General features: G+C 36.6%; 2 protein-coding genes across 7 annotated transcripts; both read left to right on the top strand.

Moving 5' to 3' along the window:
- Positions 1-16207: 16207 nt before the first annotated feature.
- On the top strand, positions 16208-38028 carry LOC149784894 (uncharacterized). Of its 6 annotated transcripts, XM_089978477.1 has the most exons (5): positions 16278-16345; positions 26900-26968; positions 28188-28282; positions 34296-34477; positions 36773-38028. In XM_089978477.1, exons 4-5 carry the CDS (start codon positions 34335-34337, stop codon positions 36939-36941), a joined length of 312 nt encoding a protein of 103 aa, XP_089834603.1. In that variant the 5' UTR covers positions 16278-16345; positions 26900-26968; positions 28188-28282; positions 34296-34334; the 3' UTR covers positions 36942-38028. The 6 variants fall into 6 exon arrangements, with proteins under 6 accessions (XP_089834601.1, XP_089834605.1, XP_089834602.1 ...); XM_089978475.1 differs by lacking the exon at positions 28188-28282 and having other exon boundaries at positions 16208-16345; XM_089978479.1 differs by lacking the exon at positions 26900-26968 and having other exon boundaries at positions 16224-16345.
- A 55487-nt stretch (positions 38029-93515) lies between these two features.
- On the top strand, positions 93516-131218 carry LOC149784893 (cysteine-rich venom protein ophanin-like). The gene is made up of 10 exons (XM_089931263.1): positions 93516-93656; positions 97401-97508; positions 100085-100229; positions 101364-101479; positions 101818-101960; positions 120839-120924; positions 121181-121269; positions 125143-125250; positions 125810-125929; positions 130947-131218. The coding sequence occupies exons 1-10, from the start codon at positions 93602-93604 to the stop codon at positions 131060-131062; spliced, it is 1086 nt and encodes a 361-aa protein (XP_089787389.1). The 5' UTR covers positions 93516-93601; the 3' UTR covers positions 131063-131218.
- Positions 131219-144179: the final 12961 nt, after the last annotated feature.

Genomic DNA, 144179 nt, shown 5'->3' with positions numbered 1-144179 from the left:
GGATTCGACTACTGGTGAAGACAGTATCTTTATTGTTACGGAGTATAATGTTTATAAAAATGGTTAGTATCGTCGGATTCAATATTTTTTTTACAGAACTCCAGTGACTGGGGTTAAATGCTACCAATAATATCGATGTAGAAAATACCGGTACCCCAAAAACTTACAAGTATTATGCAACAGTATGGCAACAAATCGTAAAGGACACAAAAGAAGACAAAAGTGGGTAAAATATATCGAGAGAAGACTAGGATAACGGTTCTACTGTCACATCGGTAAATGCGACTGTGTCTTTGGCGTTGCCTGACGATGGAGATACATCCAGAGAATAATCGGATATTCGCAACATGACCTAGACAGAACTCAGCAACAGGTATTCTCTAAAGGTGCAGTTAATAGGCTTTAAGCTGGTGTATAATACAACAGTAGTAAATAGGAACACTTTAGCTGCAATGGGAATTAGCATTACAAGACCCCCTAGGCCACTATCGCGACAACATTTTTAAAATCACCCTGGGCCACTCTAGAGACAAGACAAAAGGTTGGGTTTTTTTATAAGGCCAATAGGAATGGAACAGGTGACGTGACGACACGGTACTGGATATTGGTAACAAGGGGCTAACCTTAGTCGGGCGGAACACTGGCAACAATGTTACATGTGGCTGACCTGAATACGCGCTACCCTAGGGAGAGACATAAACAGTAGAGAAATAGACATATATAACACATAGACATAGATTGATGAACTTCACTCTATCACCCAAACAACTATTTTACAGACTAAAAAAGAACTTAGCCAAGAAAACAAATCTTTTCGAGGCATATGAGTGTTCCTTATAAACACGAAATGTACTATCCACACAGAGGTAAGAGGAATAACAAACCAAAATATACTATCCAAACAGAGGGAAGAGGAGAAAAAAAAAACAAAAAAAAAAACAAATATACTATCCACACAAACGTGCGCGAAGGCATACAAACCCCAAATATACTATCCACACAAAACGTACGCGAACGCATACAAACACATACTAAGTGTTCACACAAACGTACGCGAACGGATACAAACACACACACAAACCACAGAGGGAAGACGAAAAAACCAACCCAAAGTATACTATCCACCCAGAGTTAAGAGGAAAGAAACAAACCAAAATACACTATCCACACAAACGTACGCGAACGCATATAAACAGACACACACACACCACAGAGGGAAGAAGAAGAAGAAGAAGAAAACAAAAATATACTATCCACACAGAGGGAAGAGGAACAAAACAAACCAAAATACACTATCCACACAAACGTACACGAACGCATACAAACCCCAAATATACTATCCACACACTGGAAGAAGAAAATAAAAAACAAATATAATATCCACACAAACTTACGCGAATGCGTACTAACACACACTCTAATATCCACACAAACGCACGAGAACGCACACACACACACACACACACAGAGGGAAGAAGGAAAAACAAACGCAAAATATACTATCCACACAAACGTACACGAACGCATACAAACCCCAAATATACTATCCACACGCGGCACGAAAGAAAAAAAAAAAAACAAAATATACTATTCACACAAAGGGAGGAGGAAGAAAAAATACACACACACACATTGTACTATCCACACAGAAGAGAAGGGTAAAAGAACGCAATATCTACTATCACAAATACCCCATTATTTACTATAAAAAATCACCAATATCCACTATCCACACAAACGTGCGCACACGCATACAAACACACACACACTCTATTATCCTCACAGAGGGAAGAAAATAAAAACACAAATATAATATCTACACAAACGTACACGAACGCATCCAAACTCCGAATATACTATCCCCACAAACGTACGCGAACGCACACACTCTACTATCCACACAAACGTATGCGAGGCATACAAACACACACTCTACTATCCACAAAAAAACGTACGCGAACGCATACAAACCCCAAATAAACTATCCAAACACGGGAAGAGGAAAAAAGCCCCAAATATAATATCCTCACAAACGTACGCTAAGGTATACAAACCCCAAATATACTACCCACACACGGGAAGGAGAAGAAGAAAAAAAACAACACATTATCTACTATCCACACACGGGAAGACAAAAAATATACTATCCACACAAACGTAGCGAACGCATACAAACCCCAAATGTATGATCCACACAAATGTACGCGAGCTTATACATACCCCAAAATCTCCTTATCCACTCAAATGTACCCGAGCGCATACAAACACACGCTCTACTATCCACACAAACGTACGCGAACGCATACAAACCCCAAATATACTATCCACACAAACGTACGCTAACGCATACAAACACACAAAAACACACACAAACAAGACACAGATGGAAGAAGAGAAAACAATGGCCTAAATATCTGGTAGGACCTACCCCCGAAGAATTAGCCGGATTTTTCTACTTAGGCGAAGGAGATAAAGTCAAGTGCTACAGTTCTGTGTGTGTTCACGAGTGAGGGCAGAAAGATTCGGCTTACCTTGAACATGCTCGATAGTCTCCGCATTGTCACTACCTACGTTTTGTGGGACGACCTCAGTAATCTCTGGATGGATAATTTACAAGAGAACATTTATGATTTGCCTGTTAGAACGCATTTACCGAGGGTTGGTCAAAATACAAGTGAAACGCAAACACAGAATCATTTCTCCATTTTTGCACTATGTTCTTTTCCAAAGTAAACGAAGACTGATTATGGGAGGACACTATAAGACTGTAAGAACATTAGCCACTGTCCCTAGGATGCATTTGTTACCAAAAACACGTTGTACAGTGACTTGTTTATACTCAATTTGATCGTTTTGATGTGTATTTTATCGCCGTACTTAGCCATTTGGCTTCTTTATATTTTTGTCTTTCGTGTTGTTCCATTTTAAACATGTGTAGAAGTAAACGTGTCCGGAAAAAAAAGCATAAAAACTCTTGTCTTGTTTGTCTTCGTGTCACAAGTGACATTGCTGACACTATGGCTACCTCTGCTGTCTCTGCTCCCTCTTCCTCCACTTTCAAAGTCATCGATGAACACTTAGATCGTGCTAGTTGGGAGGCCTTGTATCTTCGCCATCCGTTTAACATGTTAACTGCCGGACCTAGCGGTTCAGGCAAAAGCGAATTTGTCAAACGTTTGATCGAACATAAAAATCATTTGATCGATCGTCTACCTCAGCCGATCGTGTGGTGTTACACAGAGTGGCAAATGGCTCACAGTCTCTAGCGAGAAAAGTCAAACCGATTCCATCTTGTTTGTGGAAGACATTCCTGGCGCAGACGATAGGATCGGGTCTGACCCATGTCAAACCTATCTGGTCATCTTCGACGACATGTTAGGAAAAGACAAAGAAGAAATTAAACTGTGGTTTGCGCGCAAAGGACATCGTAGTAATGGCAACGTCATTTACATCACCCAAACTTTGTTTCAACAAAGTAAAGCCCATCACACCATCAGTCTCAATGCTCATTACGTGGTCTTGTTTAAAAGTCTTAGAGATAAATTGCAAGTGCAAGTCTTAACGAAACAGATAGGAACGCCTTGGCTGACTCATGCGTACGACAATGCCACTCAAACCCCACACGCATTTTTACTCCTGGATTTAAAACCTAATACCCCCGATTATTTCCGATTTCGTATCCATTTGTTTCACCACTGGTGCCACGACGGAGGGTCTGTCGTGTACACGTCCCCTTCGTTCTCTTAACAACAGCAACAACAAAATCTATAAAAACCTCTGACACTTTGGATCTGTCTCACACAGCGTCAACATGACGTTCCTTCAGTCTCATCTTCCCGTCAAATTGATTCGTGCCTTGTACGGCATCAGTCGCGAAAAAAGTCCACAAATACGTGTCGTGTCTTAGAAGCCAGTCTCAAAAAAGTCTTATAATGCATTAAAGTGACAGCAAGTCAATTAATGCAAGGCAGCAATCACATTCCTATCAAACCAAACGTTTTTTTTGAGAGAAACAAAGTAGCCTTGAGGCAACTGGTCTATCCCCACATCGACATTCAAACCAAAAAGCAAATCATTTTGAAACCTGGAGGTAGCGGTTCTATAGGAGGTAACATCATTCGTTCCCTCTTAAAATGGGAGCCCAATGCCCCCAAAGTCCTACGCAAGAAAAAAAGCCACTCCCAAGAAAGCCAAACAGACCCGGAAGAAGAAAAAGAGCAATGGTGTCAAGACCAGGTCACAGAAACAGAAAAATAAAAGCCTACAGAAAAAGAAAAGCCCCCAGAAAAGACCCCATAAAACAGCTTCTTCCCGCAAAAGGCCACGACCTACAGCGACGGTGACCGCGTCTCCATTAGCCTCAGGTTCTTCCACTACTCGGTTGCTATTAATGCCAGTCAAGCCCAATTTGACACCCGTTCTTCCTCATTTGATGAAACAATGTAAACCCGCGTCTCCAAGAACTTCTTTTCCAGGGTGACACCATCCTCCTCTTTATCTGCAGTGGCAGCTGCTCACAAAGTACCTGCCCCCAAATTAAAGTCCAAGAGAGAACTGGCATGTTACAGGGCTTATTGGATTTCTCTTAGCAAGAACTATCCCGATATAGTCCGTTGCGAACCCCTCCACGACGTGTGATGCCTGTCATCAAGTTGATACGACGTAAAGACAATCAGTGGCAACGCATTCCAGTATAAAAAAATACCTGCGGTAAAGGATGGGGATCAGTGTTTTTGATCCTGAACGCCCAAAGATGTCCCCTAAAAGAAGCTAAAAGGGAAAGAAAAGGAAAGGACTTCCTCATCCTTTAGCCAAACATTGGGACATGTTGTCTGTCCTGTCCGAAGCTCATTCACCCGTGCGAAAACAACTCATTCCAACAGCATCCAAATACGTCGTAGATACCGTGTATTAATGTTGCCTGAATGTCTTGAAAGGCACGATACCTTTGTCTCAACATCAGAAAGAATGCTTAACCAAGCTTAGACACGTTCTTCGCCAAATTGTTCTAAAGAAAATATCCATCCGTCAAAAGAAGATGTGGATACAACGCGGAGGAATTTCGCCCATGTTGTAAAGACCCTTGCTAAAATGAGTATTAGAAACAATGCTGGGAGGACTCATGGGAGAAAAATTTAAAAAAAGACCAAGAAGATAAAAGGGATGTCTGGAGTCAAAAGATCTCAGACGTGACCATTGAAATCCGATGGAAGGACGAAAACTGAGTTTTGTGCCTTACAAACGATGGATGGAATACCATCATTGGCAAGAAAAACGGACCCCGAATTTACCTCCCAATCCTCATTTGATCGAGATGTCCCAGTTACAACACGAATTGTAATCCCTGATGCATCGCAACGATTCGTCCAAAACGGAAAAATCGCAAAGGTACGGTCAACTGTTGGAACGATTGAAACTCTATAACCAAAGAGCTTTAGACGAAATAGCTCTGCAAACTCATACAGATTTTAAGACATTTGCGAAATGTCCATCACCATCACCACCGCCACCATCACCATCAGCGGTCAAGACAGACGCACTGCCCCGAATGTTCGATGAAGAAGAGGCACGAGAAGTCTTTCAAACACCTCCAGTAGCTTCCATCCCTAGTAAGATCTCAGCGTCCTTGTTGACCCCTTCTCCCACCCCTCAACGACAAGACATAAAAACTTGGATTAAAAAGGTGATGTCCACTCCTCCTTCGAAAGAAGTCAAAAAGAAAGAAGAGAAACCAGAAGTAAAAAACGAATAGATTACCAAAGCCATCCCATTACTACCGTCACCACTGCCACCACTATCCTCGACTTCTACTCACGTGGCTTATCGGACACTTAAAGCCGTTTCCAAACCACCATTTCGCCCCATCCAAAGTAGATTCAGCGAAGAGTGAGTGACTTATTAAAAAAATGAAGACGGTGTTCGCCAGCATTTATTACGATCCAGCCTATCCTGCAGGTCACGGAGGAGTTCAGAAATTGTATCGTGCTGCCAAAATCCGACCAAAAGGTGTCCGTTTACCTCAAGTGTAACGATGGTTACAAGAACAATCCTCGTACACCTTACAGAACCCCATTCGACGAAAATTTCCAGAATTGCACCCGATTGAAGGGCATCGATCATCAATGGCAAGCCGATTTAGCCAATGTCTCTCATTTGGCCACCTACAATCGTAGCTACAAATATTTGTTTTGTGTCATCAACGTCTTTTCCAAATTTGCCTGGGTCGTACCATTGACTTACAAGTTAGTGCGGGCCCTCATACTGGTGTTGAAACAAAGTGGTCGTCACCCTCTTCGATGGCAAACCGATAAAGGCACCGAATTTCTGAACCAAGCTTTCCAAAAAGGATTAAAGAAACGAGACATTCGTTGTTTCACCAACGAGAATCATGAAATCAAAGCCAGAATAGTGGAACGTTTTCAACGCACATTTAAGGAACGCATGTGAAAATATTTTTACGCATCAACACACTCTCAAGTATATTGACGTGTTACCGCACCTAGTCCAAGCATGCAACCAATGTTACCACTAGAGCATCGGATGTGCCAACCCCCAAAGAAGTGACTCCCGAAAACGAAGCGAATGTTTTTGAGCGCCTGATTGGTACATCCCCGACGGTGGCTGAGCCCGAAGATCAACAGCAATATGGATTTTAATAGGATTGTTGGATCCTCTGTAGAACTGAACGAGGGACTGTTATGTATATTTGATTTAATAGTATCTGATTTAATACATATTTATTTCAATTTAATTGTTTGGCAGTTTTTCTATAAAAAATATTTGTCATTGCATGATATTGTAATGTAAATTTATTCACTAGAGATGTAACTATTTTTTAGAAAATAGTTTGACCTTGATTTTTAGTTTATAAACACCAGGTGTTGATCTAAATCCTGACCTAGTTTCAGAATTTTAGCAACCTTCGTAAATAAGTTTGTCTTTTATTTTAAAATGATTGGTTGTTTCCAAGGTCATGATGGGACTTCGTCTTTAAGATATAAACAATTTTTTTAATTTTTTATTTCTTAGAGTAAAACTGATTGTTTTCGTCTGGGTCAGACTGGGTAAACGTGATCTGTAACAAGTCTTAGCTTCTATAAACTTCCAGAAGATGATCACGTGACCCTTGTTTAAGTTCTAGAAAGCCCATATAACCCATGTTTTGGAGAATTAATCTCAGTAGATGTTGAGCTGTTAAACTGTTAGTTGTATGTCGTGCTGTTTGGAGTTATTTCAAATTACTTGGTTTGTAGTTATTTCAAATTACTTGGACTCAACAGGATTAATTCTGTTATTTTTTCTGGAAAATGCGTGTGGTCATGTAATACTTTGAAACAGGAACAGTTTTTTTATGAACATTTATTCAGCTATCAGAAATCGTAGTGATAATTCTTATTTCTATAAAGAACTGTAGACTTCAACACTACATATTGTAGCATACGTCATCGTCTTCCATTTTGCATTCTTCGTCGAGATTCAAACGGGAAATCAATAGAATATTTTTTTATTAGGACAAGTAAAATTGTATTCTCGGATTATTTTTTGATCATTTTTGGATTTGATTCTATAAAACCGTAAATTCATTAAAAAATTCTCATTTTTACAGACTTTTTCCTCGGAAATAAAGTTTTGTATTTTTGCAAGCTTGTTGTTTTCACTCTTTCTTGTGTTACTGTTTACTCGAGCCTAAACAAGTGACATAAGAGGACTCAGTTTGATATTTGTGTACTCAGATGTGGTGACATAAGAGGACTCAGTTTGATATTTGTGTACTCAGATGTGGTGACATAAGAGGACTCAGTTTGATATTTGTGTACTCAGATGTGGTGGAGAATATCGTGATGGGACACACCTCCGTACCGTTACTGCGTATCATTCCTTTCAAAGTGGATTCTACCACGGACACTGACGAGGAAGTTGGAAACATTTATCATATTCACCACGAATTTGTACATCCTTGCTATTTATCCGTCAGTAATTCGTATTTTGACACTGTTAAAATTGCTATAAAAGGAGATCTGGGACAAAATATTCCATTCTCCAAAGGAAAAGTCACGGGAAACTCCATTTTCGAAAATGATTCTCTAGCGAGTTGTAAGTCATGTATCCAGTGTACCGAGGGGTTGCTCGACAGCGAGGACATGGTTTAGGAGATATGCTGAAATCGGCCTTGAGTTCGGTGGCCCCGGTTTTGAAACCGATGGTGACACGACGATTACTCGCTTTGAAAGATACCGCTTTGACGCACGGCAAAGAATTTCTCCAAACTGTCATCATCGACAATCAAAACCCCAAAGAAGCTTTCTTGAGAAGAGGCGAAAATGTCTTGCTTCAAATGGACAAAAAACATTTTGGACCGACGAGAAGCTACTATAAATGCCACGGACTTCACACCCATAAAGCTAGAAAGACCAAGAAAAGAAGAATCGTCCGAGACTTAGACGCTTTTGATTAATTAAAAAGAGAGAGAGAAAAGAAAGAAAGAAAATGATGCACTGAGAGTCTTGCGCCTGTCCAAGTCGGAACAGGATCTGTTTGCCATGCAACCCAACTTGATGATGACGCAAGAATATAAATGGGTCAAATTTCATCCCGTCTCCTCTGTCAAGGACTCACTATCAGCTTCATTCAAGAAGTCATTCAAGAAGCCAGACTCTACGTACAACGTGTGAACATGTTACCTAAAGTGAGAAACGACATCAGTCACACTTTAAGCAGAACGAACACCAAGTATCCGATACGACATGTGGAAGTGACAACTTTGACCATTCCCGGTGGACATCAATCTATGATCGAGGATCATCTGTTCCTAGGAAAGTTACCCAAACGTTTGATCATTGGTATCGTCAAGAATACGGCCTTCAATGGAGACCGAGGAAAATCCTTTTGAGTTTCAGCACTACAACGCGACCAAGATCGAAGTCAGTCGAGATGGCAAAACCTTGTGTGCCAGGTATTTCGAAAATAACTGTACTTGAGATCGTACTTGTCCCTATACGAAGCCACTGGGCAGTTAAGAACCAACACCAGTGTCGACGTTACGTACGAGGATTATGAAGAAGGTTACACTATGTGGGCTTTTGATTTCACTCAGCCAAATTCGTGTAGAAACTTTAGTTTGCAAAGCCAATTCACGCAAACAACACCGTGAACGTCATCTTGTATGCAGAATTCGACAATATGATAGAAATCAACAGTTTTGAGAGAAGTCATTCTAGATTATTAGAAATTATGGAAGACACATATTTCTCATTGAATGGTGGAGAATCTACGGAAATGGAATGGGAGGATATCGTGGAAACCGAACCCCAATACAAAGACAAAGAGGACGTGGTGATGAGGTCCAGATGGCCAGAACAAGACAAATACTTCGTTTCCTGTTTTGCCAAACATCTGGCAGAAAAAATTACGGAATTGATCAAGATAGATTGCTATGGATATAAAAACGACCATCTCAGTCAAATTCAACACGATAATGTCTGATGATGAGTCAAGAAGAATAATTAGACGAGTATCTTTAGGACGTTTGGAGTCAAATCTCGGAAGAAACCGTGTTTCATCAGTGGTATAAAGACTTATGTGATCATTCCTCTCCTCAATTGATGGCTCTAGATATCCATCACATCGAAGCTGTCTTGGCTCAGAGTGCGAAGACGAAGCGAAGAAACGGTTACTTATGAGATATTTTCAAGTAAATAGTCAGGATTGAATTACCACCTTTGAAAGTCGACATCATCGACTTTATGAGAAGAAATGCCCAGACGATACGATTCAATAATGTGAAATTACAAGGCACAGATTTCATGGCACGTGGACAATATTGGTGGTATTTTCTTCATCAACGCAGTCTTGGATATTCTTTAGAACATTTAGTGACTTATTTTGATCGTCACTGTTGTAGAAACGGTGATTAAGTAGATCGATGGTTTTGTGAGCATTGTGGCTATCTCTTGTTTTTAGCTAGGAAACTTAGTGTACATCAATGAACCAATGACTTCCATCAAGTAGTTTATTTTTTTTAAATTATTTGTTTGTTTGTTTGAAGAAAAATAAAACGTTTCCCGGTTACTTGTTGGTTGATAGTTGTTCCAATAAAAAAAAAATGTTGTGTTTTGAATAATGTGTATGTCGTTTGTTTTCAATTTTTATCATTATATACGCTCTTTGACTGCTCTCTATCCCTCACCCAAAAATAAACTCTATAGTATTCCGACCCAACAAAAAATCGTTGGGATGTTTTCTATAGCGCTTGAACCATATAAAGCGAGGCAGTCTGCAGTTAGACCATTGTTGACTCGTTAAGTTTTGAAGATGCATTCTAATTTAGCTATACTCAACGAAGCCTACGCGCATTTGCATCGTGTCAGGCAAAGCCTGAAACACAAACCTGAAGAGATAGAGAATGTCAGGATGCTGAAAGTGCCCGAAAACCTGATAGAAGAGGTCTCCAAAGAGGAAATCAAGAAGGAGAAAGAAGAATGGACGAAGAAGTACAGACTTCAGAAGCGGAGAGAGCACCAGCAACAGCAGCAAAAACCAGAGAGAGGTTTTTGTTTACTGCCGTGTGGACACGAAAAAGTTCTTCTCTTTCCGAAGAAGCAGACCCTAGCCTGCCGCCAGACGGGGACGCAATCTTGGACGATAAAAGAGTATCATAACTCCTCGTCCACAAAAATAGCCTGTTTAGGGCTACCCCAATACGCTAGAAAAAGACTATTCAAATTGCCAGTTGGTGCGAATGTGGAGTAGTGTGACTATTAACACTCACTCCTTTACTGATATGTGTATGTGTGTGTGTGTGTGTGTGTGTGTGTGTGTGTGTGTGTGTGTGTGTGTGTGTGTGTGTGTTTGTATGTTTTCACGTTCGTTTGTGTGGATAGTAGAGTGTGTTTTATTTTCGCTTCCCTTCAGTGTGGATAGAAGAGTGTGTGTTTGTATGCGCTCGCGTACATTTGTGTGGATAATAGATATTGTGATTTTTTTCCTCTTTCCTCTGTGTGGATAGTATATTTGGGGTTTCTATGCGTTCGCATACGTTTGTGTTGATAGTAGAGTGTGTCTTAGTATGCGTTTGCGTGCGTTTGTGCGGATAGTAGATATTGTGTTTGTACGTGTTCGCGTACGTTTGTGTGGATATTATATTTGGGGTTTGTATATTCCACTTCCCTCTGTGTGGATAGTATATTTTGGGTTTGTATGAAAATAGAAGAAACCCAAAGGTCCTTTATAAGAACCACTCATATGCCTCGAAAAGATTTGTTTTCTTGCCTATTTTTTCAGTCGGTTGTATAGTTGTTTGTGTGATAGATTGATGTTATTAATCCATGTCTATGTGTTATATATGTCTATGTCACTACTGATTATGTCTCTGCCTAGGGTAGCGCGTATTCAGGTCAGGCACTTGCATAATTGTTGCCAATGTTCCGCCCAATTGAGGTCAGCCCTTTGCTACATTGTTACCAATCTTCAGTACCATGTCGTCACCTCACCTGTTTCATTCATATTGTCCCTATTCAAAACCCAACCTTTTGTCTTGTCGCTATAGTGGCCCAGGGTGATTTTAAAAATGTTGTCGCGATAGTGGCCCAGGGGGGTCTTGTAATGCTAATCCGCATTGTTGCTAAAGTGGCACCATTCACTACTTACAAGTTCGTGACTCTTGCATGCCTTAAATTTGGTTCTCGTCATCATCTTTATTGGTTTTCATCCATAATATAAATATCCCAAAAATGCAACATTATACCATCCAGGACAGTTCATCTGAAAAAAACGAAGCATTTTAAATTGTATATTGAAGAAACCAACCATTCTGAGATTTAAGGTACATTCAATAAATGTGTTAACTACTTCCTTGGGTATCGGGGTGGCTGTGTGGTCGAAGACCCTCGCCTTTACCGATCACTGACATCTCACTTCTGTCCGTATTGGTTTGAATCTCAGGCTTGACCGACGTCAGTATTTGAGAAAGCTTACCGTTAACTTCCTCTCGGTCCGTAAGTGCATGCTGCTCTTATTTGTTCCCATAAATTTCGAATTGATAATGGTCTAGCTTCAAGAAACTGACAGTTATAACACAGTTATAAGATGTGCTTTATATATACAGTAAGGGTAATTTTTAAAAAAAAATTCTAACCACATGAATCTAGTGCAAATAAAACAATGCCCTAGATGCACTTACTTGGTGTTAGAGTGTGAAGGGAATTTTGATATGTCATATTCTAGGAGATGATCGTCCACGAGATTATTGCAGGATTGAATAATTAATAATATGAAATGAATGAATGAAATAGCAGAGATTTGAATAACAATATTGAATAGAACAACACGCGCCCCCGTGTGTAAAATATGACTATTAATCAACTAGATAAATCATTTGAAACTGAACATGATATCTGAATGAGACACTTTCTCTTAGGAATAGAATTACAAAATTTATGCGAAATGCAATTAGCCGTTCTGTTTTACTGACAAAGCAAAAGTTATTATATAATCGAGTGAATGATCGAACTCAAATTGCCGGTATGTCAGCATCACCTACTTGCTTCTGGTCCTTACCTTTCCAAATCACTGTTGGTGAGAGAGTAATTTCTCTCTCTATCCGAGTCATCAAGTTTACATTGGTGAAGTCTGTAACTATTCCCACTGTGTGGCACAGGTAAGGAGCTATTTTTTCCTTCGAATAAAAATATAATACCCAACCCAAATATTTGTGAGGTTTTTTCCTTCTAGGAGCAAACAATTTTCCCACAACTTTTACCTCAGATATCGTCTTATCGTAATTCAACAGAACTAACCTAACGTGATCAATTCTCAACATGATAGTGACACACACAACCTTTTTATCACACATTAATGTCTTTTCTACCGGATACTCGCATTCCTAACTTTAACCATGGCATAAATAAACCGCTGTGGGCTGGAAATGACTAACTGAACGATGTCGGTTGCAACACGCCGATTTTCCTCGGTTAAGAGAATTCATAACTTAATTTTACAAATGAATTAATGGACTTCATGTCTCGTCTTATTTACATTGCTTGCTAACTAGCCATTCCTTGACAGAGACCTAGTAAAATCAATGCGGTATATATTAAACATATCATTTAAGATAAATTAATTATCGCAATTACTATTAGAGTAATGCATGACATACCTACAATGCACGATTTCTATCACATCTTGAATGATGTAATTCGAACAAATTCATATCCGTTTGAACAAATTCATATAATACACGAACCATGTAAAATTCGAGACATATGCATGCAAACTCACGAAAGCATTGAAGTATGAATTTACTACGAATAAATTCAGGTAATAGTTACAAACTTACATCATTGAAAATACTGTATGCGATTGAGACAATACCTTGTGCGTTCCCGAGACTCGTTCCTCTTTCTATGAAGCCGAATCTTTCTTTGATTCCAGGTCTGTCGAATTCTCTCAGATCTCTGTCCCTTGGACAATTTAACGATAAATATTAGTTAATTTATTCGCAGTACCCCAGACTTACCTTCCGACTGATAAACGTGGACTTTAAACATTGAATTTCGTCAGAAACGCTCCCTCCCCGCTTTGTCATTCAGGGTTAACTTTCTCTAACCGGCAAAATTTTAACACTCCCATTAAAATCATTATAATTATTTCTAGTCCGCCTTTATTAATAACTATTGCTGGACAGTTTCATTTTATAGCGCCTATTTCTGATGTCCTAATATTGTATCTGATGTTATGTAATTGTATTTAATTTATATTTGAATTAATTTAATTGTTTGTAAGTTTTAAAATCTTTATATTTTTAATTTCATTACATGTCCAAGCAATGTAATTTTGTTTACTAGGAATTTGGTATTTTCCAGAAATTAGTCTGACCAGACTGTTAGCTGTTAACACCGAACTTTGTATCTTATGCTGACCTATTCCTGGCCTTGATTGAGGCTGTACTGGACTACGTGCCATTAGATTTGTAGATACCTTCTAAACCATTCTAGAAATGTGATCACATGACCCTTATCCAGGAATCTGTTTTGAGTCTCAAGTTACTGGATAACTGATGCTTATAGAGAAATATGTGAGTTGGGCTTCTAAATACTGGCACGTAAAGGTGTTCCTTTTGTTGCGACAGTTTGGAGTTATATTTTAATTTTTATTCAAATTTTTTGGATTCTAAAAGATTAATTCTTTTTCTTGGAAATATTTGAGTCCTCATACAAAATTCTTGCACAAAGATATTTAAATTTTATTCGGATATTCAAACACCGGAATATTGTTATCTGTGGAATAACAAAGAACTGTAGACGCTACAGCACCATAACGGCAATATACGTCATCGCCTTCGATTTTTTGATTTTTCGTCGGGACTCGTATTTGAATTCATTAGAACATTTCATTATTAAGACTTCTAAAATTTAATTCGTGGATTATTTTTGGATAATTTTAGGATTTGATTCTTAAAACCGTAAGTTCTTATTTTTTAAAATTATTTTGGTAGTGTTTTTCAAGGGAAATAAATTGTTTGTTAAATTTTTCAAAGCTTGTTGTTTTCACTCTTTCTTTTGTTACTGTTTATTAGAGCCTAAACAAGTAACATAAGTCTGGCTTGTCGCATCTTTGTCATTTCCTCTAACTGACCCTGCGTTAACATATCTATTTATCTATCCTAACTAGTCCTAATTAAACCAAATCCTGCTCTCAAACAAGAGAGGTTAACCATCGCAAGCTACTATTTTATGGCGAACCTAGTCAGACCTGTCTTAATGGTTACCTGTCACGCTGGCCACGACAGAATGTGCTGCCAAACTATCCACAACATGTTGTACCATTGCAACGAGTAATGTCATCTGGACTCAGAGGCTCGGCAGAATTGATTTAATTTTTTAGTGGTCAGCTTTTAATTTACTGATGTAGGACAGAACATGTTTAGTGGTGTTTTAGAGAGTCTTTGCCCCTATGTGCGGGCGCCCATGCCTGAACCGTAGGGATATATCCTTAAAACATTGGCCACCTCCAACCCCAGCCACACTTCCCGATAGGTTCAATTATGGGGTGCTGAGTAACCATAAGAAAATCGTTAGTTTATAAGGAATACACACAAATGTAGGTCATGTAAGAGTGATAAGAACTACAGCAGTAGAATGTTTTGACTTTTTGTTGCATTTGTTGGTGGGGGGGTCTTTCTTTTTACGCACATCAACACATCTATGTTATTTGGTTCCCAACAAGCGGACGTGCATGAATGAAGTTACCTCTATTAGTAACTGGCAAAAATAATAACGGAAGCACATAAACAATGGACTAAGGACTGACAATCCATGTACTGCAAGATTCACGAATTGCGAATGAGACGTCTGAGATGGAAAGAGATTACATAAATAATGCATAACGCTTGTATGGAATCATACATTATTGTTAAAACTGAAATTCTAATATAGTCTAAGTTCAAAACAGAGTAAAATAATATGTAGCCAAGTTCTTCTCACCTCTTATAGTTGACCTACAGGCTTCAAACGACAACACCATTGAAACAAGGGCCACCAAACTGAAACATGGGACATAATCTTTTTTTTAAATTTCAGGCACTGGCACTATGCTATTTCCAGTTTCTGAGGATATTAGGGACAACAAAAATTCATCGCTATGAGATCAACATTACATGATTTATGTTGTTGTTTTGGGGTTTTAACGCCATTTTTATCAGCGCAAGATGGACCATACATGGCAGCCAGTATACCTAATGGAGGAATAACCCGGGAAAATCTCGGTAAGAGCCACCGATGCACAGGAAGCTACTGGCAAACTTTCTCACATACCCACATTGGCAGAGCCCGAGACTCGAACCCACACGGACAGATGTGAGATGGCAGTGATCGTCAAAAGCGAGCGTCCTAGACTACTCAGCCAACTGGACCCCTACATCAATTAAAGAGAGGTTCGTGATCAAACTCAATATGTGCTTGAAGTTCAGCCAAATAATTTTGGTTTGCATTACAGTATGGCATTAATTTATCAGCCAGGGACCTTGTCAATGATGCAAATCATTATTAGCATTTCGCAATGGCTGTCGTACTGTTATTTCAAGGCGCTCTAACTACTATTGTCTGAAGGGTTGATTTATCGAAAATTGACTACATAACAAATATACCTCCCCAGGTACCATTGTGTTTATTTACCTTGTGCATTGCGTAGTAAATACGTTGATTGGATAGTCTCCAGAACCAGGTAGTATCGATCTTTTATGTATTTATATACTGAAGGCTGACTTAAAATACCGTAGTTATCATTCGACGGTTGAAAGAGTAAAGTGTATCACCCAGAAAATAAAATGCGAGGAAAAGAGCTGACACGGGTAAGTTTGTACTGATCGTTCTTCTGTTGATACTGACAAGTAACCATTAGCAATTATATAAACACACACAGAAATAACCACGCACGCACACACGCTTGCACGCATACACACACATGCATTAGTTATCAAATGTATGCAACTTCTGCACTAACATTTGCCCCAATAAATATTCCGTAACTCTTTTACATGTTTTTTTTTTATTATTATTATTAGTAGTAGTAGTAGTAGTAGTAGTAGTAGTATGTATAGTTTGTGTTTTCCTTATTCAATTTTTCCAAAAGCACAATAATTTATTTCACGTTATGACTGCATACTAACCTTCACCGTCTACATATATATAGCTGAAAATAGTTCATTAAGTGTAAAATCAGTAACTGAATGGACACGGTACATGAACGCGACGTTAGATGCATACACCGACTGAACCTCTCGGCGATGACTTAAATTATTTGGAAATTTTAATGTAAATTATCCGACGACTAGCCCTTATGTTGAGTAAATGAGATTGATCTGAATGACGATGTTTAGCTTTCTAATGTGTAAATGACACCCAGGTGAACCTCGCCCTGAAATGAGCAAAGCAGGAAACAAGTACCTGGTTTACTGGAATCATCTTAGCCAGCGTATAGTCCCTACATTTCAACTCTGTTATTTTGGTTTTGGATCTTCATCATTCTAAACTGAATCCTTTTGTTTTTCTTAATTTTGTATTCCTTATTTAGAACAGTTTTGATCTTTGCTTCTATTTAAACCAAGGAACACGGAAAATTTCATTTTGCGTTTAAAACTCGACCGACTCTTACTGCATGACTTTGAACCGTATTGCAGTCTATAATTAATCAATACTTTGACTCTACATTTCGAGTCAATAACCGATTGTTACAGATAGAATTATCACTGGTTAATATGTCTTCATTAGCAAACTTCAAAGTTCCTGTGTATGTGTTTTTTTTCCTTTTTTTCTTTCTTTTTATTTTTAATTTTACTTAGCATATCACTTCGATTTAGGCAGCATGGGATTGCCGAATAGATACGAAAACTACTTACTTACGAAATCGAAGAGATTGAAAATGTGCAAGAACTATTCACCTCCGAAATTGAAGAAATTGACAAATGAAGCGCTCCATTGAGCAAAGGCAATTTTGCGTTTTACACAAACACATGCTAATGCATTTTTACTAAAACGTTTACTTATTTCAAAATTAAAATTAATGCATATATATTTTTAACTTTAGCAAGTTGTCGCAACGAAAAAATTAAAGTGGTCCAGTGTACTGTCCTATTTCTTAGACCCTTAATATGCATATGGTCAGTTGAACTGGTTGGTGTAGAGTTTGTATATATTGATTAGTTGGTCAGTTGAACTGGTTGGTGTAGAGTTTGTATATATTGATTAGTTGGTCAGTTGAACTGGTTGGTGTAGAGTTTGTATATATGCATTAGTTGGTCAGTTGAACTGGTTGGTGTAGAGTTTGTATATATTGATTAGTTGGTCAGTTGAACTGGTTGGTGTAGAGTTTGTATATACTGATTAGTTGGTCAGTTGAACTGGTTGGTGTAGAGTTTGTATATACTGATTAGTTGGTCAGTTGAACTGGTTGGTGTAGAGTTTGTATATATGTATTAGTTGGTCAGTTGAACTGGTTGGTGTAGAGTTTGTATATATTGATTAGTTGGTCAGTTGAACTGGTTGGTGTAGAGTTTGTATATACTGATTAGTTGGTCAGTTGAACTGGTTGGTGTAGAGTTTGTATATACTGATTAGTTGGTCAGTTGAACTGGTTGGTGTAGAGTTTGTATATATGTATTAGTTGGTCAGTTGAACTGGTTGGTGTAGAGTTTGTATATATTGATTAGTTAATCGCCAGCTACCATATGCAGAGTGCTTCAGTAATATGTTATGCTGACGGATATTAATTGATTTTCCAAAACTTGAACACCCTTTCTTTTCTAAAATGGACTATTTACATTTCCGTATAAATGTCCACAAGTTTGTCAGCCTTTTTTCTTCAAAAATGTGGGGGGGGGGGTTTAAGATCATTGCATTTGGGATCGATTCAAACCAATTGTGATGAACATATTTCAGCATTGATTCTGGTGCAGTGCAAATTTTAGAGCTAAAGCTGGTTAAAAACGATATACCCCTTAGTGAGGTCTCCTTCAGAATTTTTCCACTAATGTAACTCTGAACTTTGCATGACTTTAAGTCAATGGCATTTGTCTAATTATCAACCTACACTAGTATTCACCCGTATATATATATATATATATATATATATATATATATATATATATATATATATATATATATATATAGCTAGATAGATAGATAGATAGAGACAGACAGAGACAGAGACAGAAAGAGAACATGCATATTTTTCCTTATCGTTTGATATACGATACACGTATAGCTAATAGCTAACTTTAGAAAGCACAGAAAACCAACTTGACAAATGGACAACCTGTTATACACGTGCATGCTGATTATGCCATTAGAATGGGCAAGCCCTTTAAATACTGAAAGTTCTGCTTTTCTATCCATCAATACTAATTCAACACAATCTTTCTGGAATCTATTTTTAACAATATTTTATCGAGATAGCTACTCAGTTTAACTCGATATTATCAGTGACGTGCCACTTTTATCGCCTTCTTTGCACGGCAAACAAAAGACATCTTCTGGACTGTTTACATTACCATATTTGCAGCTTCCAGTCAAAACAAAAATAGATTTCTACTTGACATATAATTTCCGGGCTGTTTTGTTAACGAAAGTGTACAAATGCGAGACCCAGTAGGTAAAGTGTAAATGTATCATGTGCCATATTTAATGTAGTTTTACTGTTGGTTGTATCCAAAAAACGGAAAGACTTGTTCAGATGTTAACACCTTTCTGTATAAATATGAAGCATTCTATTCGATCGTTTATCAAGGGAGTAGATGGCTCTCTCAAGACGTTTCTTTAAATTTTAGCATGATTCTTTAAACAGTGGATAGATACAAAAAAAAAGAACCAATGACAAGTTAGGTAAGTTTACTGATGACGTTCATTGTCACTTTAATTAAATTGTAAGATTTCCTTTTTTTCTTCTTTTCTAAGTATAAATGTATAGAAATGATTTTTTTTTCTTTATTTGGTGCTCGTAAAGTAAGAATAAACAGCTGTCGTTTCTGCTCAATACCGTTAGATGGAATTGAAGTCGTCTTTCATTTATTATAATCTAGAAAATAATGTAAACGATTGCTTTCCGAAAGACAAAAATAAAGCACACGCATAACCAGGAATGCATTTGTATTAGACATATATGCAATCTTTTATCTTTGACGTCAGCAATATTTCCATATTTGTTTTCTACTTCTGTTTACCAATTCCGTGCGGCTTTTATTTGATCCCATATATTTCTTGTTGCTAATATTAGTATTCTACGTTAAGAAACTGACCGTTATAAACAGTGCTTGATGCATGCGATTGCTATCATTTCAAGCAAATTATAATCACGTGAATGGAGAAAAAATCAGACTGCATCGACATGGAGCCCTTTCGGATACAGGGCGGGTAAACTCCCAGAATATGTCTACAAAACACAGCCCCTTCCCCACATCAACACCATATCCACCCACGTGCAGGCTAAATTATAGGTTGCAGAAATCATCAACTTATATCAAAGAGACAAAACACAAAACTTGTAGGTCATGTCATAAAGTATACTGGATTTTTTTCGAATCAATTATAAATACACGACTGATTTTTGCTCGGAGATGCGATTTAATAGCAGGCGAATGTTGCTGTGGTTATCTTTCTTGGTGGCGATTGTGGTAGTGGTGTTGTTTTTGTTTCACGGTACATCGATAGAAGTAGTTTATTTGTTTCTGTACAATTGGACGTATATGACTCGAGATATTTGTATATGACTCGAGATATTTGTATATGACTCGAGATATTTGTATATGCACCTGGTCATAGTAATAGCAAAGGTATCCAAACTGTATAAACAGTTCATTTCGACTTCTATCTTGACTGACTCCTACCGAATGGTTCGCCTCGTATTGTAATATACAATCTTTAGTCAATATTTTGATTTAACCGTTTAAGGAAATAACGGAATGTCATTCATAGCAATATCACTGGCTAATAGACCTTCATTAGTAGCCTTGGCTGACGGATATTAATCGATTTTCCAAAACTAAATTTCCTGTCGTTTCCTTCCTAAATTGGGTAATTTTCAGCACCAAACTTAGACGCGACAAGTTTTCACCCGATGTGATATAGATCTTTGCATATGGCCTAGATTAAAACAAGTTTGTGCACATATTACAACACATATTACAGGTAGGTTTAGAACTCAAAACTGTCCAACACGAGGGAACAACTATGTGAGGTCTCTTGCAAGAATTATCCATTTTGGTAACTGTAACATTTGCATGCGTTTTAAACATAGGCATTTCTCCAACCTTCACCTTACCGTAGTATTCACCCAATTATATTCATCCTTCTATACTGGTCACACACACACACACACACACACACACACACACACACACACATACATACATACTTTTCGTTACACAGTTGATACATAACTCACTAATCACAAAATTAAGAACCGCTCCGGTGGCCTAGTGGTTAGAGCGTCCACTTCGGACGCGGGGAGGTCGTGGGTTCAAACCCCGGCCGAGTCATACAAAAGACTTTTAAAAAATGGTACAAACACTTGCCTCGCTATGCGCTCGGCATTAAGAGGTTAGTGTTAGGACTGGTCGGCCTGGTGTCAGGTTAATGTGACTTGGTGCGACATCGTAACGAAATGACTTAAAAATTGTTAAAACTACGTTAAAAATACAATTCACACACACAGACTCACAAAATTAAGAAAGAACATGGTTTGTATGATTCGTGTTGAAAACTAATTACAAAGAAGTTATTACTTGCAATCTAACTTTTGCTGGTTGGTGTTCGTGTTTATGTTGTTCTTGATGACACATCATTGATTACATAAATAACATTAGAAGGTGAACAGCTGACACAGATAAAAATCTGTACATCCGGATATGGCAAGGTGGGGGTGGGGGAGCAGAAGGAGAAAATAAAATAGGTCTTAAAATGAAATACGGGTTGTAGCAATACACATAAAGGCAAATATACTTCCTAAATGGAAAAAAGAAAATAGTTCGAAAGTGGTATCGCCACTGGCGATATCATTTATCTTCCGCTGGGATATTTCAATATCACACTATGAAATGTATAATTAATTTTTATATCAATAACCCCCGATGCATTTTAAGGTAACTTACTGCCTGCTTTAACACGAATGTCAGCCTGTTGAGTTCATCAACTATTAAAAACAAAGCAAAAGTAGAAACACCGTCTTCTAGATCCGTGTGTACAAATATCAAGAACAAACGTACTGAGGACAAATTTTGATTTTAGCCAAAACCCAATACGATCTATGCTTAATATTTTATCCGAACATATAACGAATGCAACTTTTATCGCCTTCTTTGCACGGCACAAAATGGAGACATTTTCTGCGCTTTTTACCTTTGCTGCTTTGTATGAGGAGTCGTAGCGGACAAAAGCTGGTCAAATGAGAAAGCTGCAGTTGAAATTTCGATGTAGTATGTCGAGAAATTCAATGTCACGTGTTGATCAAATCGCATGTCCTTAAAGTTCCATTTTCTAGATCGAGATTTTAGATTTTATATATTGAATTATACAGTGGTGGTTTAAAGTTCTATTTCCTATGTCGACGTTTTAAAGTGTATATTTTGAATTACACAGCGATGGTTGAAATTTCAATATGATATGTCGAGAATCTCTAATTCACAACCTGAATGTAACTGTTTGTGATGAAAGTTCCGTTCATAGGGCGAGTATTTAAATTTCATCTGTTGAATTCATAGCAACGAGAAACAGCCTCCTTATTTAAAAATAACGCGGTCCGTTCACCAGACCGACCTCTAGCGAAAAAATTAATAGTAATTCTCGACATGTGAATGGTAACGTTCAAATTGTAAATGAATGAAATGTAATTGTGCCTCATAATTCAATACACGAATGGTGTATCTTAATACTCGATATTATTTTGAATTGTTAAAGTGGACAGTGCGTAATGTTACTTTTAACACCAACACATCATTTCACCATATAAAAATTGCAATTCTGACAAGCACAATCAAATGTCCAACCACCGTTTTGTTATTCAACAAATACAATCTAAAATCTCACCATAAGAAATGGAACGTTCAGCACAATCAATGTGATTCAACATGTTAAACTGAAACTCTCGACATATGACAATAAAATTTCAACAACAGCCGTATAATTCAGAAGATACAGTCTAAAACCTCGACACTGAACATCGAAATTTCAACCAGCGTTGTGTAATTCAACAAATGAAATCTAAATACTCAACATATCAAATAGGACTTTCATCATACACTCTTTGAACCTTTACGTAAATTAGGAATTCTCGACGTATGACATTGAAATTTCAACCACCGCCGTGCGATTCAAACGACACAATCTAAAACCTCGACGACGAAAATATAAGTTTCAACCAGTACTGTTTAATTCAATAGATACAATCTAAAATCTCGACCTAGAAAATTGAACTTTAAGGACAAAAATTTTTGATACAGCACGTGAAATTAGAATTCTGAACATATGACATTAAAATTTCGACGGCAATGTTCTGATTTTGCCAGCTTTTGTCCGCTACGGCGCCTCATAGCTTTTCGTAGTAACAGATATCCGTCATAACATAATAGCTCTGTACATGACGTATCATTCCTGGTCTGTTTTGTTATCGTCAGTGTACAACTCATAGATTCAATAGTGCTAATGTATTTCACTTAATATGTGCCGTCTTTAATGTAGCTTTGCTGTTGAATGGATCCAACAAAAGGAAACACTTGTTTCAAAAGCTATATCGTTTCTATGTAAATATAATGCTTTCTATTCACTCATTCTTGAAGCGAGATGGCCGTCTGAAAACGTTTCTTTTATTTTTCGCATGATTCAGTAAAAAGTAGAGAGGTACAAAAATAGAACCAATATTTATTTACTTATAAGGTTTCATTATTATCTAAATTAAATCGTTGGACCTCACTTTGTATTCTGCTTTGAGTCAAAATGTCTAGAATCATTTCTTCTTTATTTGTTGCTAATAACGTCGGAATTGTTAGCTGACTTTTCTGCTTACTGCCCATTATATAGAATTAAAGTCTTCTATCTTTCGTTTATTATGACCTCAGTGGCATATTAAGGGTAAATGGCGCCTATGGCAAAGATGATGGCCCAAATGGGTTTTGTTACCCTAAAAGCTCTGGCGCCTGCCCCCCCCCCCCCCCCCCGTTAGTACGCTACTGTATGACCTGTGGACTGGACATAAAAAAGGGAAAAGAAATATTTCAATCCGTTTTAAACGTCTTTGTGCCTGTAGACTACATAAAACAGCAAAAGGATTTCTGATTGTGTCCAGATATACTATCAACAATAGATTTACGTGACTACTGTCTCCTGATCTACCGCTCCGGTGGCCTAGTGGTTATAGCATCAACCTCGGATGCGGGAGGTAGTGGGTTCGATCCCCGGCCGAGTCATACCAAAGACTCACAAAAATGGTACTAACAGTTGCCTCGCTTGGCGCTCAGCATTAAGAGGTTAGTGTTAGGACTGGTCGGCCTGGTGTCAGGATAATGTGACCGGGCCGGACATCATGCTACATGTCTGCGGCACGATGCCTCAGTGATAGATATCACTATAAACTGCTACATTGCAGAAATCGGAGCGATATGACTGAAAAATTGTTAAAGCTACGTTAAAAATCCCAATCACATCACATCGCATCACATCACTGTCTCCTGAATTTCTTATTATTTTGGGTTTACTGTATACAGCTGCTATAATTCCTAGTCTTTAGAAGAAATTATACAATTTCTGCCAAATTGGTAATTTCATGGCAATCAACAGTAATGTATAACCCCAGCAAATCTAAAGCCCATTATATCATTATAAGCAATGTTTGATTCTTGTCAAATTCGCCATCTTTAAAGGTCACACGTTTCAGAACTATATTTATTAACGTTAGGATATCTTTGGATGCCTTGCATACACAGCGACTAGTGCCCTTAAAACGTAAATTAAATAACCGAATGACTCCAAATGGTGTTTTATCCCATTTTATTGACTCTAAATAAATTTCAAACAGTATCAAAGATGCGTTGTTTATCAAGTGACGTCATTTTCGTTTAGGTATTTGCTATTTCCTTATTGGAAATGTCTTCATAGCAGGTGTACTGACAGTTCTGTTTCGCAAGGAAAGGTTGACAAAATAAATATCAGACGCACTGTTATTTCTTTTCACCAAGTGAAATAAATTATATTTAAATAGGATATACTTTGTGTGTGCAGAGAACACTTTTTATGTTGGTACCATTGAAATCTGTGTCTAAATAGAGTCGTCAGGAATTACGGTGTCCGAAGAAAGTTTGCCGCTGTTTATTCATTGAGTATATGAAAACGATAAATACTTGAATTTTGTATAGAAAAGAAACATTGGGTTGGACTAATAAAAGGATGTCGCGGTGTTGTAATTATTAGCATGCCAGGTTTGCGACTGAATCGATGCGGGTTTGAATCCTACCATCGGATCAACCTGGATCGGCTACCATGGTTTCACCGAGAAGAGATATGGACCAAAATTGCGCAGTATTCAGGCTTTATGTCGATGTCTATAGAGAGTTGGGCTTTTACACTGGAAAGTGTGTGTTTTCGACCAGTTGGAGTTATATTTCAATTTTCATTCAAATTATTTGGATTCTAAAAGATAATTCTTTTTCCTGGAAATATTTGAGTGCTCATACAAAATTCTTGGACGAAGACATTTCTCTAACTTTTATTCGGAATTCAAACACCGGAATATTATTTTATGTGGTTCATAAAGAAATGTAAACACATCAATGCTATACTGACTAGAGTATACGTCATCACCTTCCATCATGGATTCTTCGTCGAGACTCAAACTTGAATTCATTAGAACATTTCAATACTAGGACTTCTAAAATGTAATTCGCGGATTATTCTTGGATTAGATTCTTATTTATTTACTCTTTACAGTGTTTTCCTCATGGAAATAAATTATGTGTTAAATTTTTCAAAGCTTATTGTTTTCACTCTTTCTTTTGCTACTGTTTATTCGAGCCTAAACACAGTAACAACCCTGGAGACGACTGATCATTGTATGAAACATTCGATTTGCGAAACGTTTAGAATATTTATCCTAAATAAAAGTTTGAATGATCAGAATGGTATATAAATTACTGCGTCTCCCACGTTCATATGCGAATATCACGATCATTCCTTGCTTCTCTGAAAGTTTCCTTTGTGACTCAGTGAACTCGTCCACATCGTTAACTTGATCATCTCTGCATTCAAATGGACTAAAACAGCTTGTTCAGTCCATCCGCAAACAAATCTAATAAATCAAAACCTAAAGCGGCTACTACATGAGCGTACATAGTTTCTTACAAAATATTTCATAATATGTACACGGTCCTCTTTTTAGACACGCGTGTATTGTGAAGCAAAGTGTGTACCGGATATACTCGTTTATAAATAGAGCCAAACTGCACACATCAAAGATCCTGGTCTGCCGTAGCATAATGCGCCAGCAGATTAGGATCTTGTTTGTTCTACTGATTACTCCTAACAACTGCACAGACCCAGATCTGCCGGCGCTTAATGCGCCGGCAGATCTGGGTCTGTACAGTTTGTAATTGGATCGCCTTATAAGGGAGTCACACGCTAATCGATTTTTAGGCTTCATGACTTCATGAATTCTGAAAAACATAAGTTAAATTATTATAACAACAAATAATTATTTTTAAAAACAATAGTGAATTTCAAGCAATAAATAACAAAACCATTCTTCAACAACTGGTTACAAATATCGTCCAAGTACACAGGTAGGATGCACGAGCAGAAAAGTATTTCAATTTTGGTGTTGTAAATTAATAACAGCTACTTGTCTGCGTCGCGTAATAAGATTTTAACCATTGTTAGTGCTGATACAACGGCCATGTGAGACAAACTGGCTATTATTTACAAATAAACATCATGTGAGACAAACTGGCAATTATTTACAAATAAACATCATGTGAGACAAACTGGCAATTATTTACAAATAAACATCAAAGATCGTATATGACATGCGGTAAACCCTTCTTGCTCATTGCTTCGTGCGACAATTTTTTAAATATCTTTTGAAGTTTATCGACTAGTACGTATTAATAGAGACTTTAAACTATACAGACCTCGTTCTGCCATAATTTCATGATGCAGACTGTAGACGCTTCTTATTGTCTCAACGTAGTTGTGACCTGACTACTTGTGATCAAACCCATAACCGTAACAGGTGTCAATCTATTGCTTCATATTCAGATCTTCTTTTGAAAAGTTGCTAAAAAAAATTATATGTGTCGATGTACGTTTTAAACAGTTAACTCTATATACGGTCACTGTATTTCCTTCTTTCTATTTATGACTCAAATCAGGTCTGAAACATGAACTGCAGCAGTGGTGTCCTCGTGGATGTCAATTCAATCGCCATCCGTCTCGTTACGGTAAGATTAAATTTCAGTGACACTAATATACCCGTTAATGTATGAGGAGCCGTAGCGGACAAAAGCTGGTCCAAAGAGAAAGTTGCAGTTGAAATTTCGATGTCGTATGTCGAGAAATCCAATATCACGTGTTGGATCAACCTGCATGTCCTTAAAGTTTCATTTTCTAGATCGAGATTTTAGATTTTATATGTTGAATTATACAGTGGTGGTTTAAAGTTCTATTTCCTATGTCGACATTTGACAGTGTATATTTTGAATTACACAGCGGTGGTTGAAATTTCAATATCATATGTCGAGAATCCCTAATTCAAACGTTGTATATAACTGTTTGTTATAAAATTTCCATTTCATATGGGAAGTATTTAGATTTCATCTGTTGAATTTCAAAGCAACGAGAAGCAGCCTCCTTGTTTAAAATAACGCAGTCCGTTCAAGAGAACGACCTCTAGCGCAGAAACTCATATTAGTTCTCGACCTGTGAATGGTAACTTTCAGACAGTAAATGCATAAAATATAATGGCGCCTCATAATTAAATACACGAATGATGAATCTTGATACTCGATATTATTGTGAATTGTTAAAGTGGACATTGTGTAATGTTACTTTTAAAACCAACACATCATTTCACCATATAAATATAACAATTTTGACAAGCACAAAAAAAAATGTTCAACCACCGCTGTGTAATTCAACAGATACAATCTGAAAACTCAACATACGAAATGGAACTTTCAGGATAACCAATGTGATTCAACATGTTAAATTGAAACTCTCAACGTAGTACATGAAAATTTCAACAACCGCCACGTAGTTCATAAGATACAGTTTAAAAACTCCACATTGGAATTCGAATTTTCAACCAGCGCAGTGTAATTCAACAGATGAAATCTAATTACTCAACATATGAAATGGAATTTTCAACACAAACTCTTTGAACCAATACGTAAATTAAGAATTCTCGACGTATGGCAATGAGTATTGATGTCAACCACCGCCGTGCGATTCAAACGACACAATCTAAAACCTCGACAAAGAAAATGGAACTTTAAGGACAAGCATTTTTGATACAACACGTGAAATTGGAATTCTAAGCATATACCGTTAAACTTTCAACGGCAACGTTCTGATTGGACCAGCTTTTGTCCGATACGGCGCCTGATATTAATCCTGCAGGTCGTCTATGCGTACTATGGGCATTTTGGTTCCATGTTTCAGAACATTAAGCCAATGAACACAGCCTTATGAAACAGAGAGCAGTCTAGAAATCTCATTGTACATTCAAGCAATCTGAAGAGAGGCAAGAGTGATAGGTGAGTTCCATTTTCCGATACTTGTACATATTACAACAGGTACTGGAACTAACATCGTGTCAGAAAGTTCCCTTCGATAATAATTTGATTGCTTTTATAGATTTCATTTATAAAGATCACTTTCTCATGAGTGTGTGCCGAATCAACCAAGCAATAGATCGTGTACACACTAACTCAAGTAAAAACTTTCAGAACCGACTATTTAAATAATGGGTGTCATTTTTTAGAATTTGATCACACGTACCTTTAATTGGCGATTTTCATTTCATTTTAACCCTCGTACATCTGTGTTCGCTTGGAAGGTTATTATTTACACGCCTCGAAAATTACAATGCTAAATTACGTAGACATATTTGGATGAGGTCAACCTAAAGGCGTGATCCAGTGCAAACCAGACTAAATGAAGCGCACTTTGACGTCACAGTGAAAGCAGCGTGCGTTGAAAACAGATTCGTAGTATCCAGTTATGTACTACGATAGACCCGACGTCCTCTCTTCTTGAATCAATTTAGAACCTGGCCACCATTGTAAAAGTCCATAGCGATAAAAACAAAATTCGTCTGGAAGCTTTTTGATGACATTTAAGGTGCACATCATTCAACAACGAGGGCTGAAAATACTTTAGTAAAACTATTTTAGTATTACATTTTAGAAAAATAATTGATATAACTTTCCCTAACTCAAAATGCCACGCACTGTCTGATAGGCTACTAAAAGTTGACTGACAATTGCAAAGGTCATCCGAACATAAACCTTAATTCCTGTCTGTCAGATCTCTGTTATGTCGGAGATCACCAGTTTAATCCGACTGACTTGTGGTTTTAAATCGTCATGCTTTTGTAAAAATCAATGCAGCTCTTTATAAATGATCATTACGTTATGACGCAATCGATATGATCTCACTTTTGACCACTGACTATAGTTTTTTGGGCTAAAATAGCTGCAGACAGGCCGAGGACAGATAATGTTACTTTTGACATACTTGTATCGTAGCCCTATGCACTCTGGGATACAATCTGCCGTAAATCGGCTCGCGGAGGCTTTATATTACGGCAAACCTATGTTATGTCAATAATTGTGTTTTAGTGAAAAGATTCGCTCATCAACTAACAGTTTTCTTTGTGTATTTTGTTAGAGGAGTCTATGATCTTCAACCTGTAAACATTTCACAAATTTTAATTATTCGTTCAGCTTTTAATGTATCAGCAATTAGGAATATATTAGTTTTTCCCATTTTCGTTTGTTTTGGCCCTTACGTGTGAATAACTATGCAACTACTTGTAGCGCAAGAAAGCGCACATCAACCAACACATTATCTGTATTATTTTTGGACTGTTTGGCCTCTTCGCTTTGTAAAACAATATCCATGTGACAAGCAGTGATCCTGAAGAAAAAAAAACAGTGTGCATCCTGATATGAAGAAAGATGAAATCGGAAATTTGAATTAGCTTCCTCAATAAACGGAAGTAACCGTACTAGCATGAAAAAATTCGTTCAAACATGAATCATTTATCAAGAAAAGTGCAGTGTCGAAGAGAAGCAATCTAGACAATGGGTCAAATGACACTGAATGAACAAGATTGGGTAAATCAGAATGAAGAGCAGGAAAGTAGTTTTACATTACACTGTTCTCAAAATTTTAGTCCGGCCGTTTTCCTAACTTTGTTCAGTATCATATATTTAGTGTATAAAATAAAATGAAGAAAAAAACATGCAACTTTTGATGTGTGTGTGTGTGTGTGTGTGTGTGTGTGTGTGTGCGTGTGTGTTTGTGTGTGTGTGTGTGTGTGAGAGAGAGAGAGAGAGAGAGATTTGGATTTTGAACGTAGCTCCAGCAATTTTTCAGTCATACCTCTACGATCTCTGCAGTGTGGCAGTTTATAGTACTGGCACTTGGGCATCATGCCGCAGAGATGTAGCATCATGTCCCATCCAGTCACAATATCCTGACACCAGGGCAACCAGTCCTAACACTAGCATCTTATTACCATGCGCAAAGCTACTTAGCTGCAAGTGCCATTTTTATAAGTCTTCGGTATGATTCGGCCAGGGTTCTAACTCCCGACCTCCCACATCCAAGGCGGGCGCTCTAACCACTTAGGCCAACGGAGCGGTCTTCATAAAGTGTCCTTTCCCGCGTGTGACCATACTAGCCTTTTTTATTTTTCTAAATTTGTTCAGTATCACAAATTTGGCGTATAAAATAAAATGAAAAAGAAACCAGCGGACTTTTGACGATGTATTTATTGCTCACAGTTTACATAGTAGGATTCATATAAGCTCGTTCAGAATACATTCCTTTGGTATACATTGAGTCCCATGGCTACATAATTTGTTTGCCATTATTTAAATAACTGGCTTAAGTATGTAACAATTAGTCCTTCAAAGAAATATCAGATTTACAAGAGCGCGGACCAAAAATAAAAGATTTGACTGTTATCGTCAGTCTGTGAATATAATAGTTAGGACAATCGATCACGTTTATAGGTAAATTCTTTCCATCCAAAATGCACTCTCCATTAGCAGAACTAAAACCTACATTGTGTAGTTATAGATCTTAAGAAGGGATAATATCTATAACGACGCCCGATTTGAAAGTTAACAATAGTTCAAAAACAGGTAACGGTTTGATTCTTCACTTGGGCTCCCTGCGGGAAACAAGAACCTCTCTCTTCATGTACATACCTGTATGCCAACCAACCAATAAACATACATATATAGATACATGCATAGATACATACATAGATACATACATTCATGCATACATGCATACATACATGCATACATACATACATACGTACGTACGTACATACATACACACATTCATGCCTACATACATACATACATACATACATACATACATACATACATACATACATACATACAGTAAATATTAGTTATATTCATCTAGTGAAATTAAGCGAGTTTTATCAGGTAACCATAAGTGTGTAAATTAATAACCTTGCCCAAGCCCGTCATAAGTGTGTAAATTAATACCCTTGACCAAGCCGTCACCTTGACTGAGCACAATTAAACTTCTTACAATGCAGGTTAAGTCTTGACAAGCAAGTAGTGACGAAAACGTATACACTCACAAATTGTCAGACGTACATCGGCATTTGCAAGCCATTATTAATCAGAGAAAAAGAAAAAAGATACTGTAAATCAAGCTTACATTCTTGTATTATTCGGGATGAATATTGGCTGATCTATTTGATGTTAAACGAAAGCTTAAAGGCGCTCACATTTTCATAGTGGTGAATTTTATACGGGTACATGCTAACAACCGTTAATCATTCCAATAAAATGAAGGGCGTCTGTGGTTTCCTACTGAACCAGCAATGAGGGCATAACATAATAATAATAGAACATGTGTAAATGTTGACAAAAACAGTTGTATGTATTAACTCTCCCGCTTTGGTGACACGCCCAAGATATACGTGTAGAACCATTATAACAAGGCCCTTTGTTAAAGGTAAGTTCTTTGAGTTAACTTTTCCTCGTATGGCCTTCAGATGCATTTTTTCCTATATCTAATTGTTAAATACTTCCTATGAGTATTTGTTTTTAATTTTGTCCTTTGGTGACACATTGAAGTGAAGGAAAACGATAAATGTTTTATTGTCCTGAAAGGTTCAATCACTGAATACAAATTTGTAACAATAAGGAAGACTTGAAGTAAATGCTCAACTTTTATGTTTCTTATACAACGTGATTGTCAAAACTATGCAGCATTCATATTCTAGTTTATATCCTTTATCATATGCCCCTTTTCAACAAGACAATATCATTTACTAGTTTCTGTTCATATATTCTCTCTCTCTCTCTCTCTCTCTCTCTCTCTCTCTCTCTCTATATATATATATATATATATATATATATATATATATATATATATATATATATATATATATATATATATATATATATATATATATATATATTGTACTCATAAGATGTATATAGAACAGGTTATATATTTAAGATTCACCAGAATGTATCCTTGAAGCAAATCCATCGATTAGATCAATGAAGCAGGTTAACGTTTTGCATACAAATATACTTGACTTTAAAATATTCATGCCATAAATCGAGGCTAAAGAAATTTGTCCCGTTATGATTGCATTAAGTGGCGTAAATGCTAGTGGGTGAAAGGATTTATTGACTCCGGTGGCATGATACTATACATATCATAATACAGAAGTCCCAACACTATACATAACATATAAAAGAGTCCCAACACAATACATATTGCTACACGCATCACCAAACAATTTTCAAAGAAGCAATGTCAGATATTATAGACAAACAATCAAACTGAGTTACTTACTATGACGGCCTTTTCTTTCTTGTACATTTGGGACCATGCAGAAGCTGTATGTAAACACTTAAATTAATTATAATAAAGGCAAAAATGTGTCTCTTCTTGCATATTTTTGACATAAATAAAATATGATAGCAAAATCATATCTATGTGTTGTAAGTTTAGTTTTAGTTTCCGAACGTTTAGTTAGGAAATACTGTGTTAAAGAAAATATAAAAGTTGAACAGAAAAAAAAAAAAAAAAATATATATATATATATATATATATATATATATATATATATATATATATATATATATATATATATATATATATATATATATAATAAAACATTGTATGGAATATCTATCAAAAGACAAACACACACTTACCTTTTTAAAATGGGAATAAAGATATACAAACAATTTATTAAAAAGAAACAAAACACATTATTCTATCTCAACTGACATTAAAATTTTTAAAAAATCGTCTAACAATTTTAGCCATATGATTTGTATACTTAATGAAAAGAAAAACAATTATTAAACCGTCAAATATGTCATGCTTTTAAAGTTTGGCAAAACTATGCGCGTTAAAATCGCGTGTGGTTGTGGAGCAGGGTATATGAATGAAACACGCTTCATTAAAATCGCGTGTGGTTGTGGAGCAGGGTATATGAATGAAACACGCTTCATTAAAATCGCGTGTGGTTGTGGAGCAGGGTATATGAATGAAACACGCTTCATTAAAATCGCGTGTGGTTGTGGAGCAGGGTATATGAATCAAACACGCTTCATTAAAATCGCGTGTGGTTGTGGAGCAGGGTATATGAATCAAACACGCTTCATTAAAATCGCGTGTGGTTGTGGAGCAGGGTATATGAATCAAACACGCTTCATGCGAAAATTCGAACAGTCTTCACTTAATAAAGAGCTGTCTGATTTGGCCATCTTCATGAAGAAAAAAAAAATAATCAGAACTTTCGTTTACCTTTAACATCGCTTAGTCGGCTGAATAATGTAAAATCGTTTCACATGTATGGCAGTCTTAAACCAACGAAGTTTCCTTGATCAAGACACGCAATTTAGCAATGATTTACAAAATGCAAATATAAGTTATGTGAATGGGAACTCGAGTGCCGGTACATGCACATGAACGATGCCACTTTTCATCATAATGCACAGGTAACACTTCGCATGGACCACAACTAGCCATGGCACATTTATGATTCGTAATTTTCCCACATGTCCAGTTTGCATACCATTTTCAAGACAATGCATATGTTCAGAAATCGTGAGAATTGCTTTATATTTTCTTTAGTTTCAATATGAAATTAGATATATTTTTCTTGACATTATATGACTTGCTCATATTGCAAGCATTAATTTATACCCTTTGGATCGTGATAACACACATTACTCGCAATAAAATGCGCTAATTATCACAACGCATATATATACATAATGACTCATTTCCAGTTTCAAGTTCATAAATTCCATGCATGTGGGCCAGATTCCTCAAGGAATTTTTACAAGGTGATCATACTTTTCAGGTGAAAAAACTGGTAGCAGGACTGAAAATATAAATCAAATGAATCATTTTGTTAGAAATTGAGTACAAATATACAAACCAGGCAACGTTGACCATATTTGTCCAACATTTTTCGCCCTCTAGGACTAATTATTATAACTTTGTTTTCGCATGTTTTAGTTGCATGATGCGAGCATAAGTTACTTTTTGCTGAAGAAAATGGGAAGCCATTTGTGGCAGGAAGTGGAGAACACACAGCTCCTCCGACCGGAAGACTTGGCGCAAGAACGACAATGGGAAGAACAAGCTCAACTCCGAAGAAACGAACTGCTACAACAAAAACGACAATTTGAGGAGAAACGGTTAGTATCAGACTCGATGTTGAGTAGTGGGCGTCAGAGGCACCAAATGAGTTTTTCTTGTTAAAATAAAAAATTACTCGAAGCCCCATTGTTTTTTTTTCTGTCCCTACCAACATCCATCCCATGCAAATGTATTGATGATGGTGCCGAAAATAATTTCATGAAATACAATTTTGGGACTATTTCAAAGAAAGTAAAAACGTTCACGTTTCATCCGTAAATGCAAATTACTTGAAATCACTTTAATTTATCTTTTTAAGCCTAATTATTATTTCAATTACAACTTTCATAACACGACTACTTTACGAACAAAATATGGCAATGTGGAGATATAAACAAGCCAACTTCTATGATCTGGGCCGTTAAACTTCAAGGGTTCATTTATTTAGCCGTATCAAGAGATACTCTAGCTTTATACGATGATAATCCAGGGTGACTTAAAATATTAATAAAGGTACATTAGACCGACCCAAGTATGCACAAACACTAAGTATACGTCTGTGGAGGGTATGTACCACTTACTGCACTGTCATCGCTTATTCCTAAGTGCAGTATATTTTGTGGGTACAGAGGGTAGCATCAAAACGTAATGCATATTTTGAACCCGAAACGTACAAAAATAACAAACAGAATTTAGATCAATAATAGTATTGTACTCTGGTGCAGACCCTCTTGTCTTCTTTATTTTACTCGTAGATAGTAATGTATGCGTTGCAGATTCTAGGTTAAGTGGGCCACTGTTAGTGTCGACGGCACGCACTGGTCCTTATTATATCAATTACAGTTACCTACAAGGGATATGTCAATGGATTTAAGACAAGCAGAAACAGTATTAAGTAAATTGTACGAACACATTCATTTGTTTACATAATGAGATAGGGAAACTTATAGTACACCTTACAAATGATACGCCTTTCCACGACTAGACTGGCGATTTGTGTTATTTCCACATGAAGATTTTTGCATCCTATGATTTTTAATTTCAGAATCACTGATCTTGAAGTATAATAGATCATATTTAAACGTGTTCATAGACATAGGAGATTATTTGTTGTAGATATCAGAACTCACCAACTCTCTGATAATTACCAGTGCGAGAGTTGTAGATACCAGAACTCACCAACTATGAATATTCCCAACGCGAGACGCGAGTGTTGTAGATATCAGAACTCACCAACTCTGATTATTCCCAATGCGAGTGTTTCAGATATCACAACTCACCAACTCTCTGATAATTACTAGCGCAAGTGTTGTAGATATAAAAACTCACAAACTCTCGGATTATCCGTAACGCGAGTTTCATCGATGCTGAGCATTAACATTACTTTCGCGCTCTTCTGTGTAAACATCCGTTTTTTGTTTGTTTGGCGTCTTACCAAAAATACACTATATTAACAGTGACGTAAAGATTGATTTTAATTTTAAAAGAATATTCCCATTAAAGTCTCATTTCAATTACAGCTATATAATGTGTAAATAGATATTTATATCCGTCTGAAAAATCATGCAAAATATTAGATTTCTTTATTCCTGAGTTTGGAAAATATATAGACACAAACCCCGACTCCCGGACTGAGAGAACCGAATTATGGGGGTTATAGTTTTTTATATAAAAAAAAACCTTCTCCGGAATGTTAGTATGGAGGTTCTTGTCTTCCTTCGAGAAGTATATTACAATCACAATTCTGTGTGTGTGTGTGTGTGTGTGTGTGTGTGTGTGTGATTCTGTGTGTATGGGTCATGGTGAGTGGGTGGGTGGGTGGAATTTTAATGTAACTTTGACAATATTAGTTATATCGCTACGATGTCTGCAGCGTGGCAGTTTATAGTGATGTCTAGCACTATGGCACCATGCCGCATACATGTAACATGATGTCCCACCCAGTCACTTTATCCTGACCCCAGGCCAACCAGTCCCAACACTAACCTCTTAATGCTGAGCACCAAGTGAGGCAGCTGTTAGTACCATTTTTTAAAGTCTTTGGCATGACTCGGCCGGGGTTCGAACCTGCGAACTCCCGCATCCGAGTCTGATTCTCTAACCACTAGGCCACCGGAGCGGTGTAAGTCCGAATATAAGGTATATATTTTCCATATCCTAATGTTGCAGGAAGTGCAAGTTAATATGCAAATTTCGCCAGACGGACGGACTAACAGGTACGAAAACGGTGTTTTTCCGCCTCTAACTCAAAATAGTGGTTAGTGCAGAGCTTGAGAGAATTATGATTTATTTATTCCAATATTTATATTTTCACAAGTTGATTCTTTTTACATCTGATCCTTTTCTGTTCACAGAAAAATAAATCAAAATAAATTTGCGGAGATAATAATGCGGTGGCGTAACTTGGAAAACAGAAGAATAAGAAAATCGGAGGAATACATGGAACGAATGATGACTTCACTGAGTTTAAATGGTGAGAGGACATTAGTGACTCCACATGTGTCAGAAGAAAATATCACATGAAGTTAGTGTTCTGTAGAACACAGAAGTGATCCAAAAGAAAATTATTCACAGGGAAATATGGAGAAATTTCAGACAATTTGATGGTTTGTTTGAAAGGATTAATATGATCGAAAGATATGTCCTTTAAATCCTATCGTATTTTAAACTGAATTTGAATATCGATTTTTCTCAGACATTTAACTACACTACGATACTCAGGTAACATTTATTACAAATATGATTACCTGTGCAAAGAACGTGTTCGATTACACTGGCGCAGCATTGACAGAAGTTTATAAACGTAACGAAGGCAATACAAGATGCATGGATATTTGCCTGTTATCTTCCTTGCCCAAAAAATAACATGTTTGTTATTAGTTTACTTTTTCCAAACGATAAATTTGTAAATTGAGCAAACTGCATGGTAGCGGATTAATATCCCAAATCATAACCCTTTGATGTAAACAAAGAAACGGCTATGGATTACGTGTGAATTTCAAATGGCTTCAAACATTCAGTATAGGTACACGTTGTCATTTTACTTGCCATGCAAAACTTCATGATATCACTCAACTCCATTCGTATGTTAACGATCGAGCAACAAAACCGACTGGTCAGTATTGTAGATTCATTTAATATACGGTGCAAAAATAAACAAATAAGTAAGGATAGTCAGAAGACGTGTTAATGCAGACGGAAGAGACTACTTGCTAAAATATTCGTTCTATACTCTGTATTTTTCCAGGACATGTGATATATATATATATATATATATATATATATATATATATATATATATATATATATATATATATATATATATATATATATATATATATATATGTGTGTGTGTGTGTGTGTGTGTGTGTGTGTGTGTGTGTATGTCTGTCTGTCTGTCTGTCTGTGTGTGTGTGTGTGTGTGTGTGTGTCCTAATGTTTCCTGACTCATTAAGGAAATGATGACATCCAATTAAGAGAATTTAACATTCCATGTTCCTATTTTCAATAATGGATATAAATTCCTGAAACATTTCAAGACAAAAATGCAACTTTTTATTATTTCTATATATTATATATATTTTATTTAATTAAAAACAGTACTATTAAATATTTTTTTATGTTTTGAAATACACAGTTGTTAATTTAAGTGCAGTTTGGTTTGTCTCAGAATAGTGTTTAATGCTTGACTATTACTATCCCATTCAGAGACAGAACTTCATGCATACAACTTGCCTCAGTTTCACCAACATTAGGCTTAGTCTCAACTTAAGCCACCTGACTGGCCAATTTTAAGTTAGACTTAAGCATCAGCCAATCAGATCACTGGATTCTAAGTCTAAGTCCAGAATTAAGTTCTTTTGATGAAATATATGCCTGATGAGCAGAAAATAAGAAGTCTGCCAGCATAAACGATATCACAACATTATTAGCGCTTCGACTCCATGTAAGGTCCAAAATATGATGTACATGGCAGATTAAACGTCGGCTTTCATTCTTCAACAGGTAGCGTACTAATCAGGTGTGAGTTTCTCTCCACATTACCATTTTCTGTCACGTGCTCTTCTAATATACCGGGAAACCTATTCTTCATTAAATACAGTAGATTATTGAAATCTTCTACGTTATGAATGTTTGAAAAAAGAACCATGTAAGCTTTTACCCTTTACTAGATCGAGATTTAAAGCATATTGTCTGAAATTAAGATTGACTACAAAATTAATCTAACATTAAAATCTCACTAAATCAGATCAATTATCTTAACATCGAAAAATGGATTAACGTACCGATGATAAGTCCCTTCCTCGTATTTGCACAAAATTTGTAAATTTGTAAAAAGAAATATTTAGAAAGAATGTCTTTTTTCTGATAATAAGTCCACCCGCTACGTTCTGAGATTTTTTTTTTTTTGGCTGTCACCTTGGTGTTATCGTGGAAGAAATACTGTAACTGAAGAACGTACGTGTACTTTGACACAATAACGTCTAAAACGTTGTGAACTACTAGAAGAACATCGAAAATCAAGGGCATGACTACAGGTTGATTAAAGCAATCTATTCAAGAAATGATGAATAAAAAAATCAATGGATTTAACGAAACAGGGAATCCAAACGATTTATGTTTGACACCTAATACTTTATCTCCGATGTTTCAAATTACATGCACTATCCTTTAAAGCGGTCTTCTCTTATTAATACGCGCTGCTATATGATTCCTTTTAAGACCATGATCGTAAATCGATATAAAAATGCAAGGTAGGCAACAATAAAAAACAGCAATTTTATCAAATATGAAATGAAGATGTGCGTTCTTGGATAAATAGAGAATGTATCTATACAGTTTGGATAAATAGAGAATGTATCTATACAGTTTCTTTTTCGCGTCCAAATTAAACATCTTCGTCATAAAATCAATGCTTAAAAATTACATTCTCATTCCAAATTGGGAGATTAAAGAGCATATAGTTACTAGTTTAATTAATAAAGCAATGGTACTATCTGGACTTCTTTTTACCTGTTAACATTCAAATCGAAAACACATCCAAGTTGACTTTTAATCTGTACAAATTAAATAAAGTACATACACTTAAGACCATATTGTTACAATCCGTCACTACTGGCTTTCAGCCTTTCAGGAAAGACTGCAATTTGACTTTTGAACTTAATATTTAATGCAATTACATATTAATATTTATTCAAAACGTTTTTCAAAATTGATTTCGAGCATTTATGTTGGAACAGGACAATTTCTAAGCAAACTGAAAGATAATAGGTTAAGTCAAATGTTTTCAACTGCCGGAAACGGGAGCCTAGCCTAGGCTAGCCGTATGTTAAAACTGAGATAAAGAATGCAGCTATGTACACGCTTTTACTTCTTTTTAGATAAAGATTGAAAATGTATCTTAGCTATATATGTTTACAAATATTATGAAAACATTTAGACAATTTATATATCAAGCAAAGTCGTTTTATAATAAAAAAAAAAAATAAGAATTGCGAGCAGATTGATTGATTATCCGCAGTTTAAACATCGATGTTCATTCGGATCCTCCTACGTCATCACGCTTGATAAGGGACGTCACTCTAATATACGCAAAGTGAACCTGATTGAAGTAGGTATGGACATGTTCCTGATTTTCTTAGAAACAAAATCTCATAAGCATGAAATTTCCTATCGAATTATTTACCGTGATGTACCAGTATCGTATGCATTTGCATGCACATCATATGAAAAGAAATATTCTTATTTTAATGTGAATTATTGAATAAAATATTAAGAGGAATAAAAAAAAAAAAAATAAACAAGGTCGATTCGTGAGTTTGAAGACGTGCCTTACAATGCTCTCGGGCATTTCTGCGCACTTAAGGTTTCCGTCTCCAATAATGAAGCAAAAGGCATACCGAATTCGACCGATTGACGAAATAAAATACAGCAATGCTTGCCATTTGAAATGAGGCAATTGTCACCAGAATATTCTGTTCAAAATAATATTAATTTTGGACACAAGGGATACCACCCCCGTGTTTTCCTGACTCGCGGTATGTCGGTCTATTCTGCGCACAGCTTTAAAAATATGTAATATTTATCCGCCGGGCTATATAAATGAAAGGCATTACTTTGGACTGTTTCTGTCAGCAGTTCAGTCGAGTAATTAGGTCAGGTTTATAACTAGTTTTACAAAATTCAAGGTAAAAATGCCAATAAATGGCAAGAGATATTAAGTAAACTAAACCGATCTTGCAAAAAAGTTAGTAAAGTTCAACAATAAGCTATTATGTGGAAGAGAAACAATAATGAATAGGATGTAATGTGTTTACAACGTCTTGTTTATGGTGGGAAAAAAACACTAAAGAATTTAGAAACAGACGATACGCCGGGGAATTTCTCGAGAATTTATGTTCTAGTGGCAAGTTGACACGTTGGGTAGCAGACGATTTTGTATGTTGGGACAACTTCTTGCAAAATTGGAAACTTGGATTAAAATGCAGTACTGTTTTAAGGGATACATTTCCCTCTTTTATATACTGTATTTATTTTGTATGATTTTTAAAAGATAAATAGTAAATCGGATTTTCCGGGTTTCCCGTTCAAGCAGATCATGGAGTGGGTCTTCATGTTGACATTTAGAAATCACATTTTCATATACATTTTGAGTCGAAGTGCGTGATATTTTTGTACACTTTATGAATATCACTTTCTTTAATTAAAGTAAGATTGTTCTTTCTTGATACAAACTGGATTTTTGAACAAAAATAACACGTGGTTCAATGTTTACAGAAATGACGTATCGTTGCGCAGGATTACCCGACGCGCAGAATTACCCGACGCGCATAATTATCCGACATGGTGGTATAGATTATTCATATTATGGTAGCAAGTACTTTCGTTGTCATTTTAATGTCCATAGTTTGCAATTGCTAGCTCAAATACTCAATAATGTCACACTGCACATGAAAGTGTTAGATCAGTCATGAATCTGTCCAGTTAGAGATGTCACAAATGTAAGCCATGTAGTGCTCTTACAAGATTGGTTAATCATGGAAAGGTATATAGGAATTACGAGAGTAAATCTGAAGAGGAAAGTCTGTCATCGGATTGTTTTAGGCTTTTTATGCGTCGATGTTAAAGGGATGAAATAATTGTGTGATGAGCTGAAAGAATTGTAGCTGCTGCTTTTCAAGTTTTGTATTTCTCGTCGAAAAGTTACATGTATCTAAAAATTGGACACAAGTAAAAAAAATTCAGTTAGGTGTGTTTTTTCTCCCTTTCTCTCTCTCTCTCTCTCTCTGTCTCTCTCTCTCTCTCTCTCTCTCACACACACACACACACACACACACACACACACGCGGGCGCTTATTTTGGTTAGTGTGGTGTCCTTTCCGAAGGGAAACAACTGCATAGTGCATTTATAGTTGGTATCAAGTTGTATTACTGGACTTGCGTTGATCTTCGCTCGGTTTCTAAGAGACCGTTACTTTTACAACAATCGGCAATTTACTGCAAATCTAGTTTATATCAAACAACTAAACTTGATGCAATTACGAAACTTTTGAAGTTGAATTAAATACGTTAACTTCCTGCAATTTTAAAATCGGTAAGTATGGAAATAAAGATGGCAATGGATATTCCACATGCTATTGTCACATCTTTCTTTGGTGTGGCAAATTTACGGCCATTGTTTCTCTAAACAGCGAGGTAGGTACAATTGCTAGGAAAGTTGGAAGTGGATTGCAGATGAGTGCTGACAATGGGCATGCCACAACCTATTCTGCTAAATGGAGACGAGATCATTTTTTTTCTCCCTGTATTGTATTATTTTCAGAAACGTGGTATACTAGTCACCTGTGTATGATACGTACATACTTACAGAGGTCCAATTCATTAAAAACTTATTATGTATTTAACTACATAGAAGTTAAATAGTGTCATACATACTAGTACATGTATATTGTAATGGTACCAGTTAACAAAAATTACTAGTCGTCCTTAATTGTTTCCAATCCTTTTGTCTTTATATACTAGTAAGTAAGTAAACTGGTAAGTAAGTTAGTTAGTAAAATTTTTATTAAAGTGACATGTGCATACCATATATTAAAATAAATCATACGGAACAAATGAAAAGAAACACTTGACCTCATGAAGCTACAAATAATTTTAAATATATATCAGATTGCATATATCCCTCATATATTATGTATGGAGTTTAATATGCAATTGTCAGCATGTCAACATTTAACTTCATGTGCATCGTATTGGTCCAGATAAGCCCATGCAATTCTTGTGCAGTATTCTCGTTTTCATTGTATGACTGCGACCGTAGGAAATTTCCTTTCCCCTCCTTCTGAAACCTTTTTTTCAGTATTACTACCAACAGCTTGACGCCCATCTCTACAATCGATTGATCTAGGGTTATAAGGAAGAAAATGGTGCTTCTGTCGGAATATGACCAATTAATTCCATAGAGCCTAGTTTAAAATAAAACTTTAAGTACCAGTCACTGATAGAGGGCGGGGGGGGGGGGTCCAAATATCAAACTAGAATATGAGTAAATTGTATCCACCACTAGGACTAATATTCTAATATTGGCACCTCTCCCTTTGGACCATCGTAGCTACCCAACCCCATGACAAGCGTGGTTTAAATGTCGTTTCACGGGAGTTAACGAACTAACCTCTCTTTTGACAAGAAGGTCGACAAATGCCCGCCTTTCAACTGACAGTAAGTTATCCAAAACAACATTCTTCCAAATCAAAAAATGCAAATATGCAGTCACAAAACGTTAACTCTCGAATCACTATAGTAAGCAGTAACACCTTTATAGTCTAGATTTAGCAACGTTTCTGCATCCATTAATCATCCCTTCACACGAATACCCAACAACTGGAATGCTACTTTAGAGAAATCAATGCACTTTAGGTTTAAACATTATAAAGGTCCCACCGAAATCCATGTATATGTTGCGTAAAGTACCAAAGTGAGGAAACTGTGAGATCACGCAGGGATTTACATTGGAAATCGGGTGTTGAAAAATAATGTTGTCCGTGTCATATGTTTTTTTTAAATATTTGGAAATAGGGTATGTTTTGAATTGCATAAAATTTACTTCTAAATGTATTTGGTTATTTTTGCGCATTATTGAATCAACTAGCGTCAAAGACTATTTTTTCAAGAGCGAAAATTAAAAGTTTCAGAGTTTGAGACAACATTTAATGAACTAAGAATCATTTGATCTTTCTATCGAAACTCTTTCCACTATAATATAAACTATATGATAAACAGGATCTCAAATGGTTAATGATTTAATATTAAATTCGTTAAACTCGTTGAATAATCTGTTCAGCTCTTTCCATAAGGTCTATATTAATTCATTACCAGTTTGATCTCTGTTTATGAAAACTCATTGCAAGACTTCAAACTTTGTTTTTAGATAAAAGATTTTTGTGTGTTTTTTGTCAGTTATCTGAACATTTACTTTACAGAATAAGCAGGGACGGATTCAGAAATATCGTTATGGGCGGAGCATAAACAAGTAGGTGAGGAGTGACCATAACCCCCAATGTGGTTCCCGGAGGCGAAACCCTTGGAAGTTCCTGCATTTTAAGCCCCTCCATGGCATGAATTTAACGATCTAACTATAAAGAACGCTTACTCTAAAAACGTTCGAGCTCATCACGCTCATTTTAGAGGAGATGGGGGAAGAGGTTGGACTATCCACCCATCCACACTTTTGAGTCGCCCATTGCTAATTAAAATAATGATCTTGAGAGACTTGATTTTATTAATGTACCGCTACTAAACTAAACCTTAAATGATCTTGATAAACTAAGGGAAACTTTATATTTCAATTTTGGCCTTGTGGTTAGAGCGTCCGCCTCGGAAGCGGGAGGTCGTGGGTTCGAACCCCGACCGAGTCATCTCAAAGACTTTAAAAAATGGTACTAACAACTGCCTCGCTTGGCGCTCAGCATTAAGAGGTTAGTGTTGGGACTGGTCGGCCTGGTTTCAGGATAATGTGACTGGGTGGGACATCGTGCTACGTGTCTGCGGCATGATGCCCCAGTGCTAGACATCACTATAAACTGCCACACTGCAGACATCGTAGCGATATGACTGAAAAATTGTTGAAAGCTACGTTAAAAATCCTAATCATACACACACACATACATTTCAATTTTGCTGCAATAAAAAATTCTTCAACAAGATCTCACCTTCTCTTTAATGATTTTTTGCTATGACTGCCTTTGGTCATCTTTATTGACAGGCTGCATTGCATAGTGTCAAGGTGGCATATGCATGCAATAATGTAAGATTACACTGACCTTGGATAGTTGTCCGAGTCCGTAAATTACATCATTTTTCACTATAATCGTTTAAATTTATCAGATGGGGGAATTATCAATTTAGTGAATTTCCACTTTACTACTTAAAGAGCGGAAGTCACTCTTTTCTACCGTAAATGATCTAAAATTAGTAGAAGCTATTTACGTAACAGAGGATTTCAATTATATATGTTTCTTCAGCTATATTCCGTGCATGAGATAGTAAGCGAATGACCTGTAATAAGTCTATGTTCTTTAAGTAATTGTACGTGTTATGAAAAAGTAAGGGTTTGCCAATTATCTAATTATTTTTATAAACAAGAAAAGATAGTAAATGAAATCACAAAGAGAACCGCGCTACTCGTGAAACTCAAACGCATATGTATGGTCGCAGATGATATTGCGGAATCTCCGCGGCAACCACTGTTGGTCTTGGTGTGGCAGAAATTACGACGACGGTTACTATTATAGGCACATCAATTTGAATTGTTGTTGGAACCATATAAATAGTAATCTATTTGACAGGAAGAGCTGGTAAAATAATCGCTTTATGGCTGCATTCACGAATACGTGTATATTCATAATTTTTCGCGGGAGCACAAATGAGACTTAATACAATTATCAAGCTGTAGTCTATGACTCATGGAGATAAAACGATTAGCATGACTGAGTTCGACACCGTGTTGGCGAAAATGGAAAACCACCTGCAACTCAGTTGTCAGATACGGAACCAGTAAGTAGTGAATGTACAGGCAGTAAACATGGTTTCAGGAGTTTGAAACATAATCATCACTCTTATGATTTTGAAATCGAATACCTGACAACATTAGTGTGATGATAGCAATTTGTTTTGTTGATTACTAATGTAGGCCACAATCTTCTACCCTATATGACTTTCCTCTTGCTTAGTGCATGTTGGAGACTCACCCGTGTGTCAGTCTTAGAGTGAGTTCGTATGCGTGTGCGTGTGATGTCAGGGCAGAGTCATAGGGGATAGCAGGCTGTGACATCCATCAATAACAGAAATCCTGAACTGCTGCTAGCTTACTGCAAGTCTTCGTGCATTCTTACAAACATCCGCATGATTGATCGATTGAATGATTAATCGATTTTCTGGAAAAGAAAACATTTGATTTAACTTCAGCATAGTAAATATTAAGGACCTAATATGAATAATTTTGTTATATTGTGTAAATGAAAGATACTTAGATGAATACTTGCATTTTTTCATCTACTGTATATTCGATTAGAACCGAAAAGGTGATGCTGTTGGTTGGGTTTTACAGCCCTTTTAGCACATTATAGTCTATTTCACGCTGAAGGAATAGAAACTAAGTGTCATCCCAAAGTATACACTCTAGCACCCAATCCTTGCTGTTCTGGTCCGATATTTCATTATCTTTGGATTACCAGTCCCGCCATTCACCAGATGAGCTATAGCGGCTCTGACATGGTCAGAATCATGTGTTAATGTGACCGTTTAACATTCATACACGTTCTTCTTGAAGTATTCATCATGCTATCGCTAACGTATTTGCTTGCCTGGACAACATAATATGATTGGCTCGAAAGGTGACATCACCAACCATATGAATGGATGTTATTTAAGTATTACCTTTTGAGCCAACCTTAATTCTCAGTTAACGTTTGTGCCGCTTAGTTGGGATATTTTGACAATGGGTGTAACGTGTATTCGATCTGTGTGGACTTCAGATAATTCTTCTATAGAACAGAATTCCTAAAGTGGAATCGAGTTTATGGTAAGCAAGAACATACTTTTGCACCAGCCAATGAAGGAATGCAGAGTAGAGTCGCAAATACCGTATATCTTACTAAGATAGAGCTCGTTGCACATGAGCGTAACTTTGTCCTTGCAAACTCAGAAAAATCAATGATGGCTTAATGAATAGCAACATATCTCAGGAGTAAAACAAGCCAATAATTTATGATCGTGTGCCTTCAAAGACGGAAGTAGCAGAAGGAAATCGAAAGTCAAGCGTGGAACGAAGTTTTCGGAAGTTATTTACCTTGTCTCTTTTATAGTATGATAGACAAGGTCTTGTTTCTGATGTAATTTTGTCACACGGTATTATTTATTTTCCTTTACAAGCTCGAGTAGATCACCAGTAGTATAGACAATAATAATAATAATAATAATAATAATAATAATAATAATAATAATAATAATAATTATGAGGACTTTGTATAGCGCATAATCTTTAGAAGCTCTAAGCGCTTTACAACATTAGACAACACCTATAAGATAAAAAACATAATAATATTATTACAAAAACAAACACCATGAAATTAGAAAACATAAAAACATGCTGAAAATATTTAAGGTAGGAAACATTATTAGGTCTTTAAGTTTTTTCTTGCAGTCGAAATAAGTGAGTTTTAAGAGCACTCTTGAATGGGATCACTGTGTCTTTGTGTCTAAGTTCAGTGGGCAATTCATTCCACGTTGCTGGGCCCTGGTATACAAAAGAACATTGTTCATACGACTTCGTTTTCATAGTGGGAATAATGAGAATACTATTGTCAGAAGAGGAGTGTAAGTATCTTGCTGGTGTGTACACATGGGTGAGGTCGAATCAGTATGTTGGACTGGAGTCCGTCAGTGAAACGTAGCACAGAGAACAAATTCTGTGTTTGATTCTGGATCGAATGGATAGCCAGTGTAGGGTACAGAGCGGTGGCGAGGTGTGCTCTGATCGTGTACTCTTAAGTATGATCCGAGCAGCTGTGGTTTGAACTTTTTGAAGTTTCTGGAGTATATATTGAGATGAACCAGACAGAATTGAGTTACAATAGTCGAGTTTTGAAAGTACTAATGAACACACAAGTGTTTTAGTGGCATCAGCTGAAAGATATTTGCGAATATAGCTGATGCGTCTCAGCTCAAGATATTCACACGAACTGATTGCGTATGTTCAGGAAGTTGGGCTGTTTTTTCTGGGTGGCATCATCTGCATAGCGACCCTTATATGTTGCATTAGCAAATTCGATCCGGAAGATAGAAGTTCTGATTGTTGTTCGTTTTATTTTTTGAGGGGTGGGGTGGGTTAAGGGATGGATTGGTTACGTGAAGTGTTCGATTATACTATGGGGGCATGAGTTGGGCAAATTTGGGGAAAATGGTAGGGGTGGTGGGTTCAAAACTCTATGGGTGTCATTATGTGGAGACTTAACATTATGCTTGAGTCAGTACAGACAAATGTAGTACAGAGACGATGAGTTCTAGCCTACCCCATTGTATTTTGATCAATTTATTCAAAATTCATAAGCGGTCAGGTAAAAAAATACAGAGTACAGAGTAGTGTTTTCTTCAAGGAGTAAAGCAGCTTTAATCCGCTATAGACGAAGCAAGTCATTTGTTGAGTAATGGGATCGTGGAGGGCAATGTATTACATACTGATATTTAATGCTGTAACGTTCTCAATCCCCCCCCCCCCATCTATCTATCTATCTCTCTCTCTCTCTCTCTCACACACACACACACACACACACACACATTGTAATTAACTATATAAATATACAGCGATCATAATTGCTTAAGTACGCCACATATTCTTTGTCTCTTGTATGTCGAATTCGTATGCATTATCAGCAGAAATTCCCATTGATTCATTTTTAATGCAAACCTTAAAAATGTATTCAATATTAAGCGTGAAAGTAAAGACAGTGTTTCTTTTGGTTTCGTTTGGTTTGAATTTATGTTTCATGCTGTATTTCACTCACATCCTTTTTAGTACTCATTCTATTCTTGTAATTATAGCTGTTGGTCTGCCTCATGGTAAATCGTCTCAAAAGAATAGAAACCATTCAAATAGTCTCGCAGTAACAATGTCAACAGTTTCACCGATATTTTCTGTGATTTAAAATTAGTTTCGATAATTAGATATGCCCATCTTCAGCCATACAATTAGGGAGCTGTCCAGTATGACATATTTATATTTGAAGTAAATCGAGATTAAAGAGAGCGGAAGATTTAGAGGCAGATGAGGTAGAATAAAGCTGATTACTTAAATCTTGAGTTAATGCCTACTATTTCATACTTTTCTTGCTCTTCTTTGGTTTCTATAAGGTGATCTTGTAGCAGATCCCTCTGTCTCGCTATCCTTAGTCTCGTCTTCCCAGGATCATTAAGATACAAATTTATTTTGGTCTAAAACTCCGCTGTGTCCCTCTAAGGTCTGGCGCTCCAGAATGTGACAGTGCTCTGCACCAGCTGGATTTGTCTTATTTCTGGTTTCGGCTAGCCACCTGTTACCAACGATTTCGTTCTCTGTGTCTCTGCGACGCTCTTGCCTCGACTAATTCGTGCAATGATTCGCCCACGTGATCGTGTTCAATGTTTTCGAATATGTACGTTCGAGTCGTCAACTGCGTTGTAGCCTGAGTTACCGACTGATTGTGGTCTGAGTTGTGATCTGAGTCCTCGCTCCTTCAAGATTGAGGAGATACGAGCAGAGACAATTAAATGAGAGGAAATTGTTCTTCATTAATAATCTGTATTTTTTAAACTACTGGTTAACAAAATCTCTGTGCTTTCTTAACGGACACTGAAACTGTCTTGCATATGGCCAACGAAAGTCTTACTCCTTCATGCCTCAAGATCCATAACTCCGTATTACCTATTCGGCGATCTATGGTCAAATGTGATGACTCCTGCTGAGCGTCTTGTACTTGACGGAACTGCTTATTTCATACCGTATGACTCTTTACCCACCATCGCAACTACAGCTGGTACGTATCTATATGGTATAACGGTACTAATTGTACAACCCCAGGTAGGCGGAGCTTAAGGTGTAGGAACATAGTATTCAGACATAAACAACAAAAATAGCTGTCATTGATGCATTATGTAAGAGTCGTAGTTTCTCTTAGGCTTAAAAAGGTTGAGCCTCTTGACAACATGTGAGATTATGTGAATTCCTATCTAGATCATATTTTGTATTTTTTTTTTAATTATTTTAATTTTTATTTTAATTTTATTTTTTATAAATGTGGTACGCATGACTGAAATGTGTCTGGTTGGGCTAGATAACTCTTACCCTTGTCTAGTTCCAGCAGAGTTATCTCTCAAATGCAATGGAATTCTGGTACTCTCCTTGTCAAATTGACAATCTAACATTGTTCTCTATGACAATGTGTGACACGCATGCTGAGGTAGGATAGAAAGTGTATCTTTTAAAAAAAATATTGTCATTGAGGTCTATGGAAAAACAATTGGTAACGCGATATCCTATACCCAACAGCAGGATCAATAACAGAAGTAGTGAAGGGGGGCACTTTACGGTCAATGGGAATTAGCATTACAAGACCCCTTGGGCAAGATTACCGTCAAGGGAAATTTAACATGGAGAAAAATCGTGGGTTAGATTACCGTCAAGGGAAATTAACATGGAGAAAGAAAAAATCGTGGGGCACTTTAGCGTCAAAGGAAATTAAACAGGGTGGGCCTTTATAGCGTCAAGGGCTTTCACTAAAGTGGGCCTTTATAGCGTCAAGGGAAATTGAACATGGGATTTTTTTTTTAAAAATTTTTTTAAAAAAGGGGTAGGCAATTCAAAGACTATCTCTTTTCGAGAAATATGGCTGGCCCTGAAAAGGGCCTTTGGCTTTCTTCTTCTTCTTCTATTTCCTCCATTTTCTCATCCAGCCCCTAATCTTTCCCCAAATTCCTTGTTTCTTCTTCTTTTCATTTTCCGGTATCCAGTCCGGGTGACCTATGGCTCGGAACTTCTGTTGGATTTTTATCCAGTTATTGTTCAGTCTCTCATATTCTTCTTTTTTCTTTCTATTCTCTTGTTCTTTTCTATCTTTTGCCCACCTGTCCTTAATTTTCTGCACTTCTTCCTCTATTATCTTTTTCATCTTTTCTTCCGCTTTCTTTAGTTGTTCAATGCCCCTTTTCACGAACTTCCACTCTGACCATTTCTCTAGTTCTTCTAAATAGCATCTCACTGCTTTTACCTTGTCCATAGACTCTTTTATAGTCCCCACTCTTACATACTCTGGTTTGATCAATCCTCTCAATCTCTTAACTTCTTCCTCTATCATCTCCTCTATCATCTTCCTCGCTAATTGTAGTTCATTGACATAGTCAAGACTTTTTCTCAACCTCCATTCTCTTTCTATCCTTTCAATAGTGTACTCTCCATCCATCATCCAAAAGTAAACATTTCTTAAGTCATTGAACAACGCCGACACTTCCATCTTGTATCTGTTATTCCGTAGAATGGTTTGAACGACGAATACTGTGGGTTCTTATACGAAAAGCGCGGACGTGAAGGAAAACATCCCCCTACTTTCTCATTTCATATAATATAACCCTAACTATACTCTTCACATACACTAAGAAACCCATAATCTACTATTCACTCAAACATACCTGAGCTCTTACAAACACAAACACACAAACACACAAACACATACCCTCACATTTTTTAAAAGACTTAGTGTTTATATTCACACTACTCTACCTACACACATTGGCAAATTGATCGTTATTTCTTTTCTAGAGTATTGGGTAGCCCTGAAAAGGGCTGTTTTGTTTGGAACTTCATGGACACCTGGTTAATGGTGGCACCTTCCAGGCCTGGCGCCACATACACATCTTATCCCCCAGTTACTTTTTACCTTTTGGGGGGAGAGAGCAGAGGCAGGATATGTCGCTTCAGAATCCCAATTTTCGCTCTCTGGGATTTTGAAATTTCTTCTCTCCTTTTCCTCCTCATCCTCTTCTTTGTTTCTTCTTTCCTCTTTATATCTTCTTTCTTCTTCTTCTTTATATCTTCTCTCCTCCTCTCTTATCCTTCCCTCCTCGACAATGGCTTCCGCGGCCAGTTCATTTAATATGCGCCTGGCATATTCCAGATGCACATGAAGCTCCAACAGTTTCTCAAGTCTCGTGTTCATTTTTTGGTGTTGATCAATCAACAAGGGTAGCTGGACTGCCGAACGAGTTTCAATTTATACTGAAAGCGAAGTGAAGGAAAACATCCCCCTGAAAACATAAAATTCATCTTACCTAGATCGTGACCAAAATCAACAACAACGCGCGGACCTAAAAGAAACACTCACTCACTTTTTTATGCTACCCATCACTATTGTAAAATTTTTATAAATCACTTCAATAGACTATCCACATACGCAAAGCAATCCAATCTAACCCAAAATATACACCTCTAACAGCCTAAAAAACATCATTTTAATCTACTATCCATACCAACTTACTTAACCACTTACTAACACACAAACACATACACTTCCACTATTAATAAAGAGTTAGTGTTTATTTTCACACTACTCTACTTACACACATTGGCAAATTAATAGTTATTTCTTTTCTAGAGTATTGGGTAGCCCTGAAAAGGGCTGTTTTTTTTTTGTTTGCTATGGCATTCTTTTTTAGTTTCTAAGAATGCGATGTCCTCTGAGGATAGACTTTCTGGCGATAGGTCTGCTTCTTCGGAAAGAGAAGAAGAACTCTTTGATGTCGATACGGCAATCGACAAAGCCTCTGTCAGCTTCAGGTTGCTGCTGTTGTTGTTGTTGCTGCTGTTGTTGCTGCTGTCTCTGAAGTCTGTACTTCTCTGTCCATTCTTCTTTTTCCCTGTTCACTTCTTCTCTGAAGAGCTCTTCTATTAGGTCTTCAGTGATTTTTAACATTCCCACATTCTCTATTTCTTCTGGCTTCGGTATCAGACTGTGTCTGACCCTATGCAAATTCACGTAGGCTTCGTTGAGCTTAGCTAGTTTGGAGCACATCTTCGTAGGAGGATGAGTCGACAATGGATGGTTAGACTGGGAACAAACCGGTTCTTAAAGTCAAAGCGCGGACGTGAAGGAAAACATCCCCCACACGGTTTTTCGAGCCGCAACGTTCATGAGAGGGATAGTAAGAAATGAAAGAGCATCAATCCAACATTCTTATAGCTAAACAAACCACAAAGGCATTTTTTTCAAAACACAACATTTTTATTCAAAAATCACTTAACACTAAACAACAACAACTCTAACATTTTTTAACAATAATATAACACTATAACATCAAACATTTTTTTCTAATCACAAACATTTTTTTCTCAATTAACAATCTACTTAGAACAGGGCTGACAACGTTGTGAATGAAATTGTGATTTCCACTGTTGGAAAGCATTAGGCCATTGATGGACACTACGTTTCCTAGCTTGAGACAAAAGATAAGCATAATGGTCACAAAACCATCGATCTACTTTCACATCGTTTCTAGCAGAAGAACGAGGATCGAAATGAGTCACTAAATGTTCTAAGGAATAGCCCAGGCTGCGATGATGCAGAAAATACACACAGTACTGTCCACACACCAAGGAATCTGTGCCTTGTAATTTCACATTATTGAATCGGGTGGTTTGAGCATTTCTTCTCATAAAGTCGATGATATCGTCTTCCAAAGGGGGCAATCCGTACGAATCGAAATATTCCACACATTCTTCTTGAGGAAAGTAGACGGCTACCCAGTGGGTTCCTGGGAGATGACTGTCGTCCGTGTTGATCACGTAAGTTTGATGGTCTTTAGGTTTGCGATGAGGGAGTTCATCTTTAGCACAGACGACAGGATTCCAAGAAGCCGTATACGAACTGTGGTTCAAAAGGTAATGAAGTTCCCAGGTATCCATGTTTTTTTTCTTCTTCACAGGTAATAATAAGTCGTCAATTCGATCCTGACTTTTTGCTTGAAAATGTCTGACGAATAAACGGTTATTCGTTCTGTTTCCTCACTTTGATTCAGGAGAGCTTCGATACGATGGATCTCTTGAGTGGTTAATGGTGGACAAGAATGTTTACGCAAGTCTTTATACCACTGGTGCAACACGTCTTTGTTTGAGATGAGACTCCAAGCTTCGTCCAGATACTCGTCCAATTTTTCTTCTTGACTCAACATCAGGCATTTATCGTGTTGAATTTGACTGGGATGATCGTTTTGACATCCATAACAATTTTTCTTGATCAATTCCGTCATTTTTTCGACCAAGTGTTTGGCAAAACAGGAGACTAAATGGGCTTCTTGTTCTGGCCATCTCGATTTCATCATGATCACTTCTTCTTCCACAGTCTCCTCACATTTCATGTCCTAAGTTTCTTCACTAGGTAAAGAGGGATAACAGTCTTCCATGACTTCTAATAATCTAGAATGACTTCTCTCAAACTGTTGATTTCTATGGTATTATCGAATTCTGCATACAGGATGACGTTCACTGTCTTGTCCAGTGGCTTTGCAAACTGAAGTTCCACACGAATCTGGCCTGATTTTATAGGGTGGAAATGTCCCTCGTCGCTGCCTTGGTCTGGAGTGAAATCGAAAGCCCACAAAGCATAGCCTCCTGCATAATCCTCGTACTCAATGCCGTGACTGGTGTTGGTTCCTAACTGACCCGTGGCTTCGTACAGGGACAAGTACGATCTCAAGTAATTGTTGTTGGCAAAGTCAGGTTCGAAAGGTCGGGTACACAAGGTCTTGCCATCACGACTGACTTCGATTTTCTTCACGTCGAAGTGTTGAAAGTTGAAAGGATTTTCTTTGAAGGTTCCGTTGAAGGCTGAATTCAGGACCGTACCAAGGATTAAACGCTTGGGTAGCTGTCCTTGAAACAGATGATCTTCGATCATAGAATGCTGTCCAGCAGGAATGGCGCAAGACTCTCGGTGCATCATTTTTTGTTGTTGCTGTGTCTCAATAATCGAAAACGTCTAAGTCTCGAACGGTTCTTCTTTTCTTGGCCTTTCTAGCTTGAAGTCTGGTGAAAGGGTGTTTTCTTCGTCGTCTCTTTCTGCCTTGTCCTTGCTGAATGCTTGACTCGGTAGCGTGCAGGGCATTTATAGGTGTCTCTCGTCGGCCCAAAATGTCTTTGCCCGTTTGCAGCAAGACATTTTTGCCTGCCCTCATGAAGGCTTCTTTAGGGTTTTGTTTGTCGATGATGACATTTTGGAGAAATTCTTTGCCTTGTGTCAGTGCCGCATCTTTCAAGGCGTGCAATCCGCGTGTCACCATCGGTTTCAACACCGGGGCCACCGAACGAAAGGCCGATTTTAACATGTCTCCTAAACCGTGTCCTCGTTGTCGAGCCACCCCTTGGTACACTGGATACATGACTTACTTACGAGACGTGAGAGAACCGTTTTCGAAAATGGAGTTTCACCGTGACTTTTCCTTTGGTGAATGGAATATTTTGTCCCAAATCTCCTTTTATAGTAATGTTGACCGTGTCCAAATACGACTTGCTGACAGGTAAATAGTGAGGATGGACAAATTCGCGGTGGACGTGATAAGTGTTTCCACCTTCCTCGTCAGCGTTTGTGGCAGAATCCACTTTGAAAGGAATGACACGCAGTAACGGCACGGAGGTGTGTCCCACCACGTTGTATTCCACCACATCGGAGTACACGAAGATCAAATTCAGTCCCTGGTTCAGTTCTACCGGGAAACGAAAATACCTCGCAAAAGAGTCGTTGTCATGAATGACTGGTAATTCGGGGCTTTTTTTTTTGTTCTCCTATCCTCCTCAGCTCCGTGTCACCGCCCAATATGTCAAACAATTCAGGACAAAATAAGAAAGACATGAATTTTTTGGACCCCTCAGAAAATTTCATCAGAAAGCGACGAGCTATTTTGTGGTATTCCAGGGTGACACTTTTTTGGACATTCCCCAAAGCTTTATGGAACACGCCATTAAACTTGGAGGCTATGGCGCTGACCAAATGATGACCACTGAAATAATAGCCTGGGAGAATGGACAAGTTGTAGGTCCACGTTTTAGTTTTGTCATCATAGGTTCTATTGGTATATGTGCCAATCATCTTATCCAACTCCTCTTGCAATTGTTTGTCATGAACTTCCACCTTAAAATAATTTTGATTGGGAATGACATTGTGGACTTGGGTTGGGTGAATCATTTCCACTAAAGCCACTTCCCAATGGGCTTCGTGATCTAAGGGGATGGCTTGAGGTAATTTGGCCGTGTAACAGCACAACGTGTTGTGGGGAAACGCCTCCATGGAACTGTCACTGGGTAAGGTTAAGTAAAATTGGTTTTGGTGACTCATAATTCTAGAGTTCTGTGGCTGTCCGAGGGGTTAGTGGATGTCAGAGGCGTGTCTCCGCCCAAAATGGGGTTCTGATTGTGGTTGTTGTTGGAGTGGTGACTGGCACTGGACACAACGTTCCCGTTCGAGGAGAATTTCAGGGAGGGATTGGGAAGCAGGTAACCGATGCAACTGCTCAATAAAATGGTCCACAATTGTTTGTCTCCTTGTTGCAAACTCAAATTGGCAATGGCTGCCCCGATGACACAATACACCACGAAGATTTGGCAGAAAAAGACGATTTGCGTTTTAGGCACACGTTCTCCACACCACACCCACAAGGGTTGTTTTTGTAAATCTTGCACAGAAGAACTAGGGGAAGAAGGACTGGTTGACGTAGTTGCGTCTGCTGCTGTGTGAAAGGGCATGATGGTCACTTCTTCTTTTTATAGTCGATGACTTGCGAAGCGTCGATCCAAGAATCGAAACTGGGTGGATATCCTTTCCAACGTACTTTGACTTCTTTGACACGTCGTTTGCCCACTTTACGGGTTCTGCGTTCGAGAATGCTTTCGATGTCGTACACGTCGTCTTCTTTTTTGGTGACACGTTGTAACTCGGGCAAATAAAACGTTCCTTTGAGTACTTCTCCGTTCATGTCTTCCAATTTATAGACGGCAGGATGACGGCCATGTACTCGTCCAGTGACGCGAAACAATTCGGTCGTCCAGTTAGGTAAGTAACCTTTGTCGAAAGTGCGTTTGGTTTTGCCAATGCGCACCCAATCTCCTACGGTCAACTCTCCACTTTTCTTGGGGACAGCCCTCGTCGGGGACGTACCGAACAGGCGCTCGAACACCAGCACTTCGTTGTCGGGAGTCACGTCTTGCGGGGCACGTCCGATGCTTCGATGGTAAGATTGGTTGTACGCTTGCACCAGGTTCGGTAAGATGTCGATGTACTTCAGAGTGTGGTGATGCGTAAAATATTTCCACATGCGTTCTTTCAAAGTACGTTGAAAACGTTCCACGATGCTGGCTTTGGTTTCGGGATTCTCGGTGGTAAAAAAATGAATGTCACGTTTCTTTAATTCTTTTTGGAAAGCTTGGTTCAGAAATTCGGTGCCTTTGTCCGTTTGCCATCGAAGAGGATGACGACCGCTTTGTTTCAACACCCGTTGCAGGGCTCGCACTAACTCGCTGCTCGATTTGGAAGTCAAAGGCACGACCCAGGCAAATTTGGAAAAGACGTCGATGACACAAAACATATATTTGTAGCCACGATTGTAGCTGGCCAAATGAGAGACATCGGCTAAATCGGCTTGCCATTGATGATCGATGCCTTCCACTCGGGTGCGACTTCTGGCAAACTTGCGTCGAATAGGTTTGTGCAAAGTGTAGGTAGCTTGTTCTTGTAACCATCGTTGCACTTGAGGTAAACGGAGACTTTTCAGTCGCGTTTTGGCAGCACGATACAATTTTTGAACTCCTGCGTAACCTGCAGGATGGGAGGGATCGTAGTAAATACTGGCTAAGACTTTTTCCATTTTTTATTTTGTGTTGGTGTGTTAATAAGTCACCCACTCTTCGGTGATGCTACTTTGGGTGGGTCGAAAGGGTGGTTTGGAAACGGATTTACGTGTCCGATGGGCTACGGGAGTAGAAGTCGAAGGTAGTGGTGGTGGTGGAGGTGGCAATGGAATGGCTTTGGTTTTCTTTTCTTTTTTCGCTTCTGGTTTCTCTTCTTTCTTTTTCACTTCTGTCGAAGGAGGTGTGGACATCATCTTTTTAACCCAAGCTTTCATTTCTTCTCGTTGGGGTGTGGGGGACGGGGTCAATAAGGATGCTGCAATCTTACTCGAAATGGGAGCTGCTGACGGTGTTTGAAACACTTCGCGCGTCTCTTCTTCCTCAGGTCTTTGTGGGGTAGCATCTCTGGTGACGGTTGGGGATGACAGTAGTGGCGGTAATGATGATGATGGTGCTGGACTTTTCATCAAGGTCTTAAAATCTTTCAGAGTGGGTAAAGCTGTTTCGTCTAAAGCTTTCTGGTGAAAGAGTTGCAGTCGTTGCAAGAGTTGACCGTACTTTTGCGATTTTTCTGTTTCGGACAAATCTTGGCGATCCATCAAGGACTGCAATTCGTGTTGTAACTGGGACATCTCGCTCAAATTGGGATTGGGAGGTAAATGCGGGGTGCGTTGTTCTTGCCACCGATGGTATTCCATCCATCGTTTGTAAGGCACTAAAGCTAGTTTTCGTCCTTCCATGGGGTTGTCAGCGGTCGATTCTGAGATCTTGGGACTTCCGAGGGCCTTTTTATCTTGCTCCCATCAGTCCTCCCAACATGGTTCCCAAGACTCCTTTCAGTATGGGGCCTAACAAGAGAGGTAAAATGCCTCCACGTTGGACCAACATCTTCTTTTTTTGACGAATGGGAATTTTCTTTTGAACCATTTTCCGAAGAACGTGACGATGTTTGCCTAAGCATTGTTTCTGGTGTTTGGACAAAGGGATCGTGCCTTTCAAAACGTTCAAACAACATTCGCACACGGTATCGATGACCTCTTTGGAGGCCGTTTGAATGAGTTTTTTTCCTAGGGGTGGAGAAGCTTTGGACAGGACAGATAACATGTCCCCATGTTTGGCTAAACGTGGTGGCAGTCCTTTCCTTTTCTTTCCTTGGGGTTTTCTGGAGGGTGACATCTTTGCGTCTTCAGGAGCACCAAAAAACACTGATATCCTACTCGGTCACAGGCCTTTTTTATACTGGAACGCGTCGCCATTGATTGTCTTTACGTCGTATCAGTTTGAGGACAGGCATGACACGTCGTGCAGGGGTACGTAACGGACTAAATCGAGCCAGTTCTTGCTTGGACAAATCCAGTAAACTTTGTAACATGCCCGATCTTTCATGGACTTTGATTTTGGGAGAAGGTACTTTGTGAGCAGCAGCCACTGCCGCTAAATTGGAAGGTCCTGCCACTGGGGAAGTTCTTTTGGGGGTCATCAACGGAGAAGTTCTTGGTGTGATCAACGTCTCCAAGTACTCTTCAGTTCCTGGTGACATCAACGGAGAAGTGGACAAACGTGAGGCTGTCGGAGACGCTGTGGCAGGTCGTGGTTTGCGAGTGTAAGGCTGCGTCCTGGCCGCAGTGCCTCTCTTGCGACTAGTTTTCTTCTGTGGACTTTTCTTTTTCTGAGGACTTTTTCTCTGTTTCTTTTTCTGGGGGCTTCTTTTCTTTTTTCGGGGTGGTGTCTGGTAAGAGGAGGGTCCCGCCACTGGAGAAGTTCTTCTCTTTGGGGACCTGGTCTTTTTCTTCTTGGGGCTTCGTTGAACTTTTGTCTTAGGGATAACTTTGGGGGCATTAGGATCCCATCTTAAGAGTGAGCGAATGATGACCCCTCCTAGAGTACCGCTCCCTCCAGGTTTCAAAATGATTTGTTTTTTGGTTTGAGTGTCGATGCGGGGATCGGCCAGTTGGACCAAAGCGACTTTGTTTCGATCGAAAAAGCGTTGGGTTTGATGAGGAATCTGAATGATTCCTTGGAGTAATTGACGTGCCGTCACCGTGAACCATCGTAAGACTTCTCTGAGACTAGCTTCTAAGACACGAGCTCGTGTTTGTGGATCTTTTTCTCGACTGATGCCATACAAGGCACGAATCAATTTGACGGGAAGATGCGACTGAAGGGACGTCATGTTCACACTGTGTGAGACAGACGAAAAAGGGTCTGAGGTTTTTATAGATTTTTTTCATGGGGAGTGAAATGAAGTCGAGGACGGAGACGTGTACAGGACAGGTCCTCCGTCTTGGCACCAGTGGTGAAACAAGTGGGTACGAAATCGCAAATCATCGGGGGTCGTAGGTTTCAAATCGACGAGTAAATAGGCGTGTGGTGTTTGAGTGGCATCGTCGTACGCCTGAGTCAGCCAAGGCGTTCCTAACTGTTTGGCTAAGACTTGCACTTGCGATTTATCTCGAGGGCTTTTAAACAAGACCACGTAATGCGCATTGAGACTGATGGTGCGATGGGCTTTACTTTGTTGAAACAAATTTTGGGTGATGTAAACGACACTGGCATTACGGTGATGCCCTTTGCGCGTGAACCACAATTTAATTTCTTCTTCGTCTTCTCCTAACATGTCGTCGAAAATGACCAAATGGGTTTGACGGGAGTCAGAGACGATGCCGTCGTCTTCTTTAGGAATGCCTTCCACAAACACGATGGAATCGCCTTGACTTTCTCGCAAAAGGCTGTACGCCGATTGCCACTCTTTGTAACACCACACGATCCGTTGAGGGGGCCGATCGATCAAATGATGTTTATGTTCGATCAAACGTTTGACGAATTCGGTTTTGCCAGAACCGCTAGGTCCAGCAATGAGCATGTTAAAGGGATGGCGAAGATACAAAGCCTCCCAACTGGCACGATCTAAGTGTTCGTCGATGACTTTGACAGTAGAGGAAGAGGGAACAGAGACAGCAGAGGTAGCCATGGTGTGAGAAATGTCACTTGTGACACGAAAAACAAACAAGACAAGAGTTTATATACTTTTTCAGAACACGTTTATTGAATGTTTCAAATATGAACACGAAAGACAAAAATACATACAACCCAAATAGTGATGTACAGGAATATAAAACACAGCAAAGCGATCAAAGTGGAATATAAACAAGTGTCTGTACAACATGTTTTGGGTAACCAAGATGTCCTAGGGACAGTGTGTAATGTTCTTACAGTCTCTACATGAGGTATTGTCACACAAGTGTCCTCCCGGAATGACCCTTCAGGAATGTCCATGACAGTCCTGTCCTGAAGCGAGTGGTTGTTCTCGGTGACGGGTTCTTCTGGCACCGTCACTAACACGGGTTGAAAAGTAACTTTTTTCCTTGAACAACTCTTGTGCATACTGGGCCACTTCTTGGGTCCAAGCCTCAAAACCCCCCTTTTTCCAGTCACGAACATCTGTCCAATGAGGGTGTAAGTCACAAGCTACACACACATCGTCATACACGTCTTGGGTAGCTAAAAGTTGACGAATCTTTTTTTCCTGTTGAGGTCGAGAAGTATCCAGATGAAACCGCAAGGCTTTGAGCAAAAGGAGTTTTTCGTGACCATTTAAGGCCATGGAGGTGGTAAGTACTGATCGTAAAGAGTCCACAAAGAATCGGCTGGTAAACGAAATCCCAGAAAACAAGTCACTAAGACACACACCACTTGTCGTCCCAAATTGAATGGATAAAGTTCTTGTAATAAACGATGGAAATGATCCACGGTTTGAATATGGTCATTGAGTTCCTTCCACGGAATCTGTTGGATTACATACGACATAAGTCGTGGCATAGCTGCCTGTTTTTATAGTCTCTTTGTTTCGAAAAGAATACACGTACTTTCTAGCCAGTGATGTTCGTTTTCCAGTGGGGAATGTAAATCTTGCATACTGTAACCGAAACTTCAGAGTTCGATTAGAAGTTTCCTCTTCCGCTAAGTAGATTCCACGGAAAATATGTTGGTAATCCTTTTCCTCGTCTTCCTCAATGGGTTGCTCTAGGTGAATCTCGAAGTAACCAAAATGATCAACACGTGAATCATCGGGGGCCTGGAAGTATTGAACAAGGTCTGACCATTGAAACAATTTCTGACGAATCAGTTCTCTTATACCCTTCAGGTACCAGTGGTTCAAACACCGGTGACGTAACGGATGCAATTGTTCTTTACGTTTCACTTGTATTTTGACCAGCTCTCGGTAAATGCGTTCTCTCAACTCCACAGGCAAAGCACGAATGTTCTCTTGTAAAGTATCCATGAATACGTCAGTCCGTACAATTCACAATCTTCTCCTAGAGCAAAAGTAATCCACATAGTGAGTAATTTCTGACCACTGCCATTCAGGGTAACGTCCAAGAATCTCACTGAACTCTTTTGATGTAAACGGTCTAGAGTGATATAATAGAACGAATGCACACTTGACCCAAAGAAATCTAACACACTGGTTGACTTTTTTCACTTTCCTCTTGTGAATTTCTCGGCACAAAAGTTCTACAGTGACCCATTGAGATTTCACTCTGGCAAGTCCCTGCCAAACTTCCTTGCAAATCTTCTCTTGCAGTTCTTTAGGTAATGATTCAATATCGTTTTTGAAATGAAGTTTAAATACCGGTCTCGGTGATGTCCAACATTTCACTCCTAGCCAATCTGGTTTCTTCTTCGTCAACGACATGGTAAGTTACTTCAATGTCTCGGTCCCACTAAGGGTAAGTAATGACAATTCGGTGACCATCGAGCATGTTCTACGTAGGCCGAATCTTGCGGTTCCCAGTGGTGAAGTGACACACTGCAACTGAAGCACTTGACTTTATCTCCTTCGCCCAAGTAGAAAAATCCGGCTCTGGCTAATTCTTCAGGGGTCGGTCCTCCCAGATACTTTGGCCATTTTCCTTTGAACGATTGAAGACGATTTTCAAAGTCACAGTATTCCGACGAACGCACAGGAAACGAATATTCGTTTTTCACAGGTTCGTTTCGATGAGGGTTAAGTGACATAGGTAGGAGTTTGCTCAGGGCTGGATGACATCCGTAAGGGGGTAGACGTGAAGGTGGACATTCCCCTTTAAAACGAAACCCAGTAAAATGTCCAAGAGGACGAGCAGCATCACTTTCGCATCCCACAGGTTTGACACGCACAGCATCACTTTCCATGATAGGGGTAGGGGTACTAAAGTTCCCATGATGCTTTACGGCATCGCTCAGGTCACAAGGTACAGCATCGGTCCCATCGCAAGGCTCACAATCGCACTCGTCTGCAAACTCCGTTACGCAATTACAATGGTAACCACATGGACAATCGCAGTTTCCTTCCGGACATTTTCCGTCGCAATGCATGGGTCTTATCCATCCAGTATTAGTCACACTAGAGGAAGATACAACTTTTTTACAATCCCCAAACTGGAACGATGTCTTTTTCAAAGTATTCATCTTGTTCGCTCGGTCTTGGTAGTCACAATGAACTATCGATCTTGACCATAGCCCCTTTTTATACTAGTCGCAATGCAGTCTCCAGCTTGTACATCTTTCCTTTTTTACGTTTTTTATGTCTTGTTTCGGAAGGTACCGTCTCTAAGGTACCGTCAACATTGTACCGTAGTGTGATGGGTGGAAAGGCCATAGAAAGGTAAGGGCAGTGCGGAGACCATCGAGTATGTTCCAGAATAGCTGAATCTTTATAGATACATAGATCCATTCGTAACTTCAGTCCACAAGCGAAACACTGTACCTCGTATCCCAATCCTGACTCAGGTCCCAAGTAGACAAATCCTGTTCTAGCTAAAACATGCGAAGAAGGTAATCCTTCCCTATCCGTAGGCCATTTCTGAAACGTGTCCAGTCGACGGGCACAATCACAATAGTCAGGTAAGAAGACTGAAAAATGGTAGGGTTTGAACTTGGAGTTCTCATCGGGTTTCTCACTCGATTCTTGCTGTGGCGAAGTCATCTTTCTGGTGGGTAACTATCCTCTTACAACCAATGTTTTATACCAACGTGTCCATACGGTAAGGTGAAATGATTGGGAAGTTGAACTCGCTTCTGGTACACGATTTGATAAACTTTTTCCAAAGGTCGACTGACGATGTGGTGAGTGGGTAAACGTACAATCTTGTTCGGTTGGTGAGTGGTCACTTTAAAGTTTCCATCCTCTCCCGATTGCAAGGCTTCTTTCAATACCCCAAAGTTGACCACTCGACTGGTACGATAATTCAGAGTCAGTCCTTTCACTTTGCACGTCGTGTGCACTTCTCCTTGTTTGTCCCGGTATTCGTAGCCGTAATTTTTGGGACCGCCACTGACGAAACTTAGAATCTTGTCGTCGGGATGCTCGTCTGTCCAGGCTCCTAAACGGTCTCCTTCGATGTCAGGGTGATGTTGAATCGGGTGATAGATGTAAATGCAGCTGTCCGTGTCAAAGTACAGGACGCGTTCCCCTAACAGTTCTAAAGCTTCGTACAATTTTAAGCGAGCATGGGCTGTCACGTAAGCCGCAATGATGACATTTCCAAAAGGGTCGTCTTGTACAAAGTCCAGATCTTCTTCGTAATTGACCAAGATCAAATTCTCTCGAACGACGTCCACGTGTTTCATGTATTTGGTTTTGTCGTGAATCATCCGGAAGTAGCGGGAAGGTTCTGTCAAATATTCCGTCTTGGGTAAACACGGGCGTTGTGCCATTTTACCCCACAAGCAATTTAACATCACTTTGGCAAACGATCGCCTACCTTCGTTTTTCTCGATGTGGTCTAAAGTGATGCCTTCTTGTTCGTAGTATTTCTCTTTGAATTGTATTTGGTCTTCGGGAGTGTGACACCAGGACGGATAGCCACTGGCTTCTTGCTTCAGTTTCAAAAAGGCATCCACGTAGTCTGCGAAAATGCCTTTCTGCGTGGGGTCACCCTTACGGTATTGTTGTGTCTTGGGAAAGTGGCAAATTTCGTACACTTCTAACAGTTGGTATCCCATGTCCAGAGCTTTGAACAATTCTACGCTGACCCAGGTTCCCGTCAAGGCACGTTCTTCTTGGGTGTGCTGACAAGGTTGGTCTTGGTTGCACGTTTCGGCACAAGTACGGCACAAGGGAAACATCAGTTTGCCTTGACAATGGTGAGGTAAGACGGGATGGTATAGGTTCGTGGGAGGCAAAACTTTACACTTGATCAAGCCTTCGTATTGTCGAATGTTGACCAGGTCGATGTGTTCCGTCAGCAATTGCGGGTGCCCTACAGGAAAGCGACAATATTTGCACACGTAGGGATACAGCGAACACACGTCCAAGTATTTGATTTCTTCTCCTTTCTCTTCGTCGGCTTGGTACAGCAAACAGGTGGCATTGGTCCTTCCTCCATACAAACTATCCCTCGGGTTCAGCGGGTCCATGAACTGGTAACTTTCCACGAGGCGTTTAAACTCGGGATCGGTTTTCATACGGTGATCGTACTCGTGTTCCCACATTTCCACCACTTGGTATCCTTGCTGTTCTAACTTTAGGCGTCGCTGACAAGTGTCCTGGTACAAGTCTTCCATGGTTCGTTGCAAAAACTGATTTTTAGTGCCACGGTCAGGGTAACAAACGGGACATCCGTGAAATAAGCAACCGTTAAACTCGTACACGATCTTGGGGTTTTCTAAGTCCCAGCCATCGACCGAATACGTTCCGATGGTCTTTTCGCCCCCTCCGTTGCGGGCATGCTGAATCCACTTGTCTTCCTTGTCGCACAAGTAATGTAACCAGCGTAAGGCTTTGACCGAGTATTGACGTTTGACAAAGTGGGTCGTTTGAGGGCTGATGACAGCCACGGTGTTTTCAGGCATGAATCGTTGTCGATACACTAAGGAACACGCTTTGGCAATGGTGCAAGCTTCTTTCAAAGGATCGACCCCTCCGTGTTCCATGAACAGTTCTCGAAATTTTCCACAGCAACGCCGTAAAATGTCCACGTCGGAACGACAGTACTTTAGCATTTCTTCCTGAAAGTCGAAAGGGTCCGAGGCGTGAGCCTGGTACCAAGCGTAGAAAGCTTCTCGTTGTTCGGTACGCATGTTGTCGGGGTCGTAATAGTGAGCCTCAGGCAAATGGGGTAGAACGGCGTGTTGATTGGCTTCCGTATTGAAAAAGTGTGGAAAGTACCCTTTAGCCATTTCTGTCATTCCAAACGTTTTAGGCATTCGACTCAAAGGCATGGCCAAATAGCTCATCGAATCTTTAAACTGCACTTGTCCCACTTGCATGAAAATGATTTTGGCTCCGTTCAAAGTGACTTTAGGACGCTCGGTGCCTTGTTCCGTATAGTACCTCAAAAGAAACTGTCCATCGTATCCGGAGAAATTGTGAGCCATCACCGTGGCATGACGATGACAATCTCCGTAACGTTCGATGTCCTCTTGGCTCCACGTCTTGTCGATGGGGTCTAAGACCCATTGGGCAAAATCGGCTAACGTGTTCGGTCCCCGAAAGATTTTTTCACGCCCTCCAGGAATCTTGCTGCAGTGAGGGCAATGACTGAAGATAGGTTCTTGAATGCACTTCTCGCACGCTCGATGAGCCACGCAGAAATTAGGGATGTGAATGCCGGTCTCTTGCATGCATTCGAAATCAAAAAAGATGAAATTGCCTTTCTTCTTGTGACCGTCCTCTTTCTCTCGTGGGGGTTGGTATTTTTGCACGTAACATTGGTGTTCCAAGTCCACGATGTGGTGACAAATGTGACATTTTTTCTTTCCTGAACATACGTGTGCCTTGGTATTATTGGTACGTATGACTTGTTCACACGTAGAGCACAATCTCAGCAGTTGACAAGCACATTTCTTCTGTGAACCTTGCGTCTTCAAATGTTGTTGGTAACAGGTAGGGCTGACAAACGTGCGCAGACAAGTTGAACAAGGCACTGGTTCTTCGCTCAGACAGAGTGAAGAGGCCAAACATCCTGTGCATTTCGATCCACAATGCTTGTGTTGCTCTCGATTGTTATAACCATGGTCACATTTCTCACAGTAATAACTGTATCCCAGGAATCCAGTGATAGTGGTAATCGTATCGAAATGGTCATCGTGATAATAGACGTGAATGTATTTTCCGTCCTTAAAGTCTTGCCCTCGAAACAATAGAGGTCCGCGCACTTCTTGAGGGTGCACTTTCAAGGTGTATCGTGGAGCTAGGACATCTTGCAATTTTTGCATCTCAGGAATGCCACAGGGTGTGTCTTTGGACAGGCCAGCTTGTTGCAACAGGAGTTCTGCTTCGTTTCGTTTTTTGGCTCGGTCCGATTGTTGAATAGTGTTCCAGGTTCTTTTCCATTCTACCGTGTCGTTCTTGTTGGCATAGGTTCGTCCCACCACGATGGCACGGGCTAAACACATCTGGTCATGAGGGTTGCGAATTCGGACGAGACTCTTTTTGGTGTTGCGAAGGTCGTCCACCAATAACATCTTTTTGCGTCCAGTCCCTTGAGGAGGAGAGACGTGGGTCATATCCAGTGTGGCTTTACCATCAGTGATGTCAAACTGGTCATTAGATTGTTGCACGTGTTGAATCTTGTCCATGACTTTGGAAGCAGTCAATTCTGCCGGGGTGCTAAACTCGATCCAAACAGGGGATTTCAAACCGTCGTGTTGTATGGAAAGTCTCAAGCGATCGTCTTCTTTGGGTTGACATTGTTGCTTGAGTGAAGTGAGCAAAGAATCCCACACCCCAGTGATGAACACTTCTGCTTTCTCCAACGGCACTTCAGCCTTGAAATCTTTAAACTTCACCGTGTATTTGTAAGCCGTGGTTCTAAATTTTCTAGAGGAGCGCTTTTCCGTCTCTCGAATGGAATAGTACTTTTCAGGGTTGACTAAGGGTGGTGAACTTGGTTTAGAGGGTTTGGATTCTGGTTCACTCATGTCCTCTTCAAAATCACTGGCATGAATTTGTGCCAAGATTTCAGCCCTGGTACGAGGCGATAGATCACGTTTCTGCCTCTTACTTCTTTCTTCTTCTTTCTTCTCGAATGAATGGGATCGTTTCATCTTGAAAGCAAAAAGTCAAATGACTCAAGTTCAAACACCATAAGCTACTTTATAGTCATAGCAGACCAGCGTATATAAAAGGGTGTGTGTCTTGTTCTTTCACTATTCATTTCACTCTCAAGCCGAGCACAACGATGGAAGAGACTAACCAGATGGAACGTTTCATCAGAGCTTTGCGAGGGGTCATTAGAAAATTCTCTTCAGACCAGCCGACGGACTACTCTCCTTCCTTTAGAGATAAAAGTCAAGATACTTGCTATATCTGTCAGAAGAAAGGGCATTGGTCTTCAGAGTGTCCAGACCGTCAAAAACGAACAAAAACAGGGACTAAAAAAGACAAAAGTCAAGATACCTGTTATTATTGTAAAGAAAAAGGACATTGGTCTCCAGATTGCCCAAAAAAGAAACAAGAGGAGTCAGAAGAAAAGAAGGATTCTTCAGAAGAAGAGAGGGATTCTTCGGAAGAAGAGAGGGATTCTTCAGAGAAAGAAGAGGAAGAAAAAAGACAATTCTATTTACAAGAGGCAAAGAAACAGGAGAAGAAGAAAAGAAGAAGAGAAGAAAATGAGGAAAAGACGGTGAAGAAATTTAAAAAACAGAGAGAGTAAACAAGGAGAAAGAAGAAGTCAATGAACTTTTTATTAAAGTGTTGTGTTGTGAATTGTGAATTGGATTGTAAAAATGGAGAAAAGAATAAATGAATGATAAAAGGTAAGTGTCTTTGAGTTGTGATTTTAAAATAAGAAGCTACACTCACGCACTCATACACAGACACGTACTATAAGGGTAAAATGGGTGGGTTTATTTTTTTTTTTGAGTTATTGGCAAATTGAAATTGTATTTCTTTTCGAGAAATGTGGGTGGCCCTGAAAAGGGCCTTTTTTCTTCATGGTGAAAGGGTGAGTTTAAGCAATCAACTTTAACTGCCTTATGCCTTTGCCACGGCCAAGGCCTACTTCTGGACTGCGTAATGATTGGGTTGAAATCACTAAGGGTGGTACGGTAGGCTTAGTCACAGGGTTAACGTGTTTAGCTCCGGAAGGTCGTATTCTCTTCGGTCGTGATAAAGAAGTCTGATACATTTGTTTCAGACTTCTTAACTCCGCTAAAATGTCCAACAGTACCGTGACCGTTTGATTTTCACCCTCTTGTTTCTTTGCTGCTACTTCTTCTTGCTGTTGCTGCTGTTGTTTTTTTCTTACCTCTTCTTCTTGTTGCTGTTGCTGTAGGAGAAAAGCCTGTTCCGCTTCCTTTTGTCGTTGTATAAATTTCTCCAATTCTTCTTTTTGTCTCTGTCTAAAATTTTCCACTTGCGGTAATGAAGAAGGTAACGAAGGTTCCGGAACAAATTCTTGCGAGGAGAGAAAATCCACAAAATCCCAATTCACCTCTTCTGAAAGTAATTCCGAGTTCCCTTGGGCAGTCTCCCCTGCTGGTGCACCCCAATGGATCGTTTTCTGAGTTTCCGTCATGTTGAATCACTGTCGCATAGATTGACTGCACACAAGCGCTAGCGAATCTATATAGACTACGTGACGTCACAGACTGCTCTCTTCGGATTGGATGCGGGCTGACTGAATTCTGTAACGCGTGTTCGGATTGGTGAATGAACTCAATCCGTTTCAATCCTTCCTGTACCTATAAATAAGCGCCGTTCAATGCATTGATTCACCTGTTCTCGTCGCTTCAAGATGTGGACTACAGTTGAGTCATCCACCCTTGTGTCTTCCATGATGTTTCGGACAGACTTGCTCATGTATGTCCGATCGAAGTGGACCGTTGTCCACAGGACAAACACCAGCCTGTGGATACGCAGGATCTACGTCGAAAGACAAGGATGCCTGAAAAGAGTGCTGATGTACGGACCAACAGTAAGACGCAGCCTAAGGACAAGAAGAAGACCAATGCGGTGCCATTTATGTTTATGAATACATTAACATAAACCCAAAGGCCCTTTTCAGGGCCAGCCATATTTCTCGAAAAGAGATAGTCTTTGAATTGCCTACCCCTTTTTTAAAAAAATTTTTTTTAAAAAAATCCCATGTTCAATTTCCCTTGACGCTATAAAGGCCCACTTTAGTGAAAGCCCTTGACGCTATAAAGGCCCACCCTGTTTAATTTCCTTTGACGCTAAAGTGCCCCACGATTTTTTCTTTCTCCATGTTAATTTCCCTTGACGGTAATCTAACCCACGATTTTTCTCCATGTTAAATTTCCCTTGACGGTAATCTTGCCCAAGGGGTTTTGTAATGCTAATTCCCATTGACCGTAAAGTGCCCCCCTTCACTACTAACAGATCGTCTTTCAAATCCAGCTTACATTTAATCACAACATTAACTTTAACGAAACGAATATTATTATCCAATTGTTTTTCTTATTACAGCATAAGCGATACTCTTAAGCACCAGTAACGAAAAAATGGCTGCCTAGGTCTTCATTACGTACATGTATGTCATAATGGCAATACTAATCAGCACATTTTCATTACCCCCAATACTTGTACAATTATCATGAAATCGTTGTCTCTTCTTAGCATTCATACAATTATCATGAAATCGTTGCCTTTTTTTTAACATCGATGCAATTATCATGAAATCGTTGTCTCTTCTTAGCATCGATACAATTATCATGAGATCGTTTTCTCATCTTAGCATCAAAGCTTTAAAAGAAACACAAAGCTCACAAAATAAAAATCGATTTCAGCTTGACTGTCGTTTTCCCAGATGTATGTACACTGAAATTTAATGCAGGGTTGTTTTTTTTTTCTTTCTTGAACCTGATTTTGCCCCAATTCATTAAATGTCAGAATTTTAAATCATGGAAACTTTAGAGAGTGTGTAATAACTGTACGCTGTATTAAGAAAAGGAAATAGGTCATTTGTGTTATTTTTAATTGCATACAACAATCGTTTATTAAGACACGGAGAAGGGTGTCTTAAATTATTTTTTTATTTATATACAACAATCGTGTAGTAAGAAACAGAAGTCGGGGTTTTGTGTTATTTTTAATTGTATACAATTATAGAAAAAACAACACTTTTCTTTCTGGAATAAGAGTAAAAATTTGGTGCTTCATAGGCGGGTAGTTTTGCATATAAATTTGAAGGGTAAACAAATCCAAATATCCACTTTATTGTACAAACGATTTTGTTGCCTTTATAAAATGCCAACGTCTTTCTTCGGCAAAAAGAAAGAACCATTATCCAATCAAGTTTCTGTTTCTTATGTCCAAAGTTTAACAACCATGTCGCCTTTGCTGGTCATGACATCAACATATATCGACTAACACTGTTTGATGTAAAGCAGAAGAAAACTGTAGACCTTCAGTTATCGCACAGCAGCAGAAAAACTGTATGCCCCCTTTAGCTATCGAAATAGGGGCATAATAAATAGGTCACTGCTTCCAATAAAGTATAGGCTAATAATATGTTATTTAGTGCCGGAAAGAGAGCCAGAAAATGACAGTACATTGCCCAAAGCAGCCTAATTTCGTTTCTGCTATTCCACTGGTTACCATTGCTAAGTCTACACATAGAAGGAAACATAAGTATACAATCCAAGAGACAAACTTTCAGATGAATGGGAATAAATAGATGGTTGTTAGTATTTCTTTCTAGTACCTTTGATGATTCATATCGCAAAAATTCAGTTAGTAAAGAAAAAACCGGCTTGAATAAGAGATGTGGCGAGCTTAGTACAATAAAGGAGGACGTTTTATTGAATATTATCTGAGAACTGTGTTATTATAGAATTGACACATATGCCATTTATCAATTCACAGTTTGCCATCAAATCAATGGATCGTTCAATTTCACATTTATTTCATCTTTCTACTCAGAGTCTAAATACAGACTGGTAATCTAGGTCTTAATAAGCCGTGCATGTCTCCAATTTATCAGCAAACTCATAGAGATGGTGTCAGTCTGTTGTAGTCGTAGCGTAAATAAGCGTCATAGCAACAGACGTGTCCTTAACAATTTTGAACTGTTGTTTTAAGTTGAGGTTTGACTGTCATGGCATTCTGATTAACGGGATTGTAATTAAAATAACATAATTTACTTATCATTTCTAAAGGATAGAGCAATACAAATTTGGCAGTATTTAATAGCATTTTGGTCATTGTATTACTTGAAGATTGAATAGTGGAAATTGCAAAGGAAAATACATTTTGCCCCTACTTGCTTCTGTTTTTAGTCTTTACGAAATGTTTGTATTTTTATTTTGTTTGTTTATATTTTTTGTTTTTTAGGGGTTCTTATTGTTTGTTTGTTGTTGTGTGCTTTCAGGCGGGGCAGTGTGTGTTCATCAATAGTTGAACACATTAGATATCATTAAAATCTGTGAATATCCAGACTAAATTACTTCGATACGGTAAACCACTTAGCAACTGACCGTTCCTAAGTCTATTTATCTAACAAACTAAATGTTTTTTATATAATTTGCGGAAACTTAAACTACATACGAGTGTATATAAATATTTATCACACACTTACTTTTCATAACAGGGAAATATATAAAGTAAGTTATTGCCCAGCAGGCTGTGCCATAGTGAACGTTTTAGGTTTACCTTATGATAAACTATTCTCCTTGGATTTTCTATCGTAACGTTTTTAAACAGATATAGCGTCAATATTTGTACAACCTACTGTTGAAAACAATTACATAAATAATATATTGTTTGAATATAAGAAAAAGGTCTATTTAACACTACAAAGACTAAAACACTTACCCCAATTATAAGGAAGCACCATTTGTCTGATATACTTGTTTTCCGATGTTGATTTATTCAGCGTTGACAGCCTCAGAGAATTCTAGTGCAGAGAACACAATTATCCCCTTGAAGCAAAAGAGTGGTAAGTAGTTTTCCATGATAGTTCAAATGCACACTTTAGATTAGGGGTCTCAAACTCAAAACACCCTGAGGGCCGCATGAGGGCATTTTCGATGGCCCAAGGAATTCCAACCTGAATACTGCAATTTTCTTGCAGAAATGGCTATTATCACATTATTTTTCAAGGAATTTGCGCTATTAGTAATGGAAACATATTTTCGCTGTATATTGCCTTCAGACATTAATATGTTAGATCTAACAGTATTATTAGATCACAAACCATCTTTTTCACCAAGTTAAACGAAACAAAACATGAAATGATAATTCAAAGCGAGGCTGACACCAGGGTCAACGGTCTGTTCAGGCAGTGGCGTTGTTTACTGCGCCATCTGTGGGGCAGTTTGGAGCTAATACTCCCATGTGCACATCTAGGTTTCACTCTCTTCAATCTGAAAATCCAAATGTATATTTTACTTTAAGATTGATTCTAATCAATGCGAACATTCCAAGCTAGATTAACTTTGATTATATTCACAAAAACCATATTTTGGGCATGTGGCACACAATTTTGCAGGTATATAAACGGATGGAACAATTATAAGAAGAAAGAAAAATATGTCAGAAATTGTTAGAAACCAAATTCAATTTATAGAAAACGATTAGTTTTTTCTTAAACTTGTTACATGCATTGTCTATCAGCTAGGTACCATATAGCATGTATCTCCTAAAACAAAATTCTAAACTTAAATATGTTGTTCATCACTTATTTACCGTCATATATTTTGTATGTTTAGCTTGCTTACATGAATTACATATTTTATCTTCTCTCATACACACGATATGATTACTTGACACTTAATATGTTTACATGAATGACATATTTTATCAATCTTATACCCACAATATGTTTACTTGACACACAATTTGTTTAAATTAATGACATTTTTATCGTCTGTGATACACAGAATATCTTAATTTGACACACAATATGATTACTTGAATGAGATATTTATCTTCTCTGACACACACAATATGATTACATGAATGACATATCTATCTTCTCTGACACACACAATATGATTACATGAATGACATATTTATCTTCTCTGACACACACAATATGTTTACTTGAATGACATAATTTATCTTCTCTGACACACACAATATGTTTACTTGAATGACATATTTATCTTCTCTGACACAGACAATGTTTACTTTATACACAATATGTTTACTTGAATGACATATTTAATCTTCTCTGACACACACAGTATGTTTACATGAATAACATATTTATCTTCTCTGACACACACAATATGTTTACTTTATACACAGTTTTTGTTTACATGCATGACATAATTTATCTTCTCTGACACACACAATATGTTTACTTGAATGACATACTTATAGGTTACTGCATTTGTATGGGAAAACATGAACGAGTTTTGGGATGCAATACTGCACGAACTTGTGAGTGCAGTATATCCTTCCGACAAAACGAGTTCATATTTTCCCATACAAATGCAATAACCTTTTTATTATATGCACATTTTTTTATTCTACCTAAGGTTTAATTATATAAACAAAATACACTAGAAGAAACAACGTAAATGAATGAATGCCGTATTCCAAACTAAATACACAAGCGCAGATTTGTCATTACACAATTACATCATTATTAATGCGCACATAACTCCGCCCAGATAAATTTGAACTTAGTCTCGCGCTCGACATAACTTTCGAAAGAAAATGGCTTGTCTAGTTAAAATTGAAATTTGCAGTCATATTGTGAATGAATGCGCATTGCAACAACTTTTCCATTTGATCTGGAATGAATATATTTTGGTATTTTATTATGATTCCACGAAAGTTTGTGATTTTGGACTGGATTCAGCTGTGCAAATTATACATGAAATACATCGGATTGAAGTGACGCGGGAGAAGCGTGTTTAGGTCTGCAAATGTGTTTCTGTTTCTGTCATTGAATGTTTGAAATCATAACGTGGGGAAAATATGAAGTGTTTCAATTGCAATTATCAAAATGACGCTATGGAATTTAATGCTTATTTCGTTTTGAGTGCAGTAAGGAGGATGCAATTGCACTTATCATCGAAATTACAGCACAGTTTCGAAATGTGTAATCCAGATTGAAAACCTATGACATGGCTCATGTAATTCGGATTTGCAGAATTAAGAAATAAACATTTTGAGGAAATTCAGGATGTAAAACTGTAAGTATATTTTATTTTGCCATTCTTATCACCAGATAAAGAAAACAGTATATGCCTTGTCACTTGTATGTTATTTGTAAGGACCTAATCCTCCGTCTTTTATATAATGTAGCTAGCCTAAATCCGTAACATTGTATCAACGCGGAATGTGCCAAAACAGCTGGGTTTTTTTTTGCAGTCCACGAAACATGTTTTAGTTCATTCAGAAACAAATTTAAACAACCACAACGTAAAGAGCCTCTTACGCGAGTGTATATGATTTGTTTACAAATCAAAAGTTCTGGCGTCTGCGTCATTGTTTGTTTACAATAGAAAGTAGTTCCTTTATTCACGTGAATGTTATATGTGTATTGTCGCGCGCGTTCAGTATCGGGGAATATTGAACGATTCTGACAATGTAAAGTTAACGGGGGAAAAATGAGCATATAATAATTAATCTTCTCTGACACAAGCAATATATTTACTTCATACACAATTTTTGTTTACAAGAATTATATAATTTATCTTTTCTGACACACAATACGTTTACTTGAAAGACATATTGAATCTTCTGTAACACACAATGAGTTTACATGACTATCATATTTTATTTTCTCTGACACACATAATTTTTCTGTTTAATGAGAAACATGGGATTAAACATTTTATGAATTATTCAGAATCGGAATGAGATTACAAAGACTCTTGCACCATGCAACCTTTCACGCTGACGGAGGAGTGTCATCACTTGGGAAATAAATTGTCGCTAAGTTTTCTTGTTTAGTTTTTAAAGTCATCCTTTGTCATTCAGACCAGCAAGAAATTGTCAGAGTACACAATATGTACAGAAGCAACGTTCCCTACCGGCTGAGGATATGGTGAAATTGGTAATGGTTATTTCCTTGTTTTTATATCTACTTCAGTGTTAAGTCTTTTCATATACCACGAATGTTTCGTATCCTACCCTATACTCTTAAAATGTATAGCCAGACTGCGTAATTATCTTATGTCTGTATATTACGTGGTAGAAGTCGATGAAAGAAAGATCCTAACATTTTGGCTTCCATACAGATGTGTGCTACGGATATTAGGCTGTTTATCATTCCTCTTTACCTTCATTTAGAAAATGGCCATAGATGCAGATTTAACTAAGAGAAAACAAGATCTTAGAAAATGTCCGTATATGCATATTTAACCAAGAGAAAACAAAATCTTAGAAAATGGCCATAGATGTATATTTAACCAAGAGAGAACAATATCTAAGAAAATGGCCATAGATGTATATTTAACCATGTATATTTTACATTCAAGTAAGAAAAACCAGACTATATATGAGCTTTTGCAAGGTTAGATTCACATTCAAGTAACAAAAACCAGGATGTACATGAACTTTTCCAAGGCTAGATTTGCATTCAATTAACAAAAACCAGACTGTATATGAACTTTTGCAAGGTTAGATTTATGTTCAAGTAACAAAAACCAGACAGCACACTAGTTAGGGGGCGCTCACCAGTTGTTATGTACTTTTGAGAGAGTGGCGTATGTAAGATGAAGTTGTTTGCATTTAAAACATGCACAATGGAGTGAATGTTGGCATACCTCTATGCTACATTAATGTAATGTGGATGATATTTCTTTGGATATTGTACTTTTGAACTTTTGTACATGATCTAAGCACACTGCTAACTAAAATGACTGCTCCCTTGTGTTAAAAAAATCAGCCTGAATTAGTCTAAAGTGCACTATCCATAGGAGCTATTAAAATAGGGAAAATGAATTTTGCCAGACTAGACAATACCAGCTTCTGAAAGTGCAATTAATGAATTACCAAATATATAAAATGTATCAAAAAAAGTTATCAGCTCTTTATTTATACAATTTACCTCTGAAGCTCAGATGACCAAGTGCTAGCACTTTTATGAAAGATGCACATCTGAAGTAAGGCCAAGCTGTATACTCTATTACCCATATTACACCCATCAATCATACACCAAAATAAAGGAAATTAAAGGTTCTTTGAATTATACCTAATATATACGAGGTCTTTGTTAAATAGCCATTATAACCAGTGAGAAAATCTGGGGAAATTATTTTTCTTTAGAATTCTAACCTATGCAAAATACGAAACTGTAGAGAGCCACCTTATCTCAAGGTTTCATGGTATCTACCTTCATTTAAAAGAAAACGGCTATCATTTCAACGATGTCGCAAAATCGAATTATTTTATAACATTTGTATTATTTGATGATATTTCTGCTATTGAATTGCATACCAGCAAACTGGATTCAATATTGAATTGAGGTTCCTTTGCTGACCCAGTACTAGTGATATTTTTTAAATGCTAAAATAGTTATCATCAAACGAAGACAACAAACAGAAGCTGATAAACGTACAAACTTCCATACATGAATCTATATCATGGAATTATGCTTCAGTCGTTGAAATAAATACACGTTACATACAAACAAACAGTTGGACAGTATAAAAATTGAAGACAATGTGAACCGAAACTATCCTGAAATCCAATTATGTTTTTGGTTCTGAATGTTTACATCTTTAAGTTGAACGAACTCTGACTCGAAAAATTCCAGTGCCTCTACTCGGTCCCAAATTGCATTTTTACCCAGCAATCAACCGCATAACGTCCAAACGTAATCAGGTATGTGAACACAACATGGTCTTTCAGCAATCTATAGCCACACAGAGTCGAATCAAGTTGGACATAGAAACACACACACAGATGAGATGAAATAGAATATATCACAAACTATCTGTTTCAAAATTTACTTGCTATTCATGTTTTGTCATAATAAATATAGATTAATCCATATTTAAATGGACGCCTGATAACGTCTCATTCTTATGTAAAAGTACGCCTGGTCACTTTTTGGTCTTATGTAGAAAATGGAGTCCCATTAAATTGAAAATTCCGTAATACGAGTTAATTTATTATTTTGACCTTAAACGTGTCAGTGTACATTTAAAAAATGAACTTCTTCTCACTGATATCAGAGTAATTAATTCTTCTGAACGTTTTGCCCGTCGAGGGATGTATCTTGTTGGGAGACTAAACATTATTGTTTGTTGTATTTACTAAGTTCCATAGTTACAGGCAAATTCATTTATCTAAAGTAAGAGTTATTGTCTGCAGGTGTAAGAAATGTTCACACGAGATCAATGCTTCAGCAATTTATTTCCATTATCACATAGGTATATTGGCAGCTTGTGCTTGCAGAGTGAGATACGTAAATAACAGAATCATGACTATTATATAAATCTTGTGTAATAAACTTTGAGTTGCATTCAGAACATTTATCTGGTCATACATTGAAAAACAGCCAGCTCTTTGTTTCTGGCCGTTATTTTGAAATCAAAAGGGTTAAAAACGATGGAATCCACACTATTACTAAAATGACCAAGACAAGAACGTATCGTATGAAGCGTTAGAGTATTCAAAATATGTCTGTAAATTACGTGCTGGTATCTCTCGAGGGATTACTCCATTGTATGGATGTAGCAGCGAAATCATGTATTCGTCGAAAGATATTAATTTGGTGCTCTTTTGAGTCCACTCTTTATTTTACAGCAGGAATGCACAGAAGGAAAATAACGTGATTGGTCATGCCAAAAACACAATAGGAAAGCATACAGTAATTGGACATGCCAAATGTTTCTGGGGTCATAACTTTGGGGGAAACCAAAATAGTATGTCATTTGCTATCTCTAAATACAATTAATCGAGCAGACAAACAAACAAAGTAATTAAAGCATAATAATATGTTCCTTCGACCCGAATCTAACATTTACTTTTTTAGTTATGTGTTTGGCATTAAATGTTATAGTACTGTTGAGAGCTTCTAACAATAATATGCAAGCTTGTTATGTATATTTGATTTAATTTAATTGTTTGTTTGTTAGTTTTAATTTTTAAATTCCATTACATGTTATTGTAATGTAATTTTATTTACTGGATTTGACATTGTCTAGAAATTCAGTTCAGTTCTGTTTGACCAGACTGTTTTATTTTTAAACAACTAATAATAGAAACTTTGTATCTAATACTGACCAAGTTCCTGACATTGATTCATAACTAGTAAGTGCTGAAGTAAACAACTTTTTAATTTTTAAAAAATTCTTTCTCAGAGTAAAATTCGCAAAGTGTAATCGAGGCCATACTTGGAGTACGTGTAGCATATGGAGCAATTGTTTCAAATTCTGTTTTTTACCAGAGAATTGATCAACAACAGGGCATCTATTTTGTGTCGTAGCTAGACTTGTTGTTGATGTTTTTTAGAAAGAATAGTCATACTTACCTTAACACTGGAGACGTCTAGGTGTTTTATTTTGTGACCATTTTTAGGGGGCTAATTATTTTATTTTTCTTCAAATTATTTGGATTCCAAGAGATTATTTTCCCATGAATATGCTATTGCTCTAAATTTATTCTTGGTCAAGGATAGTTATCGAAATTTACACAGAATTTCAAACAGCCTAATATTATTTTCTGTAACTCTACAAAGAACTGTTGACGCATCAGTACGACGCTGACCACAGCATTCGTTATCACCTTCCATTTTGAATTTCATCGAGATTCGAAATCAGTTTCATTAGTACCTTTTATTACTACGACTTCTATTTTGTAATTATTGGATTATTCTTGGATTATTTTTGAATTTGATTGGTAGAACCATAACTTCTTTTTCTCATTTTTATCTTGTTTTTCTAGGGAATGAGTTATTTGTTAAATTTTACAAAGCCTGTTGTCTTCACTTTTTTCTTGTTACGTTTTGCAAGAGCCTAAACAAGTAATAGCTTTAAGAGGCTTTGAATCTTATTGCAACACGTACATTGTATTATCTGTAGAAAATGCACCCAGGAATGAACAAAATATCAATAAGGATACACGACTTACCATGAGATTACCATGCGTACAAATAATCTTTCAAAGACTTCTAAGTAAACTATAAACGGTTTCAAGACGGTGTTTATTGCAGACTCTTATTCTTCATAACATGCAGAGTCGTAGACCATAACCGTTGCTATCACTATCACCAGTTATACTAGCATTAATAACTTCAAAAACCATCACAACAGACACCAAAGGAACAATTATAGAAACTACGATTCAAGTTATTGTATTTGCAAAGACGTAAGCGGTTAGTCATTATTCAAACGTCTTTCATAATGTACAGCTCTGATCCAAAGTGACCCGTTTCTTGAGAACATAACGCCAACACATCAAAGACTTGAATTAATCGAAATCCCACGTCCCGAACTGGTTTAGCTGCTAAATCATAGCATGACGTTTTAATTTTCCACCGAGCCTTTGATCTAATTGTGGTTGCGGCAAGAAATAATAGAATGTTTAAACAGGTCATCTCAAGATAATACATTTGAGGATAGATTTTATGAATTAGGTCTTACTGAATCAAGTTAACACTATTAACTGCTAGTTACCAATAATAGTATTTTTATAAAAGAAAATTTCCTCGCATAGTGTTTGTTGATTTGTTCTCTGTTCGACGTTTATATAAAAGTAAACTCCCACGTTGGTTATCAAACGATCGAAGAAAGGTATACTTTAAGCGTTTGATACATACGAGGCACTTCAGATAACGTTCTAACATGGGTATCCACTAATCCTAACATTTCAGCAAAATATTTAACGCACCCGGATAACAAGAATTTGCAAACTCATTTCTGCTGCCAGCGTGATTCATGAACCAACTGCTTCTCTATTCATTGGTGCCTTAAATACACGGCTAATCCTCTGTCGTATCACAGCGAGTGTCAGAGAAGGATCCAGACATCGATCAATAATATAACCTGGCCACAAATCATTAAAATTGATGTCCTTCTTCGAATGTATCAGACAACCAATGGTAGTTAGATTTATGGGAAGGGGTAGGGGAGTATATTTTTTGTAAACGCCTGCAGATGTCGTTAATTTAGAATGACGCCGATTTCTTTAAAATCGACATTTGAATTTTAGTCAGTGTTTCTCAAGTTATATTTATTTGGGTGGTGCTTTATTAATAAAATAAAAATGAATGGTGGATGCGTTGTGTAAGGTTGCTTGGATTCGGCGAAAATTATTCACATCTTCGTACTGTTACTGTAATACGCGTTTTAGTTTCTTTCTAGACATATCTATAATTTTGTAAACATAAATTCAACAAATAACTCGATTTTGTTAACATTGATGATTTCTGTGCATGCTTAACAGTTACATGTTTGAGGTGAAATCAATGGGCCTAATATGGAAATGACAGACATGCATAAAATGATGCTTGATTTTCTTGTGTGAATTACAGAATTTAGATGCCAGGAAAAGCCACCAAATGATATTAAATTACAGGAATTTCGTTGGCGGCCAGAGTTCCGCACCGGATCCCTCTGGGGGAGCTCACGGCACTCCCCCAAACCCCTGGCTGGTGGGCGCAATTTACCCTTATTATGCCACTGTGGGTATACCCCATCATCCACTAATGGGTAAACCCCATCATCCTCTAATGTGTAGCTCCTAGCCCCTAATGGGTATCTCTAATCATCCACTGTTCAATATCCCCCATCATCCACTAATGGGTAACGACAATCAAACCCCAACTGGATATCCTCCATAATCAGCTAACGGGTTTATCAACATAATACCCTATTGGGTATCCACCATCATCCCCTATTTGGTATCCCACACCATCCACTATTGGGTATCCCCCATCATCCACTAATGTGTATATTCTCATCATCCCCTATTGGGTATCCACCATTATCCCCTATTGGGTATCCACCGCCATCCACTATTTGGTATCCCCCGTCATCCACTAATGGTATCTCCCACAATCCACTAATGGGTATCACCTGCCATCGTCCACCATACACTTCAATTCCTCTTCATAACTACTCTGTGTGTGTGTGTGTGTGCGCGCGCGCGCGCGCGCGCACGCTTATGAAGGTTCCAGCATAGGTTGTCGACTCTTTAAAGCTGTTAATGTGCTGCAATAATTAATTGCATGTGTCAATGCAATTCCAGTGATGAATTATTATTAAGATAAAAGCTGTGAACGTTTGCTAATAAGAAATACCTCACAGATAAAATTATGCTGACAAATTTACATCGAAAATCAAAATAGCTATTGCATATTATTTGTGATAAATTATATGAATGACAAAGATATGAGTTTTTAAAATGGTGCACTTAGTATAATCGAATCTGTTCTTGTAATGATTAATGCTTTTTAATGCGTAAATTTAAAAATAGCATGTCTTAATTACACTTTTCATTCCTCTGACACATTTGCTTTACTACCGTTTAAAATTGTGACCGGGGAAGTAATGTCAACCAACATTAATAGAAGGCCAAACCCTCCAGCAGATGTCGATCAAATTTCAATTTGACATTGGTTATATATAAAAATTATTTAAGACCAGACATATAAATGTTATGTTGTGGAATATTGAAGAACTGTCTTATTTATTATCTCAGCAATAATTCATACCACGCCATACCTTCTGATGTCCCAAAACTGCACTACGATCTATTAAATTTATGTTTTCTAATGTTTTGTATGGTTTTCTAAAATACCTTTTATGTGCGACAAGTTGTTTTCATATTTTCTGCAATTTTAAGCTTCAATAAATTTCAAATTTTCACTCTGTAAACGTAAACAGATTATTTAATTCAAGAACTCTCGAACTGGAATATATTTTATATGTAAATATTTGTTCTCTCTGTTATTTATGTGCAGGACTGGGATGAGGAATTGGCATATATAGCCCAAAGATGGGCAGATAACTGTAAAATAACCCATGACACGTCCAACGAATTATTCCAGGTAAGTATTGTATCCAAAACAAGAGAATCAGGTTGTCAACACAGCCAATCAACAAACAAGCATGTGCAATATGTGAATAAGACAGCAGATATTGTAATCATTTCGTGTGAGTCAAGTTTTGCTGCGTTTTAGTATACGAGATAGAGAGAGAGAGATCTTCGAAAAGAACAACAGAATTAGTATGAAAAGCAAACACAGCGTTGATAAAGTCGTCTGAACAGCTTTGCATACCTCTGTATCATTTTGTCGGTTTCCGGTCATAAAAAAATAAATTGTACTATATTGCGTACAACAGTATCATCTGTCTACTTCCAGTCAAACACTATACATCCTACCAGGCCAGGGAGTAGGGTGAGGTACCTTGAAAAACAGACTATTTCATCGGGATCTCGTCAGTTTTCAGGTAACGTTCTAAACTATGTTCAGGTTCTGCTTGGAATACTTCACTAACACACTGGGCAGATGTAAAACTCCTGTGTTTCGTGAAGACCTTTAACTAACCCACAGTGGAAATTATTATACAAAGCTCAAAAGAAAGCTTTGCACCTACATATCAACTTTTAAAATACATGTAATTATTTGTAAGTATGTATTTCTTTATTAAGTGTTATTCGATGAATGTAATATATTTCAAATGAATGCATTTGACCCAAAATCCATTTAAGGCATGAAAATAACAGATTTTGTAGGCATGAAAATCACGAATAGAAGCCAAATGCTAGTTTATACCCACGCGAGATTAAAATATGAATTTTTTTTTGTTAATAGCTGAATACGTACATAGTTATGTAGGTAAGAAGTTTGCCTCTCACAAATCATTTATTTTCTTTCCTTCTTTAATGTAGGACGGTTTCAGGTGGCCCAGAACATTGCAAGTAGTCCACTGAGTTTGACGTGGTCCAGGGTTATAGAGTTATGGTAGAACGAAACCACCAGCTTTCAATATGGAATATCTACGGATCTGATGAAGATAGGCCATTTCACCCAGGTGGGAGATAGACCTGTACATATATTGATTCTGTAACAATAACCCGACACGTTGTTTGGTACAGAACCAGATCAATGATTATTAACAATGGCCGACATAATAATTCAATATTTTAAAGACATGATTTATTTTCTTTATTTATTGCCAATAATCATTCTTCAAATTTTAAATATCTAAGCTCACTGATTTTTAAAACTTATTCATGTAATCATGCGAAAAATGAGGAACAACCATCGATATATGGAAATAATAAACACATTACTGGTTACGCAACAAGACTTCTGCGGCTAATGACAGTTACCTTCAATGGATTAGTGCTTAAACTTGCAATATGACCATTAATAGTTTTAATTAATTGTGTTAGGATTTCCTGTGTATAAATTTTTTATTACTTCTCCGTAAGGTATTGTTTAATTTGTGGAAGTCTTGTTGCAGTGCCAAGAGACTTTTTCCCATGCATGCTTATCACATTTTAAGTAATAATAAACATTTTCCCCAGCATGCTTATCACATTTGTAAGTGATAAGAAACATTTTTTGTTAAGTTTGTCAAACTTTTGAAAATTAGGATAGTGTTTCAGGGAATCCTAAACGTTCTAGTTGCATGTAAGAAGGCGGCATGAAATATGTCACAATAGCTATTATTTACAACTCATAATGTTTTTGGGAATGTTTTTGTTGAATGTAAGAAGGCGGTATAAAAGATGTCACAATAGTTACATTTACCACTCAGAACGTTATTGCATACAGTATGTACACAATATTTTTTGGATCAAATGGTCCATTCAAGAGGATGAACAAGTTGAGTAAAAGCAGCTCTACCACAGAAACAGACCTATGAACGTTATGAAAGTATCCCAAATGGATAATGTCGCTGAATGTTTATTCAGCATTCTCTATACCAAATTTGGACAGGCAATACGTGAAAGCGTAAGATGGATGTCTTGATAGGAATTAATATTTGGAATTGCACCTAGATATACATCACCATCGCGGAGGAAGCTCATACAATTTTTTGCTTAAATGAGTTAATAACCAAAAGTAAAAAGATTTTCTCAACGCAAAAGCAATGATAATAAATGTGTTTTATTCACTGCAGCCATCAATCACAAGAGGCAATCACATTACAATTTGGATAGGTACAGTCATCGATTTAAACATTGTCCAGCACAAATAAAAGGCATCAATTATTTTGAAATGAATTATATATATATATATATATATATATATATATATATATATATATATATATATATATATATATATATATATATATATATATATAATTGGTGAGAGAGGTGTTCGCATCCTGATCTTCTTTCACTGTGGTGGTCCTAATCAATACCAGGATGGAAGGCCCTAATACGTTGGATTAATGTCGTCTTGCTTTCAAGACTGGTGTCATAACAAACAAACAGAGAAGGAAGCTATTTATGTTATAAAATCGCCTGATTTTTCCAACACACCAGGAAAATTAGCAGAACAAAAAAAAATAAAGTTATAATGAAGAAACCTTTTTATAGATATAATGTCTACAAAAAGATCAGTTGTAAAATTCAAAAGCTACCAACACCAATTTAATGTTCTTTATGATTTTTATTGATCTTTTTCAGTGACGTGAAGGAAAATATCAAGTGCTACGATACTAATGGCGAACAAATACCTGCCCGGTATCCCATAACACAATAAGAAAGTTTTTTTCAAGGAATATATGAACTGTGTTCTCTTTGAAGAGTTTTATCAGTTCATGTGAAATTGTTATTAATGCAGGAAAATAATGAATAAGACACATATGACCAAAACTAATTTGACATGCAGTGGTTGTTTAATTAGACACACGTGAAAACTATCAGGGGATTCAGATTTACGTCAGTATGACTCTAGTTGCTTTGTCTGAGAATGACGACAAAGGTTTCCGGGTTGACAACTTAAATACATTACCTTACGAACACTAAAATATTTATAATCAAAAGAATCTTCGCGTCTAATTAAAAGTTTGTTTCTTCTGCTTTGTTTCAGCTTTTCATATATTACGTCTCTCATAATACCGATTGTTGCATGTTTCTTCTCGATATTTTTATGATTTATTATGCAGAAACGACGGTGGCCGGACAATATGGTAGCGGACAAAATGGTACGGACAAAATGGTATGGACAAAATGTTAAGTGGACATAATGGTATTGGACAAATTGGTATGGATAAAATGGTGCGGATAAAATGGTACGGACAAAATGGTTTGGGACAAAATGGTACTAGGATTAAATGGTACAGACAAAATGATACGACTACAATTTTATTAATACGAAATGTAATAAAAACAGACAAGTTTTTACTAAATAACATGAATAGGTTGCTATTGTGAACTGACCATGGATGATTTATAATAATTACCTATACAAACAATTTTAAAATAAAATAGCAATTCAAGAAAAATAAAGCGCAAACTATAAAGCTACATGACAAAAGACAAGTACAAAACCTCTGACTACTATAAAATATTTTAGAAATAGAAAAAATAAACTAAAAAATGTCACACATCCAAGGCATACTCAAATCAAATTTATCATATGAGGTCAAACCTTTTAACCTAGTCGCAGTCAGACACGGATGAATGGGTAGTTGCTCTGTGTCTAAGAATAAACCATAATGTCTTGTCGATCATTCGGTCCAGCCATTTGACGCTGCCTTCGTACATCTCGTGATAAGGTTGCTCGTTTTGGAAGTAGATGAGGGTCTGCAATTGCAACACTCAGCAATTCATTGTGAACAATCGATCGTTTTACTTCTTCGGTTTTTTTCTGCTCTCCTTTTCATGTTGGCACGAACTGTTTCAACCTCAACTTGCCCATGCGTTACCGTGTGATTATGAACTCCAACATCAAGAACGATTACATTCGCTTGTGTATGAATTTGTGCCTTGCACGTTCTTCTTTCACAACGCCAGAGCTCCTTGCTATCACTGCCACCGGTGTTCTTGGTAAATAAATAACCTTAAAATACAAGCTTGCGAGTCCCTTTTTCCGAAGTAGCATATTCTAACATGATTAATATTTTTTTCAAGTTAAATAATTAAATAATCAAGACAATAAAGTCCTCTTCAAATGATATGCAACTGTTTTCAGTCTTAAATTCAAACTACAAAAATTAAGGCACCCCAGACGTTAGCGCGCAGTTTACTTTGACACTATGATCGATAAACTCTATATGCCGTACAATACTGTTGTAAATCATGCCGCAATTCAGTTTATTTTACTCTAAACTGTCAGCTTTGTCTGACGTCAGATTGGCTATATTTTAGATTCAACTCGTGCAGTTCGGAAAGTGTCAATCGTACGACGGGACACCAAAAATTAAGTGTATGTACAAGAAAAACAGTCATTAAAATTGCATTGAATTACTATTTGGTATCGTTGCAATTTGTAGATTCGGCATAAGTAATTTGCAGTTTCACTTTATTTTTTAAAAATAAAATACAACTAATATTTCCGAAGTTACACGAATTTAATAAAAAATCATTTGTATTATATCTTTTTCAGTTAGGTTATGGATGCGTAAATATTTTAATATGTGTATAAAAATTAAACTTAAATATGATTTTAGGTAATTATTATTTTCATTAGCAATTGAAATTCAAATATATGTACCATTTTATCCCGTTTTGTCCCATACCATTTTGTCTGCAACATTTTAACCATACCATTTTGTCTATACCAACTAATCCTAGTACCATTTTGTTCCATACCATTTTATCCGTACCATTTTGTCCGCACCATTTTATCCATACCAATTTGTCCAATACCATTATGTCCACTTAACATTTTGTCAATACCATTTTGTCCGTACCATTTTGTCCGCTACCATTTTGTCCTAGTACCGAAACACCTCGTCAAAATATCATGTAAAAACGACCATTCCTGTCGTCTTTCATTTTACAACATGGAGACAAATACAGCCAAGCTACAGCCTCATATAAACTCTTTTTGTACGGATATTGTATTCGCTTTCTTGTATATTTTAGGAAGATTTTACAGTCAAGCATTGTTTTAATTAAATGTATTTTTATTTATTACATTCCCGTTTAATTTTTCTCTCCAATAATTGATTTATGTACAAGAAACTGTACCGTTTGGATCACAGTAAAGATGTAGTGAATGCTCTTATTTGACAACAATTTAAACGAATATTTGGAGAATACCCTGAGTTGATAAATTGTCTATAGGTCTAATTCATTCAAAAGCAAACAGGCCAACCGTCCAAACCAGGACTTTCATTTTCAAACATTGCAACGTGCCTTCAATCTTCTCAAATGAATAAATTATTTCAGGTTTATGTCAGATTTTGCCATTAATATTGTTAATTCCAAAAAAAAGCTAATTCGTATACAGGGTTACTAAGCTCTGCTTTAAATGGAATAATGTTCTAAATAGATTATGCCAGTGTTTTTGTTTAATAATTGTAGACAGATATTGAACATTTTAGATCTTCAATGTGTACTGTAACATTAGACGAATAAAATGTGTTTACCTGCAGCAAATATATACTTTATTAATTTCTCACAACGTGACGTTCCAACCATCTTGCTAACGAGGGCTGGTACTGCTGACCACCATACTATCATCACCGACAGTATCCTGTAAATTTGCATATTCTCTTTTATCCGAATTTCCCAACAAGACTTTATCTCCGGATGCTGACGTAGTTGATTGTTGGGGTTCGTGTTAAAGTACTATACGAGTGGTTTGGTTTGTGCACCAATGCGGCAGAAAATTTAGATTTTTTTTTTATATTGTGTGTGAAAGTATGTATGTATGTATGTATGTATGTGTGTATGTATGTATGTATGTATGAATGCATGCATGCATGTACGTACGTACGTATGTATGTATGTACGTACGTACGTACGTACGTATGTATGTTGCCGAGAACGTTTGGCATTCTAATATAGGCATACAAAACAAAGAGGAAGGCCTAAAAGGGTAATATCCTTAAAATACAACGTTTCATTTTTAAAAGTCCAAGACCTCAGGAAGATAATAATCACGTGACACATCCCAGAGAAAACAGGTTACCTCCATTACTCTATTCTTGCGACATGCGGGAGGGCTCGTTTGAAATCTCCGTGATAAAAACAATCCTAAAATCCTAAACTACAATTTCCTTTTTAATTAAGTAGAAATGTATGTGACAAAAAGCATTAAATAACGTACTTTATTGATTTTCAAAGCTGCATTCAAAGTAATTTTGACATTACCACTTTACGTTTTTTTCAGTCGTGATAAGATTCGAGCTAACCAGAGGTCTCACCTACAGCAAACAAGGTTTTTCTAGTGTAGGTTAAAATCTTGTATAATGTGCCTTCTATCCCACGATCATTAAATCCATTTTTTTTAACAGTCAGGTTCACAAGTATCCACTGAAAATTGGTCTAGTTTTGCCGTTTATTAAACAAAATGCAGTCACAAGCCGCAGGAAGTGCTTATTATGTGCCATCTCGAGGTATCAGTCACTAACCCTCCACCTTTATCTGCTACTGAGAGAAACCTCCGTATGATAAATAGAACCAAACTAATGCATGACATCCAAGCAAACCTAACAACTTGCTTACCTCCAACAGCAGAACAACTCGATAACTGCCTGCGTTCATTGCTCGACAAACATGCCCCAGATACCAGGTGCAGAATATCAATTCAAAATTGTTCTCCATGGTATATCAGTGTTAGGGACCAGCTTCGCACTGTTAAAAGAGACCGCCGTAAAGCTGAGAGGCTTTGGCTTTCCACCAGACTCCCTATTCATAAGTAAATCTATGAAGCCGCTAAGAAGAAGGTCACAAATATAGTCCATGCGGCGAAATCAGCCCACTACACTACCAAGATCATGGAAAGTTTACTAACAAGCTAATGTCAAGGAACAAATGTACACCACTTCCATCTACCTTCTCTCCAGTAGATCTTCCGGACATGTTTGCAAATTTCTTCCGTGACAATGTACAAACCATTAGAGATAAGCTTGACAACACAATTTCAATTGACTCGTCGTCACCATACAGTTGGGATACATAATTTGAGCGGCAACCATTAGCAGCATTTGAACCTGTCTCTATGGATTTCGTAAGTACAATCCTGATGAAGAGTGCACAAAAGTCATGTGAACTTGATCCAGTTCCAACATCACTGCTGCTTGAGTGCTTAGATCCAGTACTGCCTTCACTAATTGATGTCATGAATACCTCTCTCTCATCCGTGGAATTCCCATCATTTTTCAAAACTGCCATTGTAAAGCCTCTGCTGAAGAAACCAACACTAGACCATAACGATTTAAAGAACTACCGCCCAGTTTCTAATCTCCCATTCATATCAAAAATCTTAGAAAAGATTGTTATATTCCTTCTTGTATCTCATCTGAATTCAAACAGTATTTTTAGCAATGTACAATCTGCATATCGCCCTTGCCACAGTACTGAAACTACTCTTTTAAAAGTAGTTAAAAACATTCTCTCTGCTTTGGATAACGGAAAGATTACAGTCCTCACCCTCCTTGATTTATCTGCAGCATTTGACACAATAGACCATTATATATTACTTCTCCGTCTGCAGCATGTATTTGGCATTCATGATACAGCCTTACTGTGGTTCAAATCCTACTTGGTCAATAGGACACAAATTGTGTCTGCAAATGGAATACACTCCAGCCCATTTAATCTATGTTGTGGTGTTCCACAGGGGTCTGTTTTTGGACCTGTTCTGTTCATTCTATACACTTAGCCGCTCTCAAGTGTCATAGATCATCATCCAGTGTCTCACCAATTGTATGCAAATGACACCCAGATATACAAATCTAGCCACCCAACTTGAAGTTGATGCTACCATTCAAGGTGTAGAACGGTGCATTTCTGATGTGAAATCATGGATGACATGTAACAAGCTGCAGATGAATGATGATAAAACTGAGGCCATTCTGATCACAACACAAACACTTTCTCATTCACATCCTTTACCTCAAACAATAAATATCAGCAACACCAACATTAAATTCACACAGTTAGTATGAAACCTAGGTGTTACTCTGGACAGTAATCTCACATTGCACCAACATGTCATAAACATATGCAAGGCTGTATATCTCGAGCTGAGACACATCAGCTCCATTCGCAAATATCTTTCAGTTGATGCCACTAAAACACTTTTGTGTTCATTAGTACTTTCAAGACTGGACTATTGTAACTCAATTATATCTGGTTCATCTCAATATCTACTCCACAAACTTCAAAAAGTTCAAAACACAGCTGCTTAGATCATACTTAGAGTACCACGATTAGAGCACACCTCCCCACTGCTCTGTACCCTACACTGGCTATCCATTCGATCCAGAATCAAACACAAAATTTGTTCTCTGTACTACATTTCACTGACGGACTTACAGTCCAACATCCCTATCCGACCTCACTCACCCATGTGTACACACTAAGAAGATACTTACGCTCCTCTTCTGACAATCGTATACTAATTATTCCCACTATGAAAACGAAGTCATATGGACAACGTTCTTTTGCATACCAGGACCCAGGAACGTGAAATGAATTGCCCACTGAACTTAAACACAAAGACACAGTGATCCTATTCAAGAGTGCTCTTAAAACTCACTTATTTTGACTGCAAGAACAAACTTAAAGACCTAATAATGTTTCCTACCTTAAATATTCTCAGCATGATTTTTATGTTTTCTAATTTTATGGTGTTTTGTTTTGTAATCATATCATTATATATGTTTTTTTATGTTATAGGTGTTGTCTAATGTTGTAAAGCGCTTAGAGCTTCTAAAGATTGGGCGCTATACAAAGTCCTCATTATTATTATTATTATTATTATTATTATTATTTATGGAATATTCATCATTATGAAAGCCAGGGCCTAAGGGCGAGAACTCCACATCTTAGAGTCGCGAAACTGCCTGAGCTCATAAAAGTGAGTCAAATTCACTCATGAATCCAAAATTAGAATCCCTGATTCATGAGTAGACATAGGAGTGATTATGTAATTTCTAGATTTGTTCTTAAAAAAGTTATAGAAAACTGATTGTAGAACATGTGTACATAAGCTCAGCTCATTTAATAATGACTAAGTGATCGGCTAACGATAAAAGACGAAAGTTTTCAAATGAGAAAGGGCTTTACGATTGTAGAAATAAAAAATCTAGCAAGATTTAATGGTGTAAAATTGGAATACCTGGATATGACATGATACTATATCTTCAACTTTATCACGAAATTTAGAAATTAAGTGCCTGTGGCAAAATATGATAACGTTGTATTATACGGCCCACTGTTAGCTATGTCCCTGGGCGATACAATATTGCCACAAAGAGCACATTCAACAAATCCCTGGGTAAACCTGTGAGAGCATGGAGAGCACTGGAACTTTTCGTGCGATGTAAAACTAGATATTAATTCCCCCAGTCACTTTATTTTTCACTCACTCTTTGAAACAAAATTAAATTATTTGCGATGCCAATATGTATTTCTAGATGCTGGAATTGATTATGAAGACAAGGACACATGCAGCCATAGAGACGCGGGCAAGAAGAGCAAGAATACAACCGGGAGCATCGCCATCTTACTGGCAATCATAGTATTGCTGGCACTAGTCGCAGTGGCTACAACGTGAACAGGAGTCAAGGACATACAATTATTACGAATTGTTGGACGAAAGGATAAATCATGCGTTTGTTTTCTACTGACTCTGATATAACTTTTATATTTATGTTTCAACCTCTTGTATACAATAAATTTTGTACTTTCCAAGATTTGTTGTATTTGTTTTCAACTTTACAGTCTGTCTACTTAGCACTATTTTAATGACAACTAAAGATTCAGAAACAAACATTATAAATATTTCATGTTTTTGCCGAGATCGAAGTGAAGACTGACTATTTTGTGAAAGTATATACGTTTCCTTTCAGAAAGGATTTTGCATTAGAGATGAGATTGGAGGTTTTTTTACCATTGAAATTTATACATTATTTACAATTTATAATCGTACTGAATACCCTAAATTAAATACTTACTAATTATAAGTGTCAGTTAAAAATATGTCTCAAAAGGGTCTTAATTTTCAAACCTTGTTTTGCGTACAACACACCGGACTACTTTCGTTGCCAAAATATGGAAGGTTATTGCACTCTAGACATCGTTCCATAAAGGCGTCCATTTTGGTATTTTCTTCTGTGAATTATATATATAATTTGACGATCGTGAGTTTTTCACACTGATGTGAGATGGGTAGTCTTGACACTAATGAAACTACTGTCGGAACGTCTCGACCTGTGGATATACATATATTTATTATCTCTGCTACATATCGTATTGAATCCTACACATAAATACGGACTTTATTTAAAGATAAACATAACTCCTAAGATACACACTTCATCATCACATCCTAATCAGTAATTAATACCTAAGAAATGCCAGTAAAAACAAGTGAAGAAAATCTGGGAAATTCTTTATCTTAAAAAATCTGACCCGATGGAAAATACGAAACCGTAGAGCGCCACCTTAAACTTCAAGGCGTGGAAGTAGTGTCCCTTAGAATAGCTGTAATGACAGTAGCCATGTTTAATACTCCATAATCAAGGGACAATGCAATCTATCCTAGAATAAACCCCTAAAATTTACCAGTCGGCTCTCGAGAATTTAACGTGGGCAGTTCATAACAACGATAAAATGCATCAGTAATATTATCAAAGGTTTTATCGTCGACTTTGTTCAGTTTAGTTGTGCTTTATTTTGTGTCATATCTTATAACAAAAAAATGAACGTACTTAGCGTTGTCATCACTTTATTGGTTATCTCCTTTGATATTGTATTCTAGGTCCTCGCTGTGCGCATAATATTGACAAGGTTAAGAATATATAGCAAACAATATTTTCGATAGTGCTTCACAAATAAATCACAGACTAATTGTTAGAACAGATCCATTTCTCAAATGCTAAACGATAATCACATTAAATGAAAACGGCTTAGTCTTCAATCTTTAACTGTTGCCTGCATTTAGCGATTTGAAAGACACATGACTAATTCAAATACCATTTAATCCATGATATTAATTCGTCAGTACTCATGTGATAAACAAACTAGACCACCATTCGTTGTATTGTACAGCTCCAAGGCAGCAGTGTTATCTTGGTACTCATGAATAGCTATAAATGAAATCCTTCCATTGATAAATACATTTGTTTCCCTTATAACTTGATGTCACGTGCATGATGATTGAGGCGTTTGCATTCGCGATTTAGGAGTTAAATTCAGTGTACATTTTTGTTGCGGAAGGACAGATGGTTGGTGGATTTTTCAAAGAATAGCTGAAAAGGAAAGATGTTGAAAATGACAGGATGTTCAGAGCGCTATGTTTTGATATTTGCCACAATTTGTACGTACAAAGCATTTCTTTCCTTCTTGTCATACCTTTTTATTTCCTTAAATACCTATCTTTAGTTCTAAGACTTCAATTTCTGTACTGAAAGCACAAACCTTAAAACGAATTTGTCAGAGATTTGGCCTGCGGTTGTGTTCCGTTTAGATTGTAAATCGTATCCAAAATTATTTTTTTTTTACAAACACAGAAGCGTGCATACATGCATGCATAGTACAAATAAACATCCACACACTCAAGTGGATAGATTGATAAATGGATAAATAGTCACCATAACAGACTGACAGACTGACAGAAGACAGACACACAAAAATAATTATAACAGTAGCTGTATGCATAAAAACACCAATTCCAGTCACTGTTTTTATTCATGTCAAAAGAATTGTCTGTTTGACAAAAGGATATTAAAATATACCTGTGTGAGAAAGACTGATATCGCCACGGTGTCATTAAAACTGTATTGCTATTGCGGGGCTGCTTTCTTCGCCCATTAAGGAAACACGTTTCATTGGACAAGATATTTCCATATCTCTCTCTCTCTCTCTCTCTCTCTCTCTCTCTCTCAGTAAAACACCTGCATCATTTACGAGTATAACCTGAAAACTTCAGAAGGTGTCCGTCAACTGCCTATACAAAAAATGTACAAAGCACCACAAATATATTCCAGGCAGTGACTGTTTCAACTCATTTCACCACATGAGTCGTGCAAAAACTTCAAAGAAAGAAATGGCCATGATCTGTTTCTATTTGGTAATCATTGTCACCTGTTGCCAAAATGCCTCATACACCCTGCAACAACGACAACAACATTAGGGCAAACATTTTGAGATAATATAATATAATATAATATAATATAATATAATATAATATAATATAATATAATATAATATAATATAATATAATATAATATAATATAATATATGATATGATATGACAATATATGACATGACGTAACGTAATTTATCACATAGATGGTATAGTTTTCCTATAGTATGTACAGTTTCATTTTTTTATATATTACCACATGTTAAAATATCACTTTATGTGATTCTGATTGGTCCAAATACGGCCATGAAATTATTGTGCAGTATGCTCTTTACTGATTGGCTGGGATCGTGGGAAAACGTTTTTAACCCCGCCTTTTTGAATGTTTAGTTTCGAATGAACATTTTGAACTCGACTCGAGAAAAGAAATTGAGGAAAAAGGACATCCGCTGTCTGGATATGGATATTTACCCCCACATGGGTTTGTTATGTCATGTATAACACTAGTATAATGAGAAACATGGCGTAAAACTACAAGACAAGAACAACAATAAGAAGTAAAACTAAGGGTATTGCTTATTTGCTGGCGGGGTGGGGAGAGGGAACGGTATATATGTATCATAGATATAGAATCAACTGCATATACAAGCGTGGTTTAAATGTTAACTTACAGAAGTAAATAAACCCTCCTCTGTTCACAGAAGAATTTGGACATATATGGGTCTCCTAACTGACAGAATTTTATCCAACCACAGCATCTTTACGCAGTATATATGAGATGCAAATCCGACTCAAAAAGTAATTCGTTTGCGTCTTCTGTACAGTCTATTGTTCCAGTCAAATGCTGTAAATATCCGGTCACAAATGCATTGCAGTAAATGTGGCAATTTCTGTATCCAGTAGTCCTATTTCACATAAAAATAGCAACAATGTAACGTTTAGTTCTGCAAGTGACATTTTAGGGTAAACATGTACTGAAGGCCTACTGTTTACCGTATTAATGTGGCATCACATCGCATTAATCATTTTGTTTTGAAAAGTGATTTTGTCGTTATAAAATGTTCTGTTTATTCGGATGGAAGCTTTTTCTTTGATTTATAGTTTGTAAAAATATGCAATCTACTTTTACTAGTTCAGTTTTGTTTGGGACCATATTTTATACACAGCAAATGAAAGGGGCACCGTCTGTCAGAATGAACGAAATCATTCGTTCTTCTTTCTATCTAAATAATTTCCACTGAAATAGAAACTATATGATAAAAAGAATCTCAAATGGGTAATGATTTACTATTTAAGCTTTTGCTCGCCAATGTAATTAATGTAACGTAACGTAACGTGACCTAACGTAACGTAACATGTCATAATGTAGCATAGTATAATATTTATAGGTTACTGCATTTGTATGGGAAAATATGAACGAGGTTTTCGAATGGAAATACTGCACGACCTTAGAAGTGCAGTATATCCATCCGACCAAACGAGTTCATATTTTCCCATACAAATGCAGTAACCTTTTTAGTATATACTATTTTTTTTAATTCTACCTAATGTTTAATTATATTAACAAAATACGCTACACGAAACAAAGTAAGTGAATGCATGCCGCATTCAAACTAAATACACAAGCGCAGATTCAGCATTACACAACAACAACATTATTACTGCGCACAAAACTCCGCCCAGATAAATTTGAACTTAGTCGCGCGCTCGACATAACTTTCGATAGAAAATGGAGTGTCTAGTCAAAACTGAAATTTGGAGTCATATTGTGAATGAATGCGCTTTGCAACAATTTTTCCATTTGATCTGATATGAATAGATTTTGGTATTTTTTTTCGATTCTACGAAATTTTGTGATTATGGACTGGATTTATATGTGACAATTCCACATGAAATACATGGGATTGAAGAAGCGAGGGAGAAGCGTGTTGACATCTGCAAATGTGTTTCTGTTTCTGTCATTGAATGTTTGAAATCATAATGTGGGGAAAATATGAAGTCTTTCAATTGTAATTATCAAAAAGACGCTATGGAACTTAATGCTTATTTCGTTTTGAGTGCAGTAAGGAGGATGTAATTGCACTTATCATCGAAATTACAGTACAATTTCGAAATGTGTAATCAAGATTCAGAACCTACGACATGGCTCATGTAATTCGGATTTGCAGAACTAAGAAAGTACATTTTGTAGAAATTCAGGATGTAAAACTGTAAGCATATTTTTTTGTGCCATTCTTATCACCAGATAATGAAGACAGTATATGATTTGTCACTTGTATGTTATTTATAAGGACCCTTTCATGCGTCTGTTGTATATTGTAACTAACCTAAATCCGAAACATTGTATCAACGCGGAATGTGCCAAAGCAGCTGGTATGTGGCAGTTCACGAAACATCTGTTTTAGTTCCATTCAGAAATAAATTTAAACAACCACAATGTAAAGCGCCTCTTACGCGAGAATACATGATTTGTTTACAAATCCAAAGTGCTGGCGTCTGCGTCCATTGTTTGTTTACAATAGAAAATAGTTCCTTTATGCACGTGAATGCTATATGTGTATTGGCGCGCGAGTTCAGTATCGGGTATAATATAATATAATATAATATAATATAATATAATATAATATAATATAATATAATATGATATGATATGATATAATATAATGTAATGTAATGTAATATAATATAATATAATACGGTTATTTGTCGATTTTAATTCTCATCACATGTCAATATTTGACAATATTGCAGATTTTGGGGATGGAGGAGAGCTGATAGCAAACAAAAAGTAAAAATCTCTGATAAAATGCATATATAATAACTAAAAGTTTGATTGTATTGCAGGCGCAGATGTATTTATCTGGATGTAGATACAAACATTTTATAAAAACAAGCAGAACATGTCTCGTGATTGTACTCCCAATAGCTTTATTACACTCCAGTTTAGTATGTACGGTTATGACTGTTGCATTGTAGATTTTGTCTCCGCGCAAGGTTTTGACAGCGAATGCGAAGATCGTTACAAGGTGTTTAATGGTCACTCCCGCTGTTTGCCACGGAAATCTCCTCCTCTGAATCAAACAGGTAAGCTGTATTTTTTTGTTTAGTTATCACCATCACATCTCAATATGTATAGATTGTAAGTTTTAAGAATGTATTAGATATGAGAATACTTTTCTACATCATTATTTACGTTTCCGTAAAACTCTTTGTGATTGGATACCACAAAAAACTGAAATGTTTTCTCTCTCCAGACCCGGTCATTTACGTAAAAAGAGGAGAATCCAACTTTGCTGATTTTCCTTTAATAAAAATATTCTGTTATGGAGCTCAACTTTGAACCTGCAATAATGTTGATTTATTTGTTCTTCTGTGTAACTTAGCTTAAAACAAACCCGAATCTGTGTTTTAATAGCCTCAGCACAGCAGGAAACGCAAACATATGTAGTGTTCACAAGTTACAGTACAGCAAGAAACTCCAGCATGTATAACGTTTACAAGGCACAGTACAGAAAGAAACGATAACTTGCATAAAGTTTGCAATTCACGTTAAATCAATAAACGTCAATTTGTATAAAGTTTACAAGGCACACTACAGCATGAAACAAAAATTTGCATAAAGTTGACAAGGCACAGTACAGCAAGAAATGCCAACTTGTTTAACGTTTACAAGGCACTGCATGAAACGAAAATTTGCATAAAGTTTTCAAGGCACGTTACAGCAAGAAATACCATCTTGTAAAACGTTTACAAGGCACAGTTCAGTCACGAACGCCAACTTGTATAACGTTTACAAGGCAATATTCCAAAGCTATCAGTGAAAATGATAAACATACCGATCGCACCTCATTTTCTGTCAACATCACATCGTATGCAGGATAGTGAGCAAGAAATTATTTACACGAATGTTTTCCATTTTAGGTTGGATTATTTCAGCTAAGACTTAGTTCAATGCAAGTCTGTCCTTTCGTTATAGGTATGATCAAAGTCTCTCCATTCTTATATGCATCCACTACTCTGGTCGCCTAGTGGTTAGAGCGTCCGCCTTTGATGCGGTAGGTCGCTGGTTCTAACCCCGGCCGAGTCATACCAGGACTTATAATAATGGTACTAACAGCTGCACTCGCTATGCGCTCAGCATTAAGAAGTTAATGTTAGGACTGGTTGGCCTGGTGTCAAGATAAAGTGACTGGGTGAGATATGAGGCTACATGTCTGCGGCATGATGCCTCAGTGCTAGACATCACTACAAACTGCCACACTGCAGGCATCGTAGCTTTCTGACTGACAAAAACTGTTAAAGCTATGTTAAAAATCCAAATCATGCGCACACGTATATCCCATACACGGACACTCAAGTCTGTCCTTTCGTATATGCATACATGAATAATCAAGGCTATCCTTTCGTGCATGCATACATGGATACTCAAATCTGTCCTTTCGTATATACATACATGGACAGTTAATTCTACGCACATACATGAATACTCAAGTATATCATTTCCTATATGCATACCTGAATACTCAAGCCTATCCTGCGGTATATACATGCATAAATGATCAAATCAATCCTTTCGTATATGCATACATGTAAATTCAAATCTGCAATTTCGTATATGCAAAAATGGTTGCTCAAGTCTGTCCTTTCGCATCTGCATGCATGGATACACGATTATACACTTTAATATTTTCACACATGGTTTGTCATTTCGTACATGCATACAATGATACTCAAATCTGACCTTATATATATATATATATATATATATATATATATATATATATATATATATATATATATATATATATATATATATATATATATATATATTCATACATGATGCTCCTTTTGAATTTGCATAATTGGATGCTTGTTATCGTTTTACTCATCCTACCGAGATGTATAAAATGTTTTGTTCATCGATTAATGACAAAGTAAGAAAGGCTGTTTTGTGTCTTGGCAATTGTAGTAAATTACCTTGTCCATGATCTGTTCAGATTTAAACCCGCCTCTTTCAAGTCAAGAGTTTGGCACGCTAACCATTGAGCCACCTCAATTTTACAAGTCAGACAAAAAGACTTCAGACAAATATGTGCATCGTCTTGTATTGTTTTTTTATAATTTCGTTATTAACATAGCCAATTACAAAAACTGAGGACCACATGGCAGATGGGTCAGTAATGTGTTATCCTCGTTAACAAAAGTTGTTCATTATTATTATTATTAGTAGTAGTAGTAGTAGTAGTAGTTTTATTGATAATTCCACAATTTTCTCTAAGCCCCACCCACAATAATTTGGATTGAAAATTGTATCGATTCCCCACAAAAGTGTAAAAATCTACTGAATTACACAATAAATAAAAACATGATAATTACTAATTTGACCTAAGCTTGATTGACATGGTGGAACAAGCGTTTTTAGGAATCGAATATTTAAATGTTGTTCTGTTCATCAACAAGGTTGAAAGAAAAGGTTTGCAAAACTGTGATGCGTGCTATATAACATATTTATTGTCCAAAAAAAAGTTATTGTAAAAATCTAGACAATTTTCTGCATTGCGTTAAACTTTTTCAAACAAGGTACACTGCATAAAAGTCAGCAATACTTATTTGTTAAAACGACATTAACCTTTGTTTATAGTTTTTTTTTTTCTTTACAGTTCGGAACCTCATACTAAAGGGTCATAACGACTACCGACAGCAAGTTTCCCCATCCGCATCCAATATGCGGAAACTGGTACTTATTATATACACACAAACTGTATTTATACTTCGAGGAACTATGAAACATTACATAGTTTATGTGTGAAATTACTTAAAGATTAATTGCTTAAATCTATAAATACAACACACAAAAATACTGAAATCTATAGATCCACACACAAAAATACTTAAATCTATAGATCCACACACAACAATATTTATATTTAAAGAAACTACATAAAAATACTTGTATGTAATGATACAACACACATACATATTTAAATATATAGATACAACACACAATATACTTACAGTTAAAGATACAACACACAATATACTTAAATCTAAAGATACAACACCGAAAAAATTTATATTTAAAGATACAACACAAAAATAATTAAATGTATAGATCCAACACAAAAATACTTAAATCTATAAAAACAACACACAAAAATACTTATATTTAAAGATACAACACACAATATACTTAATTCTATAGAAACAACACACAATATACTTATAGTTAAAGATAAAACACACAATATGCTTAAATCTATAGATACAACACACAATATACTTAAATCTATAGATACAACACACAATATACGTATAGTTAAAGATACAACACACAATATACTTAAATCTATAGATACAGCACACGAACAATTTTATATTTAAAGATACAACACAAAAATAATTAAATGTATAGATCCAACACAAAAATTCTTAAATCAATAAATATAACATAGAAATATACTTAAATCTAAAGATTTTTAAAAAATCTTAAATCTAAAAATATAACAAACGAAGAAGAAAATTTTTTTAAATCTATAGATACAACACACAGAAATGGTCCGATAGAATATCATAATTACCACATATTGACACAGAAATCGAATGAACGCTGAAATGAATTCATTATATTTTATTAACCCAAGGAATCGTCAAAATGTTCCGTTAGACATAGCCAAAAAATATCATTTTCTAATTTAAATTGCACTTGCGCACCACACAGCGCTTTAATGTCTCAGAAGATAATAATTATCTGTGCCTTAACAGACCAATAGGAATTATGTTCGCTACACGTTTAGGACGTTCAACCATTGTATTATTCCTTTTCTACATGGGTAGGCCTATAGTTTCTAGCTATAATCATTATTTCATAATCAAATCATTTAATAATTTTGATATTTTATTTTTAATATATTATGGTATATCGTAACTATGACTATGTAGTTATTGGTTACTTTTTGTCATATATGCATGGGACACCGAGCTTGCGGATATTGCACAACGCTGGGCAGAAAACTGTAATCTCGGACACGATGAACCCAACCAACGTATCATCCCAGGCAATTACATACACCCACCCACCCGCCTCTCTCTCTCTCTCTCTCTCTCTCTCTCTCTCGTGACAAACATGTTCTTGACATTTTTATTATGATTTATATTAACTTCAAAAATCGACGTTATCCGTATTATTCATTTTGAATCGATTCAAAATTACCGTTAGATTATTGCAATGTTTAAAGCACATAAACATAACGGCAAACATGTTTCGGAGTTCTTTTGATGTATCAAACATGTTAATGATACCAGACTCGCTGTCAGTGGTTGTCAAAATAGAAGAAATGCATCCAGCTTGTTGTTAACGTCTTCATTATTTTTCTTCTTCTTTTCTTTGCGTTAGGTAAATTTCAAGTGGGTCAGAATATTGCAACAAGCGGCAAAAGCATTTCCTGGAACGAGGTTATTGATTTATGGAAAAATGAATGCTCCAAGTTTACCTATGGTGGACATGTCGAACTATTCCAAGCAGGCCACTATACACAGGTATATATGCTTTCACTTTTCCCATCTGTAGTCCTTGGACGATTAGGTTTTCTCGTTTTGGTAGAAGGGTAACCATTCTTCCTTAGTAAGTATGTCAAAGTGAGAAAAAAAAACACGGCGAGTAACCAAACTAATTGTTTTTTTCACTATAAGCAACTTAATTTTCGCTGGATAAAACGTTTTCAAAATATTTTACCTTGCCTCCAGATTTTTAATACTTTGATTATATATTTTGAAAGATATGAGTTTAAAAAGCGAATAGTCTGGTATCCTGGCCTGCAATAATGATCTGCACACGAGGCCAGGCACACACCGTCAAAAAGCTGACAACAGTGGAGAAATTCAAGATGGCAAAAGTAATACAACAAGGCGTAAACAGTAAAGAAATAGCATTAAAACAGGGTTTTCAAGCGGTTTCGCCACCGGCTTTTGTCGCTCTATTAGTCTCAGCTATGTCGATGAAAGAAGTATTGAGTGTTTGTTTAAACTGTCTCTTTGCGGTACTGCCTTTTTCTGCAATTATGCGGGTGGGTGGCCGCTAGGTATTGCACGGCTGTTTGGTTGTGATCTGCTTGTGTTATAGATGCTTTAATTGAATGAAAGATTTTGGATTGTGTTTTACCGTTATTTTACGTTATTTTTCAACATTTACGAATATAGCGGCTTTCCTGTCATGCAGCGTACTTGTAGGTTTTATGCATTAATGGAACATTGTCTGGTAGGGGTGAGTTGGTGGGATTAGGTTGGAAATGCAATGGATACATATTTATTCATTGCAGGCTTGGAGCTCTACATTTTTGCCATTTCTATCTTGTTCAGAAAAACATTATTTTGCTAGCTACGATGTGATAGCCACGACTGGAAATCTGGAAAGGTCCAGTAATAACAATAGTACTACCGGAAATGCATGCTCAGAGAACAGAGTGTTTATCTTCTCGAATTAAAATGGATAGTAACATAATGTTACTGTTACTTTTGTTAGACTTTCTGAAAACAAAAATTAACTCAGTGCTATCCAACTCCTCGAGTGTAGTTCTTATTGTAACAGAGAGAGCGAGTGACACTTTGTCAGAACAAAGTCACAAGTCCTAAAGTTCAGCCAATGTTTTGTCTAATTTAAATTATACAAGGGTTAAATTTCTCTTATTTAAACATTGCAAGCTAAGGTGCCTTTTTTAAAGACGACGATGTTTTAAACGAAATTTCTCTTTTAATGGACTTGTTTTAAACCTTGTAAAGGATTATACACACACATACATACTCTCTGTCTGTCTGTCTGTCCGTCTCTATCTCTGTCTGTCTCTGTCTGTCTCTCTCTCTCTCTCTCTCTCTCTCTCTCTCTATATATATATATATATATATATATATATATATATATATATATATATATATATATATATATATATAATGATGAAACAATGATGAATTTATGAAAAGAGGAAAAGCGTTGTTTCATTAAATTGTTAATAATTAACACAAATAAAGGGAGGCTAGTGGTATGATGTAATAGGTAATTCACATTCTTAAAATGAAAACTGATAAAGGGAAAATGTAGATTTGTTTTTGTATGATAGATAGCACACCCTTAGAAGCAAACACTCACTCTTGCAAACAAAACTGATCACAACAAATTACTACATATTATTATACGATTAAAAAAGCCTACTCATTCTTATAAACTAATATGATTAGGGAGTAAGGGTTACCCTATGATAGGATGACAAACACTGGCTCTTACAAGACAACACTGGCTCTTACAAGACAACACTGGCTCTTACAAGACAACACTCATTCCTACAAACTTTTGTCTAGATGCCTTCGTAGCACTTACTGGATGTTAGTAAAAACTCCCTTTATCATTCCCATTGATCAGCATTTTCTGTTTTACTCTAAAAATTCTAGAGTTCGCTCAATTTGCAAAGCAGCTTATTGCAACACATTGTCAAAACAAGAACACAAGTTCTGAATTCGGCGTAGTATTGTGTGTACTTTCGTACTGTAGGGGAGTTACATATTGTTTAAAACAGCATGCAAAACTGCATTGCTTGTATTTCCAGATCATGATAGTTTAGGCGAAATCACAATTGTAGCAAGATCTTTAAAAACTTTCAGAGACAATATAAATGTATTTTACACGTGAACGAATCAAATAATTATCAAACAAAGGACAGCTGCTGCGTCACTGAACTAATCAAATAGAGTGAAGGGGTATGATACGTTTAATAGCACTTTCCTACATACAAACGCAAATACCTGCCAAAACATATTGATATTTGCAAATGGGGGCATGTCACGATAAACGAACGCCTACACTTACAGTAGAACTAAATAATGTAAAGAGGGGTGTAATAACAAACATATGCATTTCAATACACACGGATGCACACGCACTTACGAACTGATATATCAGTGATTGATAGGGTAAATATCACGCATACGTGGTGGGTGGGGGTCGTTCTAGAAATAGTCGTCACGCTGAGTGGTGTGTATTAAGCCAACTAATTCACAAAAATGATACATTTTCCCTACGCACCTATGAAAACCTCTTCTCACCGGTGGAATATACATCAACACTTTCGAGTACACTAATTGTTAGGTCGCCAGAACACGAATGATTTAAAATCAGAAAGATGATTTCTATGAAAACATTACTTTGACGAGCTTACGTGTTTTTTTTTTTTTTTTTGTTTTTTTTTTTTCGAATAACCATATTTTCTTGTCTTCAGAAACAATTCTCTAAAGTGCGGCGACATTGTTAAGTTCATTGAATTGTTCAAACGTATAATAATTATATAACAAAAAGGTTGGAAAATCACCTAAACATTAGTATAGTGTCTTCATATTAATGACTTATTTACAGAGAACAAGATATCGCAAATGATATTCCATGTTTTTGATATGAAAATTAAGCCTACAGATGCAATCAAGAGCTTTATTTTATTTATTTTTTACCTAGCTGGTATCGAGGTTAATGATGACAGCCTTTCTTTTGACATAGCAAAGTGGATTCGATTGTTAAATTATAAACTGCATTATTATATGCTCATTTTTTTTCTCTGTTAACTTTACATTATCAGAATCGTTCAATATTTTACGATATTGCACACCTTCATATTGCACCCACGCGCAGGACACGTGTGCCCAATAGTATATTAGGAACTACTTTGTAAACAATTCATGTACATTCACATAGTAGGCGCAATACGTTTTGGTTGATCAAATTTGTTTCTCAATGAACTAAAGCAGATGTTTCGTGGACTGCAACATACCAACTGTTTTGCTACATTCCACGTTAACTTTTTGATACATTGTTTCAGATTTTGCGATAGACATAAGATTTCATAAAATTGCTTGTTACCTACAAATAACATGCAAGCTATAAAGTCATACACTGTCTCCTTTGGCTGGTAATAAGAATGGCAAAAAATATACTTACAGTTTTAATCCAGAATTTACTCAGAATGTACTTTCTTAGTTCTGCAAATCCGAATTCCATGAGCCATGTCATGAGTTCTCAAGCTTGATTACACATTTCAAAACTGTACTGTAATTTCGACTATATTCCAAGTGCAATTACATCTTCCTTACTGTACTAAAAATGAAATAAACATTAAATTCAATAGCGTCTTTTTGATAATTGCAATTGAAACACTTCATATTTTCCCCACAGTATGATTTCAAATAGTCAAAGACAGAACAAACACACTTGCAGATGTAAACACGCTTCTCCCGCGCCGCTTCAATCCGATGTATTTCATGTACAATTTGCACAGATGAATCCAGTCCAAAATCACAAACTTTCATCGAATCGAAACTAAATACCAAAATCTATTCATTCCAGATCAAATGAAAAAGTTGTTGCATTGCGCATTCATTCACAATATGACTGCAAATTTCAATTTTAACTAGACACGCCATTTTCTTTCGAAAGTTATGTCGAGCGCGCGACTAAGTTCAAATTTATCTGGGCGGAGTTATGTGCGCATTAATAATGTTGTTGTTGTGTAATGATAAATCTGCGGTTGTGTATTTAGTTTGGAATACGGCATACATTCATTTACGGTGTTTCTTGTAGTGTATTTTGCTTGTATAATTAAGCCTTAGGTAGAATAAGAAAATGAGCATATAATAAAAAGGTTACTGCATTTGTGTGGGAAAATATGAACTCGTTTTGTCGGATGGATATAATGCACTCGAAAGGTCGTGCAGTATCCATCCAAAAAACTCGTTCATATTTTCCCATACAAATGCAGTAACCTATAATTATTATGCCAATTTCAAGACTCGAAAACTTAAGTTTGAATTCAAGGAGCAATTCCCTCTGTATTCAGTCTTTACAGCGATCATCCTTAATAAATCATTATGCAGTTTATTTTAGCCTCAGAATTTTCCTCAACGAAAAGGAGACAATGCTAATCAAATGCTGCCGATAATAACAATATAATCCCCATAGTTAGTTATTTGCTGAAAACCGTACCCTTTTCACTCCATTTCAAAGTAATTTAGATTGCAAGGCACACTTCTAAATATGGCACTTATTAGCTTGGCGCAACAAGGAAGTATGCAAAACAATAGGACACAAAGACAACATTGTACTACAATAAAACTGTATTGCCAAAATTTACACAAGGCCAGAAAATGAAAATGTTGTAAAACACAAGCTGCTTTAGAAAAACATTTCCACGAGACGTAGAGATATTTAAATTATGAATAGAAAATATATTTTACAAGAGTGATAATAAATAATTAAGACGAAAAAAGCGATACTTGATAATTGAATACAGTATGTTATCTCGTGCAAGTAAAATTGATCTTTTATATTAGATATACAATCATTTTTTGCATATTGATACAAAAAATAAAGTTTATATTGTAAAGAGAATTTTATATACGCCATCAAAAGTTACCTGCATTTTTTTTTGTAATAAAATCTCTGTCAATCCATTTTCATTCCATCCTGGTACATATCTATATCTGCAAACACTCAGAGTGGTGACTGACAACTCATAAGGGTAGGAGCCACAGTGACTCAGTGGTTATCATTCCGGACTCGCGACCTGAAGGGTGTGGGTTTGAATCGTACTATCATATCTACCTGAAACATCTGTTTATTTATTGATTACCTAGCTGTAGGACCTACCACTGAATTATTAATCGTCGTCATACAAATAGGGTTTGGTTTAGAAACGCTCATTATACTCTGTTACTGCGGGTTTTACTTGAAATCGCTAGCGATTTATAGGTATATTTGACACAAAATTACTATACCTAACATTCACACAAAATTCCAGTCCGCTATCAATAACTCGCTGGGATGTGTAGGTCTGTTAAAATGAATGCGCTATTAATAACTCCCTGGGATTTTACAAAAAAATCAATAATTTACACACAGCCTAGATGTTTTTGATATTCACGTAAAATTTGTATGAATGTTTGAGATTTACTGTAATAACCAATCTAAAAAATTCACCTTGCTAAAGTCAATACTATCAAATTTTTTATAATCCAACGCAAATGTATTAATTCCATCGGAGCAATATCTTTTATCAAAATTACAAAGACCAGATTTAATGATAACATCTGTTTCAATTTTATGACAATTTGATCTTATTGCCATCATCTAGCATAACTAGGAAATCCGTCTAACGCAGCTTTATAATTGTCAAATCCAATCACCTTACCAACCACATTTTTTTAAATTCCGTTACCTCGTTTATTAACTTTATTATCAAGTAATTTTAGACAGCACATTTAAGTACACAATCCGATAAAGTCTACGATAGGAACAAAGTTTGTCTCATCCTTAAATTTTCGTACTTTTTTATTATCATCACAGTGAAATCTGCCGTGTTTTTTTTTTTTTGGGGGGGGGTGTTTCTTTGTGTGGATCAGCCAAATGATCAAACATCTCTCTGTTATTGTATAATTCTTGATAAATATCATCAGATTTTATCTTGTACACCAGAGAGTTAGTTTCTATAAATAACAATTCTGCATCAGGTCACATATCTTTAACAAAATCGTAATGAAACTGGTATATTAGTCATTTTGATATTTCAAGTACTGCCATACTGACATAAACTGGCTTATTCAACTTCAGATTCGTCTGAATGGTTACTAAATTTTCATTAAATATTTTCATGCTGACAAAATTGTCAGATGCTAAACGTTTATTACGACGTTCTCCGTTATTAACTAGCTCAATATTGACTAGCTTTCTAATATTTTATATGGTCTTGCCAAAGACGCTGTTATTCATAAGCTTGAAAAAGTTTTTTCGAATTCTGTTTTGGCAGCTACTCTTCGTGTTGTATTTGAGTCGATGTAACTCTTCATCCACGGTGACCGATTAAATGTTAGCACATGATGAACTTTTATTAGTATCAGACCATGATCACATGCTTGCTTAAGGTTTTTATAGTGTAAAACGTACCTCCGCTTGTCAAGCAGATTAGGAACTATTTTTTAATAACAGATTTACCGCTAGTGCTAGTACTAGACGAATAATTTCTCTGCTCATCAGATAATAAGCTGTAGTCGATCATCATCGAATCTGGACGGAATGGATAGTGATTATGCACATCGTGCAGCTCAACAGGATAGTCAATATCAACTTCTATGAAATAACTAACACCCTCCGGTATAGTTTTATCAGTTTCATCAAAATACATTATTTCACTTAACCACCTAAATCGACCGACCGGCATAGACTCCGATAGACCGTAGCCATACAAATTGTTGGCATCTAGATATGCAATAAAACTTGATGGAGCTGTCTTATCATGGTCCGGTAGATATTTATTATTAGCCCTGGCATATATTTTGGTTATGACTCTTATTCCACCTCGGATTCCACGTTCTATAAAGTTGAACGTATCAGGGTCTGTTAGTGGCTCCAGTTTTATTTTACTGTGTTTCAGTAATGCGTCCCAACTTAATCCGGGTTCCGAATGGTACTACGCTGGGTCGAATCCGTAGTTATCAGCTATTAGTTAAAAGTTCGGATACCTACGAATCTGTCAGTAGCACATCAAACGCAGAGTGAGTATTCACCGAGAAAATTCAAATACTTGTTTTCTACTTTTTTTGAAATTAGTCATAAACAGCTTGAGATCGTCGAATATGAAGTTCATATTTAATATTTTAGCTCTGGCTGTTATTTTTATTTCGTTCGGGATTTTATTACAGTAATTAGATAAAGTATTATGTATTGGATGTTTCAAACAAATTTCTTATTTGCGAACAGATTTTTACGTCGATATTGATCGTGATACAGCGGATCTGCCTGAACATCAGGATTCGACAAATTCCATTGCTGACGGTCATGTAAAACACCCCAAATATAACCTAGATACATATTTATTTCCTGTCCACGAAGATAATTTTGCAGATGAGCCAGGTATAAGTACATTAAGGCGAGCAAGTTTATATCGCGGTATAATGTAAATTATCACCTAGCTAAGAAGTTAAAAAACGTTTAATTTTACTGTCTCTGAAAACCAGATATTCTGGTAGTTATTAAACCCCTTTATGAACCTTGGACAAATAGAAGTTTATGGCCGTAGAAAAAATATATAATTTCATTTTATGTTTGTTAATATTTTTAATATATTTGAGAGAGTGCGCACCAGCAGCAACACGAAGAGAATATTTAATAATTATTATGCAGGCCATCGAAATCTGACCTTTTGAAACATGAAAAGGTTTATAGTGACTGGATCTTTGGATGTTATGCATCACGCGATTTAAACAAAGATTTTTGATTTCACTAGTTGGTATCCAATTATTAAAACTATGGCCGTAACCTCTCCATTTAACCAAACCTTTCTTTCATTTTCTTGTAATCTCTCGAGTGATAATACATATATCCTGCTCTGTCCACTGTAGCCCCTGTTCGTAAAATTATTCGAATCATTTCTTCTCCCGCTAAATCTTTCAGCTTGTAAGTTACAGGTATTGTTGTTTAAATTTTATCCACAACAAATACTTCCTCGGACCAGTTAGGAGTGAATACTTTTTCGAACGTTTTCTTCACTAGCGAAATTCTAACTTTATCACCTATGCTAAACTTGTGTCTTCTGTACATATTCAAGTTTCCAGATAATAGTACTACACATTTGAGAAAAATACTCTTTTTCCGGTCACAGGCAGTTCAAATTCTTTTCATCATAAGTCGGTTATTTTTTGTGGTTTCCGTGGTTTCATTTGTATTTTCCGCTTTACTTCTGCACTTTAGACAATACGTAGTCATTTTTATTTTTGCTTTTTAGATAAAATTGCGACTTTGTCATTTCCAGGATTGGTTTAGGTGTGAATTGTACAATAATTTCAGAAAATCATCCACGGAGTGCTTTGCACTCTGATGCATTTGTTTGGTAAACAGAACGCAGTAATATCCACAAGCTGCAGTTCCTATCGGTTGTAGTGAATCAGACGAACAATTGATTATTTTGTACTTTTGAGACGCTAGTACGTTCTGTTTGATAATGTCAAATGGTGGCAGCCCAAATTAAGCAAAATGTTGTTCTTATAAAGAGCTACCCAATGCATGCCAGATCCATCGTTACAATTTTGGATATTTATTACACAACTTTTCCCTCCAGGATGAATCCCGAGCTCATCTTTAGAAAATATTCTTTGAAATCCGCTGACATTTTTCAGTTTATCTGAGATTTCAAAGTTGTTTAGTGGAAGGATCGCAGAGCTATCTACCTCCTGGTACCGGGTAGCATTAGTACCCTCCCACGCCCTATTCCCATCAGATTGGGAAGTAGACTTCCCGCTATTCCTGCTAGCAACGAGCTTATGAATCCACCCTGGCCTGCTTTCCTATTCGTCTTTTTTATCGTTGTTTTACTTTATTGTTGCTGTTTTACGTTTCTGAACCCTTCGTGTTTTACTCGAAATCGCTAGCTAATTAGGCATTTTTTTCGTTGTAATCGTTAGACAAAAGTGAAATGCTACACTAACCGTTTGATTCCATCGCCAGACACAGCCTTCTTTGTGGCACCTGATATGGCTCCCGAGGCATCAGCTATCCCCAGGGTACCGAGTACTGGCAGTAATTTGGATAGCAACGTTTTCGCAATAGTTACCAATGCAGGTTCCAGAAAACCACCACGGATCTCTTGCGATCCAGACATTGCGGTAACTTGAGCCGCTGATAAATTAAAAATAAGTTTTTGAAGACCTATTTTATTGATTTGCCCCTGTGTTAACATTCGTTTAGCTTACAGTGGATCGCTCTGAGATCTTGCGCCCGGTCATTTAATAATAGCGTGTGCTACTTTTTTTTTTACTTGTCCCTTCGTGTATCATGTATTTCATTTTATATTTATTTTTCGTCTGCTGGATACAATTTTTAATGCATCCGCCTATTACTTGGATCAATATATTCTGCCCGCATTTCTGATAAAAGTACATAGGACCTGGTAGTCAGTCTAGACAAAAAATCAATACATTCGTACCGCACGCTTGTTTGATAAAAGCACTTCAAGTGCAGAGGTCCTGGTAGTGTTTCTTAATCAGAAATTTAGTACATTCACACCGCTTGCTTGTTTGATAAAGTTATACCCCAAGTACTTCACACTTGGCATTCAAACTTCGACGGTCATCCTGCTCTTGGTAGAATCTATCGTTAAGACTCTTTCAGATACAATTAGCGCATAAGCATAATGCTCAATATCTGGAGCAGCTGGAGCCTGTCCAAGTGACCACGTGACTTCAATGTCTGACTTTCATCCGATAGCTCGTTCGCTATGCCTGCTGACGTCATAGTGAAATCTCGGATAAAGCGTTTTACATTCTTCGATTGAAATTGGGATCCGCTATCAGCATTTTGATAGTTTTGCATTGCTTCCATTAGATACATAAAAGCTCGAGATACGTCTCTGTCAGCTAGCTCAGCATTATCAACTGCAAAATTGCAATGGATCGCTCGCTCTGAATACTGATTAGAATTTATTCTGACAAATATTCGTCTGATATCTGGACTATCAATACAGATTTTTTGGAAGCTGACTTCTACGTCTATTCTCTCGTTGAAACACAATAAATATATGCCTTGGTAACTGCTCGCTTGTTGATGTTATTCTCCATGTATTATTGATCGATTTCGGTATTGCGGTTTGATAAACTTTATTCGGCAGAAAATTCAATTTTTTGTAAATGCTGTTAGCATCGTTTCAAGCTCTATTGATTTATCAATCGACGGAACGACACGTGGCATCCACAACGCCAATCGTGAAATTACAAATTGAAAATTATTGACAGGATCACCAGAAGAGTACCAGCATCAGCAGAAATAGCAGTTCTCATCAGACAACCGCTTTCATCAGCTCGATCAAATATAAATGTATGTTTTATACGAATATATACATATTATAGTCTCTGCAATATCCGAATACTGAGCTAAGCGAAAGCAACATAGTGATCTGATATGAATTATCTGTAAACGCTCTTCGTTTAGAGTAGGCTTCGTTGTATATTATATTATTAACAGTAGTACAATTTATTATACAATTTATTAATCTTTGCCAAACCAGACATAACAAATCGGATGAAGATCTTCAGCAAACTTAAATAACTCGATGCAAGCAAATCCAGTCAAATCAAAATCCTTTTAATGGTCTCTTTATCGATACTCTGGTCATCTCGTGTGTTGGATGTCCAAATCGCTCAAAATACTTAGAACACCCTCCCATACCAAGACAACTTCCCGGATAACATGCAACCATATCAATCGAAATGACATCTTTATATTCGTATCTGGTATTCAATAATCCACCGTGAATGTATTCGACACAACTGCGTTGTATTTCTTCAAGAAAATCCAATCGTGTTGGTTTCCACGAATTTTTCTCTTTAGCAAAATGAGCAGCTACTGGAGGACGGGTAAAACAATTACTCAGTAATTCTTCAGCATCATGGGTATATTTCAGCACAAGAGTTTTTACTTCTTCATGGATAGATTCTGTACGATAAATATCTACATTAGGCCGAATCAACTGATCATCATTTCCATTATCTGAACTTTGAAATAACCATACTGATGCAGGATCACTTTTACTCATTTCCTTTATCAAATCAAATATATCTCCTTGACAACATTTAACAGTTCGAATTCGTGGAAATATTGTTAATGCATTATTCCACGCATACGCATTATGATCAATAAGTTCAATCGAAGCTCCTTTCGATTTATACTTTGATTAGTACAAATCTATCTGGTTATCGTTTTTTCGGCAATTTCAATTTCTTTCTAGCTCAGTGACATCTTTGACAGATGTTCCGGTATCTTTAACTATTTCTCGTTTATTATTTAACACCTTTTATAATTTAACCAATTTCCACGTAAAATGTTACATTACTCGTTCGGCTACACAATTTGGTTTTTAAAATTTCATCGATTTTAGATTATTGAAGCTTGCTTTATCATTTATCTGACAAATTCCATAAATAACCACGGTTACATGATACGCTCTTTCTTAAAACGGTTTGTCAATACGTGTCAGCATTCCCGGTTTGGAAATTTTACTTATTACGGCAATTTTTTTATTATGAAGGACAGGGTCACGTTTGTCACTGATAATTAAAATATTATTGTTAGTTTCTGCTAATACAATAAACTTTACTCTGAAAAAATATCTTCAATTGTCGAGATAATTAATAATAGTTGCCGTTCGTTGGTCGTTCACTTTAGCATCGACGACTTTGTCGACACCATCGATGTTGCGTATGATTTTGAACGTTGACCACACATAAGATGCACCATCTTTGTTAAAAAATTTCTTGGCGTCATGAATAGCATTAATCAAACTTTTGTTCGTCGGATCAACTAGAGCTCGCATCGGTAAGTCAGGGGATATTCTGTCAAGATAAATTTTTAGAAGGCTTAATTTTAATAGCTGATAATAATTCGTCCATATTATAATTAAGACAAGTATATATTTAAATTTAAATATTATATATAATTATAATTATTCAAACAAAGAATAAATGCAAATGGCTTACGATAGGTTCTACAACTCCTTGTGACAAATCGTGTGTAAACTAATTCTGCGGCTATGATTTACAAAGTGTACGGAGAGGAGTTTAGAACCTACACCGTGTTTGAAATGTTGGGTTGGGGTTACTGAGAGCCAAAATTGCAGATCTGGTAATATTGGCAGTTGTAAAACAATTGCAAAAAGCACGGTTAAATCTATAAACACAGAGACTGGTGAAGAAATTTTATTTCAATCTATAAACGAAGCTGGAAAATATTTCGATATTTGCAAGTCTTCAATACAGTCTATCGCAAATAATATTATCAGATCTGCTTTCTCCGAGAAATATAAACAAAATATATTTCAGTATTATTGAAGGGAGATAACTCTCTCGCTCTCCGGTACAGTAATTAAGTAGTGTTTTTACTAATATTATATTACTATTTATTTTATTTAATTTGTTGTGTTATTATACTCATTGTTATAATAGGTATTGTTAGAACAGTTATTTTATCAATCTGAGGCTTGCACTCTAGATGGTGAAATTATCCAAATTACTATATAATATAATATTTTGGATAATTTCAACAGTCGCAAAGTGTGAATGTATTTTTATGCTGAGTAAAATATCAAGATAGAAAAATTGCTTAATCAATCTGAGACTTTTATTGTTGACATAACTCTGTCAAGCTACAGCACTCTCTGGTAGGGTAATTCAGTAGTTACCATACTTGTTTCTACGTTATTGATCTCAAGAAGGGAGATGACTCTATATCATATCTTTTTCCGGTAGAAATTATATTTTTATCATTTTAAATAATAATGAACCATCTATGTAATAATTAATATAGTAGAGTATCATAATTTTATGATAGTTCAAATTAGTTGAAAGATATTTGTACTTTCTATCTTATCGAAAAAGTCAAGGCAGAAAGCAGGTAACACTCGCCGTTACATGTACAATACAGTTAAGTTATTTCTACATCTTTCTGATATTAGAGATAAGCTTGACACCACAATTTCAATTGACTCGTCGTCACCATAAAGTTGGGATACACAATTTGAGCGGCAATCATTAGCAGCACTTGAACCTGTCTCAGTGGATTTTGTACGTACAATCGTGATGAAGAGTGCACAAAAGTCATGCGAACTTGATCCAATTCCAACATCACTGCTGCTTGAGTGCTTAGATCCCGTATTGCCTTCACTAACTGAGTAATTAATACCTCTCTCTCATCTGGGGAATTCCCATCATTTTTCAAAACTGCCATTGTAAAGCCCCTGCTGAAGAAACCAACACTAGACCATAACGATTTAAAGAACTACCGCCCAGTTTCTAATCTCCCATTCATTTCAAAAATCTTAGAAAAGATTGTTCTATCCCAGCTTGTATCTCATCTAAATTCAAACAGTCTTTTTAGCAATGTACAATCTGCATATTGCTTTTGTCACAGTACTGAAACTACTCTTTTAAAAGTAGCTAATGACATTCTCTCTGCGTTGGATAGCGGAAAGATTACAGTCCTCACCCTCCTTGATTTGTCTGCAGCATTTGACACAATAGACCATGATATATTACTTCACCGTCTCCAGCATGTATTTGGCATTCATGATACAGCCTTACTGTGGTTCAAGTCCTACTTGGTCAACAGGACACAAATTGTATCTGCAAATGGAATACACTTCAGCCCAGTTGATCTATGTTGTGGTGTTCCACAGGGGTCTGTTCTTGGACCTGTTTTCTTCATTCTATACACTCAGTCGCTTTCCAGTGTCATGCATCATCATCCAGTGTCTCACCAATTGTACGCTGATGACACCCAAATATACAAATCTAGGCACCCAACTGAAGTTGATGCTACCATCCAAGGTGTAGAGAGGTGCATTTCTGATGTGAAATCTTGGATGACTTGTAACAATCTGTAGATGAATGATGATAAAACTGAGGCCATTCTGATCACAACACAAAGACTTTCTCATTCATATCCTTTACCTCAAACAATAAATATCACCAACGCCAACATTAAATTCAAATAATCAGTACGAAACCTAGGTGTTACTCTGGACGATACTCTCACATTGCACCAACATGTCATAAACATATGTAAGGCTGCATATCTTGAGCTGAGACGCATCAGCTCAATTCGCAAATATCTTTCAGTTGATGCCACTAAAACACTTGTGTGTTCATTAGTGCTTTCATGACTGGACTATTGTAATTCAATTCTGTCTGGTTCATCTCAATATCTACTCCACAAACTTCAAAAAGTTCAAAACACAGCTGCTCGGATCATACTTAGAGTACCAAGATCAGAGCACAACTCCCCGCTGCTCTGTACCCTACACTGGCTATCCATTCGATCCAGAATCAAACACAAAATTTGTTCTCTGTGATACATGTCACTGTCGGACTCTAGTGCAACATACCTATCTGACCTTACCCATGTGTACACACCAGCAAGATACTTACGCTCCTCTTCTGACAATCGTATACTCATTATTCCCACTATGAAAACAAAGTCATATGGACAGCGTTCTTTTGCATACCAGGGCCCAGCAACGTGGAATGAATTGCCCACTGAACTTAGACACAAAGACACAGTGATCACATTCAAGAGGGCTCTCAAAGCTCACTTATTTCGACTGCAAGAAGAAACTTAAAGACCTAATAATGTTTCCTACCTAAAATATTCTCAGTATGTTTTTTATTTTTTAATGTTTTTCTAATTTCGTGTTGTTTGTTTTTGTAACAATATTATTATGTTTCTTATCTTATAGATGTTGTCTAATGTTGTAAAGCGCTTATAGCTCCTAAAGATTAGGCGCTACACAAAGTCCTCATTATTATTATTATTATTATTATTATTATTATTATAATTATTATTATTACTATTATATACAGAAATATATGTATTTTAAATTTGATTTTGTCAAAGGCTGAAATATATCAAATATATGATTATTTTAATACGATATGTTCTGGAAAATGGAAAAGAAATCTACGCGGTCGTTATTTGTATGAAATTCTAGCATAGGTAACCTTATAATAATTTCTGAAAAATATACCAGTAAGATTAGAACTTAGCACAGTGGTGGAGCAGCTAATCCTCGATGGTTGGCGTGCGAATCTCGTGACTGATATAATGTCTACGGTCTCGATAGTCACGGCTTTTCTATAGAAAGAAGGGGCTCCACCCCAAGAGGATTTAATGTACACCTCCTCACCACGTCGAACAACGTTTTGAGTGCGTTTTGATATTGGGGATGGGTGTACATGAAATTTAAAAACATAGACAACCTTCTGTATATTCTAAAATTTTGTTTCGTTTTGAAGATTCGCTGGGGGGTTTATATAAAAGAACTTGTGGAGCCTCCAAAAATAAATCGTAGCGTGATTTGAGCTCTAAATCTCGCTGAAGGCTACCCCACACGAAATCATTCAGGAAGAATGTCAGACGAAAAGAAAAGCCTCGTGGGGTGCCGAGAAGACCATAAGAAAGATGTCACAAAAGGTCCCTATGGAAGGCACCCCATGAATGATGACCGCTCATCATACCATTTATTTTTTGTTATAAATTTTATTTTAAAGATATAATTTATAATATAATGAACTTTGAAAATATTAATGCTATTATTTTTGCAATTAAAAAATTAAAACATAAAGCTATAAAAATATCTGATGAAAATATACCTGAGAAAATTATTTGTGATTTTAAATCATTACTAGAAAGTAAATTCGAAGATAGATGTACACTACCAGCAGAGTACACATTCATTAAGCTCATACAGCAAGTTATGTTCAAATCCTTTGCGAAGTGGAAACAGAAGTCGAAAAATTCGTCTCGTTTTCACGCGCGATCGAAAAAATTTGATCAGAATTGTCTCACGAATACAAAACTAAAAAAAAATTATCAATACACGTTGAGATAATTAACAAAGATTATGTCAGATCGTGAAAACGAAAGCACTGTCATTAGTGAAAGTGAAAGCGAAAGTGCTGTCAGTGACTGTAGCAACAACGTCACTTGTGAAAGTAGTGATGAAAGATAGATCAGTAAAAACAAAATTCAGTCTGTAATTTTTATGACATTTTTATCTTATTTTATTTTAATATACCCATCAATTAGAAGAATTAGACAACAGTTTTAAGCCGATCTAATTTAATACTAAAACATGCATCATTGATAATCTGATCTCTATCACACGCAATCATGATAATATGTTCTCGCTGTGGTTCATTTAATTGTTCCTGCGTCAACAAATATTTTCCATTGCCGTATTCGTCAATAATTATATTAACACTAAATTGTTCTGTATTGACTGGGGGTGGTGTCATTATTGTTCTGATGGCGTTCTCAAGTACTTCTTTGTCGTGTATAAAAACTCTCACATGTTGGTACATTATATAATACCTCTTGATTAAATAATTAATTGTAAAACACTCTATAAAAATATCTTTATGGTCAAAAATCGTTAAGATCTTACATAGAGATTTATATTCAAATTTCCGTTTCTTAAATCAATTAAGTGTCTGGATTGGTCAGTAAGTTTGAAAGGTATTCTTGATAATAACGGATTATGACAACGTAGATAAATCGTATTGATCTGTTCTTGTACAAGCAAATATCCAGGAGGTACTTGCGGTGTAAATGTATATCAAATATATCCTTGTTGAGCCCGACTATATTTATCAAGATATATTTGATAGCTGACATCAGCTGCATCACATACAAGATTGACTGCGATTGTTAAACTTATATTTACGAATCCTGGTAAAATATGTTGGCCGCTACCGAACGGATCATTGTTATCTTTGAGATTATTTGCTAGTGGGGTAATTTTTCTCCATGACTCAACAATTGGTTATGGAGTAACCATTCACGCACTTTGAAAGACCTCATAATTTTTGGCCAGGACTTTCCCCTCATCCCTCTATTCTCCCTTTGATTCGTTTTAATGACCCAATATTGATTAATTGATTCATTCACTTATATTTAGCCTAAACTGTCATAATTTTAAGAAAACAATTAAGAAGAAAAAAAAACTGTGCTTTTGCTTGCTGTTTACGAACGACAACAACTGTAGCTACCTTACAATACAAGTAAATGAAGTATTACGCCAAATTTATAACATTGCATTGTTTAAATTTAGTTTTCTTTTTACCTCTTACCATCGCTCACTCTCTCGTTCTTGTTTTGTTACTATCGTGCTTTTAATCGAGAAGTGGACCACTCACCGTATAAAAATTGACCAATATGGAATGGTAAAGCGGGGCTAAAAAGACATTTGTACAATAGCATGCCAGAATGACGGCTCGGTTGTAAATACGGTTCTGGTTTTTAAAAATGAGTGTTTATCGTCCTATCGTAGCCTACCCTTACATAAAGACATTTCTGTTTGCAGTGTCTGTAAGACTGAATTGTATTATTTATCTACTTTCACATGTCACCATTGTCCTCCTCAGTTTTGTTTGTAGGTGCACTTATTCGATTCAAAGGGTGTGTGTTATGCACTATACTGTACCCTTTCAAGCCCTCTGATTAGTTTAAAAAAAAAAAACATAAGATTTGTTACTCTGTTCACTGATTTGCCAACTCATTCATTCATACACTGATATCTGTTTATAATGTTTTACTTGGTGTACTTTGGCTTGATGTTTTAAAAAGAAAGAGATTTTACTTCTTCGCAGCATAAATGCATACGAAATATTACGCTAATATATAATTTGTGAGCTTGATTTGACAAAGAACTCTCTTTCTCCATAAATAGTATCAAATGAAAACAGACGACCATGTTCGTTGTTGTTTTTGACAGCAATATGATGTTGCCCTGTTTCTAAATATAGAACAGTAACAAGCGAGCCTGTTTACAGCAAAAGAGAAAATAAAAGTTGCCTACTGTTCCATAAAAATAGATCAATAGGACCTGATGAAGCGATATTATTGTATCAGCATGCGAATTGTGCTGAGAAGGTACCATGGCATTATAAGAATGAGTGTAAGTGTGTAAGGTGTGGGTTTTTGTTTGAGATTAAGTCATTATCTGCTTTTGGGTGTATAGTGTATGTTTTTTCATGTGTTCCATTTGCATATTTAATTTCCATATGCCCCATATTGACCCATTCATGTTAAATTTGCACAAGTTTCATACTGTCCGATACCCAATGTTCATTCCCATAAGACATATACTGTCCCATCCTTTGTGTGCCGTATCATCTCATAATGATAAATTTATATACACCACCATAATGACATCCGTATTGTTTTATCCTATAGATCCCCATACTTACGTCTGTAACGCTAAATTCACACAGAACCCATGTCGAATCCCAATGTTAATTTTTTATATGACCCTATAGTGTCATCCGTTATGTTAAAACTTCGCATGGATAACCATAGTGATATCCATCATGATTAATTCCCATGAACATTATAATGACCGACCACGTTAACTCTTTGTAAACTCCATTGTATTTCACAATGCTATATCCCCATAGATACAACAGTGTCCTCCGTAATGTCACATTCTGTCACCATAGATACCACAGTATCCTTTGTAATGTCACAGTCTGTTACCATAGATACCACAGTATCCTCCGTGATGTCACATTCCTATAGTTTCCATAGTGTGCAATACTGCCTACTATTGTTTTCTAGGGCTACTTATATAACTTTAGCTTTAATTTTTTCAAAAGAATCTTTCAGAATTGTTTATTTTCCTTCACAAATATTTAATCTGTTTTCTTAATTTGTTTCCGCTGCACGTATATTAGAACTGTTTCTGACAAAATATACTTCTACTGTCAACAATAACGTTATTCGAAAGTAGCTAATCCGCCAGTCATATAAGAATTTCTCTCTCGCATAATAAATATCCTCTATTTCTTTGTAGCTGATATGGGCTACAACTTGTCTGCTAGGGTGTGGCCAATCAAAATCCGGCGGAACATACTTTTATGTATGTAACTATGGACCAGGGTAAGTAATTAAAGACAATACGTAGTCTCTCTATCTTGTGCCAAAAATAAACTCGTTTTTTATCATGAAAAAGATTAAATACAGAAACCAACACATTACATACATACGTATATATATATATATATATATATATATATATATATATATATATATATATATATATATATATATATATATATATATATATATATATATATATATATATATATATATATATACATTGTTTTATTTGTACCCTTTACTTCTACTCTACTAGGGGTAACATGGGTGACATATCTTCCCCTTACATTAAAGCACAGCCATCTTGCAGCAATGGTCAGCAACATTGTCAAAGCGAACTGCACGGTATGTAATCACTTTCGTAATATTAATAACAATATTAATATTAATAATAATAACCATCATCATCAGTGGAATATTGTATGTTGGCATTATTATCGACATCATCATCTAAATATCTATTTTGATTGCATCATCGAAATACTTTTTGCATCTGCATCGAAAGTAATTGTCGCTTGTTTGTTGTGTCTAAGGCATCTTCGAATTTCTCTCTCCTCGACGTTGTTTAAAGTAAGAGATCTGTAATTTCAGTTTCTTTAACATATTCGCATATTTTATTATATGAATAGCTATAAATGAATGGAAAGGTAAAAATGTAATTTGAAATTTTCACATTCAACCCAGATGACAACAAAAGAACATCTTGACAGCAATTCGCTCATTCGATAGATAACGATAGTAGTCATCGGAATACAAAATATTTGTCTTAACTTTTTGTTCTATTACTCTTAATGGAAAAGTTTGTGTAGTGTGCATGCCCAGAACTCATTCATAGAAATCCAGAAAGAGAATCGTGAAAATTAAGATGAATAATGTTTTCATAGGAAATAAAAATAATTACTGAAAATTGTTATTGTATTAGCATTAGTAATGAAGAAGACAGAGAACGGTGAAGGAAACACAAGTCACAAAATTGAATGAACAACTGAAACACATGCAGTGTTTATATACGTATACTTTCTAACGAATCAACAATGAAAAAAGTCCCAAACCATCCATAATTTATACTTTCTAGCAAATGAATGGCAGGGTAAAAATGTAATTTGAAATTTTTCAATTCCACCCAGATGGCAACATAAGAATATCTTGACAGCACAAGTTGCCGCTCATTTAATAGATAACGATAGTAGGCATTGGAGTACAAAAAATTGTCTTGAATTGTTGCTCTATTACTCTTAATGGAAAAGTCTGTGTAGTGTGCATGCCTCGAACTCATTCGTAGAAACCCAGAAAGAGAATCGTGAAAATTAAAATGAATGATTTTGTCATAGGAAAATAATTACTGAACATTGTTATTGTATTAGCGTTAGAAATGAACAAGGCAGACCTCGGTGAAGCAAACACAAGTCACAAAATGGAATGAACAACTGAAACACATGCAGTCTTTATCTACGTATAGATTCTAACGAATCAACAACGAAAAAGTCCCAAACCATCTATAATTTTTACTTTTTAGCGAATCAACAACACAAAAGTTCCAAACCATCCATAATTTATACTTTCTAGCAAATCAACAACAAAAAAGTAACAAATCGTCCATAATTTGTTCATTTGAAAATGTTTATATCTACCTGTAATGAAAGACCTTTGACATGGTGATGTTTTCTGAAAGACAAATATGTTCAAAGGTATTATTTTAGGAACTGTTATGCATCAAAGAACAAAAAAAAAAACCTCTCCGTTAAAAAAACACAAAATTAACCGTTATTCAAAATGTCCACGAATATAACTTTTGTGAAATTGATTTTACAATAAGAACACAAGAAATAATGAATCCAAAATAGGAATAAATATCTAATTGCTCAGTTCATCCCTGATAACCACATTCAAGAATATATTACGACTAGATGTCACAATATATGACACATGACTGATCTTACTACTCTTTCTGATATAATAAAATACCTAGTTATGTGACTAAACCCTTCAAATGGAAACTAACTTAATTCTTCTAAATTGCCGCCCAATCGATCTGTCCGATGGGAAACAGGCCGAAGCTCGTAAACAAATTTACTTCTAATTATATTACTAGCAACGTACGTAACATCTATTTATAGATCCTGCATAAGAGACCCCATGCACGTATACCAAATCCAGAGAAAAAAATATAATAATAAACAAACTCAATGCATGAAAGTCAGGATAACAAATTCCGAAAGATACAGGTATACAGCTGTAACTTTCGTGCAAACTACCTCTGTACACCACAGGGCAGAATTACAGCACCGAGAAATATTAAAAACAAAAACGTACCTCCTTAAGAAGAAAACAGTAGGCTTCTTTTCAATTAAGCAATTGCCTAATAATATTATGAAGCACTCTATATTGTGTTGTTTGTATTTTTAAAATAGTCCAGTTGTCACGTTTGCTCAGCCCCTGATTGTAAATTGTTTATAAACTAAGGTGTTAGCACAAGCCATGGTTGCTGTCTAAGCATTGTCGCAGGCTCGAGTTAATCTCTTACGCAAGGTTACCGTGACCAGAGAGAAGATCCGGCATATGGAATCGGCACATGCGTTAGATAGAGTAACCTCCCACCTAGGTGTTACAGCTTTGTCGTAAGATCAGAGGAACCGCGAATGACCGGGGCGTGTTCTAAATCCGTCCCCACGTGGACAGACAGCGAGAAGGACATTGCCCGATAAGTTTGATTGGATCGAATTAAACCGACAGCCAATCGGGATTGAGACGGATGGTGGGATAACAATTTCAATCCGAATTATAACTTATAACTAGCAAGAGAAAATTTAGTCTAGCCTTGGAAGATTGATGAGCAATATAGGGTTACTCTGAGAGAGCCACTCGTAATTTGGCGGTAAAACTTAGACAGGAGTTTCTAAGGAAAGACAAAGCTTCCTAAAGGTCAGTATGTTATTTGCTCGATTGTTTCAGACTATTACGGCATTGTAATTGTAATTATGTGTAGTATGTATACTTAATTACTATGATCGTTTAGTACGTAGAATTACCTTTGTAACGTTACTTTACAGGTGTATTTGAGTATTATGTAGAGCATTATGTTGATTGTTAGCTTGTGGTCAGAGTTCATTTTGTAATTCGTTATTAGGTTACTTCTTAGTAAACCAGTGCATTTATTCATGTATTACGTTAGAATTTACACATGCTTGATTTGCGAATTTGGAAAATGGTTGAAGTGTGTAAGATCAGTTACTATGGATGCATGGATATTTGAATATTTGTGTTACTTATATGAGCTGTCATGTCAAGAAATGCGTCTGACTGCTGTGATATTGTTTAGTATAATGGGATTAGGGATATGTACTGATGTGACGCAAATTATTGTATGTATTAGAAGTAATTGTTATCGTGCTTTTATTACGACGTTGTTTTACCATACAAGAGTATATGAGTATTTCGATGTTAATGAATGCGTGACCGAAGAAATTTAATAGCCGTTATCTGATGATAGGCTGGGTGTAGTGTGAGATGAGAGGGCTAAGGAAAATATTGTACCGTCCTTGTGTTTTCACAGGAAGATTTTTGGAGGACAGAACTTCCGGTTCAGTGAGTCCCTAGTTTCTAAGAGGGAAGCTGAAGTAAGACTAGCAGGGCAGTCGGAGTCGACAATTCTAGCCGGTATAGAGTTGAGGAGGAGGAAGAGGAAAAGGAGTCGAGAAGGAGAACTTGGAAAGGAAGAAGTATAGAGAAGTCGAGGAGGAGAAGGAATTTTGAGAAGGGAGGAAGAGGAGAAGGAATTAGAGGAATAGGAGAGAAAAATAAACATATGATTGGAATACACGCACAGGAGGAAAACTATCTCACACTACAAATCAAATGATGAAATAAGGTATCACAGGGTCGAGCAGAAGGAGAGTACTTGGGAAATTTTAATCACTTGATTATTGAATTGTCATTAAATTGTTATTCTTGCATTTTACTTTTTTGTATATTCAATCATTTATCCGTCGGTATTGCTAACTGGGGGCTCGGAGCTTTACATCTATCTTTCACTAATTTAACGTCTAACCAAAATCGAGCCTGGGTGAGACTTCTATAGCAATTTAAATAAAATATTGGAAGCACCCCACCCCACACCTACCACAGTGACGGCATAACACCCCGTCACGCCACACCAGTCATTTGAAGTCTACTCTGTATTTATATGCCACTGTTAACACAGCTGTTTCAAAATTTCAGACGGTTGTAATGGACTTGTCTGTCTCAATGATGGAACCATTAACTGGAACAATTGCACGTGCTCCTGCCCAGACGCCACACACTACTATGATGGAAACAGCTGCACATGTATGTAATTCTTTAGAAGTGCTTCATCCTAATGTATGTGAGTGTACAAAACATTTAGCGAAAACAAAGTCTGATGCAAAAATACAAAATTATTATCCCGTTTGAAATAGAAATCTACTTTCATTTTGAAGGCTTTGAAACCAACATTTACTTTGAAAACATTTGATTAACTGCTATCAAGTGACTTCTTTTTACAATTGCATAACTGACTTTCTTAATAGTCAAAGTTGAAACAATGATTGAATTGTTTGTGATTTAATTTGAGATCATATTACTGTATAATGTGATTTAGCATAGGAGTAAAGTCTGAAATGTATCGTAGATACGTGAAAATGTAGCTTTCCCTGTTATATCAAGAGAAACGTTATGACCGAAACATGCATTCTCTAAATAAAACAATAACAAATTAAATAATAAATGAATACACTGTTGTATTATTTGCAAGGAAACGTCATGAATGCTAGTAAACCCATACAAATTTACAATTATTGCATTATTTACTAAACCATTCGATTACACAAACTTCGTTAATGTACATTAAATGTTTTGTATTGCTCAGTAAACTGCACAAGAGGCCATGACAACTCTCAATGTGGTGGAAGTGTTTACAGTAAAGGTTCTTGCAACACAAACGTGATGACGATTCAGAACTGTCCTAAACTCTGTAACATCTGTCCTTGTACGTATTCATATCTTTTGTTATATATTTCATAGAGAGATATTTAAAGATCTGTGTGAGACAAATGATAACGCCACAGTAGCGATGCCACCTTGATCGCCACAGTAGCGATAACATTTTTGAAGCTACTTTCATTTTCCATCTGTCCTTATGTATGTTATTCATTAAAGTAATTCAACATTTAGGTCTATTTCATATTTCTACTCTCTCTCTCTTCCTCCACTTCAAAAAGTGCATGCATGTCCTAACATGTGCCAACTCTGGATTCTCTTGTCGACATTTATACAGCCGACGAGGTGCCTTCAAAAAATGCCTAGAAACGAACTCCAAACAGCTAATAGGAGACTTCAATTTTTCTACATCAATCGTGGAAACTATCAGTTTCTGAGCTTTTATGAACTGCTGTTACGTTTCACCCACGATAGTATACATGTAATAATATTCCGTTACAAACGGTAAACCTTTCTTAGATAAAAAAAATCTTGTTAAATTCCGTACAGCATTTTGTAAGTAGCAATTTTAGCTCCATGGCATTAGTGTTTGAAAACAATGGATAATGCATACGTTCATAAGTGTTGGTTGCAAACCGAAATTAAGTAACGATCGAAAATTGGATACAGTGTCTCCTACCTGCTAGACTGCAAGCTTCCTAAAGTCACGCAACGTTTGATTGTAAAAACTAAGAAAATGAAGAATGAAAAGCAATTAAAGTAAACTCACAATCATTAAAATCTGTTCTTTCAATATTTTCTCTCAGATACATCTGCTCTGTTATGTTCAGTTTCCCACTTTAACAGTATCAGCGCATGAAATATTTAGCAATACAGTCATTATTTTGACAACAAAAACCACATGAAATGTGTTAGCAATACAGTCATTATTGTGACAACAAAAACCACATGAAATGTGTTAGCAATACAGTCATTATTTGGACAACAAAAACCACATGAAATGTGTTAGCAATACAGTCATTATTTTGACAACAAAAACCACATGAAATGTGTTAGCAATACAGTCATTATTTTGACAATAAAAACCACATGAAATGTGTTAGCAATACAGCCATTATTTGTACAACAAAACAACATGAAATGAGTTAGCAATACAGTCATTATTCTGACAATGAAAACCACATGAAATGTGTTACAATACAGTTATTATTTTCACAACAAAAACCACATGAAATGTGTTAGCAATACAGTCATTATTTTGACAACAAAAACCACATGAAATGTGTTAGCAATACAGTCATTATTTTGACAACAAAAACCACATGAAATGTGTTAGCAATACAGTCATCATTTTGACAACAAAAACCACATGAAATGTGCTACCAATGCAGTCATTATTTTGACAACAAAAACCACATGAAATGTGTTAGCAATACAGTCATCATTTTGACAACAAAAACCACATGAAATGTGTTAGCAATACGGCCATTATTTTGACAACAAAACCCACATGAAATGTGTTAGCAATACAGTCATTATTCTGACAACAAAAACCACATGAAATGTGTTAGCAATACAGTCATTATTTTGACAATAAAAACCACATGAACCGTGTTAGCAATACAGTCATTATTTGGACAACAAAACAACATGAAATGTGTTAGCAATACAGTCATTATTTTGACAACAAAAACCACATGAAATGTGTTAGCAATAGTCATTATTTTGACAACAAAAACCACATGAAATGTGTTAGCAATACAGTCATTATTCTGAAAACAAAAACCACATGAAATGTGTTAGCAATAGTCATTATTTTGACAACAAAAACCACATGAAATGTGTTAGCAATACGGTCATTATTTTGACAACAAAAACCACATGAAATGTGTTAGCAATACAGTCATCATTTTGACAACAAAAACCACATGAAATGTGTTAGCAATACAGTCATTATTCTGACAACAAAAACCACATGAAATGTGTTAGCAATACAGTCATTATTTGGACAACAAAACAACATGAAATGTGTTAGCAATACAGTCATTATTCTGACAATAAAAACCACATGAAATGTGTTACAATACAGTTATTATTTTCATAACAAAAACCACATGAAATGTGTTAGCAATACAGTCATTATTTTGACAACAAAAACCACATGAAATGTGTTAGCAATACAGTCATTATTTTGACAACAAAAACCACATGAAATGTGTTAGCAATACAGTCATCATTTTGACAACAAAAACCACATGAAATGTGTTAGCAATACAGTCATCATTTTGACAACAAAAACCACATGAAATGTGTTAGCAATAGAGTCATTATTTGGACAACAAGAACCACATGAAATGTGTTAGCAATACAGTCATTATTTTAACAACAAAGTCCACATGAAATGTGTTAGCAATACAGTCATTATTTTGACAACAAAAACCACATGAAATGTGTTAGCAATAGTCATTATTTTGACAACAAAAACCACATGAAATGTGTTAGCAATACAGTCATTATTTTGACAACAAAAACCATATGAAATGTGTTAGCAATACAGTCATTATTTGGACAATAAAAACCACATGAAATGTGTTAGCAATACAGTCATTATTTTGACAACAAAAACCACATGAAATGTGTTAGCAATAGTCATTATTTTGACAACAAAAACCACATGAAATGTGTTAGCAATACAGTCATTATTCTGACAACAAAAACAACATGAAATGTGTTAGCAATAGAGACATCATTTTGACAACAAAAACCACATGAAATGTGTTAGCAATACAGTCATTATTTTGACAACAAAAACCACATGAAATGTGTTAGCAATACAGTCATTATTTGGACAATAAAAACCACATGAAATGTGTTAGCAATACAGTCATTATTTTGACAACAAAAACCACATGAAATGTGTTAGCAATAGTCATTATTTTGACAACAAAAACCACATGAAATGTGTTAGCAATACAGTCATTATTTTGACAACAAAAACCATATGAAATGTGTTAGCAATACAGTCATTATTTGGACAATAAAAACCACATGAAATGTGTTAGCAATACAGTCATTATTTTGACAACAAAAACCACATGAAATGTGTTAGCAATAGTCATTATTTTGACAACAAAAACCACATGAAATGTGTTAGCAATACAGTCATTATTCTGACAACAAAAACAACATGAAATGTGTTAGCAATAGAGACATCATTTTGACAACAAAAACCACATGAAATGTGTTAGCAATACAGTCATTATTTTGACAACAAAAACCACATGAAATGTGTTAGCAATACAGTCATTATTTGGACAATAAAAACCACATGAAATGTGTTAGCAATACAGTCATTATTTTGACAACAAAAACCACATGAAATGTGTTGGCAATAGTCATTATTTTGACAACAAAAACCACATGAAATGTGTTAGCAATACAGTCATTATTTGGACAACAAAACAGCATGAAATGTGTTAGCAATACAGTCATTATTCTGACAATAAAAACCACATGAAATGTGTTACAATACAGTTATTATTTTGACAACGAAAACCACATGAAATGTGTTAGCAATACAGTCATTATTTTGACAACAAAAACCACATGAAATGTGTTAGCAATACAGTCATTATTCTGACAACAAAAACCACATGAAATGTGTTAGCAATAGAGTCATTATTTGGACAACAAAAACCACATGAAATGTGTTAGCAATACAGTCATTATTTGGACAACAAAAACAACATGAAATGTGTTAGCAATACAGTCATTATTTTGACAATAAAAACCACATGAAATGTGTTAGCAATACAGTCATTATTTTGACAACAAAAACCACATGAAATGTGTTAGCAATACGGCCATTATTTTGACAACAAAAACCACATGAAATGTGTTAGCAATACAGTCATTATTCTGACAACAAAAACCACATGAAATGTGTTAGCAATACAGACATAATTTTGACAATGAAAACCACGTTTTGATGCATGATATGTACAAGTTAAGTTTGTAACACGTCGGTTTCCCCAAAATATTGTAAAATTTACCGATGTAGTAATTCAGATTTTAATTGCATCGGCACAGAATAGAGAAAACCCATGCAAATTGACGGTTTTCTTCTTTAAAAATTATGTAATTAAAAGAAAATTTACGGTTTTTTATTAGATATATGAGGAGATGTTTAATTTTTGAAATGGTAAGGTTGTATCATTTGTGACAGTACAGTTTTATAAATTCAATTGTCAAATATTTCTGTAAATCTGCTAAAAGGACGTAGATATTCAATCATTTGCGTATATGCTCATTAATTTTGGAAAATAAATTTAGCTTGCTCAGGAATTACAGATCAGGTCTAAGGAGCTTCTATGGCAATGCAAATAATAAACAATAAAACATTGTTTTTGTTAAATATCAATTTAGGTACTCCATTTAAATGAGAAAACATTTATATTTACGAAATTTAATACCTGTTAATACATCCTTAACTACTTAAGCCATCGTCATACTGGCACATAGAAGAAAGCATTACTGCGAATATTTACAATACAAATTCAAATATATGCTAAAGATATTGCGAATATTTGCAAAAAGTGTTGCATTTATTCACGATACCGTTCGGGATATTCCCAAAGAACTTTATATTTCAAGATGACTCAGTCATTGTCAGGCTTCCGTACTGAAGACGGACAATTGAGGGATATTTTAATAACTAAATACGGAATTAGCAAAAATGTATAAATACGGATATTTGTGAATATGAATATTTTTGATTGGTTTGAACTTGCAAAACCTAAAGGCCACGATAAGGGAGATAAAGTTTCGTCGGTATTTCGGATATCGCCAAGAAGTGTATTTAAGAAGCTTTCTTCCTTCTCTGTTGATTGATGACTTTAATGAGGCCTCAAAATTATCGGTACTTTTGAATATATCTATCGCCATTCGAAAGTCAAATATTCAGAATGTATAACTATTTTTCAATTAAAGCTAATAAGTACATTTTCCCATACAAATGGACGATAAACTAAAATGCATAAGCTCAGGATTCATGCATTATTTTGCAGATGCTGGAGTTGGTTATAAAGAAGGAAGTGTCCCGTTACCGGCTTCTTCAGTGCAAACATCAACTGGATTATTTGCTCTTTTATTTTCTGTGGTCGTTGGTATCTATATTCATTAGTACTGTAAGAATTATGAATTCTAGTATTTGTCAAAGAAGGCTGCCATGTGTTGATATGGTATAGGACAGAAAAAAGAAGCAAAATCCATTTATTTGTTGTGTGCATCATCTCTGGTTAAACGTCAATACTGTTTAATCGAATCTTGAGATTTTTATGTTAAAGAAGCAAATTATTTAAAATATGAAACATTTCTTAATAAATATTTGAAACATACATGCATAGTTTGGTTGTATTTCTTATTAAGCACAAATCATTCAAATTTTATTTGCTTCAATTGTTTTTGGTAAATCAGCTTCTACAACCTTAAATAAGAACACTTGAAGACATGAATGGGCAAAGTTAGAAATAAGTTGTGTGAACATCGTTCCAAAATGTATTTACAAATTTTTAATTCAAGCGCATATTTCTTTTTAAAATCACTTTTCTTGAATCTCAGGAAGATTTATCTAGTAATAGTACAAGTGTGTATATTTATGTCAAATGCTGGAAGCTTTATAGAGAGTTTCGGGTAATTTAATGTAGTATAATAACAACAAAAATTATTAAACGTTTCGCAGTCTCATCTTTTATTACAGTTCTCTCTCTCTCTCTCTCTCTCTCTCTCTCTCTCTCTCTCTCTCTCTCTGTGTGTGTGTGTGTGTGTGTGTGTGTGTGTGTGTGTGTGTGTGTGTGTGTGTGTTTAAATCCTTAAATGTAGATGCCATTACTGTAGTTATATAAAACTAAGATTCGCCCTTGGCGTTTGAATATGCATATACTTGTGGTTACGATACCAGACATACTATACGCTCTAAATCCAATGTTGTCACTATAGAATTAATGCTGTTGTTGTTGTTGTTGTTCTAGGGTTTAGCGCCATTTTTCAGCACAAGATAGGCTATACATGGTGGCCAGTATAACTGGGGGAGGAAGAACCCTGGAAAACCCAGGGAAGAACCACTGACCCACGAGAAACTACTGGTAGGCTTTCATACGTACCCACGCTAGCCGAGCCTTGGACTCGAACCCACGCAGAAAGAGGTCAGATGGCAGTGATCCGGAACGGTGAGCGCTTTAGACCACTCGGCCACTCGGGGCCCCGGAGTTACTGCGACGAGCAAGCAATGACAAGAATGTCCATATTAACAATTATAAAATCAACACATGACACAATGCGAACGGAATCAATTTTCATGTTTACTCTATGGTTATAAATGAACTGGTATGAAAAACAAAAGAAAACCGTGGATATATGGGGAGAGAGAGAAAGAGAGAGAGAGAGAGAGAGAGAGAGAGAGAAAGAGAGAGAGAGAGAGGTTATAATTGTTGAAGGGAGATAACTCTGTCAAGATAAGTTCTCTCCGGTGGAGTAATTAAGTAGTTATTTCGCTTTTTGCTGCGTCATTGACCACGTATTTTTTGTCATCGTAACTAATTATATACAAATATCGAGTAATACAATCATCTGTGTGATAATTAGTATCAGTGAAGTAAAATAATTTTGTAATAGTTCAAACTAGTGAAAGGATATTTACATCTTAATTTCGTTCCTGTTAAATCAGTCGCCCGCTTTGTAATGCGGTAGTTATTTTTAGATCTCATTTAAGACTGTATATTGTATATACACTGTAAATAGCTTAATACAAAAAAATACGCTGTATATCTATAATGAATGCTGACGCGAAAACAACGGTATAAAAATTCAACTTGATCCAGAAAAATTTATTTGTGATTTTAAATTATTACAGGCACATAAATTTGAAGATAGATATCATAGATATACACTACCAGCGGAACATAGATTTATAAAGCAGATACAACAGGCTATGTTCCAATCTTTGGTACTGTAAAAGATACAGAAGTTAAAAAATTCGTATCTCTCTCAAGCGTGATTGAGAAAATTAGATCAGAATTAGCTCAAGAATACGAAACGAAAAAATGATTAACACGCTCGTGAAGTAGTTGAAATAGTTTATGTCAGGTAACAATGAAAAAAGTTAAAGTAGTGAAAATCTTACCGATGAAAATGAAAATTATGGCAATTGGGGTCGTGGTCAATTACCCTTTTTCTTTATTCTACCTGAGAAATAAAAAACAATAATTTGACTTGTACAATTTTCTTTCTCGATAATTTGAATATACACATGAAATCGTTATGATTTTATGCAGAGATTTATATTCAGATTTTAATTTCTTAAATCAATTAAATGTCCAGATTGGTCAGTAAGTTTGAAATGTATTCTTGATAATAACAGCTTATGACAACGTAGATAAACAGGATTAATATGCTCTTGTACGATCAAATATCCGGGAGGTACTTGAGGTGCAAATGTATATAAAATATATCTTTGCTGAGCCTGACTAGATTTTGCAAGATCTATTTGATAGCTGCCATCAATTGTATCACATACAAGATTGACTGCGATTGTTAATGTTATATTTACAATTCCTTGTGAAATATGTCTGCCACCACCGTAACGATCATTGTTATGTTTGAAAATACCTGCCGGTGGATTTAGTTTTCTCCATGATTCAATAATTTTAGAAAAGTATTCATTGATAAGATCGTTGACTGATTTTTTGTTTGTCAGTTCTAAATTTTGTTATTACAAATTTTGGTAATTCTAATTCATCTGTTTTTTGTTATAATGATTAAGAAATACTTATTTTAGTTAGTATATTAGTTTATTATTTTTTCATCTAAAATAACTTCTTCAGTGATAAGATAGTTGGCATATTCAATATCTGATACAATTTTATTTGAGTGTAGTATTGTTTCAATGATTTGTTGTTTTACATCGTTACTATAATATTGTATAATACTATTAAATAATTTTCTTGATTAAATACGCGTTCATTTTCAAGTTTGATATTATCAGGTAATGTTTTTTTTTAAAAAAATACCGATATATGGATAAGGTATTTTGATGGATATCATATACAGTTCTACCAAATGTTTTATAGTTTTACCGTCAGTTGCCGAAAAATAGTTTTCAGGATGTTCTGGACCACCCTGAAAACTTATTCTCTCTCTTTCCACAAACTGCCATGGAAGTTCATTTCGATATTTTGGAATTGTTATAAGTATTTTTTTATCTGTGAGAAATTCATTTAACTTTGCTTCTGGTGGTCTATGATATTCTGGCGAAATTTCTGGCCAAAGTAAAACAGACCGGATTCACGATGGATGAATATCTACAACACAATCTTGCGAATATATAAAGATTTGGTTCTTTGCAGGAATTCATCGTTGATTTGTTCAATTTGATAACTACCTGTTGGAATTCCAAAAACATGCCAATCAGGAGTTATCATCTTTATTTTTTATTTCCAAACACAAGCGAGTTATTTGCTGATAATCCACCGAACGAGTTCGATCTGATATTTGGACAGCTGTTATATACTTGTAATTGTGCTAGCTCTATTTCTCTCGCTAGAATTATAGCTGGAAATTTAACACTAAATTCCGGATTAGTTTAATTCACTCATATCATCGTTGTTTTTGACGGAGTTGAGTTAAAGACAATCTGTTGTAGTAATTCGTTCGGAGTCGACATTATTTAAATCCAGATTTTCCCAATCAGGAGTGGATTCTATCACAGTCATTGCTTCTCTGTAGATTTTAATCATCTCTGTAAACTCAAAATCTGATATTTTTCCATCACGAAGGCTTGATGATAATAACGAGGATAATTTGGAGTATGCTAGTGTCGCTGTTTGTAATTTTATTAATTTTGTGTTTGTACACGTGCATATTTTTCTTGCAGTAATATTAAGAAGACAAGCAATTGCTGTTGCAGCTGAAACACAAATTGTTACAACTGCTGCTGCCATCACTAGTGATGGTGTGATTGTTGATAACAATAAACCGATTCAAGTAATAACAGCAGACGCCGAATACACAATTATGTTAAGAACGACTACACGTCTGCGATACTTTTTTTACTTTTACTGTATACTCGTCAAGGATAGGTTTTAGTTTATTTTTTGTCATTCACGTGCTTGATTATTTTTGTAATGTTGCGCTGCACGTTGAACGTTGATCGGAATGCTCATTATATTTTAAGTAGGTGGGAATTATCTACTATTTCAAGACACTAATAACAAATTAATTTTGTTTCTTCGGGTTCCATAGTAAATTTTTCCTCGTCGTTATGCTCCAACATCAATAACATAAATCCAGAGGATCCATTTAGTGGATAACGCCGTGAAATTGTAGTAGATATTACAAAAATTTTGTAACACAAAGTATTGAATGCCTGTATATACCGGTAACCTCAGCGCGATGTTTGATGTATTTATTAAGTGGTGACCATATTGCTTGTCCTGACTCTTCTGTATATGTTACACTGTCGGTAATTTATTTGCTTTCGTTAAATAGCAACAATTGCTGGTTTGTAAAAGAACTCATCAATCATCATCATCATCATCATCATCATCATCATCATCATCATCATCATCATCATCAGTCTCATGACCTAGTGTGGTCGTTGAGGCACTGTGCTGCTGAACATCTGACCAGCAATTGTTGGTATTTAACGAAAGCAAATAAATTACCGACAGTGTAGTATATACAGTAGAGTCAGGACAAGCATTTTGCGATAATTCAAAAAAATGTTCACATGAGTATTATAATCATATCTAAATGTTGTCATTTCATTATTAACTGAAAATAACGAGTTTATCATTGGAAGGTTTTTATTATCGATATATTTCTTCGCTACGGCTTTATTGTCTGATTCTGCTTCTCCAAGACCAATAATTTTATTATTAGACATACTGAGGGAGCCAGTCATTGTATCAGCGGATTTGTGTACTCGACTACGAACTTTATCTAATATCGCTGACACGATAACACCGGGTTTAATTTTTTCATTATTATCAAACACAGCTATGCTATTTTAGTTACTCCATTAATTTTAACGATGATATCTTTCAATGAAAGATTGCTTGCTTTTAATTTTCCTTGCTTATCTTGAAATACAACAGCTTCGTTTTGATCTACATTTGCAAAATTTAATAATTCAGGTATTTCATCACAAATCTGCTTACTTATATTATCATGAGTTATTCCGTAGGTTTTTTTTGGTTTTGTTTAGATGAAGATCTTCTTTAAATATCAACCATTAAACTTTAAGATCTGTTTAAAACGACGCGTCTACTTGTATAATCGTGAACGGTTTTATGAGGATGTAATATTCGTCATGACACAGCGTCGAGTACAGAAATCACTTCACGGCCACATATTGGTGGATCGGTTATTGTTTGTGTTGTTAATGTTGATTACCAGACTGGAGTTTTTATTGTGTTTACGTAATTTAAAAATTATTTTGGTGGGGCCAACCCATACGAATCAAAATAAATAATTCCAAGTGTATCAATCGCGTATGCCACACAATGAGTACCAGGACCAGAACTATTATCGAGATAAATGATATCTGTTTCAATCTTGTTTGGTTGTTTTTGTAATTGATCACGCATAAAACACCTACGATATTTTTTATATTTAATATTTTAGTAGCATCAAGTAAATCGAAATTTGACATCGGACGAATTAGCGAATTGTTCCTGGCATTTTCAGACCTTTTCCGTATCGATAAAGAGTTCCTGGTAATCCTAGACCCCTTCCTCTTTCTTAAATCCTTGTCCTATTGCTTTTTTTGATGCCATTCCAGCAGCAGTTTTAACAGCACCAAGTGCAGCTGCGTTAGCAACATATGTGGCTTCAGCGGCTATTAACGCTGGTATAGTTGCAAGAAGTGGAAATATACCGCCTGTTTTAATTGAATCTTCAACTGCACCAGAAGAAAGATTGAATTTAATGCCTGTTTTTTTATTGTTTGGCGCTATTGAAATGTCTGAGTTGACGTTCTGACAATGATAGTTAATTTTGACCACCTGTGACCTGATCGTTTTTTAGTGACATTTTTATTCCACAGTTCTTTGCTGAATTTGATTGAAGCTTTTTAATCTGACCAGGTGACAGACTGACACTAACATTATGATATATTTGTATAACTAATAGGTTATTTTCAACTGAAAATGTTACGTTTTCTATCGGTACGTCCATAACTCGCATTCGTCCGCCAGTGCCTTCAAGTAACATTGCTTTATCGCTGAGTATAACTGCAAAAGTTCTATAATTATCATCACCAGTTGGGCTTAAGCGAGCTATAAAATGAATATCAACGACAGATTGTTTGAATAATTATATATGCTCTATGAAAAATAACAGATCAGATACAGTGTTGTAAAGTCTGACTGTGATATTTGTAAACCAGTATCTATATTTTGATCACGCCCCATAAATGTCGTTAAACGATGATATGCACGTGCTACATAGTTCTATTCAGATGGTTCTTGATGTCAATTTATCCGTAAATAAACTTCACTAACTCAAAGTTTGTCAAATATCATATGGCTACGTTCTTAATTATCTAGTCGATCAGTATCTTGTAAAGCGATAAATATATGCCTCGGTGCAGAAACTCATTGTTGTGATGTTAAATGCCATGTAAATGTAAATAATCCATTAATATTACTTTGAGTGCTATCTGTTGTTACAATCAACCATGATAACAATGATTTTCCACCTGAATTCATAAAACTAATTACTCTTTCTTCTTCATCAATTCTTGGAGTCATTACTGGCATCCACGGTGAAGGTTTGAATAATATTACTTTACCAGCAGCAGCAGCGGCTGGTTGCCAAATAGCATCATTATTTTTAACCTTTCTCACGAGTACAACTGTATGGTTCGCTCCAAAGATAACTTTTCTGACATTTCTACAAAATCCAAAACTATGTGATAACGTAATTGCGCATCAAAATCTTCTACGGTCTCCGTTTAACATTGATTTACGGATAGCAATTCCTAAGTTGTAGTTTGGATAGCTTCCATGAACCACCGACAACACATCAGCATCATTGGCGTTTCCAAAGTCTTTTGTTCGTCTTATATTATACGGTCTGGGATTAGGATGATCAGTGTTACCTTTGGCGAACATTAGTGATGGACCATCTGATCTTGTATAATCATCTGAATATCTAGCCAAATTTAATATCGTTGTAGCAAAATCAACGTCTTTTTGAATTATTTCAATAATTATTCCATCTATCATGTACGTAGCGATATCAAACAGCGCCATAATACCATTGTTAACAAAACCAGCAATGTCATTAGCTCCATATGGTGTATTAGCGACGACGCCTGTTACAATTTTTCCCTCTACTTCAATAAAAGCTTCAGCAGGTAATACATATCTGCTTGTATCTTGAATTTTTTCCTCAATTCGTCCACGCTGATTTGGTACTTTTTGGCGTCAGTCCGTCTACGGGAAAGGATTGTGAAGCTCCAGATTGTGCAGCTACAAACTCCTTACAGGCGTGGGAGATGCGTCATAGCAGCTGCTAAAGTCCATATTCCGTGTATGATGTCAGGGCTTCATCGTCGGCGAAGAGCAGTTCACGGATGAGGACCTCTGTGACTTTAGTCTTAGCATGGAGACGGGCGATGTTGAACAGCTTGCCGTCAGCCCTTGTATAGATGTACACTCTCTCGCTAAAGTCCTTGAAGGCGTACTGGAGAAGAGTGGAGAAGAAGAAGGCGAAGAGCGTCGGCGCAAGGACACAGACTTGTTTGGATCCGCTGATGACTAGGAAGTCCTCCGATGTTGCTCCATTGAAGTACACTGTGCTGTGCATGTTCTCGAGGAACGACGTGACGACAGCGAGCAGTCGGGGGTGTAGAGCCGATCTTCAGCAGGAGTCTGAAGAGTCCACTCCGACTGATCTGATCAAAAGCCTTCGTCAGGTCCATGAAGGCGATGTACAGGAGAATCTGCTGATCGTGACACTTCTCCTGCAACTGGCGTAGTGAGAAGATCATGTCTACTATGGACCTACCGGCTCGAAAGCCACACTGGGACTCTGTGTAGACGCGGAAGGCTAGGGGCTGCAAACGCGTCAAGTCAACAAGGGAGAAAGCCTTTCCGACGATGCAGAGGAGGAAGATGCCCCGGTAGTTTTTCAGTCGCTACAGTCTCCTTTGTTCGTGTACAAAGTGACGATGTTGGCGTCACGAATATCCTGGGGAATGTGTCATTGTTCACAACAGAGGAAGAGGAGTATGTGTAGGGGGTGCAGCATTGCTGATTTCCAACTCTTGAGGACTTCAGGCGAAATGCCGTTGCTTTCAGGAGACTTTCCGCAGGCAAGGCAATTGATGGCTTTTCCAAGCTCTTCCAAGGTGGGCGGTGTGTCTAGTTCCTCAATGACTGGCAGGAATGGGATGAAGTCCAGGGCGGTGTCGTTGACGATATTTAGGGCTGCATACAGCTCGAGATAGTGATCAACCCTGTGCTGCAGCTGTTTATCCTGGTCTGCGATGAGTTCACCCGTCTTGGACTTGAAGGGAGCAGTCTTGGAGGTGTAGGGGCCTGTCGCCTTCTTATATCCTCATACATTCTTCTTGCATTCCCGGTGTCGGTAACTATCTGTATAATGGTGCTTATGTTCATCCAGTAGGTGTTGGTGCAGAGGCGGACGGTCTGTTGGGCGTTGTTCCTGGAAGTCCTGAAGGTTTTTAATGTACTGGGGCTAGGTGCAGCATTGTATGCCATGAGGGGTTTCCTCTTTACCTCAGTCACGGGCTCCATCTCCTCCCAGTTGGCCTCATATCAGTCATTAGTTTTACGCTCCTTCTTCCCTAAGCAGTGATGGCTGGATTGTACACAGAGTCACGGAGTTGGGACCACTTGGAGTCGATGGTGACATCAGGTATAGCTTTGGTGAGAGCTTCCTGCAGTTTGCTGTTGAATTGCTGTGTTTTCTCGAGGTTGCTTGTACAGTAGGTGTTGATTCGTGGGCGACCCTTCTTCTTGGCGTGGTGCAGCTTCTTGGGTATTATTTGCACCTTGATGGCCACGAGGGAATGGTCCGTCTCGCTGTCGGCACTGTGGTAGCTACGGGTGGGGATGACACTGGCTAGTTCCGCACGCCTGGTGCTGATGAGGTCTAGCTGGTGCCAGTGGCGTGAACGTGGGTGTCTCTATGACACCTGCTGAATCTCCTTCCATTTGAACAAAGTGTTGGTCACACATAGTCTGTGGAAGCAGCACATCTTCAGCAGTCGCTGACCATTCTCGTTGATGTTGCTCCTTCCGTGATCATGCCTCGTGGTCAACTCCCACTCTAGCATTGAAGTCTCCTATTAGGTAGAGGTCTTCAATGTTGTGGATACTAGATATTGCCTGATCTAGAGCCTCATCGAACTTATCTTTCTCCTCGTGGGTGGAGCAGAGGGTTGGGGCGTACACGCTGCAGATGTTGACTGGGCCTAAGGCTACTGACAGCCAGAGAGCAAGGATTCTCTCATTACCTGATGAGGGAGGTTCAATGAATGCGTGTTCTTTGCAGCAAAGCCTATACCTTGTTTCCTATTTTCATCGGAGGGCTTCCCTTTCAAAACGAAGGACTAGTTGGCTTCCCTGATGGTGCTGCTGTCAGCCAGTCGGGTCTTCTGGAGGCAGGCAATGTCGATGTTCAATCGGGAGAGTTCTCTGTCAATGAAGGCAGTCTTCCGTGCATCGTCGATCTGCTGTAAGTCAGCGGTCAATCCAAGACATAAGGTCCTGGTGTTCCAAAACGAAGAGCTTAAGTCTTCTTATTTCTTCCTTGAGTCTTTCCTGTTGCGGAATTTGTAGCCCACTTGTCGAGATGGTTCTTTAGGCTCCACGTACCAAATGAAGCAGGCAGGCTATGGCGGGCAGCATCTTACTGACTGGGGGCTGCCCAGATCGAGGCGGGTGGTAGCTGTCTAGTGAGACATGGTGATCTCTCTCGACTTCGGAAGTAACCCTGGCACCAAGCTCTACGCCAATCGAGCTTTGACTTAGAACTGGTAAACTGCTACTTCCCGTGTTCTCCCGACGCCGTACGACGACGCTGGAGTGTCCTCTCTAGCGGAGGTACAATTTGGTACACGTGCTTCATAAGACTACTATTGATAATCGCGAACAGATTCATGTTTAAGAACCGGGGCATCCATTTCAAACGCTGAATCGTATATACACTTGAACATCATATTATAACCATCTTCGTCTAACATGAAGACAACTTCCTGAAATAAAACTTGTATTTGTCGGCATAATTTCATTAGTTAACTTTGCTAATTTGTAATTAGCAGCCATCTCTACTAGGTTTTGATTGGCAGCTTGACTCATTATTTTTCTGATATTTGCAGGCATAATTTCAGTACTGGGTAATTTTATTGGCTGTGGTTTTTTTCTTACTAATTGGGCTAATCTTTTTTCGATTTCGGAAATGCTTTATCGGCAACATAAACCAACATAACTTAATGCTTTATTTCGAATAGTTTCATTAGTTTTCATCCCTAATTGTTTTGCAATCGGTATTGCTTTTGGAGCCATCCTTCTGAATAAACCCATATGGACATCACCATGTCCATCTCCGTAAATCGCTTTGTCCATTGGTAAACGCGAACTATTACAGGCCCACGTTGAGCAATGTGTATAATCATTTTTAAATTACATGCTGATTAATTAATTGTTTTCCGTCGCTGTGATAATCATCAAGAATTTAATTAATGAGAGAATAATAAATTGTATTATCCATAATACCACCTGTAAATAATCTTCGACAAATATCAGATAATTAATTAATAATTTCTGGAGAATTATTTCCTGCGCCTTTTCCTCCAGTCAAAATGTCTAGTCGATTAACATCGGCAAGAACACTATCAGGACAATTTCTATTCCACTTCCGATTTTTGGCTCAGGTTTTCCAAACAAGCTTACTTCACTCTTTCTCACATTATCACGAAATGATTGCTGATTTTGTGGACTATCCGCAGATTAACCTAAACTGACTAAAGTACTGTTTTAGGTCCAATCATCTTTTTCAAGTTTTAAATATTTATCTCTTTCATAACATTTTGCAGCAATATCATGTTTCAAACTTGAGAACCTCTAAACGTTTAGATGTAAGTTTGACTTCAGCAATTTCAGCACTAGAAGGTTGAGGAATCTGAGATTTAGATTTAGTTGGTAGTTTTTATTTTTGTCGTTGTTGTGGAATTTGAGGAATTTGTTGTGGTTGAGCTTCAGTTATAACTTGTAGATGTTTTGGTTGTTCTCTCTTTCTTACTTCTTTCTTACATTTTTCAAAATCAGGATCATTATCTTTGAGAAAATCTTGATTATTAGAGATAGGAAATAATCTCTAACCCAATCATCTTTTTTTTGTCCAAGAATCAACATATTTCATTCTTGCATATTAACCTATACGTAGATAATTTGCATCACTATCATAAACTTCTTCTGATTTTGCATTCGCGATAGCATTTAAACCTTTTCTCGTCAATTTATCTTGAAGAGAAACTTCAGGTTGATAATTTGCATTACTATCATAAACTTCTTCTGATTTTGCATTCGCGATAGCATTTAAACCTTTTCTCGTCAATTTATCTTGAAGAGAAACTTCAGGTTGAGGTTCTTTTTGCTTTTTTGTTTAGGTTCATGGTTAGGAGGTTGAGGAGGTTGTTGTTTTTGTGACTCTCCATACAATCTATTTATCTCTGTAATATATCGCTGATATAGTATTTCATCATCTCTAACCTGTCCTTTGTTGTAATATATGCGATATACCCATTTTAAAAAATTATCAATATTTGCACCAGCATACTCAGGTTTTAAAATCATATTTGTCTGAAGAAAAGAAAAAACTACCATAATTTTCCTCCTTACCTTTTCTAAGTTCCTCAACAGCACCTTCTCTACAAAATTTAATCGATGCAATATTGTCTTTATTACTTTAGGTTTTAGTTTTGGTTCAAAATCCTTTTTTATTTCACCAATACCTTCAAGATATCTTCTCCCTTGCCAGGAGGTTGATCAGCAACTATTTCAGTTTGACGATCTTTTAAAATCTTTTAGTCTGTTTGGATCTTCTTGCTACCTTTTCAGTTTGCTCAGCAGTTTGTTTTAACGTTGGAAGAAGACTCTCAGTAACTTATGCAACTTTCTCAGTAGCCTTTGTAACCGCTCTAAGAGATTGTTATTTTCTTCTCCATATTCACCTTGTGCTTCTTGACGTTCTTGCAGTATTTGTTAGACAGCATCATGAACAGGAAAATATTTCCTAATTGCTTCTAATCTTTCTCGAGCTAATCTACTAGTTTAAAATTCCATTATTAATAAGTGTCCCGACTAGTAAACAAAAACAAGCACTACAATTTAGAAAAACACGAACGACAAAAATGAAGTAACCAAAAAACTAACCCAATTAGAGAAACTTTCGGTCAGTTAGAGGCTTTGGTTTTACGCTATTGACCTTATTTTTTTATTTTGTTTTCTTAGGAAGCTTTATTTTTCAAAAATGGACCTTCCAGCAAGTGGTCTGTTCACCATCTCTGCTGTTAATATCAAGATTCCTTTGCGTACCAAGCGGAATCTGCGAGGAGATTTCCATGGCAAGCCTCTGGAGTTAACCCCCATAGAGGAAGGACACTACTCCAATATCCCAAACAGTTGCATTGTGTTTCTTCACACCTACAAATTGTATGATTGGGCAATTACACTCGCACAAATATTCTGCTTGATGGATGTCGTTCACTCGATGGTGGCACCAAAGGATAACGTGTTGACTGAAGAGGAAACTTAATTCGGTCTGAAATTGTAAACGCATCGACGGACCATACAACGTCAATAGTAAGATGTTGTCTGCCTTGTATGTGGGACACTACAACGTTTATAGTTTGCATATGGTGAGAGTTTTAAAGAAAAATATTTCCCAGGATTTCCTCTCTGGTTATGCTGGTTATTAGAAGCATTTGAACCTGTCTCTATGGATTTCGTACGTACAATCCTGATGAAGTATTTATTGATTCAGTGTAAAAGCAGAGGTAAGGTATCAATACAGTGTAAAAGCAAGGTATGGTATGGATACAGTGTAACAGCAAGATAAGGTATTGATACAGCTTAAAAGCAAGGTAAGGTATTTATTGATACAGTGTGAAAGTAAGGTACGGTATTTATTAATACAGTGTAAAAGCAGAAGTAAGGATTTGATACAGTTTTAAAGCAAGGTAACGTATTTTTGGATACAGTGTAACAGCA

The sequence above is a fragment of the Sinohyriopsis cumingii genome, chromosome 13 (genome assembly GCF_028554795.1).
Source record: "Sinohyriopsis cumingii isolate HCF-2022 chromosome 13, ASM2855479v2, whole genome shotgun sequence".
Lineage (NCBI taxonomy): Eukaryota > Metazoa > Mollusca > Bivalvia > Unionida > Unionidae > Sinohyriopsis > Sinohyriopsis cumingii.
Note: the sequence above shows the minus strand (reverse complement) of the source record. Positions and strands in the feature narration are given on the sequence as shown.

Coding starts and splice junctions, on each gene's coding strand:
- LOC149784894 (XM_089978475.1), top strand. CDS start 26,909: ATGAACTGCAGCAGTGGTGTCCTCGTGGATGTCAATTCAATCGCCATC. Junction 26,969..34,295: donor TCGCCATCCGTCTCGTTACG/GTAAGATTAAAT, acceptor CGCATGTTTTAG/TTGCATGATGCGAGCATAAG. Junction 34,478..36,772: donor CGACAATTTGAGGAGAAACG/GTTAGTATCAGA, acceptor TTCTGTTCACAG/AAAAATAAATCAAAATAAAT.
- LOC149784893 (XM_089931263.1), top strand. CDS start 93,602: ATGTTGAAAATGACAGGATGTTCAGAGCGCTATGTTTTGATATTTGCC. Junction 101,961..120,838: donor AAGCAGGCCACTATACACAG/GTATATATGCTT, acceptor ATTTCTTTGTAG/CTGATATGGGCTACAACTTG. Junction 120,925..121,180: donor GTATGTAACTATGGACCAGG/GTAAGTAATTAA, acceptor CTACTCTACTAG/GGGTAACATGGGTGACATAT.